This window comes from Macaca nemestrina, chromosome 18, assembly GCF_043159975.1.
Source record: "Macaca nemestrina isolate mMacNem1 chromosome 18, mMacNem.hap1, whole genome shotgun sequence".
Classification (NCBI taxonomy): domain Eukaryota; kingdom Metazoa; phylum Chordata; class Mammalia; order Primates; family Cercopithecidae; genus Macaca; species Macaca nemestrina.
Genome location: NC_092142.1, coordinates 80,917,081 through 81,038,976, shown reverse-complemented (window position 1 = coordinate 81,038,976; position 121,896 = coordinate 80,917,081). Strand labels below are relative to the sequence as shown.

Below are 121,896 nucleotides of genomic sequence, written 5' to 3'. Positions count from 1 at the left end.
TCCTTCTCAGGAGGAAAGACTTTCTGACACTTCCCAATAGATTTCAGTAAAGCTTGGCACATAGTAGTTGCCAAGGGATGCCTTGGAATGAATGGAGGATTATTTCCTCGCCTCCTGAGTCCTAATCTCCCCATTTTTCTTGAATAACAGTCCCATTTACTGGGTGAACGGACCATACATCTCTACAAGGTCACTAGCAGCACCCAATGTAACTAAGAATAAATCTGGCATCTCCTGATATGGTTTGTCTGTGTCCCCACCCAAATCTCATCTTGAATTTTAGCTCCCATAATTCCCACATGTTGTGGGAAGGACCCAGTGGGGCATAATTGAGTCATAGTGGTAGTTTCCCTCATACTGTTCTCATGGTAGTGAATAAGCTTCATGAGATCTGATGGTTTTATCAGGGGTTTCCCTTTTTGCTTGGATTTCATTCTCTCTTCTTGCCTGTCACCATGTAAGACGTCCCTTTGCTCTTCCTTCATCTTCTGCCATGATTGTGAGGCCTCCCCAGCCATGTGGAACTGTGAGTTCATTAACCCTTTTTACTTTATAAATTACTCAGTCTCGGGTATGTTTTTATTAACACCATGACTAATACAGCTTCCAAGCTCCTCACCCATTTAACATCAACCCTTACACATTAATTAAAATAACCCATCAGCATGTGAGATAAAAGGCTCTGAAATCATGCAGTTTATATATGAAATCCTGACTTAGAAAGAGAAGGTGAACTTCCATCTAGGATAGGAAAGAGAGAGCTTCCTTTGACCTTTCGCCGCTCTTCAATGAGAACTGATGCTTCTCTTGGTCTTTCCTGATGGCTAAGTTGGAGCTCTGACCGAGTCATCGGAAATAGCCTCAGCCAGCCATGGAAGAAGCTGTCTGGAACATCTAAACCAACGCCCTGTTGTCATCAAGAGTTGGATGGCAAATCAGTTTCCTTTCTCACACAAATTGTCATCAACTGGGGGTGGCTCTGTGCTGCACAATGCTGAAAGAGAGTCTGAGGCCATATCTAGCCTTAGTGGAAAAGAGTTTCCTGGTCGCTTAGCAATCTCTGCCCTGGTAATTGTTACAAAAAAATCAACCAAAATTTGGAACCAAGACAAAAAATACGTGTATAGTGTTTTTAGTATCATGTAAACAATGCCAGAACATTGTCTAAAAGCCCACGTAAGGACAACCTGACTTTTTGAGGAAATGTGACTTTGTTTGCTGTACAACTTGTATATTGTCCCAGTTCAGTAAAGGTAGATATTAAATTGGAGAAAACGAATAGAGTGCCAATTACTTTTCAATGTTTTTTAATTTTTATTTTTAAGTTCCAGGATACATGTGCAGGATGTGCAGGTTTGTTACATAGGTAAACATGTGCCATGGTGGTTTGCTGCACCTATCAACCCATCACCTAGGTGTTAAGCCCAGCATGCATTAACTCTTTTTCCTATTCCTCTCCCTCCCCCAACCCTGCCTCCCGACAGGCCCCAGTGTGTGTTGTTACCTCCCTGTGTCCATGTGTTCTCATTGTTCAGCTCCCACTCATAAGTGAAAACATGTAGTGTTTGGTTATCTGTTCCTTTTAGTTTGCTGAGGGTAATGGAGTGCCTGTTACTTTTATACCATAGAGATGCAAATAATTTCTGACCGGCATAGAGCCTAACCCCAGATGATGAGTACATTGCTCCATGGAACCTTAATCTGTTATGTAGTTTTATATGTAATTTAGCAATCTAATTCTACCACCATTTTTTAAAGGACACTCTATGTTGTATACCAGCTTCTTATCTCCCCTCATATCCTCTCTGAGATTATTTATCTCATTAGTGAGTTAAATAAAACTTTGATGTATGCTCATTGTATATTTGTATGAGATTTTAACGTTTTCTGAAAATTATTTCTTGACCCTGTGGAAAGAGGAGGGAGGTAGCATGAAAATCATGAGTTTTCCCTTCCTGGCCTGGGGTCTGGTGGAGGAGAGGGGTCTGAGGATGTGGCCAACACAGGCTTGCACTGTGTACCCCATCCCAGGCCCTCCATGCCAGGGAGCCAACCCTGTAGAATGAAATGCACATGCATGATCAGTGCCTGCTTGGACCACCCAGTTGTGTACCAATCAGAAAGATCATGTTGCCTTTCAAAATCATTTAGTGACCTGATGAAACCCTACCACCATTGTGTAAGGAAATGATGTATTGCTTCAAGCCAGCTCAAAGAAGTAAGCTTAAATAAAACTTTACATAGTCCAAAGCCTTCTCCGCGTTGCAGCATCTTTCCTAATGCTTTGCGCTCATGTTTTAGTTTTTCTCCTATCATTACTATAGCACCCTATAATTAGCTATGTGAATAACAACTTATTGTGTGCCTTCTAGAGCCAAGTAAGTTCTAAGTACTTAATACAGGTTAACTTATTTAATATTGTAACGGCTCCATTAGACAGCTACTATTAATCATCATCCTCTTGGCCGGGTGAGGTGGCTCATACCTGTAAACCCAGCACTTTGGGAGGCCAAGGTGGGCAGATCCCTTGAGGTCAGGAGTTCGAGACCACCCTGGCCAACACGGTGAAACTCCATCTCTATTAAAAATACCAAAATTAGCCAGGAGTGGTGGCAGGCACCTGTAATCCCAGCTACTCAGGAGGCTGAGGTGGGAGAATCGCTTGAACCTGGGAGGAGAAGACTGCAGTGAGCCGAGATCATGCCACTGCACTACAGCCTGGGTGACAGAGCAAGACTCCATCTCAAAAAAAAGAAAAAAATTGTCATCATCATCATTTTCCTCTCCACTTTACAAATGACAGTTCTAAGGCACTAGGAAAAAATCAAGTAAGATCCCCAAGATCTCATAGCTCGTCAGTGGCAGAACTGTGACTTGAACCCAGGAAGCTGACTTCAAAAAGAAATTAACCACTGCATAATTGCCACTTTTTAAAAATTGGAATTGAACAAGTTCAGATTAAAAATTTTGCTCAACTCCACTATATCCTAGGTGTCTGACTTTGGACAAGTTAACGTTCTAAGTCTGTTGTGTTATCTAAAAATTGTGATGAGAATAGCACCTACTTCATGGACTCGTTGTAAGGATTGGATTGGTATATCCAAGTACAAGTTGCCCCCATTATTCACAGTTTCACTTTCTGTGGTTTCAGGTACCTGAGGACTACCAGGGTCTGAAAATATTAATGGAACATTCCAGAAGTAAACAATTTATAAGTTTTAAATTTCACTCTGTTCTGAGGAGCGTAATAAAATCTCACTCCATCCTGCTCCCTTCCACCCTGCCCTGCATAGGGGGGATTCATCCCTCTGTCTAGTGCTTTCACCCTGCTGACGCTCCCCACCCATTAGTCACTTAGGAGGCATCTCAGTGATCAGATCAACACTTGCTGTATTGCAGAGCTTGTGTTCAAACAACCCTTATTTTATTAATAATGGCCCCAACATGCAAGAGTAGTGCTGCTGGCAATTCGGACATGCCACAGAGAAGCTGTAAAGTGCTTCCTTCATGTAAAAAAAAAAAAAAGTGAAAGTTCTCAACTTAATAAGGAAAGAAAAAAATGGTACACCGAGGTTGCTAAAAGCTACAGTAAGAACAAATCTTCTGTTTGTGAAATGGTGAAGAAGGCAAAAGAAACTCATGCTAGTTTTGCTGTTGCACCTCAAACTTGAAAAAGTATATATAGGTCTGTACTACCCCTGTTTCAGGCATTCACTGGGGGTCTTGGAACATATCCCCTGTGGATAAGGGGGTATGACTGTGAAATTGCTCAACAGAGTCCCTGGCATGTAGAAAGTCATCAATGATGATTGTTACCTTAAAAAAAAAAAAAAAAAAAAAAAAAAAAAAAAAAAAAAAACAGGCAGTAGGAATTTTTATCAGGAGGAATAGGAGGTGTAAGCCCATAATTTGTTCATATTAGGTTTTTGAAAAAGTAATTGTGGTTTTTGCCATTTAAAAAAAAAAAGTCATGGCTAAAACCACAATCACTTTTGCACCAACCTAATAAAAGATTCTCCTGTAACCTAGTGGGAGAGAGAAGCATTAGCCAATCAACAGTGAGAGGCCCCATTTGGAGTAGGCTGTTCCTGAAGTCCTGGGTACAGATTCAGAGTCATGTTGACCTTCTCACTATCTGGCCTCAAGCTAGAAAGGACACTCCAAAGTGACCTCTTGGCCTCGTCTTCATTCAGATACAAGGAAGAAAAGTGTGACTATTACTACCACATTCATGGAGCCCTTATTAAATGCCAGGCACTAGCTGAACCCTTTGCATTATCATCATAGTTAATCCTCACAAGCATTTTGTGAGACAATCATTACCACTGCCCCTGTGTTCAGAGTAAAAAGCAAAAAAGAAACCTTAAGATGCAGAGAAGTTGAGCAGCTTTCTTAAGGTCACCCAGCTGTTGAACAGCAAGCCCAAGATTTGAACCCAAGTCTTTGTGTCTTATTCAGTTTGCGCTTCTGTAATAAATTACCATAGACCAAGTGGTTTGAATGACAAACATTTATTTCTCACAGTTCTGGAGCTTGGAAGTCTGAGATCAAGGTGCTGGCAGACCCGGAGTGTGTTGAGCGCCCACTTCTTGGTTTGCAGACGGCCGTCTTCTTGTCGTGTCCTCACACGGTGAAGGGAGAAAAGCAAGCTCTCCCTTGTCTCCTCTTGTGACAGCACTAACCTCATCACAAGGACTGCATCCTCACAACCTAATCACCTCCCAAAGGCCCCAAATCACCTCCCAAAGGCCCCACCTCCAAATATCATCCCATTGAGGCTGAGATTTTGACACATGGATTTAGGGGGTGCACATTCAGACCATAACACCAGGTGACTCCAAAATGCCCATGACAAACTGCCTTGTTGATCTGCCACCAAGTATGTGACATTTGGAGCAATATTAACCAGGATTCAAACCACAAAAACAAAACCAAAATGCATCTGCTATGCTGGCGGCTTGGGGAAGAGTGAGCAGTTCTTTGACCTGAAAATAAGGAGAGCCACCTTGTGTTCCCACAAGTTGTTTGCACATCGCCCTATCCCACTTCATCCCAGCAGGTAGGGCAGAGTCCTAGCCAGAGAGAGGGGAGGGAAAGGAACCTAGAACGATGCACAAGGGGAAGTGCACATCCCATCGTTCTCACATGTAAGGCCTTTTAGAGAGTGAGTTCTTCTTGGAGTCATTCATCCTGAGGACACATGAAGATGTGGGCCTGAGTGTTAGCCATAAGCCTTTGAAAACACTGTGGTGATGACGATGATGATAATGATGATGCTGGTATGAATTAGAATGTTATGCTTGCAAGTAACGTAAACTGAATTCTGACCGTCTTTTACCAAAAGGAGAGTATTTTTGAATTCACACAATCAAAATATGATTCACACAATCAAGGCAAGCTTGGAGGACTCGGCTTAAAATGTTGGATTGGGGGCAGACAAATGTCTATAAAGGACCAAGAAATGTGAGACACACCTTCCATTTGTGGGAGACTGTCAGCCTCACCCTTCATGTTGACATTCCATTCCCTAAGAGCGTCATATGTTTGTTCTTACATCCAAGTCCTGGAGCTAAAATGCTGGCAGAGGCAGGATGTAGGCCTTGTGCCTTCTATGGTTGGAAGAAAATCGCTGCTTCCCATCAAGATCTCACATCTGGGCAGTGACCCCCAAGTAGGAAACTAAGTGGATGCTGCACAGCCACACCCCCTCCAAAATATCCAGCATTACAATAGCAGTGGCAGGTACTGGCCTAGCTGTCATATAATTTTCAGACCTATTTTGCAACTCATCTTCGATATTCAACATGGAAGTGTGTGCTTTTTGTTCGTCAATGAATATTTCTTGCCTGATCATTTAAGCCTTACCAAAAAACCCTACCCAGACCAAAGAACAACATGTTTCTATTTAGAACCTTCTCTATGTGGAATTAGTTCGCCTCTGACTGTCAGGAGAGAGAGCGCAGGGCAATGCCAAAGAGAGGCATGATGTGTCCAGCAATGAGTCATTACCTGTAATCAAAATAGGAGAAAGAACAGAAAATACAGCTAAACAAAAATCTCTCTATAATAAAATTCTCTGGGAAATTACCTGGTGGGAGAACATCTTCACACAGATGGAATTACCTGAGAGGAACAAATAATTTACAACAAATGCTTTGAGTTTACTTGTTGATCTTCCTGATTCCCATGGTAGGTTGGGAGTCTCACTTTAGTCATCTCTATAGTTTGCAATATGGTAAATAAGTTTTACTGTCTTACTGTGCTAGACACAATGTACATTATACTGTTATCCTAGTTAAGCGTAACTCCAGTAATCTAGGGTTGCCAGTGGTCAGCTAAAATCTTTGATTTCCACGTCGAGGCTCAGTAAGGATTTTGTTTTATCTTGTTCCAGAGGGACTGTGCTCATAGACTTTAAGGATGAGATTCCAAAATAAATTTTAACAGAAAAGTTGCCTTTCTGTGGGAGAGGGCCACTAAATGGTAATATCACCCACCCTAAGAACTTTCTCTCTTTTCATGTTTACTCTCATCACTTTCTTTCTCCCCTAGGACATTGAAACATTGCCCATTTTCTCTGTTAAGCATTCTTTTATTCCCCATTCTTCACTAAATCTATTTCGAGAGTGTATATTTGTCAGAAATTAATTTTGTTGCCAAAAAATAGAAGTTCATCTTGAAATAGTTCAAAGAAAATGTATTGGTTCACACAATTTGCAAATCAATCCAAAGGGTAGGTCTGCAGGTATGACTACATCAAGGCGCTCAAACTATGTCATTAGACCTGAGTTTTTCTTCATGGTTCTGCTCCATTTTCCTCTATCCTGTCTTCATTCTCTAACAGACTCTCTCCTCGGTGGGCTCTAGAAGCTTCTGTTGTTACCATAGAAAGTACAGTTCAGCAGCTGTTCATTTCTCCCAGTGCCCATTAATAATCTTCCCACCAAAAATCTTTGATTGGCCCTTCCCAGGTCATGTGCCCACCATGAACTAATCACTGGAGCCAAGGATAGAGGTTGGTAGGTCAACCTGGGTTACACCCTGTGGTAGTGGGGGTGGGGATCCCTTGAATGACAGTGTCACCGAGATCCCAAAAAGAAAGAAGGCAGGGCAGGCAAGAGAGTAAGCAAATTTACCCTACAAACCTATTGAGGTCTCCCTATCTTGAGCCTTCACATCTGTCCCCAATTTCTCTCTTCCTTTTGTTTCTATTTCTTGATGTGGAATTCTGAGCTGGGTATTGTACTGGGACTCAGAAACACCCATCTAGTTCTGCCATGTCCACCAATGATCTTGGAGGCCTCAGAGGGAGATATGGGCCTATAAGACCAATCAGTAGAGAAACAGTTTATTTTGAGCCCCACCACAGCGGGTGTGTTCAGGAGTCCTGAACCCCTGCATGGAGCATTGTATGTAGGTTGGACTAGAGACTTTTACTGGGCAGGAGTTACAACCACCCCATCAGAGCCTTTTGCATGGAATTTCTCTTTCTCTGAATTACACCATCCAGACATCCAGAATGGCATTCCAGAACATGGTCTTTATCACTAGTATAATGAAAATGATGAAATTTAATGTTCTATTCCAATAATATAATAGAATTTGTTTGTAGGCCTTTTATCGACTCCCTGTGTAATAAAAGAAATCATATTTTCACTGGATGCTTTTCCTGACTTATCCTGGGTCTGCTGTGAGGATGGTCCATTTTCCTGCTGGCAGCACTGGGAAAACAGAGAAAGGGAAGAGAAAAAGAGGGTGGGTGGGTTTTGCAGGTGATGCTGTATAGCCAGGTAGTAAAGGCACTTTGTATCCTACCCTTGAGCAAGACAGCAGGACTAGGAAAGGGGAAATTCTTTCAGCCAGGAGTCCTGTTGTTGAACCACTGTTTCATCATGCCTTCCCCCAGGAATACAGTGAATTGTGGATGTGTGGAGGGCTTCACTCTGCCCTTGGCTCTTACTGGTTTCTTACAGTAAATCAGGGACATCAATTACTGTGTAGACATGGTCAACGCATCAAGGTATTTTGTATGTAACACTTGTCACTTTTGTTTTCTGAGAAACTGTATGTATTGCTCTAAAGTGAAATATGTTTGAACCTTTATTAGTGCATTCAGGCAACCTTGTCTCTTCTGCTTTAAAACAGATACATTTGAAGCTAAATTCAAGATTCTCTTCCCTCCTCCTTCTGTTTTCCTTGCTCTTTTCCTCAGGATCTAGATCTGTAGGGACTGGTGTATTCTTCTGGCATTGGGGAAAGAGCATTTTTCTTATCTTCCAGTTGGGATTTCTCATCGTCACTTTGGCCCAGGCTCAAGGCTGCCCACACCCAGTGGCCTCCGCTACAGTGTTTCCCGACCCACATGCCAGCACCCTGATTCTTCCAAGCTCTGCTCCCTACTCTCCTGAGGAGCTCCAGTTGGCTTTTCCCAGATCTCCTCACTCCCACTCAAAGCCAAAGGAGTCATGATGGAGGCTAAGGTCTGAATGTTTGTGTCCCAACAACCGGCACTATTCACAATAGCAAAGACTTGGAACCAACCCAAATGTCCATCAATGATAGACTGGATTAAGAAAATGTGGCACATATACACCATGGAATACTATGCAGCCATTAAAAAGGATGAGTTCATGTCCTTTGTAGGGACGTGGATAAAGCTGGAAACCATCATTCTCAGCAAACTATCATAAGAACAGAAAACCAAACACCGCATGTTCTCACTCACAGGTGGGAATTTAACAACGAGAACACTTGGACACAGGAAGGGGAACATCACACACCAGGGCCTGTCATGGGGTCGGGGGAGGGGGAAGGGATAGCATTAGGAGATATACCTAATGTAAATGGGTTAATGGGTGCAGCACACCAACATGGCACATGTAGACGTATGTAACAAACCTGCACGTTGTGCACATGTACCCTAGAAGTTAAAGTGTAATAAATAAATAAATAAATACTAATCCCCTTAAGAGGTGGGCCCTTTGGGAGGTTCTGCCTTCATGAATGGGATTAGTGCCCTTATCAAAGAGATCCCAGAGAGATCCTTCACCTGTTTCACCATCTGAGGATACAAGAAGATGAAAGTCTATGAACCAGGAAGCAGGCCCTTACCAGACACCAAATCTGCCAGCATCTTGATCTTGGACTCCCTGAGAACGGTGAGAAGTAACTCTCTGTTGTGTAGAAGCTGTCCTGTCTGTGGTATTTTTTTACAGCAGCCCAAATGGACTCTGACAGTGGGGGTGGCATGAGAGGTTGTCAATCTTTCTCTGGCTAAATAGAACATCTTGTGGTTTATTTTGCTCCCAGGTAACCCCAAAATCATGTGGAACCCAATATGAGCTTCTCTGATCTGGGATTCTCAGACCCATGGGGGTGTCTATTCAGCACCTTCTCCTGATGGCTCACAGAGTTTTCAACCCTTGGGAAGCTGCAGAAGAGAATAGATCCCACGCTGTCATCTCAGCTCTCTTGATGTCTCTCACTGTCTTCAAAGAGTCTTCCCCACTTCTTCTGTAGCCTGAGCACATACCCCGCAGCCTGCTCACGCCACGACTTGGAGGAGTGGTTCTCAAATGGGGGTGTGCATCACCTGGAGAGCTCCTTGCAACACAGGTTGCTGGCTCCAACCCTGTTTCTGATTCAGTAGCTGTGGTCAGTAGGACAATGGTCTTTGATATGATTGGGGCCTGTGTCCCCACCCAAATTTTATGTCAAATTGTAATCTCCAATGTTGGAGGTGCGGCCTGGGGGAAGGTGATTGGATTATGGGGGTGGATGTCCCCTTTGGTGCTGTTCTAGTGATAGTGAGAGAGTTATTGTGAAATCTGGTTGTTTAAAAGTGTGTAGTACCTCCCCGCCACTCTCTCTTCCTCCTGCTCTGGCCATGTGAAGATGTGCCTGCTTCTCCTTCACCTTCTGCCATAATTGTATGTTTCCTGAGGCCTTCCTATCCATGCTTCCTGTACAGCCTGTGGAACTGTGAGCCAATGAAACCTCTTTTCTTTATAAGTTACCTGGTCTCAGGTATTTCTTTATAGCAGTGCAAAAATGGACTAATACAGTTCTTAACAATGATAATGTTGCACGAATCCTCAAAGCCTGTGAATACGTTATCTTACGTGGCAAAAAGGACTTTGCAATTGTGATTAAATTGAAGATCTTGACTTTGGGAGATTCCGCTGGACTCTCTGGGTAGGCCCAATATAATCAGGAGGGCCTTATCAGCAGAAGGCAGGAGAGTCTATCAGAAAAGATGTGACAATGGAAGAGGAGATTGGAGTGGTGCTGCCATAAGCAAAGGAATGCAGGCCTTTGGATGCTGGAAAAGGCAACAGATGGAGTCTTCCCTGGAGTCTCCAGAATGAACACAGGTCTGCTGAACACTTGATTTTAACCACTGCATATTGCTACTTTTAAAAAATTGAAGATGAACAAGTTCAGATGAAAAATTTTGCTCAACTCCACTATGTCCTAGGTGTGTGACTTTGGACAAGTTAACTTTCTAAGTCTGTTGTGTTATCTAAAAATTGTGATGAGAATAGCACCTACTTCATGGAGGGAATAGGGCTAGTAGGGTGTTAGTTGCTAAGGCTAGTAACAGGTTAATTATTATTTTTCGAATGTTATCGAAACTAGTTGATTGGAAGTCAACTGTACTGATTATACTAAAAGAATAGGATCCTCATCAGTAGATAGAAATATATAGAAACAATCAGACTACATCTACAAAGTGTCAATATCAGGCAGCGGCTTCAAAGCCGAAATGGTGGTTGGATGTAAAGTGATGTAATAATTGGCGGATAAGGCAGATAATGAGGAATGTTGATCTGATAATGACGTGGAGTCCGTGGAAGCCTGTGGCAATAAAAAATGTTGAACCGTAGACACCATCAGAAATAGTAAAAGATGTAAGACCCATTTCAGAATTCTGAGCTCCAAAACTGTAAGGTCATGCCTTTATGCTGTGTTAAGCTGCTACATACATGGTAATTTGTTATAGCAGCCATAGGAATATAATATAGAATTGGGGTGGCTCCTGAGAATCTGCATTTCTAATAGTCTCAGGTGATGCTAATGATTCAGGTCCAGGGATCACTCTTTGAGGACTGTTGGCTTTCAGGGAAGCACGCCATCCCCAGTGCTCTTCCAAACTTTGGACTATAAGCTAAACAAATCACTTGTTCTCTCAACAGTGCTAGAAGCATGCAAATAGAAGTGTTGGCTTCAACAACACTTATCCCCAGAAAGTGCCTATTAGGGAAATCAACATTTAGACGGATTTTTTTTTTCTTTCCATTCTGCTCTGAAAGAATGGTGGAGAGCCACTAGGCTGTCACTATGACTAGCCATTAAAAACATATCGTGTAAGTATTTTATAAGTATTTATCTTGCTATATGGCTATTCATTATTTTCTCTGAGAGAAAATTGCAGAGCAGTGTCATGGTATATACTCTCATGAAATCGCCAAGGAAAACAGAAAAAGAGTCTCCACATTCTAGAAAGGAAATGGAACAGAGAGGTTTGCAATGAGCAAGGTATTCTGGTTTCTTTTATGCACCCTCTGCCCACCAGCTCCTCCCCTTTTGCCACACCCAACTGACTTTGGCCATACCTCTATAATTATCTGACATTGCTCCCTTCCACTAAGCTCTTCCAGGTAATGGTATTGACTTGTCCATCCCAGTATGCTCAGATGGGGGTAACAGAGTAACAGTGATGGTTACTATGGGCCCTAAACCAGTCAGCCACATTCCCTAGATCTGCCAAGAGGTCTCCTGGGTTCTGTTTGAGATGGGAGACCTTATCCTATTGTCTCCAGAGCTCCTCGTAGAGGAAAAAAAGAGGAAGGAAGAGAACGAAGCCCTGATGGTTTACCGTGAATCCAATACCTTGGGTGTAGTAGTTACAGAATATCAATGCACAGTGAGGAAGACTTGGAGGATCCATTAGACTGTTGCCCTTGCCATTTCTGCCTCCTCCTTCCCTTCCCTCTCTCTTTCTCCTCATCTCTCTCTTTCTCTTCTTCTTCTCTTGGCAGGCAGTGGAGTTCAACCCAGGATTTGAATTCTGGCCCTGCCTTTTGCTAGCATGTGACAAGAAATCTCTCCGATTATATTAAGTAGGGGCAAAGATACCCACCTCAATTCTCTGATGTGAACTAGATGAAAGAATATCTGCAATGTATCTGGTGCATAGTAGGAGCTCTTTTTTTTTTTTTTTTTTTTTTTTTTTGAGACGGAGTCTCGCTCTGTAGCCCAGGCTGGAGGTAGGAGCTCTATTAACATTCTCCATGAGGCTGTTGCTACTCTGCAGCCTTCTCATTACAAAGTACTATTCAATCAATGAATTTCACAGAGAATGAAGAGTAGGAAACAACTTTAATGAGAAACCCAGTTTCCTTTTCATTTCAAGACTATGACATTCCCACTTCTTTGAAGTCTTCCATTGCCTAGGTGGCCTTCCTCTTATAGTTAGGCATGCTTAGAGCTCTGGGCATGGGCTCGTCTTTGCCAAAATTTCTTTCAGCAAAGTAATTATATATGCCAATAGGCAAATAGAAAGCAAGACAGAGCCACAAGTAAGCGGCTTTCCCTGGCGTGTAATAGGCAAAGGGGCTCTTCGCCGAGATAGCATGCTGGATGTCCCGCAGCACCGGAGAGAAGTCTGTGCTGGCCCCCGAGTTGATGAATAGGAGGAAATTCTTCTGCGATAAGATGTAGTCCTGGCCGTAGTCTTCCTGAACCTCAGCGGGTAGGTGGTCCAGAATGTCCTTCTCCAGCTTTTCCCACTTGTCACTCGTGCCTGCGATACCTGGGGCGAAAGGAAAGGAAGAGTCAGATCCTGGGAAAGCCAAAGAAGTCAGGGAGCAGGCGCTCATCTCTGTTGGGAAGGATGGGCCTTTGCAAATGCCATTTATTTATTTATTTATTTTTGTGAGACAGAGTCTTGCTGTATCACTTAGGCTGGAGTGCAGTGGTGTGATCTCAACCCACTGCAACCTCTGCCTCCAGAGTTGAAGCTATTCTTCCGCCTCAGCCTCCCGAGTAGCTGGGATTACAGGCATCCACCACCATGCCCAGCTAATTTTTGCATTTTTAGTAGAGATGGGGTTTCGCCATGTTGGCCAGGCTAGTCTTGAACTCCTGACCTCAAGTGATCTGCCCACCTCGGTCTCTCAAAGTGCCGGAATTTCAAGTGTGAGCCACCATGCCTGGCCTGCAAATGCCTTTTAAAATGTGTGCTTTATAATGGCATTTATTATCACTTCTAAACCTACATACAGAAAAGTGCACACATGATTGGATTTTTTCCAAACTGGTAGCCCATGTGACCAGCAAACAGATCAAGAACAAAACAGGGCTGGGCACAGTGACTCATATCTGTAATCTCAGCACTTTGGGAGGCCCAGGAAGGGGAATCACTTGAGCCTAGTAGTTCAAGATCAGCCTGGGCAACAGCGAGATCCCATCTCTAATACATATATATATATACATACACACACACACACACACACACACACACGTATACATAGACATGGACACATACACAGAAATTTAGCTGGGCACAATGGTGCTCACCTGTAGTCCCAGCTATTCGAGAGACTGAGGCAGGAGGACCCTTGAGCCTACAAGTTGGAGGATGCAGTGAGCCATTATATGACCGCACCACTGCACTCCAGCCTGGGCAACAGAGCTACACTCCAATTTTAAGAAAAGAAAAAGGGGGAAAAAAAAACCAGAACAGGACCAGCCCTGAAAGTCTCTCCTCTCAGCCCACTTCTCAGTAACCATTTTCCTGATTAACAGGATAGATTCATTTTGGCTGGTTTTGAACATTATATAAATTGAATCATATGAATAGTACTCATTGTTTAGCATCAGCTTCTTTATTCAACATTATGTTATGTGTGTTGATTCTCCTTTCAGCATAGTATTCCATTGCATCAAAATGCCACGAATTATTTAGCCGCTATACTGTGATGGACGCTGTGCTTGTTTTCAACTGGGCCTTACATGCTGCTGCCACAAACACTCATGTCTTTTGGTGACTATTACATGTATAATATATCATGTAATGTCTACAATATAATATATACTGTATATAATATAGTATATATATACTCATATAAACATATACACATATAATTTTTTTAATATAGAAGTAATGTCTACCTTCATATTTAAAATTAAATGCAGGATTTTAGGCTGGGCACGGTGGCTCATGCCTGCAATCCCAGCACTTTGGGAGGCGCAGGTAGGTGGATCACCTGAGGTCAGGAGTTCAAGACCAGCCTAGCCAACACGGTGAAACCCTGTCTCTACTAAAAAATACAAAAATTAGCTGGGTATGGTGGTGGGTACCTGGAATCCCAGCTACTTGGGAAGCTGAAGCAGGGAGAATTGCTTGAATCCAGGAGGCAGAGGTTACAGTGAGCTAAGATCACACCACTGCACTCCAGCCTGGGTGACAGAATGAGACTCCGTCTCTAAATAAATAAATAAATAAATAAATAAAATATGGGATTTTAAAAATTTAATCTATTTAATAGATATGCTTTTCATTGATGTTTTTAAAAATATATGAAATGTAATTTTAATATAATTTACACACATATTTTAATTTTAATATACAAATTACATATGATTAAGTATAAATATATATTTTAAATAAAGGCAATACCTGCTTATTATATAAAATTAAATAATTTATTTACCTTAAAATGTAGCAGCTCTGCCTCCTCATTATATAAAGTGAATAATAAGGAGATGTGCGTATTTTAAAAATTAATCTCCTCTACAGTAACTAACAGTTTTGTGTGCCCTTCTACATTCCTTCCTTGTCCATACAAACACACATACACATAGAAGAATTTGATTTATTTTTTTCAACCAAGAAATAACAATAACAAAAAGGGTCATACTCTAGTATTTATATTTTCCATGAATTTGTTTTGACTTAGTAATAAATCACAGACCTCCCTTCTCATCAATGTCTATAGATTAAACCAGAGCAAGAGAATTTCCCATTGAACAGCTTTTAGCCAACCACTTCCCTATCCAACGACCTTCCAGTTGTTGCTATAGGTTTCAGCATTGCAAGCGCTGCCGCAGTAAATAGACTTTCACAACCTATTCGTTTGTACGTTGGCTTTACTTCTATAGGCAAGAACCCTCAAAGTACAGCCTGGTCAAAGGCACATTCATTTTGAATTTTAATAGCTACTGCCAGATTACTTTCCAAAAAGGTTGCAGTCTCCTTCGCTCGCTCCTGCAAAGTGCTTGGTTGCTCAGATAGCTGTGGGGATGAGCCCTTGCTAGCTTCGGTGACTCCTGGATATCAGGACTGCGGAGAAGGAGGGGTGCTTACTTGGAAATGTGGGCCAGTAAAATCCAATTATACTCATGGAAATGCAAACGAAGTTTCAATTGCTCCTTTCTTTTCAGGAAAGCACACACCGTGCTTAAAGAAATGATTATCCTGACAATTACTCTGGAGGCTTTTAGGTCCTGAAAAATATGTTTTCGTGAGCTAGTATTCCTCCTGCTACCTCTCCCTGTCCCTGTCTTCATAGGCTGGGGATTCCTTTTGCTTTCCGCCTCCTCCTTCTTTAAACACCTCATGGACTTTCTGGCCACTCTTGTGGGTACCCTATCCAGAGTCCCCAAAGCTCTCTTTGTGAGTGACAAAGCCATCAGTCTTTTGCCATCAGTCCATCATCATCTCCCACTTTTGACACACTCGCCCTACCCATCCATCCCATGCTACTTTGGTGCTACACACAATGAAGTTACTGATATGACCTGTATCAAAATCCCATCTCTGCCTCCCATCAGCTCTATGGCTTTGGAACTTCCTTAACTTCTCTGAGTCTCCATTTTCTCACTGCAGGATGGGGATATTATGACGCCTACTTCATAGGTGAGGATTAAGGGAGATAATGCACATAAAGCACTTAAAATCTGCTAATCTAGCATGCAGTATGATTTAGCTATCTTATTTCAGGGCACAAAAAAAATCTGGAATGTCTCTTAGAATGTCTTCAGAAGCTCCTTGTCTGTGTCCCTAAAGATTCCTTTTCTTGCCCCCACCTTCAAATAAGTATAAGTATGAAGTGTCATTCTCCAAACATGAGTTCTCTGCCTTCTGCTCTTGGGCTTCTTGCCTTCAGAGAGCTCATCAAATAGCTTTAAACTGGGGGCAGCCTGATATAAAAGGAAGAACCCAGGCACTGCATCTCGGGATCTGATCTCAAATTTCCCACCATCACGATGTACGTGGGGTACCAGATCCCCACCCTAGGGCATGTTATCCACCCCAGCTCAGCACCATCACCAGGAGAATAATGTCAACGAAACCTGCTCCTCAAAGTTGTGATGATTGGAGTATACATAGAAAGGGTGGAGTTATAAATTGGAGCAATATTTTAGAAAGCAGGTTGGTATGATTCAGTAAAGCTGAAGCCAGGAAAACTATGATCTAGTCATTCTTTCAGAGGCATTTGAACCAGAGTAACTCCATCTTGAATAGGGGCTGGGTAAGATGAGAATGAGACCCGCTGGGCTGCATTCCCTGGAGGTTAGGCATTCTTAATCACAGGATTCGATAGGAGGTTGGCAGGATTGGTATCACAAGATACAAGTCATAATAACCCTGCTGATAAAACAGGATGTGGTAAAGCAGCCAACCAAAACCCACCAAAATCAAGATGGTGACAAAAGTGACCTCTGGTCATCCTCACTGCTCATTATATGCTACTTATAATGCATTACCATGATAAAAGACACTCCCACCAGCACCATGACAGTTTATAAATGCCATGGCAATGTCCAGAAGTTGCTCTGCATGGTCTAAAAGGGGGAGGAACCCACAGTTCCTGGTCATCCCTCCCACTTTCCCAGAAAACACATGAATAATTCACCCCTTGTCTAGAATATAATCAAGAAATAACTATAAGTATACTCAGTTAAGCAGTCAATGCTGCTGCTATACCTAAGAAATAGGCATTCTTTTATTCCTTTACTTTCTTGATAAACTGCTTTCACTTTACTCTATGAACTCACCCCAAATTCTTTCTCATGCAAGATCCAAAAACCCTCTCTTGGGATCTGGATCAGGAACCCTTTCTGGTAACAACTTCACTCTGGAGCATGTGTCATAGGAAAATTCAAGCACACAAAAAAACAAAGTACATGTACCAGAAAGTTCATAGCTGCATTGGTTCATACTTGTTCAAACTAGAAGGGACACAAACATGCCATCAACAGTAGAAAATCGTGGCATATTCACAGAATACTACACAGCAATGAAATGAGTGGACTACAGCTACACACAGTGGAGATAAATTGTCAAATGAGAATGTTTAGTGAAGGAAGCCAAACACAAAAGGATACATACATATTGATTCCATTCAAAGCGCAAAAGCAGTTAAAGTCAAATGCTATTGATTGGGATGGATATAACTCTACAAAGAAAAGCAAATCAATGATCATTACAAAAAGTAAGAGGCGATTACCTATTGGGTAGTTGGAGAGGGCTGTGATGGTAGAGGATCATGTAGGGGCTTCTGGGTGTTGGTAATGTTTTATTTTTTTTTATCTGGGTGTTAAGTACAAGAGTGTTTATAATAATTTGTTGAACCATGTGCGTATAATGCTTTTTTCTGTTTGTGTATTTCTCAATTTTAAAAAATAAGATCAACATCAGTAAAGAATGTATGGTAAGTGGGTATCCCAGTGCCTGGTAAGAACAGCTCTCCAGAACTATTATACATAGCAATTATATTAAATCTCCAAAATCATAACTTAACTGCAGGATTGCTCTCTCGTCTAAATGGAATTTTACATCTGTGTGTTGGAATTCTCTTTGGGCTAGGTCACCAAACCCTCAATCCTCCTGCCAGATTCAAAATCAAATTCACCATTTCCCTCTTCCACCAGCTGTCAACCGGCTTTCCTCTCTCTGTAACCCAGTCTCTCAGTTCAACCAGCACATTTGGCTTCACCTCTGACCCATATCTCTTCTCTATCACCTCTCCTCAATTCTCCTCCCCACCCAGGGAGTCCCCAAGTGGGAAACGCCTCTCAAGACTTCATCTTCTCTGCATTTTTATCGCTCCAGCCCTGCCTCTCATCCTGGTGACCCATTTCCCTTTCTCTGGGTCTCTGTCCCTGTCTCTTGAGTCTTGTAGCCCCTCTACAACCTTAGGAGGTTCTCAGCTACCAAGTGTTTCAAGCCAAAATTTCAATGTTTCTGTGTAGATTTTATCTTTTGGATTTGAGATAACATTCAAACCTTTAGGGTTTGTTCTTTAGTGCATTTAGCAATACCTTCTAGTCTGTGGTCTTTTATTAGACATACTTTTTATATCTTCACTTGAATCATCAATGAAATGTTTGATGGCCCGTAACTAAAGACTGAGCCTTGGGGTAAGCTGCCTCTGCCCAGAGTTCAGATATGCAGGGAGGGGAGTGGAGAGAATGACCATCTCTGCTTGGAGTGGAGGGGAGGTGGATCATATTCTTTAGAGGGAAGGAGAAAAATATTGTTTCTGAAATATAAAGAAGCTGGGGAAGGAAACCTTCTTGGCCAATGGAAACAAAAGACTAATAAATGTTACTCCGGGTATCTGCTCAAACTTTTAGATGAAAATAAGCGCTCAAGCTAAATAAAGAAATCTGGTATGAAATTAATGGATTATATATTGTTAAACAGGTTTAGATGGGGCAATGAAAATAATCAAAATTGGTGAGAGTCAGTTAGGGACCATTTTTGAGCTGCATTCCCAAAGACCAAATACAACTCTACCATCGAGGGAGGGAGTGTGTGTCCTAGAAAGGACCTGATCAGAGCAGGCACCAGGGGACCAGGGTTCTAACCCAGTGCGGCCTCTGCTTGCTGATGACTTATGAGCCAAAGCATTTACTTTGTGAAAGGAAGCAGGGGTGAAGCCATACATGGAGAGCCTGACACTTAGAAGAGGCCCACCCATCCCAAGTCCTGCTGGACCCTGAGAGCTGGAGAACTCTGTATGCATGACAACCCCATCCCAACCCCTTGCACTAAGAGACTTAACCAAACTCCAGCATGGTTTCTAACAGTGTAAGGCCCTGTCCCTTGGATGACAGCAGCCCCTCACTAAAATGCCTGCCTAAGAAGGCTCAGTCTTGCCAGAAAATTTTACTATTTGTTCTAGCCAACACATCCCTGAGAGGTCCCTGACTTCCCTTTCCTGAAATACTTACTAAAAAAAGAACTTTAAATTGTAAATATATAGCTCTTGCAATGCAGAAGCATTTCTCTCCAGGATCTGAGAGCCATTCCTTTGGAATTGAATCATGCAGAAGGATCAGACCTCTGTTTCTCAGTCTCTGTGGGAAGACAGAATCTGGACTTCTTTTATTGCCAAGCTGGCCCCTCTGCATGGACACTGAGGGACCCTTGTACTTTTTCACTAATCTGACTTACTGAGCCCCACTTTCCCCTCTCCCTCATTCTCCTTTTAAAATGTTTAAAACACCTTCGCACAAATCAAAATGGAGCTTAGCTCTTTCCCCTACAGTCAGCAGTTACTGAATCAAACCTGTTTTCACCACTTTAACTGATGTCTGGCTGTGCTCATCTTTGACAACACTGAGGGGTTCAATGTGTGCTCTGTCAGACCAAGAGGACCTTCAGGGTTCCTTCCAGGATGAACATCACAGGTTCTTGGGCTCAGAAACCTACTTGTTCGGAAGCCTCCAGGTTGGATGGAAACAACTTTAATTCCCCACTTGGAAAGCTCGATTCTCATAACTGATGAGAACATGGTCACAGCCGCCTTTGATGAGCCGTAAGATGCCAGCTTTGCCATTGGGGCCCCTCCTATGGGAACAATGGGAGAAAAAGAAGTAAAGTTAGATATGTTCATTTGTTCATCCAATAAATATTTAATCGGCATCTACTGTATGCCAGGAACTGGTATCAGTGACTTGGGCAGACAAAGGCAGACAAGGGCCCTAAGCTCAGGTGAGCAGTGTTCTTGCTCATTCCCACAGAGTAGCTTCATTTGCTTCTGCCCTCCTTGGCTCCCCTATTGCAGCTGGTACGATGACAAATCAAGTTGAAGTCTCAATCTTGCCCAACTCCTAAGCAAAATGTAATTTAGGGCTGGCTGCAGTGGCTCATGCCTGTAATCCCAGCAGTGTGGGAAGCCGAGGTGGGTGGATTCCCTGAGGTCAGGAGTTCGAGATCAACCCGGCCAACATGGTGGAGCTCCGTCTCTACTAAAAACACAAAAATTTGCCGGGCGTGGTGATGCGTACCTGTAATCCCAGCTACTCACGAGACTGAGACATAAGAATCACTTGGATCCCAGGGGGCAGAGGTTACAGTGAGCTGGGATCACGCTACTGCACTCCAGTCTGGTGACAGAGTGAAACTCCGTCTCAAAAAAAAAAAAAAGGAATTTAGGTAAGATGAAGAGCATCTACTGACCAGGCCCTGATCTTCTAGCCTGACCCTGAGGTTCCTGGTAAACATATCTTTTTCAGGGGAGGAGGGTCCGCTATTCAACCCACTACAACACCTATAATTGAACCGATTGGGCTCAATACTTGTTGCAATGAGGAATAATGTACATCATGGGGAATGGTGGGGCATCTCTGTAAGAGGGTGTGGGAAAGGACTTATTCTAGGGCTAGAGCAGATGCTCTGTATCCCACCTAAATCATATTTAGCTCAGAAGCTGGTGAAATTGAGCCTTAAACTGAGTTTGTCACTGGACCAGCTGTAAGGAAGTAATGGAAGGCAAGATCAAAGGAAGCCAGTAAAGGGAGTGATCTACTTGGAATAAGAGTCTCTGCAGATGTCATTGAGGCAAGGATCTCTACAAAAGACCATCCTGGATTACAATGAGCCCTAAATCTCATTAATGATGCATGTCCTTATCAGAGACAGAAAAAGAGAAGACACAAAGGATAAGGCCATGTGAAGATGGAAGCAGAGATTGGGCTTATGTCGCACAAGCCAAGGCACACCTAGGGCCACCAGTAGCTGAAACAGGCAAGGGTAGATTCTTTCCCAGACTCTCAAGAAGGAGCACAGCCCTGCTAACACTTGGTTTAGACATCTGACCTCCAGAACTACAAAAGGATAAACTTCTGATGTTTTAAGCCACTCCATTTGTGATGATTTGTGACAGCAGCCCTAGACTATGAATTGAGGTGCATTCCTGGTGGTCTTCAGCAGGAAGACACTGAGGTTATGAAGGAGCAAAGACAGTGAGAGCTCACAGTGCCTCATGAAGTCTCATAGGAAGACTAGACCCATAACAACAGGGCTCCCAGTCTTGGCAAAGATTTCCCAAGTCAAAGAAGCATCCACTGGGTGAATGGACAAGCAAACTGTGGTCCAGCCATATAATGGAACACCACTTAGCCATCAAAGGGAATGAGCTTGATACATGTAACAACATGGATGTCTCAAAACAATTATGGGCAGTCAGAGAGCCAAACAAAAAGGGTGTGTACTCTTTGATATAATCCCCTTCATGTAAAGTTCTAGGAAATGCAAATTAACCTCTAGTAAAACAGATCTAGTAAAAAAAGTGGTGACCTGAAAGCTGGGGTTGCTATGAACGTTGTGCCACCCCCATCAAAACTCATAGTTTGAAGCCCAAACTCCTAGTGTGATGGTATTTGGAGATGGGGCCTTTGGAAGGTAATTAAGTCCTGAGGGTGGAGCCCTCGTGATGAGAGGGATTAGTGCCCTTTTAAGAAGAGACACCATTGAGCTTATTTATTCTCTCTCTCAGACAGTTGGTGAGTTAGTAATTTGTTGTCTCTCAGACAATTGGCGAGCTAGTAAATTCCTCTTCCATTTTTGGTTTAAGCTAAGTTGGAGTTTGGCCCTGTCACTTAAAACAAAAGGTCCCAAGGCTTAACTGATATAATTTTAACACAATGTCTGGCATCAAGCAGGGTCTCATTAAACTGGTTAATCTTGCCGCAGATGGCCAGCGGATTTTTATGTAAGCGATTTATAGCTTCATGAAATCTTAGTGTTTGAAATCCAACTCCTTTCTATTACTAGTAAGAGAGGCCAAAGAAGGTAAAGCAACTTGTTCAAAGTCACAGTGTGGGCTGTGTGGCAACCCCAGTTTATGGGGTTAGCCAGAGTTCTCACTTCTCCATGACCTTTACAGATGATGAAGGTTGGTCAGATAGAAGGCAAACAGGTGAGCAGAGGAGCCAAAACTGACTGCATTCAAATCCTAGCTCGACCATTGATTAGCCACCTGTTATCAGGAGAGTCGCTTTATATTTGGCCTCTGCCTTTTTATTTGCAAATTAAGAATAGTGATAGTACAAGCATCATAGGATCGTTGTGAAAGTTAAATTAATAATATATTAGAATAGTGCCTGGCACAAAGTAAGCTCCATATAAGGGCTTCCTAGTATTAGTGCTACTCAGGCTTTTCAAAATAATGTCTTAATAGCCCAAAAGGCTCCATATGTTCATGGTTTCTTAGAGTAATAAGTGCACCTGCTTCAGAATCTCCAGCAGCTGTTGTTTATTATGTAGATTACTAAGAGCCACCCTGGACCCACTGAATCAGAATCTGCACTTAATATCTAGTCAAGTAATCTTTTGAATATTAAATCGTGAACTATTACCTTAGGGTTTTGTCACATATTTGTGCACATGAGCTTTCGTGATAATGCACTGCCTTATGGATAAGTGCTGTGGTTTGAATGTGTCCCTCCAAAAGCGTACATTGAAACTTAATCCCCAATGCAACACCTCCCCAGTGTTAGGAGGTGGGGTGTACCAAAAGGTGATTAGGCCTTGAGGATGGGGTGAATGGATTAATGCCATTATCTTGAGAGTGGGTTCATCACAAAAAGGGGAGTTTGGCCCCCTTGCACTCTCTTTCTCTTTCTCATTCTCTCTTGCCCTTTCACCTTCTGCTGTGGAACAACATAGCAAAAGACCCTCACGAGATGCCATCCCTTTGATCTTGGACTTCCCAGCCTCTAGAACCAAGAGCCAATCAATTTCTGTTCATTATAAATTACCCAGTCTGCGGTATCCTGTTATAGCAACACAAAACAGACTAAGACAACGAGTATGACATACGATGTTTGTTGAGAGTACATCATATACCACATTAACAATCTAAACAAAAAGCGCGCTTTGAATCAAACATTTAAGACTCATTTATCTTTTGCATTATTTTGAACGTGCAAAAACTGCCAATGTTAGACCACGTCTTACCTATGAAATGGCAGTATTATATGGTTCAACCTCATAGATCCAATCTTGCTGTTAATGCTTAAGATGACGTAAGATGAGATAAATATAGGTGTCCAAGATTGCTGATTAAGAGCCACTGTGTCTCAAGGCTTTCTGACCTTACATACCCCTTCATTGTCTGTCCAGTTAGAGACTTTAATTTTTTAATTTAGCTTTTAATTTTATCAAGATAAAAACACTTAATATGAGTTCTACCTTCGTAACAATTTTTTTAAGTGTGCAATACAGCATTGTTAACTATTGGCACAATGTTGTATAGCAGATCTATGTAACTTATTCCTCTTGCATTACTCAGACACTTTAAATAACCTAATATTGGGTAACTTAAGAGAACACCCCTTGTTATGGACTTAATGTTTGTGTTTCCAAAAAATTCCTATCTCAAAGCCCTAATCCTCAGGATAGCTGTATTTGGAAATGAGGACTCTAAAAAAATAAAGTTAAATGAGATCAGAAAGATGAGGCCTCTGATCCAACAGAATTAGTATCCTTATAAGAAGAGACACCAGACACTTCACACTCTCTCCTTGAACATACACCAAGGAAGGGCTATGTGAGGACGCAGCAAGAAGGTAGCTGTCTGTAAACCAGGAAGACAGCCCTCACCAGAAAACCAACCATGCTGGCATTTTGATCTGGGACTTCTAAACTGCATAACTGTGAGAAAATAAATTTATGTTGTTTAGGCCACACGATTCATGGTATTTTATTGTGGCAGTCTGAGCAGACTAACATACGTAGTCAACAACAGGACCTGTCTTAACCAATAAGGTACAGAACTATGGACTCTTTCCACTCTTCCTAGACCTAGACTGCACACTTTCTATCCTTACTTAGCATAGGCACGAAAATCATCCCCCCTCTTCTAAGTCATATTCCCCCACATGCCTCTGTGAACTATTCAGTCAATTTCTTCCCTGGGCTGTGTTCCCTTATCTGGCAAGGGAATAAATTCAGCATTCATTTTGTTGATTATTCTGGTGGTCATTTTCTTTCCTTTACATTGTGGTATATTGTTGACAGCGGGCTAAAAATAAGGGATTTGAAGTTACCGTTCTGAAGCTTACAAAAGAATTGTGGAGACCCTGTCTCTCCCCGCCATATGTGTACTTAGCATCATGTTTTCAAGGTTCATTCATGTTGTAGCATGTATCGGTACTTCACTCTTTGTAAAGCTGAAAACTATTCCTTTTATGGATATGCCACATTTTATTTATAAAGTGACCCATTTATGTATATTTGAGTTGTTTATACCTTTGGCTATTATGAATAATGTTGCTATGCCCATCTAAGTACAAGTTTTTGTTTGAACACCTGTTTTCTATCTCTTACATATACACCTAGGAGTAGAATTGCTAGGTCACACGGTAATTCTAAATTTAACTTATTGAGGAACTGCCAAATGTTTTCCACATCTGCTGAACCATTTTATATTTCTACCAGTAGTATAAGAGGGTTCCAATTTCTCCACATTCTCACCAACATGTGTTTTTTTCTGTGTTTTATTATTATTATAGCCATCTTAGGGTGTATGTTGTATTATGGTGGTTTTTCATTACGGCCATCTTAGGAGGTATGTTATCTTATTGAGGTTTGATTTCCAGCCATTGTGTATTTAGAAGGCCTCTGGTGATTCTGATGCAGCTAAAGCTTGAAAATGTGGTCCGGGGATTAGTACCACCAACATCACTCAGGAACTAGTCATAGATTTGCAGAATGTTAGGCCCCACCCAGACCAATCCAGTCAGATTCTGCCTTTTAGCAAGATCTCCAAGTGATGCCCACATATGTCAGTGTTGAGAAGCAATGGAGTAAGAGATAGCCCTAAATTGCCAACACTTCCGAATTACCATTTAAACAGACCAGAGTTAGGGTTTGTATTTTATGCGCCTGCTTATCTTACATGTTCTTGCTTAACAGCCTGGAAAAGTAGAAAGCACATAGTACTTGGAGTAAAACAGACCCTGGTTCAAATCCTGAGTTTATCACTTACCAGCTCTACAAACTTGGGTTACAGAGTGCTTGATCTAGAAAATTAATTAATATCTGCATTCTGTGGATGTTAGAATGGACATCTTGGACACCTATATTTATCTCATCTTATGTCATCTTAAACATTAATGGCAAGATTGGATCTTTGAGGTTGAACCATACAATACTGCCATTTCATAGGTAAGACATGGTCTAATATTGGCAGTTCTTGCAGTGTTCAATTTACATGTAGGCATGTAAATCTCTCACACAACCCAGCACGAGAAAGTTCACTCAGTCTTGCTCTACCCACCTTCCCCCTTGTCCAACAAGCACCCTGCAAAGTATCAGGGAAGAAAATCTCAGCCTTGGCTTCCTGTTTTGCCACTGAGCAACTGAGGGACTGGCTGAATGACTTGCCAAATGATTCTTTTAAGGCAGCTGGCTCGGCAAGGAAAAGTCCAGGAATGATCCCACAGTCTGGACTGAGACAGAACTCAAGGCTGAAACTGTGAACTCTACTAGATCCTTTAATTTGTAGACTTGTAAGAATCTCTAAGATTGCTTGCTTTGGTGTAAAGTAATTTTGATGTATTTTAAACAGCTTGGGCTGGGCTCAGTAGCTCATGCCTATGATCCCAACACATTGGGAGGCCAAGACAAGAGGACTGTTTGAAGCCAGGAGTTCAAAACCATCCTAGGCAACACAGTGAGACCCCATGGCAAAATAAATAAGCAGATGTGATGGCATATGCCTGTATTCCCAGCTACTCAGGAAAGTGAAGTGGGATTATTGCTTGAGCCCAAGAGTTCAAGGTTATATAAGCTACAATCATTTTCAACTCTTCTTATTCAAGCATAGCATCAGGGCCTGAAAAAGGTTTTGGACCTCAAACAGAACAATTTTCCAACTGTCCTTTGTACCATTAGAGTTGTTTCCCACTTCCTCTAATCCTAGGTTAAAAAAATAAAAATACGAAAACTAAAAACAACAACAACAAAAAAACAGCTTGATGTGGCAGACAACTGTGATTACTATCTCTCAGTAGAGAGGTCCCTTTGACTCGGGGACTTCCTATATACCAGTGACTGTGCTAAGCACTCAGAACCCGCGGTGCATTTAAATCTGCAGCCAAGATCAGAGGTTTTCAACTGGGGGTGATTTTGCACCCCAGTGATCATGGGAAATATCTGAAGATGTGTCACAACTAGGGGTGGGTGCTACTACTGTCTAATGGGTCAGGGACACATATGCTGTTAACATTCCATAATGCACAGGACAGTCCCCCTACGGAAAGAATTCTCCCCACCAAAATGCCAGTAGTGCCAAGGTTGAGAAATATTGCCCTGGACTCAGGTGCTACATGACCATCATTTGAAGATAGAGACAGACAAGTAAGGTGACCTGACCCAGGTCACCCAGCTAGTAACCGAAGAGCAAGATTTAAGCCAAAATGACACAAAACCTCTGAGGCCTGAGTCATTTTAGAAGGGCTTGTTTTCAAGCATAGCATGCAATTGCACACGAGTGTTTACGTGAACATTTCTGAAGAGGAAAACTGGCGCTTTTAGGCCTCTCAAACAAAAGTTTTTCCAACTGCCCTTTGTACCGTCAGAGTTGCCTCCCATGCCTCTGATCCTTGGTTAAATATTTATCCAACTGCCTTGCTGGGATCTGTGTTAAAGAGCTATGCTATTTGTGTGGGAGGGATAATCAACATGTTATTACAATGGGGACAAGTCTCCTGTAGTAGACATGGTCAAATCTGGAAGGAGTGACCTGTTGGGGTCACCTCCTCAGGAGCTAGTAAGTGATGGGGCAGAGGATGAAGGGTCATTCAGTGTCACAGTCAGAGGCAGTTATACCAGCAGCTGGCAGATTAAGAAGCTACAAGCACACAGACTGTCAGCTGCTGCCCCAGATCCTCGTGGTTGATGGTTTTGGGGTTGCCAATGCTACTGGGCCATTCACTGCATGCCAAGCTCAAGGCTGATGCTTAAACATGCGTTATTTCATCTCATCTCTCCATGGTCCCCAGAAGAAGCAATTACTATTTTCCTCATCTTAAAATGAGGAGGCTGCAACTCAGAGGTTCAGAACTGTTCCCAAGGTCATGCAGTTGTCATTGGTAAAGACAGGATTAAAACCCGGGCAGTCTGTCTTCATTCTGCTTGCCTGGCATCCTAGAAGATTCTTACCTGTATTCCTACATGATGTATCTTACTCTTTCCCTTTCGTGTTCCTTTCTTTAGGGATGGAATATGTAGGAGGGAAGGACATCGGAGGGAAGGACGTGGTTGACTCTAGATTGCATTTCTTAGAGAAGAACTTAAAGAAGTAATGTTTTTCCCCATCCCACTCCTGGAACTTCCCACCTGTAGGAGTGTATTGAGAAGACATGGGTTATGTTGACTTTATTTCCACACAAGAATGGGAGTTAGACTGGAACAAGCATCTAACAGTGGAGCTAGTAGAAAGCAAAAAATGGTCAATAAGGTACCACTGGGAAGAGCATCTGAGACCCTTTGGCCTTGTGTTTGATGCGGTGGTAACATATGGTTACACTGAGTCACCAGGGAAGGAGGTGGCTTAGTGAGTCAGAATATGAAACTCAAGTTCAAGTTCAAGTTCTAGCTTACAGACCAGTCACTGAATCCTTCTGACTTTGGTTTTTATAACTGCAAAATGAGGATAGCAACATTACAGAGGTTATTGGGGTCATATACCTGAGAGCATTCAACAAATGCCTGAAATGTAGTGGATCCTTCATAATAACTCTTAATATTTATTAGATATCTACTATATGCCAAGCACTGTTCTGAGTGTTTTAACATCAGCTCTAAATGTATTTAATGGTCACAACTGTCACAGGAGGTAGATTCTGGTATTATCCTCAGGAACCTCATTTTAAAAAATGAAAACACTAAAGTGTAGAGAGTTTAAGTGACTTTCCCAAGGACACAGAAAGTGATAGAAATAATAGCTAGCCCTTACATAAAATTCACAGTGTCCACACAAAAACTTGCACAAAAAATATTCAGAGAAGCATTATTCATAATAGCCCAAAATTGGAAAGAACTTAAATGTCCATCAACTGATGAATGGATTTTTAAAATGTGGTTATACTCATATGCATATTCAAAAAGCTGCAAAGAACCCTATTGAGGAGAACGTTTTGGGAGTTTCAACTTTCAGACAAACATACTTTTAAGCAATGTGTATGTTCCAACTCTGGCTGCCTCTGCCCAAATGAGAGGCACATGGAACTTCTCACTGAGGTTGGACAACCAGGTAGAAGGTCAGGAGAGGGCGTGGAAATTCTGCCTGATAGAGACAGCAAGGAGGGTAAGAAGTGGCCAGTGGGCACAGGGAACTGAGCAGTCTTTAACAGAAAACAAAGGAGCCAAACTTTAATGGGTTAATGAGGTTGTCGAGAAGTAGAGGCTGCAAGTCACCTAGCTTTTGAAGGAGCTCAGGGGAAAAGGGTAAAAGAAGCTCTCACTGTTCAGCTCCCACTTACAAGTGAGGACATGCGGTATTTGGTTTTCTGTTCCTGCGTTAGGTTGCTAAGGATAATGGATTCCAGCTCCATCCATGTCCCTGCAAAGGACATGATCTCATTCCTTTTTATGCCTGCATAATATTCCATGCTGTATATGTACCACATTTTCTTTAATCTATCATCGATGGGCATTTGGGTTGATTCCATGTCTTTGCTATTGTGAATAGGGCTGCAATGGAAAATACATGTACCTCAGAATTTAAAATTAAACTTAAAATTAAAAAATAAACACGTGCGGGGCAGTGTCCATTAATAAAAATAATAATAACTCATAGGCTTCAGGGAAGACATACTACACATGAGCATCTATGCTAAGAACTTTATGAGGATTATTTTATTTAAGCCTCAGAACGCCCCTATGTGGTCTTATTTCCTCCGCTTATTCATCCGCTCTTATTGCCTTTATGGGGACAAAAGTGTTGCTTAGAGAGGCTATAGGACCTCGGGTTTTCCAGGAGTGTCACCCAACCAGGAAGTGAAGAGGAGAGCCCTGCCCTCCTGGCTCCCAGCCCAGCTCAAGGAGAAAAGGACTGAGAGTCTGGGGAGGAATCATTCTTAGAGCGTAGCCTGGGGTAGAATGAAAGGCCCAGGGAGAGAGAAGGAGTTAGTCGGGAGGAGGAAGGAGGAAAGGCTGAAGAGGAGAACGAGTGACAACAGAAGGAGCGAGGAGAAGTTAGGGAAGTTCATGCGGGACAGCTTCAGTTTGTTTGTGAGAGTTCCAGAGAGGAGGGGAATAGAGCAGAGAAATAAACAGCAAACACGATTTGCAATAATTTTTTCTTCTATTCTGCACACCTCTTGCCTTCCAAGGAGGGCAGATCCAATGGAAGTGTTTAGTTTATTGAGCAGCTAAGAGTAGGTGGATGTGATATGAACGTATGGTTATGGGGGAAGGAAGGAGAGGGAAAGATAAGGAAAGAAACTGGGGAGATTTGGGAGCCAGGAAGGACTGGGAGGGGGAAGTAACCAGGGTGAGGTGGCTAGCAACTGAACACCTTCGGAAGGAGGAAAAAAAAAAATCTAAAGGGAATTTGCATTAAATGATGCTTTGCGGTATATGGAATCTCCAGTAAAATCTGCATTTTCTGGAGTTGGCTCTGCCTTTTTGGAACGTGATAAAGTGTTAAGCGTTCCTTCAACATGGTGTAAAGAATGAGGAGAAAGTGTTCATGGAGACCTGAATTACATAAGATTGGGAGGAATGAAGTTTAAATTTGAGGAAAAAAAAGAAAAATGTTTGGAATCAGTAATTAGGTGCATGTGATTTGTTGTAAATCAGAGCTCGTTGAAAGTCAAACCAGACACATTATTTTCCCACAGCTGCTATAACAAATTACTACAAACCTAGCAGTTTAAACATTACAGATTTATTATCTTATGATAAAATCAAGGAGTCAGTAGGGTCATGCTCCTTCTGGAGGCTCTAGGGGAGAACTAGTTCCCTTAACTTTTCCAGCTTCTAGAAGCCACCTGCATTCCTTGGTTTCTGGCCCCTTCCTCCATCTTCAAAGCCAGCTGGGTACCATCTTCCAGTTTCTCTCTGACTCTGACCCTCATGCCTCTTTCTTATAAGGACCCTTGTGATTGCATCAGATCCATCCAGAATATCCAGGATAACCTCCTCATCTCAAGATCCTTCACTCAATCACGCATGCCCAGTCCCATTTGCCATGTGAGGTAACAGGCTCACAGGTTGCAGACACTGAGACGTGTATGTCTCTGAGGACCCATTATTCTGCCTCCCAGACCAGCTGCCTACTCACAGCAGCCTGAGATAGTTTCTTCACAGTTATTTATTCTGCAGCAATGAATAACTGGAACAGAGTCATCAATTCCAGCTCAGTTTTTCCTGGCTGGTGCAAAGTTCCATGATAAATCTATGCCACCAAAATTCTTGTCATTCAGAAGGTGACAGAGGTGCCAGACTCAAGACAATCTGGTGGGTCAGGGCAACCACGTGCTTCTTCTGGAACCCTTATTAGTGACTGACTGCCTCTCTGCCTCCATGCACCTTGCTTCAAAGTGAAAATAACAGCAATGAACTCCCAAATAAGCACGTTTTCCAAAACTGCTATTACATTAATTTTGCCAAAGATATATCAACAAGTCAGCATCACATTAGATGTTAATTTCTGTGGATTTGTTGGTTATATATTGCCTTTTACACATACTTTGACTTTTCTAATCCTTGCGTTACATTCTGGTTTTTTCTTTTCCAGTTCAAAATCTTTTCTATTGTTTCACAAAACTCTCCAGTAAGTGCTAGACAGTCCCTTACTGTGTTCTCTGCTGAATTCCCCTGTTCCTTATCAATTACGGTGTTATGGACTGAATTGTTTGCCCCACCACACAGAAGAGTTTATATGTTGCAGTCTTAACCTCCAGTGTCTTGGAACATGACTGTATTAGAAGATAGAACCTTTAAAAAGATGATTATAGTTAAATGGGATCATAGGAGTGGGCCCTAATTCAGTATGACTGCCATTCTTATAAGAAGAGGAAGAGACACCAGGGATGCATCAGACAGAGAGATGACCACGTGAGGACACAGCAAAAAGGTGGTCATCTAAAAGCCGAGAAGAGAGAGCTCAGGAGAAACCAACCCTGCCGACAACTTGGTCTTGGACTTCCAGCCTCCAGAACTGTGAGAAAAAAAAATTTCTGTTTTTTTAAGACACCCTGTCTGTCGTATTTTCTTATGGTAGCCCTAGCAAACTAACACAGAGGAAAACTGATCGTTTCTGAGCTTTGTTTCCTTAATTTTTAATATTTTGTGGGTACATAGTCAGTGTATATATTTATGGGCTACATGAGATGTTTTGATGCAAGCATGCAATGCATAACAATCACATCAGGGCAAATGGGGTCTCCATCACCTTAAGCATTTATCCTTTGTGTTACACACAATCTAGTTATACTCTTTTAGTTATTTTTAAATGTACATTAAATTATTATTGACTATTGTCATTCTGTTGTGCTATCAAATACTAGATCTTACTCATTCTTTCTAACTATTTTTTGTACCCATTAACCATTCCTACTGCTCCCTCCTTAGTTCTCTCCACTACTCTTCCCAGCCTCTGGTAACCATCATTCTACTCTATCTCCATGAGTTCAATTTAGCTCCCACAAATAAGTGAGAACATGTGAAGTTTGTCTTTATGCTCATTATGTTATTTCACTTAATATAATGACTTCCAGTTCCATCCACGTTATTGCAAATGACAATATCTCATTCTTTTATATGGCTGAATAGGACTCCATTGTGTGTATATGTACCACATTTTCTTTATCCACTCATCTGTTGATAGACACTTAGGTTACTTTCAAATGTTGGCTACAGTGAACAGTGCTGCAACACACATAGGAGTGCAGATATCTTTTTGATATATTGATTTCCTTTCTTGTGGGTACATACCTAGCAGTGGAATTGCTGGATAACATGGCAGCTCTATTTTTAGAGCTGTTCTCCATAGCAGTTGTACCCCTACCAACAGTGTACAAGGGTTCTCTTTCTCCACATCCTTACCAGCATTGGCTATTGCCTCACTTTTGGATGAAAGCCATTTTTCCTGGGGTGAGATCATATCTCATTGTAGTTTTGACTTGCATTTCTCTGATGATCAATGATATTGAGCACCTTTTCATATGCTCGTTTGCTATTTGTATGTCTTGTCTTCTTTTGAGAAATGCCTGTTCAGATCTTTTGTACATTTTAAGTGAGATTATTTGATTTTTTCCTGTAGAGTTGTTTGAGCTCCTTATATTTTCTGGTTATTAAGTCCTTGTCAAATGGGTAGTTTGCAATATTTTCTCCAATTCTGTGGGTTGTCTCTTCACTTTGTTGATTGTATCCTTTGCTGTGCAGAAGCTTTTTAACTTGATGTGATCTCATTTGCCTGTGCTTGTTGGGTGTTACTCAAGAAACTTTGCCAATTCCAATGTCCTGGAGAGTTTCCCTAATGTTTTCTTACAGTACAGTAGTTTCATAGTTTGAGGTCTTAGATTTAAGTATCGAATCCATTTTGATTTAATTTTTTTATATGGTGAGAGACAGGGATCTAGTTTCATTCTTTTGCATATGGATATCCAGTTTCCTTCGTTCCTTCCTTTCTTTCTCTTTCTTTCTTTCTTTCTTTCTTTCTTTCTTTCTTTCTTTCTTTCTTTCTTTCTTTCTTTTTTCTCTTTCTTTTATTTATTTATTTTTTTTGACAGGGTCTCACTCTGTCACCCAGGCTGGAGTGCAATGGAGTGACCACAGCTCACTGCAGCCTCTACCTCCCTGAGCTCAAGTGATCCACCTACCTCAGCCTCCCAAGTAGCTGGGACTATAGGCACATGCCACCATGCCTGGCTAATTTTTTGTAGAGACAGGGTTTTGCCATGTTGCCCAGGCTGGTTTGAACTTCTGGGCTCAAGCAATCCACCTGGCCTCCCTATGTGCTGGGAATACAGGCATGAGCCACAACACCTGGTCAAGTTTTCTCAGCGCCATTTATTGAATAGACTGTCGTTTCCCCAGTGTATGTTATTGCATTTGTTGAAAATGAGTTCACCATAGATGTGTAGATTTACTTCTGGGTACTCTATACTGTTCTGTTGGTCTGTATGTCTGTTTTTATGCCAGTACCATGCTGTTTTGGTTACTGCAGCTCTGTAGTATAATTTGAAGTCAGCTAATGTGATTCCTGCAGTTTTGTTCTTTCTGCTCAGGATATCTTTGGCTCTTCTGAGTCTTTTGTGGTTCCATAAAAATTTTGGGATTGCTTTTTCTATTTCTGTGAAGATTGTCATTGGTATTTGGATAAGGATTGCATTGAATCTATAGATTTCTTTGAATAGTATGGACATTTTTAAAATATTGATTTTTCCAACTTATGGACATGGAATATCTTTCAATTTTTTGTGTCCTCTTCAATTTCTCTCATCAGTATTAGATAATTTTCATTGTAGAGATCTTTCACTTCTCTAGTTAGGTTAATTCCCGGGTATTTCATTTTATTTGTAGCTATTGTAAATGGAACTACCTTCTTGACTTTTCTTTCTGATTGTTTGCTATTGGCATACTCACGCCTGTAATCCCAGCACTTTGGGAGGCAGAGGCAGGCAGATCACAAAGTCAAGAGATTGAGACCATCCTGGCCAACATTATGAAACCCTGTCTCTACTAAAAATACAAAAAAAAAAAAAAATAGCTAGGCATGGTGGTGCACACCTGTAGTCCCAGCTACTCAGGAGGCTGAGGCAGGAGAATCACCTGAACCCAGGAGGTGGAGGCTGCAGTGAGCCGAGATCACTTCACTGTACTCCAGCTTGGCAACAGAGCGAGACTCTGCCTTAAAAAAAAAAAAAAAAAAAAAAAAAAAAAAAAAAAAAAAAGGATGCCACTGATTTTTGTAGTTGATTTTGTATGCTGCAACTTTACTGAATTTGTTTATCAGTTTTAATTGTTTTTGGTGGAGTCTTTAGTTTTTTCCAAATATAAGATCATATCATCTGCAAACAAGGATAATTCAACTTATTCCTTTCCAACTTGGATGCTTTTCATTTCTTTCTTTTGTCTGCTTGCACTAGCCAGGACTTCCAGTATTATGTAGAATAACAGTGGTGAAAGTGGGCATCCTTGTCATGTTCTGGATCTTAGAGGAAAGGATTTCAGTTTGTTCCCATTCAGTATGACACTAGCTATAGGTCTATTGTATATGGCTTTTGTTAGGTTGAGGTGTGTTCCTTCTATACACAGTTTTTTTTAAATTGAGGGTTTTTATCATGCAGGAATGTTGAATTTTATCAGATGCTTTTCTTAGCATCAACTGAAATTATCATATGGTTTTGTCCTTCATTCTGTTGAGATTATGTATCACTCTGATTGATTTGTGTAAATGTTGAACCATCTCTGCATCCCTAGGATAAATCCCACTTAGTCACAATGAATGATCTTTTTAATGTGCTGTTGAATTCAGTTTGCTAGTATTTTATTAAGGATTTTTACATCAATGTTCATGAGGTATCTTGGCCTGTAGTTTTTTTTTGTTGTTGTTGTTGTTGTTTTTCTTAACATGTATTTTCTGGTTTTGCTATCAGAACAATATAGGTCTCGTAGGATGAGTTTGGAAGTATTCCCTCCACCACTATTTTTCAGAATACTTGAGTAGAATTGATATTAGTTCTTCTTTAAAAGTTTTGTAAAATTCAGCAGTGAAGCCATGAGGTCCCAGCCTTTTCTTTGCTTGCAGACTTTTTACTACAGCTTTGAACTCATTACTTGTTATTTGTCCGTTCAGGTTTTGGATTCCTTCATGGTTCAATCTTGGTAGGCTCTCTGTAAGAATTTATCCATCTCTTCTAGGTTCTCCAATTTATTGGCATATAGTTAGTTACTCATAGTAGCCTCTAATGATCCTTCAAGTTTCTGTGGTATTGGTTGTAATGTCTCCTTTGTCATCTCTGATTTTATTGGGTCTTCTCTCTTTTGTTCTTACTCTCATTAAACGTTTGTCAATTTTGTTTATCTTTTCCAGAAACCAACTTTTCATTTTGTTGATCTTTTGTATTGTTTTCATTTCAATTTTATGTATTTGTTCTCTGATATTTATGATTTCTTTTCTTCTACTAATTTTGAGGTTGGTTTGCTCTTGCTTTTCTAGTTTTTTGAGATGCATCACTAGGTTGTTTACTTGAAGCGTTTCTACTTTTTTAATGTAGGCACTTATAGCTACCAGCTTCCCTCTTAGTACTACTTTCATCACATCCCATGGGTTTTGGGATGTTTGATTTCCATTATCATTTATTTTGAGAAATTTTTAAATTTTCTTCTTAATTTTTTCATTGACCTACTGGTCACTCAGAAACATATTGTTTAATTTCCGTGTGCTTGTATAGTTTCCAAAATTCCTCTTATTTTTTATTTCTAGTTTTGGTCCATTGTGGTCAGAGAAGATGCTTGATATTATTTCATTTTTTAAAATGTTTTAAGACTTATTTTGTGGCCTAACATATGGTCTATCCTTGAGAACGATCCATGAGCTCAGGAGAAGAATGCGTATTCTGCAGCCTTTGGATAAAATGTTCTGTAAATAACAATTAGGTCTATTTGGTCTATAGTGCAGATTAAGTTTGATGTTTCTTTGTTAATTTTCTGCCTGGGTGATCTATCCAAAGCTGAAAGTGGAGTATTGAAGTCTCCAGCTATTAATGTATTGAGGTCTATCTCTCTGTTTAGCTCTAATAATATTTCCTTTATACATCTGGGTGCTCTGGTGTTGGGTGCATGTATATTTACAATGGTTATATCCCCATGCTGAATGAACACCTTTATGACTATATAATGACCTTCTTTGTCTCTTTTTATGGTTTTGGTCTTGAAATCTATTTTTCCTGATATAAGTATGGCTACTCCTGATCTTTTTGGTTTCCATTTGCATGAAATATCTTTTTCCTCTCTGGACAGTGCTTTGTTTCTGTCTTTACACAAACTCCCGGCCCTGTTGAGTACATACGCCTCCCATCTCTTCTGATTTCTTGCTACTGTTTTAACAGCTTTATAAAGTACATTGGGTGGTTTCTGAGTCCTACAAATAAACTCATTTCTAGAGTGTCTCTGGGACATGAAGTTTCAAAGCTGGTTGTGGTGAAGGAAAACTTCATACATCTTGGTGAGTGGGTGGGAGAAAGAAGAGAGAGGCACGGGGAAAAACAAATCCAAGATGACTCAAAGCTCTGAAACTCAAAAGACTAGGACAGAAAGAAGTCAGGGTCCAGTTACAATGTTCTGCCTATGGCTAGCCAGTTACCCCAGCATCATTTATTGAATAGGGAATCCTTACCCCCATTGCTTGTTTTTGTCAGGTTTGTTGAAGGTCAGATAGTCGTAGGTGTATTGCTTTATTTCTGGGTACTCTATTCTGTTCCATTGATCTTTGTATCTGCTTTTGTACCAGGACCATGCTGTTTTGCTTACAGGTAGCCCTGTAGTATAGTTTAAAGTCAGGTAGTGTGATGCCTGCAGCTTTGTTCTTTTTAATTAGTGGTGCCTTGGCTATTCATGCTCTTTTTTGGTTCCATATGAATTTTTAAATCTTTTTTTCTCGTTCTGTGAAGAACCTCAATGGTAGTTTAATAGGAATAGCATTGAATCTATAAATTGCTTTGGGCAGAGTGGCCATTTTAACTATATTGATTCTTATCCATGAACATGAGATGTTTTTCCATTTGTTTGTGTCATCTCCAACTTCTTTGAGCAGCGTTTTGTAGTTTTCCTTGTAGAGATCTTTCACCTCCCTAGTTAGCTGTATTTCTAGGCATTCTGGAGGGCTGACAGCAAGTTTTGTTTCAGGTAGGTTAACTTGGTGATGATCTTAAGAAAATAGATGGACATAGCTGGGTGTAATGAATTTGCACAACCAGAGGGTGAGAATAAGAGTGAGATACATTATTTATTTTGGCATTCAGGGTTTCCCTTCAATAAAAATACATGACAACAGAGTAAGGAGTTCTGGCTTGGAAAGACCTTTAGAGGCCAAGTCAAAGATATGCGGAAGTGTATGCTCTGTATTATAAGTTATTTTTTGAGAGAGGGTCTCACTCTGTCACCCAGGCATGAACAGTGGCATGAACACAGCTCACTGTAGCCTCAACCTCCCAGGCTCAAGTGATTCATCTCAGCCTTCTGAGTAGCTGAGACTACAGGCACATGCCACCATGCCTGGCTTTGTTTGTTTGTTTGTTTGTTTTTGTACAGACAAGATCTCACTATGTTGCCCAGGCTGGTATCAAACTCCTGGGCTCAACTAATCCTCCTGCCTTGGCCTTCCAAAGTGCTGGAGTTATATCCTTGAGCCACCACACCTAGCCTTGTATTTTAAGCTCTTTGCTCACCCATTCATTAATCCATTTTCCATTTTTCACTTGTTCACACACTTGCCTTTCTTCATTGATTAACTGAGTTGCTGCTGCATGCCAGACACGGGGCCTACAGCACATACTCCACATTTTGGCAATAACTAAAGTGATCTCATATGCATGAAGGTGTTGCTCAAAGTTGAGAACAGAGAAAAAAAGAGAAACCTCCTTGTCAACGTGCCAAGGAGGAGGCAGTACTCTGTTATTTCAGTAAATATTTATTATATAAGTGAGGCATAGAGTCTGTGAGACTTTCCCAGAAGTACTAGACTGTTCCAGGGAAACGAGAAAGGTGAGGCTTCCACACAGGCCAAAATTGTAAAGGCTTTCAGAACAAAGATTAGGAAAATATTGCTGTGTGTTTTCTCAGGATTCATTTGCTTCGGCAAGGTAGCAGGAAATTGGAAATACTTTAGGGTTCTCACACAGCTAAAATATAATACTCATGGCTCCTAACCATCCTGGAGAAACCTTTGTCTCCTCCAACTCTCTCTTTCTCTCTCTCTCTCTCTCTCTCTCTCTCCCCCTCTCTCTCTCCCTACCTTCTTCTTTGCTTATGCCTCAAGCCAACCAACACTGTAGTCAAAGACAATAGCAGTTAGTTTTAAGAAAATTACTGAGTTAAAGCCAGGAAATAGAATGTGATGGACAACAATATTTGTCTAGGAAATACGAAGAACCCCCTCCCCCACCAAATCATTCTAGAACTGATATTACATTACCAAAAAAAAAAAAAGCGCAAAACACAAAAATCAAGCAAACAAACAAAAACAGCCTAGTCGTATCCTTTATTTTAAGAAATTTTACCGAGAATTAATTGATCCAACAGTGAAGAGTGTTACTCCTCTACTTGAAGGCAGGGTCCTAGAGTCCAGAGCCCATCCCTTTGGCTTCCCTCTCACCTCTGCAGTGACCCAGTGACCCAAAAGTCAGGTCAATGGATCTTCCCCAGACTGAATAAAAACCCGAGGAACCCCAGTTTGAAAATGTCCGTTCCAGCAAAGAGGGTGCACTATGACACACATGGGCATTGTTTACGAAAAGGCAAGACTGTTCAGTCCTTGACTCAAGTTGTGTACTATTTGTTCTTGGAAACAGAGAGACAAACCATCCAGTGTCATCACATCCTGACCCAGCTGGGTTGAGGCTGCTCAACACTGGGGATAATCTTCAGGTTAACAATAGCAGGCAGCTTGTGTTTGACGGCATGAACAGAGGGAAAGTATGGCCTACTCAGCTTACAGGGAACTGAACACAGTGTGTTAAATTGACGAAGTGTTGAAAACAGATTGCCTGAAATGCTGACATTATTTGTAATGTGAGATTTCCTGTGCAAATCTAGCAACCTTGTGTGTTGGCAGTCACATTATGAAGATATATATGAACCCTAAATCCCCAGTAATAAATGGATGAGTTAGAAGGCAGATGAGAGTTTGTACCTGAAAGAATTTGGAAGAGGAGAAAGGTTTTATTGTGTGAAAGTCAACAGGGGATAAACAATTTGACTAATCCTGACCCAGCCCTGCCTTTGCATGCCCTGCTTTTTTATTCAGCCCACAAAGAATGCCATGAGCCATGTCTTGTGATGGGCACCCCATGACCACGTGTGAAAATGCTGACTCACCTCCCATGCTGCTGACATTCACCAGCCTTCCTTTGGATTTCCTAAGAAGAGGCAAAAATGTCTTTGTGACCTCCACAGTTCCAAAGAAGTTCACGGCCATGCATTGTTTGTAGTCAGTCATAGGAAGAAGCTCCCCATCAGATGGAAAGCCAAGCACCCCAGCATTGTTGACCACAGCCCACAGTCCTGGAGACAGAAAACCATAATGAGTGAGTGTCTGGAAGAGTAAGTGAATAACACAACCTGTGACACCTGGAAGACCATGCAAGAGGTGTTACGTGTGAGCCAGGTTTCCCATGGGATTAGAGTCTGCCACTGGACAAAGGCAAGAGTCTTAGGGAAAAGGAGTGGGAGTGGGAGGGGAATTCCTGTACCAGGAAGCCAGATGTGCAGAGGTGTAAAGTAGAACATTCTGTTCCAGAAACTCTTCAGAATTTACTAAGCGAACCAGCAGGTATTGCAGATTAAGGGTTTGGCAGGAGCCATTATCCTGAAAGGACCTCTAATCCTTGTTAAGGTGTTTAGATAGGGAACCACTGATAGGGAACCAACAAACCACTGATAAAACAAATTCCCCACCACAGGCATGCCACGTGGGAAGACCCCTGTGCATGGAGGCTCTGTATGTCTAAAGGATTTTAGGAGATGGATGGCATTGTAAAATGTGAATGCTGTGAAGATTAGTCTCTGGAAAGTAATGGGGAAGGAAAGATGGGTTGCCATTGGGATAGCCAATTGGGATATCCAAGGAGGCCATTGGGATAGCCCAGGTGGAAGAAGGTGAGGGTCCAGTGCATGCAGTGCTAAGTCATAGCGCTATGCAATGGTAGGAAGGAGCTGGAAGGTAACTACCCAGGAGGTAGACTTGACAGGACTAGGGTCAGTAGGATACAGGCATTGAGGATAAGCTGAGGGTCTCAGTGACCCACAGGTTTCCGGCTTGAATGACTGGTTAGGTGGTAGTGCCAGTGTCGGAGCTGTGGGATGCAGGAGAGCAAAACGATTTGCAGAATGGCAGCAGGGAATAAAAAAACAATGAGCAGTTTTTGACATGTTGAAGTTGAAGCCTCTGGAGTATAAGGGAAGATGTCTGGTAGATAACTTTGTATACGTGGAGAAGAAGGGTTAGGTTGGTAATATATTAGTATATTTGGGAGTTATTGGTATAAACCAGTGTTTTTTGGCCCTGCCCTAACATAAGCATCACATTGGGAGCTTTAAAAACTAATGATACCTGGGATTCCATCCTAGGGACAGATTTAATTGGGTTTGGGGGATCTGTTCAGTCACACAGGGCCTGGTGCTTCAGAAGGGTCCTGTATGTGGTTTCAGTCTCTGCTGTCACCATCTTACATTCCTAATAATTTTCCAAACTCAAACTAGGGGCCCTATATTTTCATATTGCTTTGGGTCTGCCAAGTTACATAGCCCATCCTGAACCCCAGCATGGGTAATTTTCAAATGATTCTAATGTGCAGCTGGATTGAGAACTCTCGGTATAGGGAGCAAATGGTATGGCCCCAGACACATGGATTGGGAAGTCTGGGGATGCAACCCTCAGTAGCATTTGTATTTGTGGGGAGACAGAGACAAAGTTTCATCCTGGAGAAGTGGAAAGAAAGATTGGAGAACTAGGAGAGCAATGGGGGCTGGGGACCCCAAAACCATGGAGGACAGTATAAACAACATGCTTAAATACTGCAGGGAAGTTAAAACCTGGGTCTTCCAGCAATCCCATTACTGGGTATACATCCAAAGGAATATAAACCATTCTATTATAAAGATGATTCACACGTAGGTTCGTTGCAGCCCTATTCACAATAGCGAAGACATGGAATCAACCCAAACGCCCATCAATGATAGACTGGATAAAGAAGATGTGGTACATATACACCATGGAATACTATGCAGCCATTAAAAAGAATGAGATCATATCCTTTGCAGGGACATGGATGGAGCTGAAAGCCATTATCCTCAGCAAACTAAAGCAGGAACAGAAAATCAAACACCGCATGTTCTCACTTGTAAGTGGGGGCTGAACAATGAGAACACATGGACGCATGGTGGGGAACAACCCACACTGGGGCCTGTTGTAGGGAGGGGAGGTAGAGCTTCAGGAATAATAGCTAATGAATCCTGGGCTCAATACCTACAGGGTGGGTGGATCTGTGCAGCAAACCACCATGGCACATGTTTACCTATGTAACAAACCAGCACATCCTGCACGTGTAACCCAGAATTTAAAATAAAAGTTGAAAAAAAAAAAAAAAACCAACTAGGTCTTCAGGCTAATACTGATTAGCTTTGCCAGATTAGTTAGGGAGGCAGAGTGAGAACCAACATCAAATTGAAGGTGAGGAAGAGAATCAGAGAGCTACAGGGTTCCATGGAGCTTGGCCATGAAGGAAAGAGAAGAGGAGGGGTAATGGGTAAAGGAGGACAGTGACCATGAAGGTATTTTTCTTCTAAGCTGGGGACTCTAATGCATGTTGCTATTGTGGACAGGAAAGCAATGAGCTGGGGCTGGTGGAGTTGTTCATGGAAGAGTGACTGAGAAGTTGGTGAGAATGAGATAGAGGTTTCTGTAAGTTCTGTGTGGATGGGCCCATGTCTGAGTTACTCCGAAGGTCTTCATGTTGATAGAGGCCCCCACGCATGGTAGGGGTTCAGCACAGGTGTGTTCCAGTGCAAGCAGTGGCCAGAGTGGAGTAGGGGGCATGATCAACCCAAGCTGGAACAAGAACTGGGTGTTCAGGAGGAGGGTAAAGGCACTGAGGGTGCTGGCGGCAGTACCTCTGTCCTGCAGCATTGCTGCAACCTTGCTGTAAGCATCTTTTATCTGCACTGGCTTCGTGACGTCCATTTGGAGCACCGAGAGGCGTGGGGAGCAGGTTCTTCGCAATTCCTCAGCTCCTGGGCCATTTTCATTCAAAACTCCGGCGAATACCGTGAAGCCCAGCTCATCCAGATACTTGCACAAAGCGTGACCAAGCCCGCAATCACCACCTGCATAGGGTCAGGGGAGTAGGGAGTGAGTTCAAACCACAGTGACAAGAGAAAATATTTAACAAGGAAAACATATTACGTTGTTTAGGATTCTCCATGCTCTCTGAAGAGAGGGATTCCTGAGGAAGTTTCTTTATGTGCTAAGTGGGGAGGTGGGAGGAGAAGCCAAGCCACACAGATACATTTCTCCATATAAAGAAAGGGACATAATGTAGAACTGAGGGGTGGTGGGTGGGCATAGGTGGAAAGAGAAAGGTTTTGGGGGAAGGGTAGTCCAGGAGTGGCTGCTGGCCAAAGAAGTTGGGAAGGAAAACCAAGACATGTAATGGAAGTAGTTTTAGTAATCTACAATGTGTAGTGTTTGATGTAACCTCACTCACTCTGTAAAACTTTCAGTCAAACATTCATTACAAACTCATACTTTGGACTTGGTTTTGCCTTATGGAGACACAGGGCAATAACAGAGGCTGCCCACAGGGGCAAGTTCATTCTGGATTATAAAAGTTAAAAGTTCATGGCCACCTGTGTTTCTCACCCTCCTGGGCCTTTTTTCCTGTCTATGACTGACCCTGAGCTATGGAATAGACATCAAGCCTAGAAAGAAAGTTACAACAGAAACCAAATAGAAAGCCCTAATTGCATTGCTCTGTGAAAATGGAGAGTAATGTAATACACAAAGTATGACTTAAGCTTCTCAGAATTTGAGATGGGAGTGTACCCACCCAGCCAAGAGGGTATTAGGGACCCCGGAAAGAGTGTTTTATACCCACAAGTGCAAAATGTAGATGTCTGAAATTCCCAAGTTGAAGATAACGTGAACATTAAATCACCCTTTGAGCTACATACACCATGATAAACAAATAACAGTTAATGTCTTTCTCCTTTTAATGAGAAAGTATTTCACATTGCCTGTGTCATGTGATCTTCCTTGGACTCCTGCAGGGATCTCTTTTGTCAGTAGCCAGACATCCCTGCCAAGAATTGGGAAATAAGGAAAATTAGAGTACATGCAGAGAATCAACTCAAAGATCAGTATGTGAGTGGGCAGAAAAGAGATCTTGCTTCCAAGCTAACAACAGGGGCCTGAAATCTACTGTCCGCAAAGAGAGGACAGGTGTTCACATACACTGTTGATAAACATGTGCAGGACTAAAATCAGCCAATGTGAATTCGCCTATCTTTTGACCCCAAAAGTCTCAGTATTCATCCTAGAGAAATACTTGCAGGTACATAAATGATGTTCTTTATAGCACGGTGTAAGAGCAAAAGAAGGAATTAAATGTCCATGAATAGGAGAATGGTTACATAAATTATGGTACATAAAATGGAATACGACAAAGCAGTTTTAAAGATGGAATAGAACTATCCAAAATGACATGGATATTGCTCCAAGATGCTTTGTTAAGTGAAATAAAATAACTTGTGGTATAATAATAATTAATAAAATCCAATTTAATGCAAAAAAGGAGGAGAGTTGATTCTATACATACCAAGGTGTGGAAATGTAAAAGCAAACAAACAAAAAAGAATTTGGAAGGAGAGATCCCTAAGTTCCCCTTAGGAAGAGAGGCAGAATGGTGGGGGACCTTATCTTGTAATGTTTACCATTTTTGCTACAAGAAAGTACTTTTTTCTTTTTTTAAAGGCTATGCTAATTAGAATGGAGATTGGCCAGCCCTCTAAGTGTAGAAAAGGGTGAAAAAGAGAGAGAAAGTCTAGCATGGTTGGCATCTGCAAACACTGCCAGAGAGAGAATGATAGTCATGACAAAAGGTGTGTGTGCTCCTGTCCTTCTGACACCATTAAGAGATGAATGCCTCTGGTTGCCATCACTGATTGCGTTTAACGTTTGCTCCATCTCCTTCCTTATGTCTCCATGTGTGTCGGTGCTCAGTAAATAGCCCTTGAGTGTAAGTGGTTTCCTCCCTGGGGCTGGCCAGAAGAGGAGATGGTACCAACTGAGACAGATGCAAGTGTCTGGACCATGTGATAGACACCTGCCTTAATGTAAATTAATGTATTAGAATTCTGGTACGAATACATAATAATATGTGTGTATAACCATTTTGTGAGCCCAGTTCCTGAAGAAATGGACCTGTTGCTGGACAAATCCAACTTCTGGATCCACAGCGCTGAGGCCAGAAGCTGAGCACTGGCAAGTTCACCAGTCAGCAGACCAATGCTGTGTGGGTCTCCCTGGAATCCCCTAAATACCACTGGTAGTCAAGTCTATCCTATAAAATTATTCCCGAAATGTCTACAGTAGAAATTATCCTTCCTATCTTACAGATGAGGGAACTGAAAACAAGAGATGCCAAGATCACACAGATGGTAGGGATCAACCTGGACTCTTTATTGGATCCTAAATCCAAGTTCACCAGTCACTGTCATACTGGACCAGCCACCTTCTCCTTCATCTGTGTGAGCAGAGAAGGGAGGTTTGGGCAAGCTGATCCCAGGATGATCCTCTTGTGGTCTGTAAGAAAGGATATGAATTAACCTGAAAATAACTAACTTTGAACCAGGTTGAAGTGAAAAGTACCTAGAGCCTGCTTATACACACCCTGCTGGGTGAGGCCAAGAGTTTCATGGACAGCCTCTCCCATTTTGTGATGTACCATACCTTATGCTTCTGCCTTATTATTGGCACAGCTAGATATATGGGAGGCATGGATTTTAAAGCACCCAGTTCCCCTTAGAGGCTTGTGTGATATCAGGATGCCCAGCATATTCCTTCTGCACAGAGAAGAAAACTGCTCTGCAGTGCAGAGATGAAGACCATGACCTTGACTCTACAGGGCATATAAACACCCAACCAGGGTGTCTGCTGCTGTCTAGAGACCTAAGACAGGAGGAAAAGGGTCATCCACCCAATTAGAGCTGCTGACCATGAAGACATGCAAACTGTCACCTGTATCCAAACCTGAAGTCCATCATCTGCTCCCCAAATCCACATGAGAATCATGAACTTTGCACTTTCCAGTCCTTCCTTTGACCTTGCATCCCACAAACACTTTGATGTGTTCAACACTGTATGCCTCCACACATGATGCTGAGAGCTTCCCCTTCCCCACAGGGGGTCCGTCCATAAGGTTGTAATTGTCCTGTGTAACTCCACCACTTGTCTGAGGCTGACTGGACCAGAGTCAACCAGCTTTTCTCTTTCAGAAATGTGGGGTTGTGGCTGCAAGATCCAAAGCAGTGTCCAATACTGTCTGACCCAGAAGGACATTAAACTCAATAGCAAATGGGGGTCTGGGGGTCTATCTTCCTTCATGCACATGGAGATATGGGCTAAGTCCTCTTGAAGAGTAACAAGAGGCAAAGCTACAAATAAGAGCAGAGTCTGAGGTCGGATGTTGTCCACAGACATAGATGAGCATCTTCTTGGCTCATGATAACTTTTCAGTCTCTGGTAAACCTCGAGTGACCTCTTCCCCATGTGTGCCTTAAGAAATTCCACATCCTCATAATAATCCCTCTTCTTTCTCAAGTTAGTTTCAGTATCTTTCCTAAACTCCATCTTTTTCACTTACTGCAGACACTAAAACTAGTTATCTCTGCTTTGGAAGACAGTCCTCAAAAGGTTAAATGTAATGTTACCAGATGACCTAGCAATTCTGCTCCTAGGTGTGTACCCAAGAGAAATGAAAATATATGTTTCTGCAAAAACCTGTACACGAATGTTCATAGAAGCATTATTCATAATAACAGAAAAAAGGAAACTAAGCAAACATCCATCAACTAATGAATGGATAAAAAATATGGTATATCCAACAGTGGGATATTATTAAGCCATAGAAAGGAATGAAGTTTCTAGGCTTGCTACAGTACAAACATTGAAAACATTATACTGAGTGTAACAAGCCAGTGCGATAGGTAAAGGGATGAGAGCAAGGAGGAGACATTGTGATCTGACTCCTTTTCCTCTGAGCAGAGGATAATTTATCACATTTTGGAAGGCAGTGCCTTTGAGCAGCTTCATGAGCCTAGGATCTGACTCTCTTAGGAAAGTTCCTTGGAAGAGCCTACAGGTGATGACAGTGTTGAACTTTAGACAAGCCCTGTAATCCTGGAAAACTGCAAAGGTTAACAAATGTCCCCACCCTTTTGTGTTCTGGGAAGCAGCTCACTGCAAATAACTCCCTTCCCCATATGACTTAGATGAGACTCACAGATGCTCCCACTTCTTTACCTATGACAAGGCCAGACCCAGAGCCTCCAAACTCCCTTTCTTTGTTTTTGTGGTTAGTTGAACTGCCTGTTTCCACTGGTCGGTCAGAACAAAGTGTTTGTTAACCTAACTTTGGTGTAGTTTCTCTCCTTTCCCCAGGTCCTGGGCCACCCTCAGCCTGAGCCAGCAGACAAGTCCTCTTTACAGACCTTCCTGATCAGCCCTCAACGTCTGTCTGATTGTGTCACTCTGATCATCCCAGCCCCCAACACCCACTTCTTTCTAGCCTTGTTTATGCCTCTTTAGCAACACAAAACATTTACTGCCTCATCTTGAGACACTTGGAGATTATGTGGTTAGAACATTCCCTCTACTGCAATAATCCTTTTGAGTAAAATCTTTCCTAACTAAATCTGAGTTTGCTTTTATTTGGCAGTGAATTAATGAAGCCAGAGATCACAGGAGACCATCTGCTTGTGTTTACCTATGAGGCAGTGTGGCATAGGGGCATGGGTACGAATCTAGTCCTGCTATTCCTGCCTGTCTAACCCTAGAGAACCTTTCTAATTGCTCTGTGCCTCCGCTTCCTTATCTGTAAAATGGGCTTAATAATGGTACCCATGTCAGTTAATATTTGTGAAGTGCCTAATAGAGCCTATTCCAAATAATTACTACATCTGTCTTTTTAAAAAACAATACTGTGTCTTTATTTTAATTTTCAGGTGTTTCCACTCACATTATTGGTAAGCGTAGAGTTTGCCTCTACTGACTGTCAGCTGAACATCTTGGTTAAGACTCAGACTGCCTGATTCTCCTCTTCCACTTTCCTATGTGACTTTCCCGATATGGGCCTCGGGAAAGTCACACATAATCATGTGGAACCTCCACTTCCTCACGTGGAATGTAGGGTCATCATAATACCCCCTCCTAGGCTGGCATGGGAAGTCAGCAAGACAGGATTTCGCACTGGCCCAGCGTGTTGTGAATGGCTGTCATTAGTATCATGGCTCTAACCCTGGCGTCATTTCTGACTTATGATGTTAGAGATCAGGCTGTGCTAGCCCCTGGTGTCTATGAAGTCTTGAGGCAGTTCAGGGGTCAGAGGGCCTTGAAAAAATCTGTGGCTGAGGAATCGCTCCTTGAGGAGAGGGAAAAACAATTGTGTACTCCGGAAACCCGGCGACAAAGCCAGGGCTTTCGTGAGAAGGTGGAAGGGTTTCATAAGAGTTACCCAACAGTGGTGTTTGACAATACGCACACCGAGTATGGATTGCCTGTTTACCAAGTTCCAGCTAGTTCACATGCATTTACTCATTGACTCCTCTCAATCATCGTGGGAAGTAAGTAATGTTACCATCACCCATTTACAGAGGAGGAAACTGAGACATGGAAGGATTAAGTCATTCAGCTAAGACATAGCAAAGGTAGTTTGGAGCCAGGCACAGACTGGGATATAAACAATTCGGGTATAAAATATTCAAATCCTCCAAAGCACAAGGCCTAGCCCATAGTGGATGTTCAATAAAAAAGCACATGTTGGATGAATAAGCATTGAAGAGGGCACTAGAATATGAGTGCCTTACAAACCAAGAGAGGGTCCTTTGTCGCTAGAGCTGAGGACACCTGACTCATAGTAAGTGCTCAACGGGGTAGAGAAAATGCTGAGGTTGGTGTTAAACTATGTCATTTGGGATCATTCCATCTCTAGCAGCCTGGAAACCCATCAACCTGGAACAGGCAATGAGTACTAGAGACCCATTTGTACAAGATTGGAGTGAATTTGAAATAGCAGTTAATTCTAAAAATAGTAATAAAGTCTCAGTTTATGTGCAAATTGGAAATAATGTGAATCACCTTGAATTTTAGAGCGTTAGGAATTGTATATTGTAGTTGCAAAGTGTATTTATGCTACTGCCACATGGGGGCACTATATTAGCTGGTGAACGGAAACACCCCATCATTTGTTGGTTCAAGTCTTAAACTGGCAAATTGTGAATAACGCGTGTTTGGGAGTTCCTCAGGCCAGGCCCATTGAATGAAATGCATCCACCCTGTAAATACAGGACTGAGTGATGGGATGCATGTGCTCTGGAACACAAGCACTGTCCTTTGGAAGCTACAGTTAGAGAGAAGGAAGAGGGGGAAGAATTTACAAACCTGTAAATGATTTTTAGTCATTAATGAAACATCATACAAGAAATAAAACCTCACAGTCAATACTGAGATCAATAAAAGAAGACCTTCTCCATAATCTCACCAATACTGCATAACTCTCATAATGTTCATATTCTTTTTCTTCTAGTCTCCTTTCCTACATATCATTCTTTAACAGTTATAGCACACATACAATTCGACAGCTGATTTTTAAATTACTATTATATAGACCAGTTTTACATATTTCTACATAGTCTTCAAAACCATAATTTTTCATTACTGTAGATAAAATTGTCCTTATTAAAATGCAGCCAAGAAAAATGATGAGAACCTGGATTCTGGAGCTGGGAGACCTGGGTTCAAATCCCAACTCTGTCACTTAACAGCTGTGTGACTTTGGCTGTCACTTAACCTCTCTGTGCCCCAGTTTCCCCATCTTTAAAATGCAGTGACACTAGGACCTGGCTCATAGAGCTGTCAGGAGAATTAAATAATTTTATATATTAAAGGAATTGGAACAAGGTCTGGCACAAAGCCACTACTCTCCAAGTGTTTATTAAATAAATGGTAACTTTTTTTTTTTTTTTTTTTTTTGAAACAGAGTCTCACTCTGTCGCCCAGGCTTGAGTGCAGTGGCACAATCTTGGCTCACTGCAACCTCCACCTCCCGTGTTCAAGCAATTATCTTCTTCAGCCTCCCGAGTAGCTGGGATTACAGGAGCCCACCACCACGCCCAGCTAATTTTTGTATTTTTAGTAGAGACGGGGTTTCACCATCTTGGCCAGGCTGGTCTTGAACCCCTGACCTCGTGATCCACCCGCCTTGGTCTCCCAAAGTGCTGGGATTACAGGCATGAGCCACCGTACCCGGCCCATAAATGGTAACTTTTTAAAAAACCCACACTACACTACTCCTTTCACTGGCTTCTTCTAGTTTCTGGAACCAAAAGGGTTTTCAGTTCAGTTCTCCTCTCAGAAGGTCATCACCGCTATTCTAGCCACAGTGAAGAATCAGCCAAAGATCACAGCTCTGCTTTCTGAGTCCTTACCCCTAAAGCTCCTCCGAGCACCCCCTTTGCCAGTGATATCTTCAACCACCAGCAGCTTAAGGCGGAGATGCTAACGGGGTTGGTATCTTCAGAGGCACCAAGACCCTTTCTCATAGTGGAAGCCCACTTCTAATAGTAGAATGGACAAACACAAATTGAAGATCTACTAAGTATCAGTAAAAGGATGTGATCTGAACAGGCATTTCATTTGTCCCATACAATTAATTTTGTAAAAATTTGAACAAAGACTCAAAATTGAGAGATTGTACCTGAAAACCCAGAGCAATGATTTCCCTTGATTAACCAGATGAGCCAGCATTCCCACAAGAGACCCATCAGCTGAGACTGAGGACCTCCAGGGCTCCCCCTCTGATGGGGTATGCACTCCAAGGAACAAGGTTCACTCATCAAGAGCTCACACACACATTCCCATCACCAGCTTCCCTCAGTAATGTGGCCTGCCCTGAGCCTACCATCACCAGCTTCCCTCAGTAATGCAGCCTGCCCTGAGCCCATAGCCTTTTGAGCTGGAGACCCCTGACATACAGTTTCCCACTTACGAAGGTCATCTGAATCAAAGCTGTTTATCTGGTTGAAAGCCTGTGGGAAACTAGTGGGAAATGGACTTTCCCCACCCTTTCGTTTAAGACTTAGGCAATCCATCAGATTGCCACCCTCATGTTGACATTGCCTGTTCCCCATAAAATAGATTAAGGTATAATAAAATGTTAGATAAATACAACAAAACTCCAGCATACTTAGGATTGCCCTGAGGTCAAAATAAAGCTCAACTCTTAATCCAGGAAGAGCAACTGCTTGACATCCCACCTCCTTTGCCCTCAGCATTCTTAAACGATAACAGTTGTCGGGTGAGGAGGCCTTGGGAAATAGCTAGATTTTTCATGTCAATTTTTTTAATGGAAACAAATGCTTTTTTCTTGGAACACAACCTTGATGAAGAATTCTCCCATATTCTTGTCATTCCTGTGTTAAGATGAGCAACTGAAATGCCCGGGAAATTAAATACTCGCCCAAAGTTACACAACGGGAATGTGGTAGAGTCGGCCCTGAAACCCAGGTTTGCTCTTTGCAAAGCACATTCCTTTACTGTCCCGGTACCACTTTTAACTTCTGACACTTCTTCCTACCTGTCTTCACCTCCATTCTTTTGCTCACTTATTCATTCAGGGAGATCACCGTGTTAGGTCCTAACAACCCCCACCCATAAAAGACAAATACTCCCTGGCTTCACGAAGCGTACTGCTTAGGAAAGAGGTTTTCACGCCTGAGCCCCAATACAGTCTAAAAAAAAGTCAACGCCCAGGTCCCATCCCCACAGAGTCTCATTTAATTGGCCTGGATGGGATCAGTACCCACTGGCAACAGTTTCTGAGATCTCTCCAGGAGATTCCAAAGTTCGGCCAGGATTGAGAGCCACCAATGCAGGGCAGTGATTTTCAACCACGGACAATTTTGTCCCTTGGGGAATATCTGGCAATGTCTGGAAACATTTTTGGTTGTCACAACACAGAGTACTATTGAGGCCAGAGATGCTTCTCAACATCTGCCAGCCAACATCCAGCCTCAAATGTCAACAGTGCCAAGGCTGAGAAATCCTGGTCTAGAGAGAAAATGCACATTGGATAAATAATTACAATATTGGTGAATGTTATTAATAGGAAAGACTTAGGAATATAAGTCATAGTCTACTTTGACAGAGAACTCCAGGTTCCTCCTTAAGGGAACCCTCATCAGAAAAAAAATATGGGCAGGAAAGAGAAGAAACTAGGTGATCACCCTCAGGGTATGGACTCTCTTGGGCTGTCTGGTTCACTGTTCTAGACCCCACACCTACTGAGCGACTGTAGTAAATATTTACTGAAAGACAGAATGAGCAACTGAGTAAATGAAGAAGTATCACAGTCTGGGCACCACCCATCACCTTCTCACAGTTTCATGTGCTTGCCCTGTACTCACTCCCTGGACCCACTCATCACCCTCCCTGAGCTCTGCCATCTGTCCACAGTGCCTAAAAATCAGATTCTTTCTTTTAAATTACCTTCATTTTTTAATAGGAATATAACTTGTGAAAAGTTTCTCAAATTCTGTATTCACAAAGGAAACTGAACTATACAGATGACTAATTCAGCATTCAGCTAAGACCTGGTCACCATGAAAATTCGCATTACCCTTAGGGCACAGGTGAACCAACACAAAGCTGATGTGGGAATGGGTGGGGTAGGCGGGCCCTAATGACTTTTGCCCATGAAAGGGGACTACAAAAGTTTGAGAGCCTTATGTTTATATATGCTATCTTGCTTTATGCTTGCAACCTAAGGTAAGGTGCTCATTTTTTAAAAAAACAGATTTTATTTTTTAGAGCAAATTTAGATTTACAAAAAAATCAGAAAGCTAGTACTGAGAGTTCCCAAATACTTCGCGTACAGTTTCCCTGTTATTAACATCTTATGGCTGGATGTGGTAGCTCGCACCTGTAATTCCAGAACTTTGGGAGGCTGAGGCAGGAGAATCGCTTGAGCCCAAGAGTTTGAGACCAACCTGGGTAACAAACGGAGGCCCTGCCTCTACAAATAATTTAAAAATTAGCCAACTGTGCTGGCACACGCCCCTGGCCCCAGCTACTCAGGAGGCTGAGGTGGGAGAATCACCTGAGCCCAGGAGGTTGAGGCTGCAGTGAGCATGATCACACTGCTGCACTCCAGCCTGAGTGACAGAGCAAGACCCTGTCTCAAAAAAAAAAAAAAGTTAACAACAATAGCAAAAATCTTACATTAATATGATGTAGTTACACCTTCTACAATTAATGACCCAATATTGATACATTATTATTAACTAAATTCTGTGCTTTATTCAGATTGCATTACTTTTACCTAATGTCCTTTTTCTGCTGTAGGATCCTGTTCAGGACATTGTTACATTTAGTCATCCTGTTTGTTTAGACTCCTCTGGGCTATGACAGGTTCTCAGACCTGACATAGTTGACATAGTTGATGGTTTGAAGGAGTGCTCATCAGATATTTTGTAGAATGACTCTCTATCTGAATTTGTCTGATGCTTTTCTCCTGATTAGACTGGGAGTATAGGTTTGGGGGAAGATCACAGAGGTAAAATGCCATTTCACATCACATCACATCACATCACATCAAGGGTACATAGCACCCATGTGACGTAAGACCGCTGCTGATGTTGACCTGGAAGATGTTGACCTGGATGAAGTAGTGTTCATCAGTTTTCTCCACTGCACAGTTGCTTTTTCCCCTTCCCAAGCTGTACACTTTGAAACGAAGCTGTTGTGCACAGACCACACTTAAAAACTGGCGAGTTAGTCTGAGCGCGGTGGCTCACGCCTGTAATCCCAACATTTTGCAAGGCCAAGGCGGGTGGATCATGACGTCAGGAGATCGAGACCATCCTGGCCAACGTGGTGAAACCCCGTCTCTACTAAAAATACAAAAATTAGCCGGGCATGGTGGCAGGCGCCTATAGTCCCAGCTACTCAGAAAGCTGAGGCAGGAGAATCACTTGAACCAGAGAGGTGGAGCTTGCAGTGAGCTGAGATCACACCACTGCACTCCAGCCTGGTGACAGAGCGAGACACCATCTCAAAAAAAAAAGAAAGAAAGAGAGAAAAGAAAAGAAAAAGAAAAAGTGGGGAGTCATGCTCCTTCTTTAGGGTGGAATAGCTCCATAAATTAATTGGAATTCTGCAGAGAAGATTTATCTCTTCTCCCTCACTTATTAATTTGTTCAATTACTTATTTATATCAGTTTGGACTCATGAACATTGATTTTATACTTTGGGTTATAGCTTACTACTTTATTTATTGTGTTGCTCTAATTATTCCAGCTTTGGCTATTTAGAGCTTCCAGTTGGCTCCCATAAAAAAAGTGTACATTTTTTCCCATTTTACAGAGGAGGAAACCAAGCCTCAGAAAGAATATAAAAAGTTTCCAGCCTCACCCAAGTGAAAAAGCAGAGGTGCAATTTGAACCCTACATCCATAAAATTCTAAGGCACCTGTTTGGTTGGTTGGTTGTTTTTGTTTGTTTATATTTCCTGTCTAACACATTCTCTCTGAATATAGTCAACTTCCATGAATCAATGACTGGTGTATATTTCACCTATCATTGTGAATAAGCAATAGCATTTTTGAGGTTACCAATCTGCTATGTATTATACATTATAGAGAAACTTAATCAGCACCCAGGTTAAGAAATGGAACATCACCAGTTCACCAGCAATCTCCCTTATATCTCCTTTCAGTTGTCCCCACCCCTCATAGGTTACCACAATCCTGACTTATAACAGCATAGATCTGTTTTACCTGATTTTTGTTTTAAATAAATGGAATTAGGTGTCAGTCCTCTTTGTGGCTGGCTTCTTTTGTTCATTCTCCTATGTTTTCCTGTGGTTTGGTTAATAGAAGTTTTTTTGTAAATGTTCCAACCATATATTTCACAAGAATGGCTACAAGTAAAGTAACACTTGTAAAAACACGTTAAGCAACTACATAAAAAGTAAATTTACTTAAGATTAGCATGACACAAAAAAGAGAAAACGAAGCAGAGATACAACTAAATTGCCCCACTATCGCAGGGTCCTTTTTATAATTGTCTAAGGTTTTATCTAAGTAGGGCAGCCTTACTAATGTTCCTTTTTCTCATGGGAAAGATGCTTCCTGACTGACAGGATGTCATTCTTGCCAACACATGACCAAAAACTCACTCAGCTGCTTCTAAAATGTAATGGTACAAGATGCAACTTGCCAAACTTGAATAAAATCCAAGATGTCTGTGATTTACAGTTTTCTATCTTCTGTTTCATTACTAATTACCACCATTGACCTAGTTCTTTACAACAGAGATGTCCCCGGGCAAGCTTACCCTTCTCATGCCACCGTGGACACTGTTCAATCAAATCACCTCTCCCTTGGAATCTACTCACCCCAATACTCCTCACCAACCACAGAGGAAACCAATTTGCCACCCTCACTCACACCAGAGCACTGTGTTATTTTCTAGTTGGATCCACGTTTTCATTGCATGGTTTTCCAGTTGAATCCAGGCTTCTCATTTCTGCTCCATTCTTACCACATCTCTCCCCAACTCACGAACTTGCTCTGACACCCACTTGCCTGATAGGTAATGGATACAGTATACTGTCTGGATATTAATAACTCCTGCCATTTGCCCACTCCAGGGAAGTTTTGTACATTTCCCAACCTTAGGACCTACCTTCTATTCTAGTTGGGCTGATTTCTTCATCATCTCACATATGTCCTGCTTACTCCATCCTGTGTTCCCGCCTATTCATTATCTCATTCTTTCAACAGCTCTTTGTTAAGCATGTGTCATGTACTCTTCTACATCATGGGGACACGGCAACATGTAAAACCATCCAAGTCCCCATCCCACGGAGCTTAGCTTGTAGGGGGTGATGGGAGACATTCAATAAGCAAACGTATTGATGTCAGGTGGGAATGGATGTTTGCAACAGAATAGTGACTGGGTGCCAGGATGCCATGTTCAGGGACAGCAACTCTGAGTGGGTAGCAGCTGAATAGCTATCCCAGGGAAGGGTGTACCAGGTACAGTGCAGAGCAGGTGCAAAGGCTCTCAGACAGGAACATAATTCTCAGTCGAAGAGCAGAGAGGCCATTCTAACCAGAGGAAAATAAGCAAAGAAGAGAATAAAAGGAGCTAAATTATAGCAGTAGTTCAAGGCCAGTCCATGTGGCCTTCAAGTCAGTGATTTTCAGTCCCCCTCAACCCCCCACCAGGGAACATTTGACAATGTCTGGAGACGTTTTTGGTTGTAAAAACGGGGATGGGCTACTGATATCTGGTGAGGCCAGGGAGCTGCTAAATACCCCAAAATGCATAGAACAGACCCCACCACAAAGAACCATCTGGCCGCAAATGTGGAGAGAGCCGAGGTTGAGAGACTCTGCTTTCAGCCATGGGGAAGACCGTGAGTTTCATTGTAAAGTGTGATGAGAGATATCATCAGAAAGTTTTGAACCAAGGTGTGACTTGAGTTGACTTAGGTTTAAAAAAAAAAAAAGAAATATTTCTATTGGACAGCACCCTTCCTTTTCTGCTAAAGACACTAGTGGGGAAAGAGGAAAAAAATGACACCCCAAAGAGATGAAGTGGGAGTGGGGACAGAAAGTAACATTTCTGGAGGTTGGAAAATTAAGTTGGTAGAAATGGCTAAGTGGTATGTTAAGAATAGGGCAGGGCTGGGCACGGTGGCTCATGCCTGTAATCTCAGCATTTTGGGAGACTGAGGCAGGCGGATAACTTGAGGTCAGGAGTTCGAGGCCAGTCTGGGCAACATGGTGAAACCCCATTTCTGCTAAAAATGCAAAAATTAGCCAGCTGTGGTGGCACACGCCCGTAGTCCCAGCTACTTTGGAGGCTGAAGCAGGAGAATCGCTTGGGAGGCGGAGGTTGCAGTGAGCCAAGATCGCACCACTGTACTCCAGCCCGGGCGACGGAGTGAGACTCTGTCTCAAAAAATAAATAAATAAATAAATAAATAAATAAATAAATAAATAAATAAAAGAATAGGGCAGTCTGTTAATGGCTATGAGGATTTTGGGAGGGTGATAAAAGTATGGAATAAGTGGTGATGGTTGCATAACCTTGTAAATACAGTGAAAACCACTGAAATGTATACCTTAAAGAGTAAATTTTATGGTACGTCAATTATATCTCAATAAAAAGTTATATTAGGCCAGGCACAGTGGCTCATGTCTGTAATCCCAGCACTTTGAGGGGCCGAGGCTGGAGGATCATTTGAGGCCAGGAGTTTGAGTCCAGCCTGGGCAATACGGTGAAACCCCGTGTCTACTTAAAACACAAAAATTAGCTGGGCATGCTGGTGCACATCTGTAATCCCAGCTACTCAGGAGGCTGAGACATGAAAATCACTTGAACCCAGGAGTCGGAGGTTGCAGTGAGCCAAGATCACACCAATACACTCCAGCCTGGCTGACAGAGCGAGACTCTGTCTCAAAAAAAAAAAAAAAAAAAAAAAAGTTAGATTTAAAAAAGAATGGAACAGTCTAATATTTACAATGTCTGTGATGACAGAGGAGACCTGAATTTTCTGGAAGGCATATTACTTTCATCTGATCTATGTGCGTGGCTTTCCTTTCTTTTTTTTTTTTTTTTCAATAGGTGGGTTAAGGTAAGTGATTAAGGAGAAAGGGCTCATGAAATGTTTGGGCTGATAGCAGAGTAAAGAATGAGAGATGAGAGTTCATCTTCACTAGAAATCACAGCTAGAGGTGACTTGGAGAAAGACAAGCTTGGGAACTTGTAAACATGCAGGGGAAGGCATGGATAGACCTCCCTTAGGTCATCATGTAAGGACTCACGCATATGATCTCTTTTTTGTTTGTTTGTTTTGTTTTGTTTTCACACGGAGTCTAACTCTGTCACCCAGGCTGGAGTGCAGTGGCCAGATCTCAGCTCACTGCAAGCTCCGCCTCCTGGGTTCACGCTATTCTCCTGCCTCAGCCTCCCAAGCAGCTGGGACTACAGGCGCCCGCCACAATGCCTGGCTAATTTTTTGTGTTTTTAGCAGAGACTGGGTTTCACTGAAGCACATGATCTCTTGACTTCATGAGCATGGTGACCTTAACTGATATCTGAATCACTTTGATTATCAGGAACAACTGCTTATTAAATAAAAATGATAATGAACTTCTATCTATGGTCATGCATTCTATGTTAGAACTTCTTTACATAATACAAGGGGAAGATGCTCTACTAGCCCAGTACCATCCATGTTCAGTGTTGTGTGAGCTCCCCAGTAGCAATACAAGATGAAACTTGGTTTCCACGGGCAGCAGCCCACAAAGTCTTCTCTGTGCACAGTCTCAGAGTTGATAGAACATCTTTAGAGGTCAACCACAACCAAAGAGTCTAATCAGTTCACTCAGCTTCCGTCTGCCCCCCATACTGGACTGGGTGCTACAGGTACAATGGTGACCAAGATGGACAGAGTTCTTGGCCTTAAGGTCTTACAGACTAGTGGAGAACTCAGAGTCCATGGCTAGTGCTGTGAACTTTCCCCAGTCCTGCTAAACGTATCATTGGTTATGTTGGTGTTTTTAATCTTAGTTTTCAATCCCCGCTACTTAAATAAATAAATAAATATAAAAACTTGGGAGAATGAAAAATGGAGATATTTCAATTTTGTCTTTTCATCTCTGTAGACTGCAGGGGTGTATCAAGTGTAGTTTACTTGGGATGTGCGCCTCTTCCAAATCTTCTCTACCTGTAAGACTTTTGGTTTGACTTTTTCTCCTGCAGTCCAGGTGACTCTGATCACTAATTCCCTGATGTACATGGGCTCCTTCTGTTGACCTCTGCATTTGCCAAGAAGCCGAAGCCTGTGCTAGCAGAAAAAAAGACTTCTTCTTAGCAACTTTTAGCTAATAAGTGCTATAGTTGGAATGTGTTCCCCAAATTTCGTATGTAGTAAACTTAATCCTCAAATTCATATGTTGATAGCATTGAGAGGTGGAGCCTTTGGGAGGTAGTTAGGACTAGACAAGGTCATCAATGGGGCCCCCGAGAGGGGACTGGTGGCTTTATAAGAAGAGGAAGAGAGACCTAAGCTGGCATGCTCTTGCTTTCTTGCCATATGATGCCCTCTACCATGTTATGATGAGAAAAGGAGGTCCTCACCCAATGCCAGTGCCTTGCTCTTGGGTTTTTCAGCCTCCAGAACTGTGAGTGAATAAATGCCTGTTGTTTTAAGGCAACTAGTTTGTTATACTTTTTTACAGCAGCTCCAGGAGACCAACAAAGTGAACTACCCGTCTCCTACCACATGTGATCTTCAGTAGACTTCCTAACCCTGCCCAAGCTAAGAGAAAGGATGCTTTTTCCCTGGATTGTGAGTTTTGAGCATAAAAAAATAGAGAGATGGGCAAGAGCTAGATTCAAGGCCTAGCTTTGTCAGTTACTCTCCTAGTGGGACTAGGAAAAGCTAGTCCAAGGGAAATGCATGCCCAGGGTCTAGCCTTCTGTAGATAGTTTCTGAGCAGGTAGAAGACCTCAACGGATGCTCCCCCGCTATGAGCAAACTAGAACTCACTGACAATTCCATTCACAAGAACCTCTCACTAGAACCGTTTGGATACAGGACAGTTCCCTTGCTCTGACCAAGGAGGAACAGCTGCCCACACTCAGTTCCCTGGGTCTAAGAGACAGTCAGACAATATCTTTGTTAAATTCATTATTTGCAAAGGCCTGGGGCAGAACACCAAAACAGAAAAAGAGGTAAGAGGATCCAGGCGTAGCTTCTCAATTTTTGGCAAACCAGAATGCCCACCCAAATAACAGAGAGGGGCACAGCCTTCCCAGTCCCACAGCCCACCAAGGAGGGACCTGGGATTGCTCATTTTTCCAGGAACCAACCCCCTATAATAGTCTCTGCAAGCTACCTACAAGACTGTCATCAAATCTCGGATACAACTTGATCCCTGGTTATATACCACGCAGACGTTATTTCTTGAGCACCTATGATGTGGTTGGCTCTGCATAAGGCACCGAGGGCACAGTGTGATCCTATCCTTGGTGATGGTGAGCCCTTGATAGAGACCTGCACCAGGTGCCAAGGGCACATGAAGAAGCATCCAAAGTCCATGGGGCCTGGGAGAGAGCAGGGAAGATTACACAGCTAAGCAAACTCTCAAAACTAGTATCCCCATTTTACAGATTAGTAATCTGAGGCTCTGAGATGTTAATTTTCTGTCCCAGGTGACACACCAAGCAGCTGGAAGAGCTGAGAAGCTGCAACTAACTGATTCCAAAGTCCATGCTCTTTTTTTTTTTTTTTTAAGTTCCGGGATACATGTGCCGAACATACAGGTTTGTTACATAGGTATACATGTGCCATGGTAGTTTGCTGCACCTATCAACATGTCACCCTGGTGTTAAACCCTGCCTGCATTAGCTATTTGTCCTGAGGCTTTCCCTCCCCTCACTCCCACTCCAACAGGCCCCAACGTGTGTCATTCCCCTCTCTGTGTCCATATGTTCTCATAGTTAAGTTCTCACTTATGTGTGAGAACATGCGGTGTTTGGTTTTCGGTTCCTGTGTTAGTTTGCTGAGGATGATGGCTTCCGGCTTCATCCATGTCCCTGCAAAGGACATTATCTCATTCCTTTTTAGTCCATGCTCTTTTTGCGCTGCTAGATAATCTCTCTCACCCTGGGGGGAAGGCACTTGCCTGCCTAGCAGTCACAGTCTTCGTTGGCTTATGCATTCATTCATGCATGCACACATTTCTTCAGTACATGTTTCTTAAGCATCCACTGCATACTAGGAGCTGTATGAAATGCTGTTATTACAGAACTGAATGAAATAATCAAGATAGTCTAGTGGGACTATGACACAGATATTTACTTGATAAATACTCAATTTCAAGGTGAGAAAAGTACTATGAAGGTAACAAATAGGTAATGAAGATTGAGAAATACACCTGGAGACTTAAAGCCTGGAGAACAGAGAATACCTGTTCAAGAAGTTAATATTTAAGCTAGTAGTTATCAACTGGCAGGGATTTTGTCCTCATGGGGCATTTGGCATTGTCTAGAGACATTTCTTCTTATCACAACTGGGGAGCAGATTACTGTGTCATCCAGTGAGTAGAAACTAAACATCCTATAATGTACAGAAAAGCCCCAACAACAAAGAAATTTTCCAGCCCCAAACGTCAATAGTGCCAAGACTTAAAAACAATAAAAACAGAAACCATGACTACCGGCAGTTAATTGTCATGTCTTCGACTAAGACATGAAGGTGAAGAAGTAAGCCAGCCTGTAAAGCAAGGAGGAAAAAACATTCCAGGTGAAAAGAAGAGTGCATGGAAAGGCTTAAGAGCTTGGTGCTTCCAGCTAACCTGCAGGGGAGAGAGGTGTGGGATCTGGGGGCTCAAATTCCACAGGGCCCTCTAGTCTTGGGCAAAAGCTTGGGTTAGAATTCTCTATAGCAGAACGCCTTTGATGGGTGTTAAGCCAGAAAAAGACCTTCAGGCTACTCTGCAGAGAACAGGTTAAAGAGACAAAAGAGGAATCCCAGAAGTGAGCAAGTAGCCCTAAAAGAAATGACAGTAGCTTTGACTGCATCAGAAGTAGAGGAGGTGACGAGCCATGGACATATCTAGGTGCACTTTGAAAGTAATAGCCTCAGCACAGAGAACAAATTGTATATGGGTGGGCGGTGGAGGAGATGGGCAGACAAATGAGAATGGAGGGGAGCTCGTGGGATTCTGGTCTCTACAGAGTGCTGGGTAGTGCAGCTCACCAAGATGGGGAACACTGAGCAAGGGCCAGAAGAGAAGGGTCCCAAATCAAGAACTCAGTTTCAAGCATGTAAAGCCTGAGACACCCAATGGAACTGGGTATATAAGGGTTGGAGAGGGAAACTGTTTATACGAGATTTTGAGCTGTGGTCCATTCGTAAAGTAGGGCTGGCTGTCCACTAACTTCACCTGGGATGGAGGCTCTCTAAAGAAACACCAATGCCCAGGCACATGCCTTAGATCAGATGAACTTGAGCTCTGGGAGTGGGTGCCCAAACGTCATTATTTTTTAAAAGCCCCAAGGTGATTCTAACACACAGTGATGGTTGACATCCACTAGATTCGAGAAGCTGTCCCAAGGTGGAGACCTTCTCCGTACGCATGCAGCCCCACTGCAGGACTGAGAAGCCTCACCTTTGTGCCTTACCAAAGGAACTGTCTCTAGTTTGTGTCTATTGAAAAATTCCATCTCTGCTGCATCAGCGGTTGGCTGAAGTCTATCTGTCAAAACAATGAACTGCTTGTAGTCTCCGGCATTCTTGTGTTACCTGCAGTTCCAGACCTTTTGTTCGAAGACTCTCTTGTTCATGGCAATGTCAATCTCCTGGTAAGGCCCCAGGGCTGTTTCCTCTCTTTCGTTCTTTGGGGGACAGAATGTTTGCAATCTCTTTGGTGAACTTTCTTTCCAAAATGCTCACAGCATCTTCTGACACTGTGTACTCAAAGCAGGAGATATATTCAGACCTGGCCTATTCTTCAAGGTCCAGTTAAATCTCCATTTCCCTTTAATATTATGGGGCACCCATCATGTGACTTGCTTTGTACCTGGCATTTGGGGACACCATGATCCACATGAATGGCATGACCCCTGATCTAGGACAAAGTGTCTCAACCTGAGAGCTATTGACATTTGAGGTCAGGTAATTTCTTTGTGGTAGGGGCTGTGCTTTGCATTATAGAATGTTTAGTGGCATCCTGGCTTCAACACTCAATACCTGTAGCATGTTGTCGTTCCCCCCTACCCTATAGATTTTGACAACCAAAAATATCTCCAGAATTGCCAAATATTCCCCTAGGTAGCCAAATTGCTCCCAGTCAAGAACAACTGCTTGAGAGGGAAGAGTATATTAAATAAATAGTCACAGAGAATGCTGATAAAGAATATGAAAGGGTCATAAACAGGAGAGATGTAATTGAACAGAGAGATATAAGCTCAACCTGGGACTACCTGTTCTAGCCCAGGAAGTAGCCAGGATTATTTTCATCATAATGCATTCTCTTATTACTTTATTGTCCTTTGTCTTCTTTGATTTCCTACAACAGCATTCACTGTTGTGTACTATGCAGCCAGGCACAGCAGTAAGCATTTGGCATGCTCATTTCATTTTATTCTCATAGCTATTTTACTGACTACAAGCAGTTCATTGTCATGTCTTATACAACTACCGTATAACCAATATTGGCACCACAAACAATTGAAGATTTCCTATATAAGCAAATTGCCTTTCTAACCAATAGCATGGCATATTAGTCTTGCAAACTAGAACAAAAGCTCAGACATCTAGAGGCCGGGCGCGGTGGCTCAAGCCTGTAATCCCAGCACTTTGGGAGGCCGAGACGGGCGGATCACGAGGTCAGGAGATCGAGACCATCCTGGCTAACCCGGTGAAACCCCGTCTCTACTAAAAAATACAAAAAAAAAACTAGCCGGGCGAGGCGGTGGGCGCCTGTAGTCCCAGCTACTCGGGAGGCTGAGGCAGGAGAATGGCGTAAACCCGGGAGGCGGAGCTTGCAGTGAGCTGAGATCCGGCCACTGCACTCCAGCCTGGGCGACAGAGCCAGACTCCGTCTCAAAAAAAAAAAAAAAAAAAAAAAAAAAGCTCAGACATCTATAGTGTCCACTTTTCCTTATCTCTTAAACAACAGCCTCCTAGTTCATCAGTTATCACAATCCTTTTTGTACTATTAATGTCTCTTTTTCAAGTCCTTCCTTCTGGATCTCCAAATCACTCCCCAAATTTCTCTCTTCCACCAAATTTTTTCTTTTGATCTTCATGTTCCCTGGAGCTAATTCCCCATCTGCTCTTTCCCTTTTCCACCAAAATTCTCAAATTTTCAGAGTTGCCCACTAACATCATCTCCTTGCTGCCTTTGCACTGGGACTCCTTCCTGTACCCTTTCCTGAAAGAATCTCTCTAATCGGTATCCCCAAGGCAGTGAAATGCAGAGCTATCATCTCATCTCATTCACTCGCTCCTCCATATTGGATGTTGTTCGTATTTTCCTTGGAACCCTACACCACCTAGGTCTCCCTCCCACCTCCTATCCTATAGATATGAATGGACCCAACCGCCCAGTGCCCTGTCCTAATCTCTGTCTATGCACTTCTCTCAGATATCTTTTTAGCTTTCAGAGCTTCATTTGTCCTACATATGTGGAAGATTAACCTAATTTTATCTTCCATCTTGGGCTGTTTCTTGGATTTTAGCCTCATTTCTCCAATTTAATTTGGACACCACCACCTGAATACAACCTTGCCATTTCAAATTCAACATGTCTCAAACGAAAGATACTACGTTTTTCACAAAGTCAGCTCCTTTTCCTCAGTCTTGCAAGACCTACAGTTTCTCTTCATTGTAAAATCACCCTCAGACCCTCAGAATCATACTCTATGTTTCTTTGTCTATGCGTTCATTCCTTGAGCCTGTTGTGGGTGCCGTGTTTTTCACTGGGGCCATCATGCCTCCCTGCATGGAGCTCATAGTCCATCTGGAAATACAGGCAGTCAAAAGAGCAATCAGAAGACAGCCATGATAGGGAGAGTCCAATGTGTAATGGGTCTCTCCTTTTCTTCTCTGCCTAGGTCCAATGAGACAGCAAGTTCTATAGGGCTTTCTTCATAAAGTCCCTCCAGTTGGCTGCTTGCTCTTCCAACTCGTGGCCTCTACCCCAGCCTGCTACATGCTCTTGCTTCTTCTCACTTCTGCCCACTTCTCTGAACTCTCACACCTTACACTGTCTTTTAATGTCCTGGCTTTTTGCCTACCTACTCCTCTATACTACAAGTTGATTCATTGTCATGAATGCATGTTATTTGCCACTGTATTCCCAGTACCAGGCACAGAGGTGCTCAATAAATGTTGGTGAAATAATGAATGAATGGATTCTAATCCCCTTTCCACACTACTAATCAGAGTTCTTTTTTAAAACCCTCCTACGCCATTGTCTTCTTCTCTAGCTCTTCCCTAAACTTCATGCTTTAACAGCATACCAGGTAGGTTCTGAAGTAGTAATCTAGAGGTGGCCAGATAACAACCCCCAGGCACGACTGGGAATATTTGGAAAACAGTGACGAGCTTCATGAGCAGAAGGCACTCATGATTGCTCACCGGAAAAGTACCACCCCTGCTAATGGAGGGAGATCTGGAAGTTCCTGGCTGTTCAGTCTTCAGTGTTCTCTGGTGCTATGGGGTAAGGAGCTCTCTTTCTTAAGGAAGGAAAGTGAGCTTTGCCGTAAGATTCTGTGCCTGAACGTGGAAGGTGCTTCGGTCAACCAAGCAGGTCTGAAAAAGTTGGCGGCCATCGCCCCTTTCCCTCAACGGGGCACATTCGCCATCTGCCTGTCTGCACTGCGTGTATTATCTCCTTGAGCTAAAAGACCTGCATTTGAATTCCAGCACTGCCAATTACTTATTTGTCACGTGGCCTTAATTATATAAACTTGAAAACCCCAATTTTGTCATCGTTGAGCTGGGTTAATAATGAAAACCATTTCATCAATATCTGGACCATGATCACTCTAGAATATGGGTATTGGGTATATTTTGTATATTTGCTCCTCTTGTGTACACTTAAAGATTTACATACTTTTTTTTTTTTTTTTTTTTTTTTGCCATCTTGGCTCACCGCAACATCTGACTCCCATGTTCAAGCGATCCTTCTGTCTCAGCCTCCCAAGTAGCTGGGATTACAGATGCCCACCACCATACCTGGCTAATTTTTGTATTTTTGGTAGATATGGGGTTTTACCATGTTGCTCAGGCTGGTGTTGAACTCCTGGACTTAAGTGATCCGCCCGCGTTGGCCTCCCAAAGTGCTTGGATTGCAGGTGTGAGCCACCATGCCTGGCCCATAATAATTTTTAAATTTCTTATATAAGATATATCCTGGCTGGGCACGGTGGCTCACGCCTGTAATCCCAGCACTTTGGGAGGCCGAGACGGGCGGATCACGAGGTCAGGAGATCGAGACCATCCTGATTAACACGGTGAAACCCCGTCTCTACTAAAAAATACAAAAAGCTAGCCAGGCGAGGTGGCGGGTGCCTGTAGTCCCAGCTACTCGGGAGGCTGAGGCAGGAGAATGGCATAAACCCAGGAGGCAGAGCTTGCAGTGAGCTGAGATTCGGCCACTGAACTCCAGCCTGGGCAACAGAGCGAGACTCCGTCTCAAAAAATAAAAAATAAAAATAAAAAAATTTTAAAAAAACCAGATATCCTATAAGGTGTTTGTGAGAATTAAATGAAATTAGGCATAGAAAGTGCTCCTTACAATGCCTGACACATAGGAAGCCTCTGACACAAGGTGGCTCTCAATAGCACAGTCACACCGCTATCCTAGCCATGAGGGTCTTGCGGCACTGAGATCATCTTATACATTCATTGGTTTGTTTGCATTATGTCTTCCTCCACTAGAATTAAGCTTCATAAGGGCAAGGCCTTATTCTGTTTTTGTTTCACACTGTATCTCGAGTGTGCATAGTAGGCAATTGGTACTGAAAACATTAGCCGTTAAAACAAGCAGTTTCAGCCCCAGACATAGCTCACATCACTCACTCATCCTGCTTCCAGTCAGCACCCTTCGCTCCCCACCTAAGAGGTAATGCCCTGTCTCATAGAGATGAGGACTCAGGAGGAAATGCAACAGGTGAACAGTTTGCCTAGAGCAAAGGTCTTCACAATCCAGCACCTCCCAAAGACTCTCTGTAACAGAAGAACCAAAAAGACAGTTCAGGGTAAATTATTAGGAGAAAAAACTCAAGAGGCTAGAGTGGTCCCAGCAGAAGCTTTCAGCGAGGTCAGAGCTTAAAAGGGCAAGAACCAAAGGTAGACAGCACAGAGCCGAAAGTCTCCACACTAGAGAAGCATTTGTCAGTGAAAAAACTGGATTAAGCTGAGACCTGCAAAACAAGTCTGCTACGAAAAGAGGGCTTTCCAGCCAAGGAACAGTCAGAATGCAAAGAACAAAGGAGCAGGGCACCATTGTATGAGGCAGATGAGGCACATTAATGAATGGCCCAGAAGACAGAACTCTCATCGCCTATTTTCCTTTCATCTCCTTTGCCAAGGGGATTACTGGACTAGAAAAGATAGGAAATAGGTAAAAATCATTATATTTTATGAGGCAGCTACTATGTATCAGGCAGCAACATATATTCACAATCTTGCTTAATACTTAGAAGAGATATCAATCTTGATTCCACTTTATATGTGAGAAAAATTAACCTCAGAGAGGTGAAGCAGCTTGCTCATGAGTGCAGAGCTAGTGAGTAGCCTAATACCTTCATTTAGATACTATATATCTTAAGAGGGAAGCTTAAGATGGATGGGGGGCTCCCTGGGGGTAAACAGCCCAGTGCTGACCCCATTTAAGTTCACAGTCAAACCTCCCTGAACCATTTTCATACCAGCTGCAGTTTAGACACAGCATCTGCTATTTAGAGAGCTGGTTTTCTTTTGTTTTTTTCTCTTTTCTTTCTTTTCTTTTTTTTTTTTTTTTTAACAGAGTCTCACTCTGTCACCCAGGCTGGAGTGCGGTGGTATGATCTCACCTCACTGCAACCTCTGCCTCCCGTGTTCAAGCGACTCTCCTGCCTCAGCCTCCTGAGTAGAGTAGCTGGGATTACAGGTGCACACCACCACACCCTGCTAATTTTTGTATTTTTAGTAGAGATGGGGTTTCGCCCTGTTGGACAAGCTGGTCTCGAACTCCTGACCTCAGGTGATCTGCCTGCCTTGGCCTCCCAAACTGCTGAGACTACAGGTGTGAGCAACCATGCCCGGCCAGAAGAGTTGGTTTTCTGAACCTAGTGTGACAGGGGAACACTTCTTCCCCACTTCCTATGCTCTTTGAAATATGGAGGGATATCTTTCAGTGTGACATTCCTGGCCACTCTGGCTCCCCTACCCTCCTTCCCCCAAGGGAGGTAGAGCAAAGTATCTGATTGGTGAGTTTGGCGGAAAGAACTGGACATGAACATTTTACCTGGTGCAAAGGTCTTTTCTCTCTGTAGCAGGGGAACCAAATGACAATTCAGAGAAAATGATCAGGACTGAGAAGGAGAGGAGAAAACGCAAGAGGCCAGACCATCCTGTGGACACTGTCATCTCTTCCTTCCAACCTCCCAGCCTATAAAACACCTGTGCTAAGCCCAGCTGCCCAGTCCAGGCCCCATCTGTGGGTGAGGCCTGAGACTTTTCCACCTTGCCTTGGCTGAGCACCGTTATTACCACATGCCAGACCTGTGCTCCAATATGCATCTATCAGGAATAAAGCTGCTGTCTTAAGCTCCCTGTATTGTTTCTCTATTGGTTCAGAATTCGGGGGGAAATGGGGTTTAGGGACTGACCCCACCAAACAAAGCAACAGCATCTGGTGAAGAACCCTACATTTGTTCTGATTTAATTTCACCTCATTTAGCTCCAGTTGGGTTTGCATTGCTCATACCAAGATGCTATGTGATATTAACTCTGAGTCAACAGCTCGGAGGAATGTCAATAAAGAAACTGGAAATGGTTCAGAGGAGGCTAAAGAGAATGATGAACGTTCTGGAAACTAGGCCATGGGAAGAATGGTAAAAAGAATGAGAAGATTTAGTTCAAAGAAGACTTGGCTCTGATATGATGCAGTCCACATGTTTCAAGGGCAATCATGCAAAATAATACTTTAATTAGGTTATGTGACTTCCAAGAGCAGAGTTAACTTCAAGGGAAGAATATTTTGCTCATTATAGGGAAGATATTTACAACTATTAGCATTGTATAAAAATGAAATAATGTCCACCAATAGAGGATCAAACCCCTGTCACTGGGATTATTCAAAACCCCAATGGATGAAATGGGATGATCCTGAACAGGGTGTTCCAGTGTTGGGAAATGGTTGGGTCTGAAATAAAGTTTATCTATATGATTTTTATAAACCCTAAAGTGGCTGAATGAACTGTCTTGGCTCCTCACCCCTTTTGCGCCAATATCACAAGTGACCTAAAACAAGGAGGGCAGGCCAGGGGAGATCCCTTGCATGTGACCAGATCCTGGCTGGGAAGCCCCAGTCCCCACACAGCACTTGCTAATGGGAGGGAACATGGAAGGCTCAGAGCTCTACATGCTCCACTAGGGAAAAGCTTGGCCCAAGAGGAACTTCTTTTTCCCTTCATCCTTCCTTGAAGGAGTCTGTGATAGCCCAAGTAAGAAGACAGAGGCCCTGATAGCAACTAACCTGCAAAAATTATGTCAAGAGATGCAACTCCATAAGCAAGAGAAAAGTTTCTTCTCTGCCTGCTTCTCTCTGCAGGAACCAAAGCAGAAGTTGAAAGCTAACATGTGGCCACAAGAATATGTTGTTTGATCTATGGGATTGTTTAAAATATAAGAAAGAGGCCAGATGCAGTAGCTTACACCCGTAATCCCAGCACTTTGGGAGGCCGAGGCAGGTGGACTAGCTGAGGTCAGGAGTTCGATACCAGCCTGACCAACATGGTGAAAGCCTGTCTCTACTAAAAATACAAAGTTAGCTAGGCATCGTGGCGGGTGTCTGTAAACCCAGCTACCTGGGGGGCTGAGGCAGGAGAATTGCTTGAACCCAGGAGGAGGAGGTTGCAGTGAGCCGAGATCGTGCCATTGCACTCCAGCCTGGGTAACAAGACCAAAACTCCTTCTCAAAAAATAATAAATAAAATAAAATAAAATATAAGAAAGAAGTCATTGCCAACTTGTTTTAAATGGGAGATTTCACACACAAAGATCCACAATTTTCATTTTGCCCTGAAATACCACAAAAGTGGCAAAGTGGCAGTAATTGACTGGAAGTAGGAAGCAGCTGCCTTCTCTAGTCAGGAGGTATGTGCTCCAGTTTGTATGGCACTTACTACCCTCCACCAAGTTCTAGACACTGAGGCCAAGTGCAATAGTTCCGGCTCACACCTGTAATTCCAGCACTTTGGGAGGCCGAGGCGGGAAGATCACCTGACGTCAGGGGTTCAAGCCCAGCCAGGTCAACATGGTGAAACTCCATCTCTACTAAAAAATACAAAAATTAGCTGGGTATGGTGGCGGGCCCCTGTAATCCCAGCTACTCGGGAGGCTGAGGCAAGGAGAATTGCTTGAACCTGAGAGGCAGAGATTGCAGTGAACCAAGATTGCACTACTGCACTCCAGCCTGGGCAACAGAGCGAGACTCTGTGCAAAAAAAAAATTTTAAAAAAAGAAAAGAAAGGGGAAAGGTTCAGGACAGGAGATAATACATTTGTTTTAAAACATGCCAAATTTAAAGTTTCAGGCTAAATTTCTGGAAATATGAGTCAGGAGCTCATCAGAATGTCAGGTATACAAAACCACAATTTACCAATCCTCTCACAGAGGAGACAATTGATACCACAGGAGCAGGTATGACTTTGCTACTGGGTAGGGAATGCAGCCAAATAAGAAGGTGAAGTAAAGACAGAGTCAGAGGTTACCTTGGAGGAAGGGTAGGAAGAAGAACCTGGAAGAGTCGAAGGACAAAGAAATGCGGGAGAAGCATGGAAATGCAGTTCTTGCAAGGCTAGCGAGGCCAAGAAAAGAAGGAAAATATGGTCAGCGGTGCTGGAGCAGACGTCAAGCTCTGGTGATTAGAGGACACCAGTGACCCTCAGAGAGCAGTTTCAGCAGTCTGGGGGAAGCCAGTGCATGTTGTATTTGTACCACTTCCTGGGTAAGCAGGAGCACGCTTAGAACCAAATCAGCACAAAGCCTTGTCCAGGGCAAGCCAACAATTAAGTCACCATGGAACAATGGAGCTTCCAACGGCTCAGCCTTGTCACTCCGCCCTTTTTATGCAAATGACCCCAGCAAAAAGAAGAGCAAAGGTAAGTACTTCAGTAAGTGGGCAGATTGGGACAATCTTATTGTGTCCAACTAACGACCATGAAAAGGAGAGGACATTTCACCCACATGGCTGGTTCACTCACGGTGCATTCGCTCATTAACGCTGTGTTAGGCCTAATGTGCTCAGAGACTGAGAAGAGGCACATGGTCATGAAAAGAGACCTGGTTCCTGCTTCAAGCAGCTTGCAGTATAGTTGGGATGGATTTCCATGCGATCCGAATACTCCCCAATCAAAACACTCCATCTATAATGCCTGATACAATCATTGTTCAAACTTTCACAAAATCACCTGGGTTAACCACACCTTTTTATGCTTCCCTGTAGTAGGAAAAGGTAAAACTTAAACCTCATGATAAGTGGGGACATTTGTTCATGTAAAAAGCATCTGGTAGACTGGATTACAGACTCACTGACGACCATCCTTTCAACATCCACCATCACTTTATTGCTCATGCTTCGCCAGCATCTATCTACAAATCTAACCAAGTTCTATTTCATTATTTCCAACTTCCAGTGATATTTCACTTGAACTGCGCTTCACTGCTCTCAGACTCAGTTCTGAAGTCAAGCTTAGCACATGGCATTTCTCAAGTCATCACCCTCTGCAAACATCCCTAGCCCTGTCTGTGGTAACCTTATTTCATCATCTTTCATAAGTATCTTCTACACCCAATCAATTGCCAAGCTCTGTGTTAGGCAGAGTCATGGGCACATAATAGACGTTCAATATTTACTTTTTGGTTAAGTGGACACATTTTATATTCTGGGTAACCTTTGTAGGCTAATACCAACTATGGATCTAACACTTCTAATGACAGTGGTTAAGAGGATGACTTTTGGTAAGCGTTGGATCTGATCTGGGTTTAGTCCAATCTCTGCTACTTAGTAGCTCAGTGACTTTGGACATATTCCCTTGTTTACAAATGTAAATTATTAGGGTTGTGAGAATCAAATATAAAATGCATGTAAAGCTCAGAGCACAGAGATGTTATTTCTCTTAGTCTCTTAGTACAATGTCAATGTTTATCCATCTAAATAATCTAACGTGCAATCCAAAGGAGTCCAAACCCCAAGATGGTACCAATGGTATTCAACTTGAGAACCTTAGTTGGATTATTCAATAATTGCAAGAAGGGATCTTCACTGACCTGAGACCCTTTCTTATGAGCATAAAATATTTTCACTGAAAACAGATCTTACTTCTCCTCCTGGATCCATTCTCCAATATATCCAGTTTTGAAATTTTCAATCAAAAATTATCTAATGCAGGCCGGGCGCGGTGGCTCAAGCCTGTAATCCCAGCACTTTGGGAGGCCGAGAAGGGCGGATCACGAGGTCAGGAGATCGAGACCATCCTGGCTAACACGGTGAAACCCCGTCTCTACTAAAAAAAAGTTCAAAAAAACTCGCCGGGCGAGGTGGCGGGTGCCTGTAGTCCCAGCTACTCGGGAGGCTGAGGCAGGAGAATGGCGTGAACCCGGGAGGCGGAGCTTGCAGTGAGCCGAGATTGCGCCACCGCACTCCAGCCTGGGCGACAGAGCGAGACTCCGTCTCAAAATAAATAAATAAATAAAATTAAAAAAAAATTATCTAATGAAGCAAGCTTTATTGAGTGCTAGCTATATTCATTGTAGCTACTTAACCAGTTAGGCTGGAATACCTTCCCACTTTCCCTGGGGAAAACTACTTTTAGATTCTTAACAAGGTCCCTCTTTCTTTGTCAAGCTTTCACCAGCCCCACACACAAGACCTGTGTCTGCCTGGGATCCACTTTGGGAATGAACTTGGAGGTTTCTTATATGCCCTATCACACAGCCACAGTTGGGTGTGGCCATGTCTTTCCCAGTGGTCCATGAAGCCCTGAGGTGTCTGCCCTGTACCCAGTAGATGGTGAATCAATACTCAATATTTGAGATGTTTGAGAAAGACTGGAGGGGGCAGGATTAAAAGCCAGAGGATAGAAAATTAAAGTTACCTGTGCATCTCCTGCCAAGCTTAGTGGGTAGGCTGAGAAGGACAGTGCATAACCTCAGAGGAGGGGGAAGGAACTCCAGTGAATGTGTGTCCAAGATGAAAGAAAAGTAGGAATTTTGATACCATCACTTGAGAGTAATTGCATGGTCTTAAAATTTCCTTCCCCCTTTGCTTCTGGAAAATGCATGGCACATACTGGGCTCTCAGTGAATATTTATTGAATGAATACGTGAATGCTTCTGTTTGTCAACCTTTTCTTTTGTTCTTTTTGTTCCTTCGTGTTCTTCCTAACTACTCAAGCTTTCCCCCTCACCACCCCAATACAGTCATTCTTCCTCTCCTTCTCTCTCTCTCTCTCTCTCTCATTTGCTAACTCCATTTATAGTAGTATAAGTTATGTAGGGGTGTGTGTGTGTGTGTGTGTGTGTGTGTGTGTGTGTGTATTATTTTCCATTTACAGAAGAGAAAACAGAAGTCCCAAAGTCCAAAACTGAGCACCAAAGTTTACACAGCTGTCCACACAGCTAGTAATAAAGATGCAGCAAATAAAGTCCTATTCCCCCAGAACCCTCCCACTTTTATGCGCATCAATCCAGGGTGCACTTTGACTCCCAGCAACCAGCACCTGTGACTCTTTCCCCAAAGGGCCAGAACCCACCTTGCCAGCCAGTGTCCACATGGTGCCAGAAGTGCACGGAATTAAATCTCCCCTCCTCCCCACATCCAAGGGGGAAGAGGGGTGACTGCCCTTAACTAATGATTGACAGCTGTGAAGGCATAAAGACGACAGCTCTCCAGTCCCCAGTTGGCACAGCTCTGATGTGTGATCCACACTACCGCACGTCCGCCCAGGGTGATTAAGCCCAAGTGATCTTCAGAGGACTTCTCAATGTCACACCCTTGCCTGGCTTCTTCCTTTTCCCTGCCCATCTTCTCTGGAAACCCTCCCAATAAATCTTTCGCACAAATCCTCACAGAAAGCACTGCTTCTGGGGACCTAGCCTAAGGCAAGGTAGATGCAAGATTCAAACCCAAGCCTGTCTGTCTTCAGAGTTTTCTCCCACTATGTTGTGGTTGAGATGTTGTTACAATCATGCCAGTCTATTCTTTGCTCATTTTACAGTTATACATTGAAAATGCATCATACAACCCCGTCTCTACTGAAAATACAAAAATTAGCCAGTGTGATAGCACATGCCTGTAATCCCAGCTACTTGGGAGGCTGAGGCAGAAGAATCACTTGAACCCGGGAGGCAGAGGTTGCAGTGAGCTGAGACCATGCCACTGCACTCCAGCCTAGGCAACAGAGTGAGACCCGTCTCAAAAAATAAAATAAAATAAAATAAAATAAAATAAAATAAAATAAAATGCATCACACATACATTTTAAAAATTTGAATGGCCACTGTGGCTTCAGGCAGCTTGAAGACAAATATGTATCCAAACACCCTATGCTTGCTTACTTTTTCTTACTGTATTTATATTGTCTCTAAGGCAACAAACTTTTGAACATATTAGCAAAATGAAATCAAGGGCTTAAAGGGGAGAAAAAAAGGTTACTTTTTTGACTTGTCTTTGTAATTGCCTCTCGCCTGGATCCATAATTAAATGCAAACTAAAAGGAGCTTTAGCTGTTTAGTGCTCTCTTTTAAGTATTTTTATTATATGAGTAATGTAATCACATTAGAGAAATTTGAAATCCAGGGGAGAAAAAAAAACATGCAAATACTCTAATCCAACCATTAACCAACTATTTCCTTTATAAACTATTTCCTTTCATTTACACACTCTTTCCAGTACACTAATCCAACCATATACAAACTATTTTCTTCCAGCTGTTATCACAGCTTTTCTCCCAGCCCAGGGATCTATGCATTTGACGTGGTCTCAGACTTGTTCCAAAGCTGGGGTTTCCTGTGAGTTTTCCTTTGGCCCAGGCAGTTTTCCATTTAACACAGTTCTTGGGGCTGTCATATTAAATGGTCGCACATTGTCATACCCAAAGGATGTACCATATATTATCACCCTTTGGTTGCTTTTGATATTGAATATTAATCTTATTAAACAATAAGATTGTGTTGAATGTGCCATTTTGGTTTTGCTTCTACTCTTTTGTTTTCATATTTCAGATTATGTCTTTAAAATAAATGTCCAAGACTTGGATTATCAGATAAAGGAACAATATGTATGGCTTTTGATGTACACTGCCACATTTTTTGCCGGTCCTGCCCCACCAAAACGCATACTAATCTATGTTATCATAAGCCAATGTGAAACAAAGGTCATTCCAAACTCAGCATGGCTTCTCATTCTTTAAAGAGTTCTGGTCTAACAAAATGAATTCATTTTAAATTTCTCGATTTCATACAAAGGTTTTGAAACCTTGTCCAGAATTATATGAGCATATAGCATTCCTCATTAAATGACAGAGAATTTGAAAATAACAAAGAACGTGAAAGTCACATTTCAGTCATCCTTAAATATATGTAGTACTCATCTTAATCCTAAACTTTCATAATTGCTGTAAGCATTTCATGTAGGGATTAGTCCTTAAGCTTGAGTTGCCTAATTAATTCAATCATCCTTACTCAACACTAAACACGGCACCTTCAGCGGCTGATGTGGGCTCACTGAGTTGGGTGCCTGTTTTGTGAGCGTTAATTCATGCCTGCATCTTGAAATGCAGAAGATAAAGAATGTTGACAAAATAAACAAGCAAGAAGGAATTCCCATTTTTCTCAGCTACCCTGTGGTTTGCCTGAGTTCATCCTAAGCTTTCCTAATAGAACAGGACACGGAATAGGAAGATTGAGACTCTCTTACAAATGTCACCGATAAGCCATTTGAGAATTCTAGTGAAAATGTGGAAAACCCAGCCAGACTCCCAGATACCTGATTCCAGGTGAGGTCAGACGTTCTTGCAGATAAATATCCCATTGACTGAATTTTCTCCCCTTAAACTTTCAAAAATTAATTTAAATAAGCTTGTTTTCTGTGACACATCAAACCCCCAACAAGCACCACTTGAATTTTGTTTCAAGAAAGCGTTTTTCTTTAACACAATAACAAAATCTGTTTCTCTGTAAATTGCCAAGCCCCAGATTTTCTCTCAACCACATCCCCATCCCATTCTTGCCTTCACCCTGAGGCCCATGGTCAGAGGGGTGATGATCTCCCACAAACGATTCCACAGCTGATTTTTTTTTAATTTGGCAGGGCTTTCTGGGTTAGGATAACGTTGGATAATCCTAATTACAGCCATATCCAAGCTTAAACTCCATAACCAAACAAACCAGTTTTACAACTCAAAGAAATTTAATTTGGCCTCACACTTGCGGTGGGGAAACTCACACACACACACTCACACACACACAAAGAAGGGAAAAACTGGCAGCTCAGCTAACAGGCAACCGAATTTGGACACACTGCCAGCTTGGTCCAATTAAGAAACATTAGAGGTCTAATGAAGAACAGTTCAGACAGGACGCAAGGTTCTTGACAGCAGCCAAGCAAACTGCAAAGTCTCCAGCCCAGGTGAGTGAATCCCTTCAACCTTTCAAAACAGCAAGGGGCCAGTAGAACTTGGCTTGTAAGCTTTCCTGCATACCTAGGGAAGAAGGGTCCAGGTGGAGAACCTGGCCAAACAATGATCTCAGAACAAAAGTCCATTTAAGCCTAAAAAACAATCTATGGGACATTCCTGGGTACAACAGAACACATGAAATATTGCCATTTTGCCTATTAATATTTATTCCTGGGAAATTAACAAACTCATTGTCTGGGTGCATTTCATCCTCTCCTTCCCTCCTGCTACCAGCCCCTTCAAATGCACCTCCTGGAAAAAACTGAACCAAAGCAATGTCATGAAAAATACTTGGGCGAGGGCTTTCATTTACTCCATGCCAAGTATTTTATTTTTAAGCCAGATTTGACAAAGTCCTGCTAAGGCAAAGCAAGTTTCAGATCGTGCCCTCCGTGAAAATTGCAGCGCCGTTCTGCTTACCTGTCACCAGGACTGCCTTCTGATCCACAGGTAACAACTCTTGGCCAGATAAGTAAGTATACATGAGGAAACATGACAGAGAGAAGAGGATCAAGCCCCAAAACGGGGACAGGATGAGTAGGCAGACTGCACAGAGGCCTGCCAGGCAGACCATCCAGTTCCACAGCTGCCCCGAGCTCTTCTTGTATTTGCAAAATACTGTCCCGCACAGTACTGTGGGGACAGCCAGACAGATCCATGTCGTGTCTGAGAAGAAAGTGCTCATTCTCAGTGACTCGCTGCACCTTCAAGTGCTCAGGGCCAGTGAGTCTAGTGGGCAAAGGCTGACTGGAGGCAGCCTGAGTTATGTGAACAGAGAGTCAAGAAGGGAGGGGAGAAAGCAGCCCCAGCCCCTTTCGACTGAGCAGAGATTAAGCATAATCATATTCCCAGTGGGTAATTTAAACCAGTGTGCACTTCAACATAAATACCAAGGCACTTCCTATTTGACCACTCTCCCCCTCCCTGCCCCCTGCATACACAACACATGCACATACTCACCCACAAACACACACCTATTTTTTTAATGACAGTCCACCTCTGGAGAGATGACTAATTGGATAATAATTGACAGAATTCGAACTGCACAGAGAATAACAGGAAAATCCTCTAGCTCCCGGGAAAATACTGTCTTCTTCAAGAGCCTGCAGTGTGTCTGGGTGCTGAGTCCTTTTTCTGACTCAGGAGTGAGTGAGAGAGAGAGAGAGAGAGAGAGAGAGAGAGAGTGTGTGTGTGTGTGTGTGTGTGTGTGTGTGTGTGTGTGCATGCATATAAATTCAGGCAATCAATGAAGTTTGGAAAATAGATTCTGGAAGGGAAGGCACCTCTGATCTGGTCCATAGCTTCAGGACTCCTACAAATCCCAACTGAGGCAGGCTGAAGGGTTGGATGGAGAGGGATATGAAAGTAGAGGAAGATATTCCTTGGCAGAGGAAAGTGCTTTGGTCTTTCCTGAGGGGAAACATGCCAGGGAGAGATAATAATGACAATTAAATAATAGCGGCTAACATCTACTGGTACTTTTTTGTGACAGAGGCTGTGCATAGCTGCTTATTTGTTCATTCGCTTTATTGCAAGCCTATTCTATGCCAGCCTCCATTCACTGGCACTCGGCTCATTCTCCTTGAATACAATATCCTTATGAAGCTGGTTCTAGTATTATAGTAATTTTACAGGTGAGGAAACCAGGGCACAGAGAGGATAAGAGACTTAGTCAAGATCTCACAGCAGTGCAGTCTTGCAGCCTGATCTCAGAGCTTTTTGCTCCTAAGCATTCTATTCCACTGCCTGCTTTAGGCAAAAAATAATAATAAAAAAAATAAAAATTAATACATTATGTGCTAGATCTTTCCTATTTTCACCCCATTTCAACCTTGTAAAACACTTAGAGGTGGATATTATTATTATGGCCAATTTACAGAAAGAAAAACTGAGGCTGGGAAAAAAATAAATCCCTTACTCACAATTGGCTTGAAAGCCAGCACTGTGCCGCTACAGCACCACCTAACAGTGCTGAGCCAGAGAGGGGCCACTGCACCTGGGCTCACGGTGTGCCCCACGTGGGCCACATGCCCGGCTGTAGGGAGGCGAGGTTCTGATCAAGGCTGGGCTTTGGCGAAGCTAGAGAGAACCTTTCTCTATTTGAGGTCGGTTTCCCTGTATTCAAATCTAATCTGAGCTCCACCACTGATTAATTACATAGTCTTGGGTGGGTCACTTTACCTCTCTAGACCTTCATCCCTTCAGCTATAAAATCATATCATATCCTGCCTGGAACAGTAGAAGGAACCTCATAAATGCTAGTGATTCGTGTTTTTTAAACAGGAGGAGAATGAAGAATAAGAGGAAGTCGTGTAAAACAAAGCGTCCAATGAAACATAGACTTGTCCCAAAACACGTGCTGGAGTTAAATGAGGGGCAGGAGGAGGAGGGGAGAGGATGCCTTTTGTGGATGATGCTGGGGAGGCAGGACTTGGGAAGGAAGGGACCCAGCAGTACACCCCCTGTAAAGGGAGGCAAGCAGAGCCCACCTGGGCTCAGAGCCAACTCAGGCTCAGAGCCAACTCAAGACCCAAGGGAGAAGGGGTGGGAAGCAGTGTCTTGTGAACCATTACTGTGCTGTGGGACTGTGGGGTTGGACAACAAGGCAATTATGAGGGTCTACGTGCAGTGATGGCAACTCTTGTCTGCCCTCCCAGCCACATGGACATTTGAGTCAAGGAGATGTTACCAGCTGCAGGCTGGGAAGCTTAGGGGCAGGGATCTGGAGTTGTCTTTGGCTAGCCCTGAACTCTCCCTCACTCCACAGACCCCAATTCCTTCCTGGGTGTCCTCGGAGCCACGGGGCACCTCTCACAATCCTTGTGGCCTCACCAGCCCAGAGCATCCTGGCAGTTAGCTCCGGTCGAAAAACAGTTTCCAGGTGAGGCGACAGGACTAGTTATGGCTCTTTGCTGAGAGTCTTGGCATTTGGTCAGTGGCTCCCCACATTTGGGCTGGGTTTCCTGCCAAGTGCATGTCCACGTGAGAGGAGGTGACTTTCCTCCTGGAGGCAGCCCCTGTGACTTCCCAGACCTGCTCTGTCCTGGGGCTTCCAAGGAGAGGGCAAAATCTGTGAGCAAAAGCCACCCTCAAGCCACACAGAAGTCCCAGGAAGGATACTCCATGAGCCCTGATGGTGAAGGGGATGAACAGTATTAAGAACATGAGCTTTCAGGTCTCACAGACTTTTAAATTGAGTTCGAATCCTGACTTAGCTGTGAGTCACTGGGCAAGTTACCTGCCCTTCCTAAGCCTCAGTTTCCTCTTCTGTAAAATGAGGGTAGGAGGAGTCCTGCTTCCAAGGGCTGTTTTGAAAAGTGAATGACATCATTCTTGCATTGTCCCTGGCACTGACATGTACTCATGGATGGTAGGCACTTTTCTCATTTTTGGGGATACCAACTGCCTCTTAGTCTTTTTCCTCTGGGCAGAGAGAAAGAGGTTCTTGCCAGCTACCTCCTCATTCATTTATTTCTTCTTTCAGTTCAGCACCCAGGTGTTTCCCTTGTCATCCTTCAGATATCTGTTTAAACGTCACCTCCTGTCACCCAATCTGAGTATCTCCTATCAGCACGCCTTATTCATTGCCTTTGTTGCACTTAGCTCAAGACACAATTATATATTTACTTTGATTATTTTAACACCATTTTCTGTCTCCCATACTAGACCATAAACTTCATGAGGGCAGGAACCTTATCTGTTTATTGTTTTACCTTTACTGTTCACCAAATGCCCAGTCCAGTGTCTGACACATCATGTATACATAATTAATGTTTGTTGGATGAATATAGGAAGGAGCACATTTCTATTGAGAGCCTTCTACATGGCCAGTTCTGCACTAGCCATGAAGGAATTCAGCAGTGAATAATATAGACCCGGTTCCTGGCCTTGCAGAGTTGAGGACCCAGTGCTTCCAGGAGGCCTGCTGCAGGAGCAGGGACTAGTGGAGGGGGGGTGTGCATGGTGGTGGAAAGGAAGGCTATTTACCAGTTGGGGAATATATGGAATTGTAGAATCCCCAGGTGAGAACTAGCCCAACCCTTTCTGAGCCCTGAACGTCCTCATCCTGACGTCAGGGTCGGTCCATCTGAGAGCTACCACTGAATGAAGATTTCCCCCAATCTATTGAGCTAAATCGTGTTTCTTGTTTGTCCCCACCATTTTGTCCTGAAGCTATTCTCGAGGCCATCATGGCTTGGCCAGTGTCCCTTTTCTGGCAAGCTTGCTCTCAGCCTTCCAGAGAGAAGGAGCCAATTGGACCAACTCATTCTTGCTAATGATGCCGGTGGGTCAATGTGCCATTTCCTCCTGCCAGCAGAGGGGCCTTTTGGAAAATGCCTTCTGAAAACAAAACATCTTACCCAAAAGAAAAGATTGCCTTCCCACCAAAAAGAAAAAAAAAAAATGCTGGGCAAAGCAATGCTGGGAAAAAAATGCTGAGAATCCTCCAATGTATACTTTCTTAGAATTGGTGGATCATGAGTTTAGAAGAGAACTTGAGGAAGGAACTGCCCATCTGAATGGGGATTCTCTCTGTAACATCCCCACCAAGTGGTCATCTTGTCTATTGCCAAAACATCTCTGAGAACAGGCGCTTCACTGCCTCTGAAAGCTGATTTTCCCATTCAAGACGACGGCTCGGGACAGTAGAACCTTCTCCTCTAGGCCAAATTCATCTTGACATTTGTCTTCCCTCTCCACATGGAGTCGGAGGATGTCTTGTTCTATTTCTTTCAAATATTTGAAAGATATTTCAGAGCTCAAACATTTTTAAAATCACGTTGTTACAATAACTGAAGAACATGTTGCTATGACGAGGGTAACATAATGACGGCATGATTTGCCAAGCAAAGAATGACTGTGTGTTGACGTCATAGTGACCCAAAGTTCAGGATATGGACAGGGTGGTACAAGCCATAACAGATCGTCTCAGGGACATCACAGAGATCTTGTTGGTAATACAGGGTTTTTGTTTGGTTGTTTGTTTCTTGCTTTTTGAGCATTAGGGTAATAACTGATGTTTTAAGTGTTTGTGATTGTACAAATATCATGTATTACATATTTGTCTATTTCATACAGTGGGGAGGGGTGAGGAGACTAGGAGAAGATGGCCAGTAGTTGGGGCTGGACCATGCCTTTTTTCTGTCTTTGAAATAATATGTGGTAAAGATGTCTAAACTCCTCAATTATAAATTCCAAGTAAGTCAGATCCCATTTTTTATAGGGTTTCAGGGATCTGCAGCCACTTCTCAGAATAGCATCCAATTTCTTACATCTCCCCTGAAAGATTAGGCCCGGGACTGGGCACAACAATTTCAGTACAGTGCAAAGAACATAGACTAGAATAAGATTATCACCTCCCCTATCCTTAAAGCTATATTTTTGCTTATGTGTCCAAAGACTTATTTGCTCTTTTAACAAAAGTGCCCTATTCTTGACTATCACGGTGTTTGTTATCAAGCAAAATTCCAGTTTTTATAGTTTCTGTGTCACTTTTAACTTTTTTGGTAAAATATCGTACTCATGTGGAGAAATTATCCAAAATATAAATAAACATCCATTCATCCATAGTGATATAAGTTATCAGTTAAGTGAATGAGAAGAGACAAATCTCACATGCTGAAGAATTATAGATAATGGACATAAATACTCCTTGCCTCAAGGACTTGGAGTGTAAGTCTCCATTAAGTGTGAGCTACACAGGGTAACTTTCTTCCAGAGTGCAGTATGAAAACAGAGAAACAGAGCAACTTTACCATGAAGAAACCCGACAAACACTACCTCAGCCAGGTAGTGAAGGTCAGCACCAACAATGGCAAGTCATGTTGATAGTATGATGTGATTTAAAAAAAAAAAAAAAGGCAACTTTATCATTGCAGAACATTCTACAAAATACCCAACAAGTATTGGGTCAAGGTCATCAAAAAACAAGGACATTCTGAGAAACAGTCTCAGCCAAAAGGAGCCCAAGAAGACGTGACGACTAAATGTAATGTGGAAACCTGAGACAGAAAAGAAACATCAGGTAAAAACCAAGGAAATCTGAATACAGTATAGACTTTAGTTAATAATAATATATCAGCATTGGTTCATGAATTGTGACAAATGTGAGGTCAGATGGAAATTAGCATCAGAACTTGGTATGTAACCAGGGCTTTTGCAGAGTGGTGTGCGTGTGTGTGTGTGTGTGTGTGTGTATCTGTCTAGGGGCATGTATATGTGTGTATACCTGCATGTGTGTGCTTGTGTACAGGTGTATAGGTGTGTAGGTGTACCTGAATGTGTCTGTGTGTGTGTAAGTGTATGTATGTGTATACATATGTAGGTATGTGGATATTCGTGTGTGTGTACATGCGCACACGTATGTTTATGTACTCATGTGTGTAGAGGTGTGTGTCTGTGTCTGTGGGTGTATGTGCGGCATATGGGGAGGATGTAGGGAGTGTGTGGGGGTGTCTCCATTCATATGTGTTTATATGTGTGTGTGCACATGCATGTGTAGATATGTATAAGGGTATTGTACCTGTGCACACATGCATAGGTGTGTGGATGTGCATGTACACAGGCATATCTATATATTCGTGTGTGTCTTTGAGTGAATATTTGTGTATGTATGTGCATGTGTGTATGTATATGTAGATGTGTCTATCTCTGTATCTGCATCAGTATATGTATATATGTGCATATGTATACATATGCAGATGTGTATATCTCTGCGTATAGGTGTATGTGTGTATGTGTATATACATGTAGATGTGTACATGTATCTCTCTGTATCTGTGTGTAGGTATATGTGTGTATGTGCATGTGTGTGTGTATATATATAGAGAGAGAGAGATGGGTACATCTCTGTATCTGTGTGTAGGTATATGTGTGTATGTGCATGTGTATATACATAGATGTGAATGTATATATATATATATCGGTATCTATGTGTAGGTATACATGTGTGCATGCATGTGTGTATATACATAAACGTGTATCTCTCTGTATCTGTCTGTAGGTATGTGTGTGCATGTGTGTATATATTTAGCTGTGTACATGTATCTCTTTGTATCTGTGGGTAGGTATATGTGTGTATGTGCATGTGTGTATATACGTCGATGTGTATGTGTATCTCTATCTGTGTGTAGGTAGGTATGTATGTGCTTGTGTGTATATATGTAGAGGTATACATGTATCTCTGTATCTGTGTAGGTACATGTGTGTGTTTGCATATGTGTATATATGTAGACGTATATGTGTATCTCTCTGTATCTGTGTGTAGGTGTCTGTGTGTGTACGTGTGTATGTGTTTGGATGTGTTTCTGCACATGCACTGCCAGTGAGTCAACCAGTCAGTCCACTTCCAACAAGGAGGCCTGCTCACAGCTGCTGGACCGGAGGAAGGCTGTTGAAGGTGGGTGTGGGTTCCTTCCTTGCTCCATTACAGCTCTCAAGCCCAGCTGCTAAGCATCTCCTTGGGCTCTGCAGTCTGTAAACTGGGGATAACATTAATAGTCTCTCCCTCATTGTGTTCTTAGGAAAGTTATGTGAGATAAATGCTGGTTAAATGTCAAGTACAATGTCTGGTCCAGATTTCTCATTCAATAACACTTGACTTCAGGAACCTCCTCCTGACCGATGGGTCAGAAATTACCCTGACTTGCGTGTTCTTTACTTATCCTGTGACTTTCTATTTGTGGAGACCACTCCCAAGCCAACTTTGCCCTTGTCTGCCACTTATGACTATAAATCCAAGAATGAAGCAATAAGGGTAGGGAGAGGCAATCCACTGAAATTAAACAATAATAGATTACCTGATGATTAGCTTTAGTCCACTCCCTGATTCATCAATTATTTGCTAAATGTTTATTCCAGACCAATAATTAGAGATACAGACCCCTCCTTGCCCTTGGGGCTTGGGTGTGCGTGAGGAGTAAGGCACGCTCCTGCATGCCTTGCGTTCCATACACAGTGAATCAGCGAATTCTGTTAGGAAAAGACAGATTGAAAGATCCCTGAGCTCTGTTTCGATTTTTTCTCTTGGATAATTACAAGGATTCTCTGTCTATACAACTGTAATTCTCCTAAATACATTAAGAGATCAACATGTATAAAAATGTTTCTCCCCATGTGTCCCAGTATTTCTCTCTCTCTCTCTCTCTGTTTTTTTCTCTCTCGCTCACTCTTTCTCTCTCTCTCTCCCCCCTCTTCTTATTCTCCCTCTTAAATTTCTTGAATTTTACATCCACCATCTCCCGTTCCTTTCCTCACTCTTGGAAAGGAACAGAGTGTGAGAATTCTACCCTGAACAGGGGGAAGTGATAGAATGGATGCCCCTCTATCACTAGGCTGAATGTTTTTTCAGCCCCTTCCAACAGCAGAGAGGAGGCCTTGCATCCCTTTCCACGTTGGTCAGCCAAGCCAGAGCAACCCTCTGTCAGGGCAGTGATTCCAGCGTGACTTCCTGAAGTGCTTCTTAGATGGTGTCTGGAGAGAGTGCCCACTTTCCCTGGTCCATGGCGAGATGCTGACCACCAGCAAGGACAACATATTGAATTTCCATAAGATCTGATTCACCTCATTGAAGGGACTGTCTTCAGAGATGATAGCTTTCCTCCTCTTTCAAGCATTAAAATAGCTTTTTGTATATGAGACCACTGTGGTAGATGATCACACTTAGTGGTTGTTGCTGTTTGATATCCTTACTTGGCAAAAGTAAAAGTTGGCAAGCCTACATGACTTCCACAATTTTGGTGAGAAATCTTAACCAGCATTCAAAGTTCAAAGATATGGGAGCCCCACTGATGTACAACATGGTGGCTTTGAGTTAGACTGACCTGGGTTAGAATTCCAACTCTGCTACTTAATTGACAATGAGACCTGCTCTCTCTGCTCTGAGCCTGCTCACCTGCTCACCAGTACTGCAGATAATAATACCTAACTTCTATTGGTTATAAGGACAGTCTATGTAGATGGTCTGGCATGTCACAGTTTTCCATGGCAGCCATTATCACAAGAGTCTTCTTGGTCCCAACAAAAATTCCTGCAGTCTAATTCTTTCCGGCTTCTGTCCTTTCTTCTTGGGTCCTACAACCTGATGAATAGAAGCTGAAAGCAACTAATATACAACTTTGGCATGAATAGTCATGGCCAAGTTTCACAAAAGGAAACACACTTGTATCTGTATCTCCAGTCTCCAGAAGGGACATTAAACCTAGGTTGAGACTATTAGAAAGAAGATACTTAAATATTTGGGAGCAGAGCTGAATAACAAAAGTAAATTACATCATAAGCCAGATGTTCCAGGAACTTCATTTCTTTCTTTTTTTTTTTTTTTTTTTTTTTTGCCTGAAGGAAAAGTTTTAATTCATAAAGGAAACGATGAGCAGAAATTGCTATCACAAAACAGTAATTCATGGTTCATGGTTATTTAAAATGAGCCCATTTGAAAATAATCAAAGATGTTCACAATGATTTATAAAGAGAGTTGTTCATTTCAGTGTTATTTATCATATGCAAAATGTAGAAACATCCTAAATGGCTTACCATAAAGTATTTGTTATATAAATTACGGTACTTTAGTTTGATGGACTGCTATGCAGCCATTAAAAATTGTGTTGTTGAGAAATATTTAATGATTTGAGAAAAAGATTGCAATATTTTCTAAGCAAGGAGAGCAGATTACAAAGTGGAATGTATAGTATGATCATATTTTATGCCATTATAACACTGATATCAGCTGAACGCTTCTAAACTTTAGGATCCAGATAAGATTGGCTCAAATGCCCAATTCTATGGTCTTGGGAAGCCTTGCCAAGAGTTCTTCAGTTTCTCAGGGAACTACTTTCTTACAGGTCCTTCTGCCTCTTGTCAGCCACTGCTTCGCTATGTCATTCTGACTTCAGGGTGAAACTCAACCTCTCTTATCTGCTTGCAAAACAAAATTTATAGCAGTAAAGCTATTTTTGGTGGCATTGATGTTGGGGTAAAAAAGATGGATGGGATAGAGGTATTCATACTCTGTGGTGGTATGAGTAGTAGTCCCTCAAAAGATATGTCCATGTTCTAACTCCAGGAACCTGTGAATATGATCCTTGGAGAAAGAGGGTCTTTATAGATGTAACAAAGTAAAGGATGTGGAGATGAGATCGTCTTGGATTAGCATAGGCTCTAAATCCAGTGACACATATCTTTATAAGAGAAGAGAAGACGACAGAGGTAGACACAGGACAAAGGCCACGTGAAGACAGGGCAGAGATTACAGCCACAGTGCCACAGCCAGGTGATGCCTGGAGCCACCAGAAGCTGAAAGAGACAGTGAGTAGCCTCCCTTGGAGCCTCTAGAGGAACTATGGCCCTACCAACACATAGGTTTTAGAAGTCTGTCCTCCAGAACTGTGAGCAAATAGATTTAGATTTCTTTTATTTAAGCCAGGGTTCCCCAACCTCTGGGCCATAGACTGGTACCAGTCCGTGGCCTGTTACGAACCAATCTGCGCAGCAGGAGGTGAGCAGTGGGCAAGCTAGTGAAGCTACATCTGTATACACAGCCTCTCTCCATTGTTCACATTACCTCTTGAGCTCTGCGTCCTGTCAGATCAGTAGTGGCATTAGATTCTTATAGAAGCACAAACCCTACTGTGAGCTGCACATGTGAGGGATCTAGGTTGTGTGCTCCTTATGAGAATCTAACACCTGGTGATCTGTCACTGTCTCCCATCACCCCCAGATGGGACTGTCTAGTTGTAGGAAAACAAGCTCAGGGCTCCCACTGACTCTACATTACGGTGAGTTGTATAATTATTTCATTATATGTGACAATGTAATAGTAATACAAATGAAGTGCACAATAAATGTAATGTACTTGAATCATCCTAAAACCATCCCCCGCTACCCCCACAAAGACCTGTGGAAAAGTGTCTTCCATGAAACCAGTTGCTGGTACCAATAAAAGTTGTGGGCTGCTGATTCAAGCCACCAAGGTCATGGTCATCCTTTAAGGCAGACCTAGGAAACTACCACAATCACCAAAGGAAATACAACAGTGATGATAACTCTACTTACTAAAGGATGCTTTGTCTCCTCTCACCACCACCAGGGAGTTTCACTCACCTCCTAGACACTTTCTTGAGCTTCTCTTAATTTTCTCACTCTCTCTTTAACCTCCTCCTCTTCCTCCCACCCATATTGTTCCACAGACTCAACTTCTCCCTGTTTCCTACAGGGTTGTCATCTTACTTGTGATCTCACAGCCCACTCTAACTCCTACTTCCAAAGTTACATGTGCTAAATTTACTTTATTCATAGCCTTCCCTGTCTCAGTGAGGGCAACTTCGTCCTTTCAGCAGCACAGCATGCAAGCACTGGACTCCCCTTGACTCTGTTCTTGGAATCAATCCACATCCAATGCACCAAGAAACCTTGCTGGCTCTACCTTCACAATGTATCCACTACCTGACCACTTCTGACTCCCTCCACTGCTGCTAACCTAGTCCTAGGCGTCATCACCCGCTGCCAGCATTGCAGCTGCTTCCAGTAGATCCCTCTGGTTCCACGCTTGTCTCCCAACAGTCCGTTTTCAACCCAGCACCAGAAAAAAATTCCTTTCATAACTTTAGTCCGATCTTATCACTCATCTACTGAAAACCTGGCAAAGTCTCCCTTCTCACCTAGAGAAAAGCCAAAATCCTTAAATGGCTACAAGGATGATCTGGCCCTTGTAGCTCTTAGACCACAGCTGACTTCTACCCCCTCATTCACTCCATTCTAGTCCCAAGGACCTACTTACTTCTTATCAAACACATGGGACACCCTCCTTGATCTAGCAGTTTCCTCTGCCTAGAATGTTCTTGTCCAGTTGCCTAATTCCCTCGACTCCTGTGATTCCTTTCTCATATGTCTCTGGCTCAATGCAACTGGCCACCTCAACATGCTCTGAATTTTCCCGTGGAAATGATCTAAATAATAAAACCATGGCAATGACAACAAACAACAAACTTCCTGCTCTATCTGTCTGCTGACAATGGACTGAATGTTTGTGTCACCTCAACCCCCAAGTTCATATGCTGAAATCCTAACCCCCAATGTGATGGTATTTGGAGGTAGAGCCTTTGGGAGGTAATTAGACTATGGCAGTAGAGCCCTCAGGAATGGGATTAGTGCCCTTACAACCTGGAGAGTTCTCTTGCCCTCTTTTGGCCGTGGGAGGATAAAGGAAGCCAGCAACCCGCAGAGCCAGCAGTTCTGCAGCCTCACCAGAACCCAATCATGCTGGCACCCTGATCTCAGACTTGCCTCCTCCAGAACTGTGAAAAAAAATTATGTTGTTGATAAGCCTCCTGTTGCTGATAAGCCACCTCTGGTACTTTGGAATAGCAGCCCAAACTGAACAAAACACTGTCTATCTGTCAAAAACAAAATAAAACAAAATGATTGTCGTGAGTACACTGTTAACGTGTTTATTTGAACTGAAATATGAAGTCAATTATTTTTTCTAACAGCTGATCATTAAATATAATGTGGCCATAAAACTCAAAAATAATTTAAATACTTTGATTTAGCTGTTTGACTTGACAGCGTGAAATGGCTTTGCCAATTACATGATGAGCATATTCCAGAAGTTGAATGAGTTAAATCTTCAGTTATAAAGTTGTCCTAAAATATATTTAACAAACAAAAGATAAAAGCATTTTATCAAAAATATTTCATTCACAATATTGTATTATATTGAGATTAACATTAACGCTGTTGTGATTTACCCAACTCTGAGTATACTTAGGTAATGTAATGCCTCGGAGAAAAAAAAACAACTAGTATAATTAGTACTCATTTGATAAGGGTTTAAACCCATTTTGGTTTAATTTCTGGACACTAAAGATTGAATAATAAATTATTTTGCCAGTAATCTTGTTTTCAATTCTCAGCTTCCAGCAAAAGTGAAGAAGAACCTAACCTAGTTGTCAGTTGATCTTAAAATGTAATTTGGGGTATATAATTCAAAAGGAGGTTTAAAAATTGAGTGTCCCATCTATTCCTAACTTGCTGAGAATTTTATCATAACAGGATGTTGAATTTTGTCAAAAGTTTGTTCTTCATCTATGGATATGATCATATGATTAAGCTTATTTAATATGCTAATATTGAGAATTATATTGATGGATTTTTAAATTGAGTAAACTTGCTCTTCAAATCTAGTTCCATCCCCATCTACTCACTTCTGTGAATGAAAATTCTCAGTGATACACATATAAAAATTTTTTAAATAGCAATATAATTCATGCTGAAACCTGTATTTTTCTATTAATAAGTAGCATTCATATTAAGATACCTGAAAAATTGGAAAAAAGCCACATCCATCGAATTAATACTTTATTTTTTATATTTAATAATTTAAAAATTTTATAGTAATATTTTGTTATCTATGACTAATAATTAAAATGTTAACTCAATCCAGAAGGTGGCTGATACAGAAGTCTATGGTAACTATGTTACCATATATATGTAATATATATATATGTTTAGCTTTTATCTTCATATGCATATTCATATATATTTATTCCATATACGTTTATATTTATATATATGAATGTACATTCATTACAGAGAAATGGGAGGAGAAATCAATAAGAAACATTTAAGTATAAAATATATTATAGTGAATAAAATTCTGTGAAGGAAGTAAAATAGAACTGCAGATACAAGAAGAAAAAAATACGTAAAATTTCCAACTGCTAACAAGAGAACATGTTTATGTGTTTTGAAAATGTTGTAACCATGTTGGAAGTATTGAACTGCCAAGATATTTTGATTGCTCTGGATATATTTAAAAGAATGATATCATAGTTTAACTCAAAATGTCAATATAATAAATGTTAGGTATCTACTATTTACAACCATTTAGACATAAGACAAAAATTTTAGGTATCCACTTTAAAATGTGCTAGGAATAGAATAATTTTTTTAAAAAAATCCTTTAGGGGCAATAAGCAAAAATGTCTGAAGACCTCTGATTTCAAATACCTTATGGCAAGACATCCCCTTTATTAGTGAGAAATTCAATACAATTCTTTTTTAAGTAAGCAGCTAGAGTTTTCCTGGCCAACAGTGGGCTGGCCCAGCATTCAAGTTCCCTTCCAGGGAGATTACAGGGAATATCAAACTTACCCCATGTGCCAACTAAATGTGGTAATGGCCATGTCAGCTGGGTTCTCCCAATTTCCTTCTGGATTAGGTCCCTATTTACCTGCCGCATCTCCTCTGTTGCTCCAAGTCACACTCCTCTGTGCCCCAACTTCATAGAAACACTCATGGGTCCCCGACACCCCAGCTCCATCGTGCTTCATGGCCCACTGCTCCCTCTACCTTTCCTGTCTTCTACTACTGCCCCTTGTCCTCCAAGACTCAACTCAGGTACCACCTCCAAAAGCAAGCCTTCTATGATCCCTCCACAGTCTCCAGGTTGGGATAGGGGTCCTGTTTTAGTTCCCATAGTCCCCTGGGTTCTCTCCATCATGGCACACTAAACTTATGGGACTGCAATTCCAAAAATGTAATGGGAAAGCAGCTCACCCGGGGTGTCTGTTAGGAATGCTCATTCCTGGCCTCACTGCAGGAAAGTCTATTTGAACATTTGGGGAGTGGAGTCCAGGAAGCTGCACATTTAACACACATCCCAGGTGATCTGTTGCAAATGGTGTAACGAACACATTTTGAGAAATTCTGTTATCGTGCAATTGCTCACTTACTTGACTGACCCACACTAGCCTCTGAACTTTCTCAAGGCAGAGAATGTTTTATTCACCATCATCTCTGCCTATAGTAGCTAGAACACTGCCTGGCATGTAAACGGCACTCCATAAATATTTGTTGAATGCAGGAACAGGTGCATTAATTCATTAGCCAATACTCCCATTTTCACTATCTCCTATATCAAGTCTTGCGTTAACCTGTGTCAGCTAAGTCATCACATTCCTTGGTTGGAGTTGATCTTTATACCCATTCGGTGAGGTTACTTGGGTTTTCTCATATTAATCAGAAGTTACATTTATCTCTGATAATATAAAATATTAATAATTCTAACTTCATCAGCAATTATTTTTAGTTGGCACACACTTTCAAGGTTCAGAGTCTTGGTGTGCCATAAAGAGTTTAGAGTTCTTGCCCTAAATAGCCTGCTGCAGCTTATAAACTCCACTTATCTGCCATAGTTTATGTGGCCACCTCCCTCAGTCCAAGAATAAGAGCAATGCAACCCCTTTTACCTTATTGTGGCACGGGGAGGCACAGTCTATAATCTCAGTTATACAATAAACTGACCGACATTTGTATGGAATCAAAAGAATATTTAACGAGTCTATGTCGGGTGCCATGCACTAAGCCTTAGCATCCACAGAAGCCATTCTGGAACAACTTCCCTCCCCTCCTCAGCTCATTCCTCCCCTGTATCTCCCCTGGCTGCGGCATCCTGGTTGTCGTCAACCATTCCACAGTGATAGGCAGGAAACCTTTCTGCTGGTATTTTTTTTCTCTCTCTCTCTCCTTCCACATCCCCAAGGCCCTGTGGTCCACGCTGTGCTTGGTCCCCATGTCCTCCCCTGCATTGCCCCATTTCTTGTCCTGCTCTCTTACCCAAGGCTTGCTCTTAGCATCATCTCATCCCACAGGCCTTTGGGGAGTAGTGCAGGGAAGAGGTGGTTCTGGACCCTGGGAAAAGATAGAGGGAGTGAGAAGGCAGCACTGAGGTCTGTCCTCAGCATGATTCCCTGAGAGATTCTCAAACCGTGTAGACTGTCCAGATTAACATGCTGACCCTCTGGGGTGTCACTCTAGTCAGGAGGCCATCAGGAAAATGGAAGGGGCAGAAGGAATGGAAAGAGGGAGCGGGTCCAAGAGATTTTGCAAAGGGAAATTAAACTCACCTGGGAATGAAGGGAAAGAGAGGGCATGTCAAAATGGTACCACAATTGCCAAGTGTTCCCAGAGATAAGGAATTCACTTTTGGACATTAGGACAAGATAAATTAAAAACATTCCAGTGTCAAGTTCACATTTATTGCAGAGTCGTCAGCCCAAGATTCAGAGTTGAAACCAAGAGAATTGAAGTGAAATGATGTAGCTGTTAAAAGAAAGGCTGAAGGCTGAATCTTGGGTTTTACCCAGTTGTGAGCTAGGAAGAAAACACAAAGGGGTCAATAAAAAGTAAACAGAGAAGGAGGGAGAGGAGAATGAAGTAGGAGTGAGAGGAGGAGACGGCCAGCCGAGAGTAAGTGAGAGAGTGTTAGTTAAAGGAGAAAGAATCCCAGCACTTGGGGAGGCCAAGGCGGGCAGATCACTTGAGGTCAGGAGTTTGAGACCACCCTGGCCAACATGGTGAAACCCTGTCTCTACTAAAAATGCAAACAATTAGCCAGAGGTAGTGGTGTGCACCTGTAGTCCCAGCTACTCTGGAAGCTGAGGAAGGAGAATTGCTTGAACCTGGGAGGTGGAGGCTGCAGTGAGCTGAGATCGTGCCTCTGCACTCCAGCCTGGGTGATAGAGTGAGACTCCATCTCAAGAACAAAATAAAATAACTAAAGGGGAAAGAGTCTACAGGAAAAGGGGAGAAGAAATACTGTCAGCGACAGAAAAATTCAAACACATGACAGACAGCAAAGGTGTTTTGCAAAAAGGAAATTCTAAAGAAATGGTAAATTTTAATTCATCTTACATAACTGAATCCCTAATGAAACACTGGTGCTAGAATTGCATTTAGTATCAGATAATGAACCCATAGCATCCACAGTACTGCTTTTAGTTTTGTAGGTGCATCTGAATAACATATAAGTTGCTTTCCAAGAAACACCACCTGAATGTTCCTTACAAACAAGGACAAGAAATAAAGGGAACCTCATCTCCATACCACGCACCACCTATTAATATTATGTTGCACTACCATGGTCTCTGGGGGAGCAAAAACATTTGGGTGTGCTGTGGGTTAGGTAAACACCCACTAAATATTGATGCACACAAAATTAGAAGGACTAAAATAATTCTGGCATAAAATTACCCTAGCAGTCAGGGGAGAGACAAAATGAAGTAATTTGATCGTGAAAATTAATACAAGTCGACTCTCAGTTTTCAATGCAGCTAACTGAAAACCACTTATTATTCAAACCTCATTTTCCCTCCTGGTTTGTACTCTTTTTTGCATTGCCCTGAGAGAAATGAAGGCAAGAGGAGGGTCCCAGGGGCAAAGCTGTCATATTGAGATAATGAAACAAGAGTCTAATGTTTATTTTTCTAATGCAGTGGCTCCTCATCTTTTAGTCACATTGATGTTGCCCCCTATGACACACATCCATGGCCATGTCCAAGGGGATAGGCCATCCTCTCCCATTCAAACAGCATTGAAATTCGAATGAGACTGACGTTATTGTAGGTGTAATCTTTTTTGTGATAGCTTTATTAATATCTAATTCACATATCATACAATTTACCAATTTAAAGTGTACAAATCAGGCCAGGTGCAGTGGTTCACGCCTGTAATCCCAGCACTTTGGGAGGCCAAGTCAGGCGGGTCACCTAAGGTTAGGAGGTCGCAACAAGCCTGACCAACATGGTGAAACCTTGTCTCTACTAAAAATACAAAAATTAGCCAGGCATGGTGGGGGGTGCCTGTAATCCCAGCTACTTGGGAGGCTGAAGCAGGAGAATCGCTTGAGCCTGGAAGCGAAGGTTGCAGTGAGCTGAGATGGTGCCACTGCACTCCAGCCTGGGTGACAAGAGCGAGACTATATCTCAAAAAAAAAAAAAAAAAAAGAAAGAGTGTACAAATCGGTGGTTTTTTGGCCTTGTGCAACCATCATTGTTTCACCTTAAAAAGTAACCCATTAGCAGTCACTCGCCATTTCACCCCAAAACCCCTAGTTTTCAGCAGCCACCAGCTTTCTATCTCTGTGGGTTAGCCTATTCTGGACATTGCCTACAAGTAAAATCACACAATATGTGGCCTTTTATGAGTTGTTTCTGCAACTGGCTAAGGAAAACATGAGCGAAATGTTTTCATGGTTCATCCATGTTGTAGCATGCATCAGGATTTCTTGCCTTTTCTGGCTGAATCATATTCTATTGCATGAACATGTCACATTTTATTTATCCATTCAACAGTTAATGGATATTTGGGTTGTTTCCATTTTGGGGCTATTATCAATAATGTTGCTTTGAACATTCCTGTACAAGTTTTGCACATGTAATCTTGAATGTGAGCTATAACAAGAGCACCTAACATTGTCCAATAAGTGTCTGTAGGGAATATAGGCACCGTCTCATTTCATCAGCTCAGCACTACAACATGCAGAGCCAGGATTCAAATCTCCATCACTCTGACTCTAAAGTCTTTGCTTCTAGTCTCCTTGTTTTATTTCCTCTAAATCTAAAGATCAGAAAAGGGAAGTTATTCATTATTTCAAGTGAATTATTATCCTATAAGTAAGACATTAGTTATGACATTAGTTATTCCCGTGGTGCCCCACTTCCTTTCCCCTACACTTATCTGTGCGTGCCTGCTGGACTTCCAAATGTTAGAACCTGCATGGTTTTACGTTGCTTTGTTATGGAGAAACTGGAAGTGATGGGGAAGAAATCCACCCCATGCATACTTTCAACCAATAAGCAATGAATGTTAGTGAATAAATAGTGAACAACCTCAGCCAGCAGGTAGAATAACACTGAGAAAGGTGTTTACTGCATTTCAGAGTTTCTCCAGAAGGATTCAGTTTATGAAAGGATTTTTTTTTTTTTTTTTTTTGGAAGGAGGGTCTCGCTGTGTCACGCAGGCTGGGGTGCAGTGCAGTGGTGTAATCTCAGCTCACTGCAACCTCCACCTCCTGGGTTCAAGCAATTATCTGCGTCAGACTCCCGAGTAGCTGGGATTACAGGTGCCTGCTGCCACGCCCAGCTAATTTTCGTATTTTTAGTAGAGATGGGATTTCACCATCTTGGCCAGGCTGGTCTTGAACTCCTGACCTCCTGATCCACCCGCCTCGGCCTCCCAAAGTGCTAGGATTACAGGCATGAGCCACTGCGCCGGGCCAGTTTATGGAAGGATTAAGCCCCCAGCAGTATTAAGCTTGGTTGTCCTCAGTGATACCTGATTTCCTTCCCTTCCCTGTCTCACATCTCCACCCCCCTACTGGTAGTTTCTGGGATGACCTCCAAAATAAACTACTTGCCCTTGAATCCTTATCTAAAGGTCTGTTTCTGGGAGAACTGAAACTAAGACATGGTGGTTATTTCTCGCAGTTGAATCACACCAGAATTCCTTGCAGAGACTATTCTGAGACACATCACTCCCTCCTAGGAGGAGGTCCCACATCCAAGAAGGAAGTATTAATGGGTTTGCGCATCATTTTCTGAAGGGGGTTTAAAAGAAGCAGGTTGGGAGCAGATGTCTCTTGGAGGATCCGGTCATTATGGAATAAGTATCTTTTATATTCAGTTTGCTGAAGACCAATAGGCTATAGGCAATACGGTGGATGATAAACATAACCACTGCAGTTGTAGTACCTAGGACTGTCTTAACTCTCACTGCATTGTCCCAGCACTTAACATGATGCTTGATACAAAGCAGGTGCCCAATACATGCTGACTATCATTTAATAAAGTTATTCTTTACAGACCAGTGAGAAGAATACATCTGAGTCTTCCATCTTTGAATACATCATTCTTTCCTGGCACATGTTGTTCTACTGTCTTGTATGAGGATAAAAGCTAGACTGCTATAAAAAATAAAAACCCTCAAAACACAGTGGCTTAATACAGAAACCAACACCCGTAATAAAATTGTGAAGAACTAAACACAGACACATACACATACAAGTGAGTACAAGTAAAACGAAATCTGAGTAAGATCTATCAACTGTATCAATGTTGATATCTTGGTTGTGATATTATACTACAGTTTCACAAAATGTTATCATTGGGGGAAACTGAGCAAAGAGTATGCAGGAGCTCTCTTACAATGGCATGTGAATCTACAATGATCTCAACAAAACTTTTTATTAAAAATGTATAGTGTCATAAATAACAGTATAGGTAATCTAGAATGGTGAGCCTAGTGAGACAGTTGTACTCCACAAGGTCATTCAAAGTCCCAGGTTCCTTGTATCTTGTTGTTCCAATATCTCATAGGGGTACTATCTTCACCTACAGGGCTGGAGCTGAGGCAAAGCTCAGTGTCAGTCCATAGGAGGGGAGAAAAGAGAGAAATGAATTTCCTTTTAGGCATGTGATGCAGAAATGGCACCTATCACTTCCACTCACATTATATTGGCAAAAACTTAGCCACATGGGCACGTCTAGCTGCAAGGGAAGCTGGTAAGTGGAGCTTTTATTCTGGATGGTCATGTGCAAGTACAACACTATTATTATGGAAGAAGGGAAAGACATTTTGAGTAAGAACTGGCAATCTTCCACAAAGCACAAACTGATTTTGTTAATTGGCATAGTGAGATATTATTTGGTGTGTGCCAAAAATCCCTTCTTTGGGGAAAACCACATCTGACATGTTCTATACTAACCTTTCTCTATCCAGAGCCTAGAGATAAGGAGAGAGGACTCTATGATGTCTGAGGTTCGACAGCTAGATCCACCTTTTGAGCTTCCAGTTACAGGAGCCAAGCATCCCTACTTTTGATTTATCTACATTGGGATGGATTTCTATGATTTGCAACCCAAAGAGACCTGATGAACATAGTTGGTATCCTGACTCCTCAATTTCCGAAAACACTGAGACATGAAAGTGGCAAATATAAGCTTTACTGTCTCAAAGGGTCCTTTGTGTCCTTCTAGGAGAGGCCCAAATGCTTGAGCACTGAACACAGAGCCCTTGGCCAGGACACTCACAATAACATGTAGGTTTAGTCAGCACTATTTAAACACTTAGTTTAATCAGTACTGAGTGAAGCAAGGGTAATAATAATGAGTTATTTCAGAAGTTTTTAACAGGAAAAAAGAAAAACCATTGACCCAAATAGTATGCTTGATAATTCTTAATAAGTGCTATAAATGCTTCTAAAAGAATATTAAGTTGCTTAATTGCTGAATAAATGAAAATATAAACATTATGCTACTTGGAGAGTTCTTTAATATGTAATGGGGAAAACCATTTTATGAAATGTACTGCATGTGATAAATGCTTGTTTTCTTTTCTAAAATCAATTATTGAAACCATTAACCACTGTTTAAATATAGCTTAATTTTTTTCTGTTTATTCCCCTTTATATATTTTTTATTGGTGAAAGAAAATAGGTTTATCTAGGAGAGAGAGCTGCATAGTGAAAGAGATGGAATGTGAAGGATATGGAAGTCAGAAGCCTTGGCTTTTAATCACAGCTCCGTCATTTACTAGTTCTGTGACCTTGGGTAAGTAACTTAAAGTCACCTGATTTCCAGGTGCAGTGTGGAACTATTACAAGGGCTCTCTTACCCACCTCAGAGAATTGTAGTGGTACTACCACTAAGTCATAGCACTTTTAGGGCAGTGCTTATCAGCCTTTACTATACATAAGAATTACTTAGGGATTTTGCTAAATGCAGATTTGTATTTATTAAGCTTAGAATGGGATCCAAAACCCAACATTTCTAATAAGCTCTCATGTGATGTTGATGTTACTGGTCCATACTTTTGGATAGCAAGGTTCTCATGTGACTGCCTTAGAGATGATTTCTGATCCAAGCTGGGCCAAAAGAAGGTCTCGTTTGCTAGCCTGAGATTTGAACAGGGACAACCAGAAATGCGACATATAGTCACTTGCTCATTCATTCACAAATAAAAAAAACTTCTGTCTCTATGCCAAACACTATAGTAGGCAGTGGAGAGACACCAATCAATCAAGTAGGTCTCTGCATTCACGGAGCTTTCATTATAGTAATATGCAAGATAATTACAGATAAGCTAAGGGCTGTGAAGAGATTGAAGAATTTCAAAGGGATGCAGGAGCCTTGAAGTGAAAAGTGTTGGGGAAAGCCAAGCTCTTACTTTCCCTTCTGTAGTGACCTTGGCAGGTAAGAGTTGAACATGATGGCTTAGCAAATGGGGGAAGCCTGGATCCCTGAGTGGTTATGTGGAGCACAGCACTCTTCCCGTCCCTGCAGACTGCATTGGACGGTGATCAGAGTGAGAAATAAAATACTTCACACCTGTGAGGAATTGCGACGGCAAACTGATCTTTCTGAGATGCATCCACTGCCTGGATATATTACTGGGGGAAGACAATACTAAACAAACACTCATATACAAACTCACGTTGAAGTTAATTTCTTTCTCCAGTCGTTTCTATCTTAGATCTCTTGGTCAGACCTTTATAAAATCGACTCACTAAATTATGATGGAAGCTAAGGAAGCAATTACAGAGTTTGTAATTTTCCTTTAAAACACGCCTGCTTATATTTTAGAAGAGTCCTTGGTGGCACAAGAATATTAACATTTAAATTCACCATTTCTCATGTTTATCCACACACTCTAAATCTGGGTATCCTTCAGAGGATCCTGTAATCCCCCAAAGGAAATCTGTCTTCTTTACTGCATCCTCAGTGGGTCTTTTCTTCCTTGGCTGCTGGTCTCAAGAGCATATAGCTGGTCTCTCAGCCCCCTGAATATTCTTCCTCTTCTCCTCTAATTTTTATGTATCCTAAGCAGCCACTGCAAAGCTGTTCCTTAAGACTGCTTAGTACAAGAAGTCTCTTATGACTTATGCCTGGGTAACAGGTGAGGACAAGACAGGCAGGAAGAGTCAGAACATCCTATGAGAGAGGCCAGTGCCAGGGACTGGCACTTCTTGCTTTCTTCACGGGGCCTTCATTAATTTTTCTATCCTAGGACCTGAGTTTGTCCTTATAACTGTGTGTGCTTAGTGAAAACTGAGTGGTAAATCATTCAATTGATATGAACCTCTTTGAGTCTGCATTTGGGACAAGTTCTATCGGTAAAAGCAGCATATGAAGTCAAAACCTCCATCCTCCAAGACACCAAAATGAAATCCTCCCCAGCCAGGGATCCATTCCAGGACGCATTTCCATACACGTGTACAGTCTGCAACTATCCACAGAACCACATTCATGATAAGGAGACAAAAGATGGGCCTCAAAAGGAGACTTTTGAGTGAGGATACCAACTTTCTGCGTTCCTTGGTTCATTCAGCAACAAAGATTAGTCTTGGCATTACTGCCTGCTTGGCGACCAGAACAAAGAGAAATAAGGAAAATTAGGGACACAGGAAAACACATGGGCACACATAGATGTGGAAACTCAGAGATAAAAGAGACTTAAAGAGATACATGGAGAGTGAATATTCTGTCGCCTTTTAGAGCCTTATCCATCATCCATCCACCCAAGCAATGCTGACCTGAGCGCCTATTTATCAGGCACTGTGCTAGGCCTTGGTAATAAAGAAAGATGGAGGTAAAAGTCTAAAAGCAGACATTGGAGGTGGGAAGAGCAGTTGACGTGGCCCTAACAGGTTCCCACCACGGCGGAACGCACAGACAGGGCAGGTGGGGGAAGATGTGGCCCTAAAAGGGTTCCCGCTACGGCGGAACGCACAGCCAGGGAACGTGGGGGAATTCAAGGAGCGAACTTCCTGGCGCCCCAACGTTGGTAAAGGTGAACGAGACACCTGCGCATCATAGAGACGCCGAGACCTCCAGGCTTCCTAGAGAGGCCCGGAAGTGGCTCCAGGAGGCCGGTCCGACGACTCCGGCTCCCGAGCGGGGACGGTGGGCAGCTAGGGAGGGCTGGGCCTCCCCGCCTGCCATAGTCTGCCTGCCGCGCCCTTGTTCCTGCAGCTGTGAGTGGGCCTGGGCTGGGGTTGGGGGCCGCCGCCCTTCTGCGGGGACCTTGGGCCGCCTTGGCCTGGAACGCAACAGGTGGCGTTCCCGGGGGTGGGGGACGGTGATGAATGACTGAGCAGGGTGGCGGGAAGGAGCATCCCCTTTCAGGTGTCTTCCTGATCCCAGGGGGCCGGGCGCAGCTTGGCTTTCTAGAATGTCGCCAAGGTCTCAAACACTGGCTCTCTTCATTTTTTGTTTTTAAGGACAGCAGGCCCCAATCTCCGAACTTTCCACAGGTGTTTGGCTATACTTGATTCCTATTGATTTTCTGCACACTTTGGGGGAACGATTTCCTCCTCATTATGACGTGGTTCTGGTTTCCCACTTAAAATGGCAGTGACAGGTTCCCATTTAAACTGCATGTGTTTGTTGGGAAAAGGTAAGTAGGTTTAAACAAAACCTTATAGGCTAGTCATAGTACCAGATGAACCAGACATGACAGAAATTGTGGAGGTGGAGTGAACCCTGAAAATCTGAGACAGGTCTCAGTTAATTTAGAAAGTTTATTTTGCCAACATTGAAGACATGTACCCATGACACAGCCTCAGGCGGTCTTGACCACATATACTCAAGGTGGTCAGAGCACATTTTCGTTTCATACATTTTAGGGAGACATGAGACAACAACAGATGTAAGATGAACATTTTTTCAGTCTGGAAAGGCGGGACAACTGGAAGCAGGGAGGGGGCTTCTAGGTCGTAGGTAGGTAAGAGACAAATAGTGACATTCTTTTGAGTTTGATTGGCCTCTCCAAAGGAAGCAATCAGATATGCCTTTATTTCGGTGAGCAGAAATATATGAATAGAATGGGAGGCAGGTTTGCCCTAAGCAGTTCACAGCTTGACTTTTCCCTTTACCTTAGTGATCTTGGAGCCCCAAGATTTATTTTCCTTTCACAGTGGTAGGATAATGACCTAAGTGAATCTGCATTGTCCCAGCTTTAGTGTGCGGCATTACACGTGGTAGTTAAGAGTTATACAGACCCGGCTTCAAGCCCTAAATCCTGCCCAGCCACTTATGACCTGCATAATTTGTGGGCAAGGTTCCTAACCTCTGATCTGTTTTCCTCATTTCTGAAAGCTGATAAGACTAGTAACTACCTCAGAAGATTGTCCTGAGGCTTAAATGCTAAACCTTTAAACTACCTGTATTAATCCATTCTCATGTTGCTAATAAAGACATACCTAAGACTAGGTAATTTATAAAGGAAAGAGGTTTAATGGACTCACAGTTCCCCATGGCTGGGGAAGCCTCATAATCATGGCAGAAGGCAAAGGAGGAGTAAAGTCACGTCTTATGTCTTGCATGGTGGCAGGCAAGAGAGCTTGTGCAGGGGAACTCCCCTTTATAAAACCATCAGCTCTTGTGAAACTTATTCACTGTTGTGAGAACAGCATGGGAAAAACCCACCCCCGTGATTCAATTACTTCCCACTGGGTCCCTCCCAGGACATGTGGGAATTATGGGATCTAAAATTCAAGGTGAGATTTGGGTGGAGACATAGCCAAACCATATCCTTCTGCCCCTGGCCCCTCCCAAATCTCTTGTCCTCACGTTTCAAAACCAATCATGCCTTCCCAACAGTCCCCCAAAGTCTTAACTCATTTCGGCATTAACTTAAAAGTCCACACTCCAAAGTCTCATCTGAGACAAGGCAGGCACCTTCCACCTATGAGCCCGTAAAACCAAAAGCAAGTTAATTACTTCCTAGATACAATGGGGGTACAGGTATTGGGTAAATACACTCATTCCAAAAGGGAGAAATTGGCCAAAACGAAGGGGCTACAGGCCCCATGCAAGTCTAAAATTCAGCAGGGCAGTCAAATCTTGAAGCTCTAAAATGATCCCCTTTGACTCCATGTCCCATATCCAGGTCACACTGATGCAAGAGGTGGGTTCCCCTAGTCTTGGGCAGCTCCACCCCTGTGGTTTTGCGGGGTACAGCCCCACTTTTGGCTACTTTCAGGGCTGGCATTGAGTGTCTGCTGCTTTTCTAGGTGCACGGTGCAAGCTGTTGGTGGATCTACCATTCTGGGGTCTGGAGGATGGTAGCTGTCTTCTCACAGCTCCACTAGGCAGTGTCCCAGTGGGGACTCTGTGGGGTGGTTCCAACCCCACATTTCCCTTCCACGCTGCCCTAGTAGTGGTTCTCCATGAGGGCCCCACCCCTGTAGCCAACTTCTGCGTGAACATTCAGGAGTTTCCATACATCCTCTGAAATCTAGGCAGAGGTTTCCAAACCTCAATTCTTGACTTCTGTACATCCACAGGCTTAACACCACATGGAAGTTGCCAAGGATTGGGGCTTGCACCCTCTGATGCCACAACCTGAGCTGTACCTTGGCCCATTTTAGCCACAGCTGGAGCTGCTGGGATACAGAACACCAAGTTCCTAGGCTGCACAGAGCAGGGGGGCCCTGGACCCAGCCCAGGAAACCATTTTTGCCTCCTAGGCTTCTGGGCCTGTGATGGGAGGGGCTGCCATGAAGGTCTCTGACATGACCTGGAGACATTTTCCCCATTGTCTTGATGATTAGCATTTGGCTCCTTGTTACTTATGCAAATTTCTGCAGCCAGCGTGAATTTCTCCCCAGAAAATGGGTTTTTCTTTTCCATTGCATCATTAGGCAGCAAATTTTCCAAACTTATACTCTGCTTCCTCTTGAATGCTTTGCAGCTTAGAAATTTCTTACCCCAGATACCCTAAATCATCCCTCTGAAGTTCTAAGTTACACAGTTCTCTATGGCAAGGACAAAATGCCATCAGTCTCTTTGCTGAAACATAACAAGAGTCACTTTTGCTCCAGTTCCCAAAAAGTTCCTCATCTCCATCTGAGACCACCTCAGCCTCGACTTTATTGTCTATATCGCTGTCAGCATTTTGGTCACAGCCATTCAAGTCTCTAGGAAGTTCCCAACTTCCCCACATCTTCCTGTCTTCTTCTGGGCCCTCAAAACTGTTGCAACCTTTGCCTGTAAACCAGTTCCAAAGTCACTTCCACATTTTTGGATACCCTTACAGTAGCACCCCATACCCGGTACCAATTTACTGTGTTAGTCCATTCTCATGCTGCTAATAAAGACATTCCCAAGACTGGGTAATTTATAATGGAAAGAGGTTTAATGGACTCACAGTTCCACATGGCTGGGGAGGCCTCATAATCATGGCAGAAGGTAAAGGAAGAGCAAAGTCACGTCTTACATGGCGGCTGGCCAGAGAGCTTGTGTAGGGGAATTTTCCTTTATAAAACCATCAGATATTGTGGGACTTACTCACTATCACAAGAATAGCATGGGAAAGACCCACCCCCATGATTCAATTACCTACTACTGGGTCCCTCCCAGGACATGTGGGACTTACGGGAGATACAATTCAAGAGGAGACTTGGGTAGAGACACAGCCAAACTGTATCACTCCCTAACCCATCATAAATAATAAGTGTAGCCATGGTTGTTGCTGTTTTTATTTTGGGGAGGAGGAAACATGATCAGAGAGGTTCAGTGAATTGCCCAGGGTCACACAGGGAATTGGTGGAACAGCCAAGTCTGATTCTCAGATTTCCAAACTGAGAGTCTCTGGGAACTGCAGGGGCCGCGATGAGGTTGCAGAATGTGTTAACAGTGAAAGCCCTCACAGGACTCAGGTCAGTACCCAGCACTTCAGGCAGGGGCTCTGCACAGCCTCAAGTGCTGCTGCGTTAAGGTGAACTGTAGAGTCAGATGCACCTGGGTTATTGGTATGGCTCCCTGCGCTACCATTTGCTAGCTGTAGCACTTGGAGTTAGGCACTTTGTGTCTCTGAGCTTCAGTTTTCTCATCTGTAAAATGGAATTAACAAATTAGTACTCATCTCAGAGGTATGTGAAATAATTCCTGGACAGAGTATTGTAGAATGCCTGGCACAGAGTAAGTGCTTAATAAGTGGCAGTTGCCCAGCACTTTGGGAGGCCGAGACGGGCGGATCGCGAGGTCAGGAGATCGAGACCATCCTGGCTAACACGGTGAAACCCCGTCTCTACTGAAAAATACGAAAAACTAGCCGGGCAAGGTGGCGGGTGCCTGTAGTCCCAGCTACTCGGGAGGCTGAGGCAGGAGAATGGCGTGAACCCGGGAGGCGGAGCTTGCAGTGAGCTGAGATCCAGTCACTGCACTCCAGCCTGGGCGGCAGAGCGAGACTCCATCTCAAAAAAAAAAAAAAAAGTGGCAGTTGATATTACTTCAATTACTTGATATTACTTCAATGTATAGATGTGGCAAACTGCTAACTTAGTGAAGAGGAAAATACAAGTGTAGTACTCCTTGCAGATAGGACAGAAAGAGGCATTTGAAGAGCTTGCAAAATGTTCACCCCATTTAGATTTACTGGGTCTACAATCTGCTAGATATTCCTTGTCCCTACAGATATTGCCGGTCTGTGCTCACATGGCATTTATACGATAGCTTGGGAAACAGATGGGAAATACCAATTATAAAATTTTTTCATTTCTTTTGTCATCAGCATTGTGGAGAATTGCAAGGCTCTTGTGCCATAGATATCTAGGTAGAAGTTTAGCTAGCCGAACAAGATTTGAAACACCTCAGATGATGACCCTGAATTACAGACAGCTGTCCTGCTACCTACTTATGTTCAAAACCCTGCATAAATACCCATATCTATTACCAGTATACTGGTTTTTACTTAACCCTATACCCTTAATTTTCTTCCCAGGTGTTTTGGCCTTTTGGAATTTTTTTTTTTTTTTTTTTTGGATGGCATCTCGCTGTGTCATCCAGACTGGTGTGTAGTGGTGCAATCTCCGCTCACTGCAACCTCCATCCCCCATGTTCAAGCGATTCTCCTGTCTCAGCTTTCCAAGTAGCTGAGATTACAGGTGTGCATCACCACGCCCGGCTACTTTTTTCTGTTTTTAGTAGAGACAGGGGTTTCACCATGTTGGCCCAGCTGGTCTCTAACTCCTGACCTCCAGTGATCCACCTGCCTCAGCCTTCCAAAGTGCTGGAATTATAAGCATGAGCCACTGCACCCAGCCCCTTTTGAATTTTATATGTCACATCTCTTTTATCTATATCAGAATTCTTCTCCTTATCACCCCTAACTGCATATTTATTTTTATTGTTTTGACTTCCTTATGTTAAACACAAGTAGATAATTTTCAGATCATGCATGGAATTTGAACAGCACCATTTCATAAGCCCTCTGGCATCAATATATTTGCCAGATCTTGATATAATAACAATACAGTTACCTTTTACCTCTGGTCAGCACTTGTACAGTGATTTAAAGCACCTAATCATGGGGTTATACTACTTGGAGATATTTTTTATATCTCTTAAAGTAAATATCGTAAGTTTTTATTTTTATGGGAACCGTCTTAAATTCTCTCTGTTCCATAGTTTCTATTGGTGAAATGCTAATGACACCCATATTTCTATGTTGCATAATAATACCAGAGGGCTAGTAACACAATCATCTTGAACTCATAGGGATGAAGGAACTGCGTGGGTAGTTGAAGGTTCTCATTTCTGATCTTTAGCATTTAATTAGGTCTTTTAAAATGTAAAGTACTCCCAGTCATCTTTTACTAGTTTTTTCTCATAACTTCCCTTGAGATGTCAACATTATTCCCCTCGCTTTACCTTAGTATTCTCAAGAGGTCAGGTGGATTTTAAATTTTATTTTTTTCCTGTTTGTAATTAAGCTTTTTTTTTTTTTTTTTTTTTTTTTTTTTTTCCACCTTGATCATGTGCTTAACTTTAACCTGTATCCACCAAAATGACTGCTCAGGTCAGATGTAGCCCTCCCCACCAGGGGAGAGCAATTACTGAACAAAGCCACAGTTTGGAAGAACCTTCAAGCACTTGCCATTATAAAGGCAGGTCTGAGTGCCCAGCCCTAGAAGGAATCAGACAGAAACTAATTAATAAAACAGGAGCCACAGAGTAGATGAAAATCAGGCAGCTGGCTGAAGAACAACTGTATATTCTCTTCTCCCTTCTGGCTTAGCATTCATGAGAATTTTGGGTGGGGGCAGGTCTGCAAAATGCATTTGCTAAGATTTTTCCGTGCTTATCAATGTTGAGGATCAGGAAGGGAGGAGGCGGCTCCCAGCAGTGCAGCAGATGGCTACCATCCTGTGAAGGCTTTACTGGCCTGGTGGATAAGCTTTTTCCTTGCTGTTTATTTTGTTAAGTTATTTATTTTTCCTTACCTTTCTCTTCTGACCCCCCGATCAGATCAGTTATACAAGTTTTTGCCTCAGATCATTCTGAAACTAGTTGGAAGGTAATGGAGTAGCATCACTAGGCCTGGCAAGTTTCTGAAGCATTAATAATCCGAAGTTATATGTTCCTTACTTGATTAATGTGCACATGAACCATGATTGACCTGTGGTCTTGTGACTGGACTGGAATGTGTAATTTTAAAACCAAAGACTAATTAAAGATAGGTATTTCCGTTGGAATTTTTTAATTGGACTTTTGAAGTCCTTGTCCATTTTCAGAATTCCTTATGGTGGAATTCTTACAGAGATATTAAGAAGATCTTAAATCGTTATCTGGCATCCTGTTTGTCAAAACTTTCAGCCAGACAAGAACATTTCCAAAGCCTACTGTTTCAGTTAATGACGTCGCCTTCCTCAGAACATCATCTGGGTGCAACATGCTGCCACCTCCTGCAGTTGTTCGCTAGCCCTCACCCTGATTTCACCTGAGCACACTGGCCTTTTGTCCTCACTGGTAACCCTCTAGCCTAGAGCCACATCTCCCTTCCCTGGACCCTGGCCCATTTCCTCCTCCAGGGGAAGCCTCCTCTTTCACAAGTACTGAGGTGGCCCCAACAGTTCCTTTCTGTAAACCTAAAAAGGCTTCTGTTGTCTGCAGAATGGAATTCAACTAGCCAGGCATCATGGTGCACGCCTGTAGTCCCAGCTACTCAGGATGCTGAGGTAGGAGGATCTCTCGAGGTCGGGAAATCAAGGTTGCAGTGAGCCGTGGTCACACCTCTACACTCTAGCCTGGGCAACAGAGTGAGACCTTGTCTCGAAAAAAAAAAAAATGGGATTCAAACTTTATGGAAGGGGACAGAAGCCTTTCTCCAGGTTCACCCCAGGCTGTCTTTTCACCCCCAAGCACCAGCTCTGTGCTTCTCTTTGCACACCAGCCATGGCGGACTCCCCATGTTAGCTGCCCAGCACAGCCTTCTCTGCCTCTGATCCATTGATTCGTGGTTCACCCTCACCAGTGATAACCCTCCTCTCAGCCTACCTAGATCCTCCCATGGACCCTGTAGCACTAAAGCTCACTCTCCCATGAACTCTTCCTGATCTGCCCTGTCAGAATCAGTCTCCCTACCCCTCACCTTGGTGTTCCCACTGCACTTTGTTTATACCAACATTAAAAGAGTAACTTTATTTTCATCTTTTTTTTGCCTTTTCCTTTTGATATCTGTGGAAGCCTCTTTCTCATTTGTAAGCTCTGGAAAGCAGGACCTCTGTCTCATTTGGGTTTGTATCTTTCATTCCATAACCATCACTTTTTAGGAGATATGTTATTGTTAAAATGGCAGCATTAATGTCATGCAGAACAGTGACTCTTAAACACTGCAGAGCCCTGGGTAAAGTAATTTGTGCCCATCACAATTTTACTAAATTGGATATATTTTAGGGTGTTCAGAATAATCCATAGATTCAACAAAATATTTATTGAGCATCTACTATGTTCTGGATTCTAGTAGGGACACCCCAGAAGACAGAGGGCCTCAGTTCTCATAGAACTTTACATTCTCTGGGAAGGAGATCAATAATAAAAAGTAAATAGTTTTAGATAGACAGTAAAATGTTCCATGAAGAAAACAAAGCAACGTTTAGGGTACAAGCAGCTCTGTTAGATAGGGTGATCAGAGAAGCCTCTCTGAGGACTTGTGAGCAGACCTAAATATTGAGAAAGATGCTGCTAGAAAAGGACCTAGTGCACGACGTGTCACACTGAAGTGAGAACAGGAGGCACTAATGAGGTCAGCGTCTTCAAGGAAAGGAAAGAAAGTCTGTGCAGTTGGAGCATAGAATGCCAGTGGCAGAAGAGTGGGAGACTGTGACCAGGTCATGGAGGTGAACATGGGAAGTCTGTACTGAAATATCAGTAACTGATGTCTACCATGTTGTGAAACTGTTTGTCATGAAGGGTTGTGAGTACACTAAAGAATAGAATTGACTGCATTTGGTTTTATGACCACTTTCAATCCAAATGGGAGTGTTCTGCACTCAGAAAACAATAGAATCATAAGGTCACTGTTAGATACATTGAGGGAGTGCTGGCACGTTCATTCTTCATGAATTTTCTTGAAAGCACAACCGTGGCAGTTGCATAATGGAACCTTGGGAACTCATCAGTCATCCTCTGCCCCATTTTGCTCAGTTTCCCTAGTATTTCTCACTCTTCTCCATACCGTCAAGCCACTGAGACAGACACTTGCTGAACCTCGTCTTCACTTGTCACACTGACCGATTCTGCATGAGTGCTCTGATTCGTTTCATTGGCAGTCTCATGCACTCACACAGGTGTCCAGAAGAACTTACAAAACTCTTTGTAACCCTGTGCTTTTTGAGAGATCTAATCATGGTATGTGGAAATGTGATACACTAGTTGAATCTCTAAACTCTGGAGTGTGAAGAAAAGTCTACTCAAGAAATGACATCTGTGGAGTGCCCATACGGCACCAGGTGTTTTATTGGACTTTTTTTGCACATTATCCCATGCAGTCTTCATGCAGGCTCATTATCAGCTCCACTGTTAGATGAAGCAGCAGGCTCAGAGTCTTTAACACATGTGGTAAACACACAGTCCAAAATCCCACAACTGGTAAGTGGACACCAAAGTCCATTCTCTTTCCATTTAAGACTGTGTTTTAGTGGTTAAGAGTACGGGCTCCTGGGGCCACACTGCCATCGGGTGTGAATCCAGGTAAGTTTGGGCAAGTTTATTTCCTGTCTCTGTGCTTTGTTTTTCTCAGCTGAAAAACAGGATCTAATAGTACTTTCCTGGTAAGATTATTAAAAGGATTAATTGGCTAACATACACGTAAAGCAGTTAGCATGCTGCCTGGCCCTAATAGTAAGCACTAGGTATGGGTTTGTCTTTATTATTTCCACTGTACCGTGCTGCCTTTTTAAAAACCTTAGCATTCCTGTAACATAGCACAACACACAGCCAGACAGAAGAGAAAAGTGAAGTCTAGAGAAGTGTCTTGACCAAGATCACGTAACCACTTAAGGGCTGAGGCAAGACGCCTTCACTGTGTATTCCTGTCCCCCATATTTTTTTCTTTCTTTATGCATGTACACTGACTCCACACTCATAGCCTCTCTGCCATACAAGCTCTTCATCCTGCCTAGCCCCAGCCTCTGCTGCTCCCGCTCCCCTCCCATCTCCACACTCTTCCATGTTGAAGTCTACTTACATGGTGCAGTGACTGCAGTTGTGGGTGCCTGGCTGGGAAAGAGAAATGGTAGGGCTCTTGATTGCTTGCAGTCTTCATGCCTAACCACAGCTCTGAGCGTCTGTGTTGACTTGAGCGCACGTGTTGGGGTGTGTGTGTGTGTGCACGCGCCCAGTGCCTTTGAGGACCTGTGTGCTTCCTGTTCCATTTCTCTCCCTATTTTTTCTTTTTTTTTTTTTTTTTTTTGAGATGGAGTCTCACTCTGTCGCACAGGCTAGAGTGCAGTGGTGTGTTCTTGGCTCACTGCCAGCTCCGCCTCCCAGGTTCACGCCATTCTCCTGCCTCAGCCTCCCGAGTAGCTGGGACTACAGGTGCCCACCACCACGCCCGGCTTATTTTTTGTATTTTTAGTAGACACGGGGTTTCACCGTCTTAGCCAGGATGGTCTCTATCTCCTGACCTCGTGATCTGCCCGTCACAGCCTCCCAAAGTGCTGGGATTACAGGCGTGAGCCACCGTACCCGGCCTCTCTCCCTCTTACATGGAAGGAGCTGGGTATCTTAGTTTTTGCTTATTTTGTTTTGTTTTTGGGAGAAGGGTCATTGGAGCCTTGAAAGAAATATGGGGAGGGGAGGGCCACAGAAGAAGAGGGAAAGAGAAGTGGGACCCCTCAAAGGCACTGAGCTCTTGTACTTTAAGTACCTACAAGATTTGCAGTGGGGGAGGTAGGGCATCGTTTGCTACATAAAGGAGTTTTTCCCCATATATATATTTTTTAAGTATAGGGCTAATAAAGCAGTATTAAGCCATGCTGCAGTGTGCAATTTTACAGAAAAGATTTTGGGAGATTCCTTTAGAGTGCTCTCTAATTTTCTGATGCATGGGGGGTGGGGGGGAAATGCCTCTTCCTACCAAATTTGAATCAATTCTTTTCAAAAAGGCTCTAATCATTTTCAAGAATTAACAATAATGCCTTACATTTGAAACGTTTTTTGTGTTTCTCAAAGCACTGCCAATTACATTATCTTATTTAACCTCCCCATTAACCTTTTCAGGTGGGCAGAGCAGATATTACTGTCCCCATATTACATCAGGAGAAATTTGAAGCCCAGGAACTGAAGGGAAAGTAGCTAAATGACACAGCTATGACTAGACCCAGGCCTTAACTTTTCATTCTACTACAGCATATTGACTTTTTGGTTTTGTTAGCTCAAAATTAGGGGGAATGATACTTGCATTTGGATCAGTAACAGTGATGCATACTTCTTACAGGTCCAGTTATCTTTTGACTGCCACATATGGACCCCAAAAGATCTCAAAAGGAAACTGTCCTCATTACAGGAGGAGGTGGCTATTTTGGTTTTCGGTAAGTGTGTCTATAAAATATACATGTGGAATTATTTTACTAGTAGTTGCCAGAAGCTTTCAACTCTGACAACAGAGTAGACTTTTACTTGTTTGTATAATGTCAAACTAGAAATGAACTGTGTTGCCCACTGCTCAGATACTGCAGTTGAGAACTACAGGTATATTTCACTTTAAGAAAAATTCTTTATAAAGCTGTGAAATTGGGAGGGATGACTATTCACATCACCAAAAACAATTTTAAATCATAGCTGTTTTTTCACAGTTATGTTATTATTCTCAAATATTCCAAAGAATAGATAGTGGGCCCTAGAACCAAAGGGAAAAAATGCCACCATTCTTTGAAGATAAAGCCTCTCTCTTTGTAATTTAAGTAGATGAGAGGATTCTCACTTTTGAAAATTTGAAGAAGTGAACCTTGCACCAAGGAACACGCATAGTGAGGGGCTCAGGATGAGCCAAGAAGACTTGAATCAGCCCCACCTTGATTGGTAAATTACTTTATACACTTCCCCTACGCACAGCTTAAGAGCGACTTGATGCAACATTTACCGTTTCTCATTTCAGCCTGGGCTGTGCTCTGAACCAAAAGGGAGTCCACGTGATTCTGTTTGACATCAGCAGCCCTGCTGAAACCATTCCAGAAGGAATCAAGTTTATACAAGGAGACATCTGCCACCTGTCTGACATAGAGAAAGCCTTCCAGGATGCAGACATCACTTGTGTGTTCCATATTGCCTCTTATGGTATGTCAGGGCGGGAGCAACTCAATCGAAACCTGATCGAAGAAGTCAACATCGGGGGCACAGACAACATCCTCCAGGCTTGCCAAAGAAGAAGGGTGCCCAGGTTAGTTTACACCAGCACTTTCAATGTCATCTTTGGAGGTCAAGTTATCAGAAATGGGGATGAATCTCTGCCCTACCTGCCTCTTCACCTCCACCCTGATCACTACTCTCGGACAAAGTCTATTGCAGAGAAGAAGGTGCTGGAGGCGAATGGTACACCCCTGGACAGAGGCGACGGCATCTTAAGAACCTGCGCTCTGAGGCCAGCTGGCATCTATGGGCCTGGAGAACAAAGACACCTTCCCAGAATAGTCAGCTACATCGAGAAGGGTCTGTTCAAGTTTGTCTACGGGGACCCCAGGAGCCTGGTTGAGTTTGTCCACGTGGATAACTTGGTGCAGGCTCACATTCTGGCCTCAGAAGCCCTGAGAGCTGACAAGGGCCATATTGCCTCTGGGCAGCCCTACTTCATCTCAGATGGCAGACCCGTGAACAACTTTGAGTTCTTCCGGCCTCTGGTTGAGGGCCTGGGCTACACGTTCCCATCTACCCGCCTGCCATTGACCTTGGTCTACTGCTTTGCTTTTCTAACAGAGATGGTTCACTTCATTTTGGGTCGACTCTACAACTTCCAGCCCTTCCTCACTCGCACTGAAGTTTACAAAACTGGTGTCACACATTATTTTAGCTTAGAGAAAGCCAAGAAAGAGCTAGGTTATAAGGCTCAGCCATTTGACCTCCAGGAAGCAGTGGAATGGTTTAAAGCCCATGGTCATGGCAGAAGTTCTGGAAGTCGTGACTCAGAGTGTTTTATTTGGGATGGGCTATTGGTCTTCCTCCTGATTATAGCAGTTCTCATCTGGCTGCCTTCTTCTGTGATTCTGTCACTGTGAAGGAGAGGCCAGAAATAAGGTGATCACAGTTGGCTGAGATGGTTCTCAAGAAACATGGGTTTTAAAATGTGTACAGTGGTATCTGTTGCCAAACATTGGCTCTTCAAATTGCTGCTTACGAATAGGTTCTTGGATTGAATCTTTATTTCTTACTTCCTTGCACTAAGCCAGATGGGAATGAAAAGAAAGAAGCAGAGATTAGTTTGAAATTTCATTTCTTATGTCCTTCTGTTTTAGATGGGTACAATAGAAGTCAGTTTGGAGCCATAGAAGTAGGCTTAGTTGGGTTGGAGATGTCTGTCTTGAATTTCTTAGAAGGCAAGATACACTTATTTCCGTTTTATGCACTCTGCATCTACCTAAAACCTCTGATTGATGTGGGAATGACAAAACACTATCAGGCTTGAAAGCATGTGAAAAACGCCAAATTGGCCCAGATCCCCAACAGAGCAATCCTCGAGGAGATGGTAGCTATTGCTGGAGAGGCATTAGCTATTCACAGTGTCCATTTTAGGTGTTAACTTTCACCCTTTGTGATATCGGGGCACTATGCCTATGTGAACACATGGTAATGTTTGATGTTTAGGCCTTTATCCTACCTCATAGGATTCTTTTGAGGATTAAATTAAAGCATACAAAGTGCTCCTTAACACACATAGCCATTCTTTTTATCAGAATTTTCATGGTACGTTCCTTATGAGGGCTTTCTTCCTCAGTGTTCTCTTTAGAGGGCTGTTGCTACTGGACTTTCTGGAATGTCTGGGTGTGCCCTCAGAGCCTGCAACAAGTGTATTTGGATATACTCTAAAGTTTTGGCCTCCAAGAAGGCGAAAAGGAAGCAACTAAAAATCTGATGATTAAGGGAGTCAATCAAGCTAATGCCATTTTTAGTTTAAAAAATGAAGCATAGCTCTAAACTCATAGAGTGGTTTTCTTACTGGGAAGAAGTTTGGCTCTCTGAAGACAGCTTCCAGTGAGGAATGTTGAACAGTGGCAGCACTGTCTGGCCACCCACGAACTGTTACCAATGATCCAGTTACACTGTTGCATAGGAATCCAAGTGGAAAGAAGACAGAGTCCATGTCTGTCCATGGCTCCAGCTACAGAAAGGATAACATGAGAACATTACAAGGGGGACACATTACTGTGGAAAGTTCTGCTAGAGTTACTCTGAGAGTATCTACAAATAGATGAGAAATCCCTGTTGAATGCTGCCTGGATGTTGTCAGAAAAGCTCTGAACTTGATGTCAGAACACCGACACCATGAATATCATGTGTGGCCTTAACCAAGGAACAGAAGCCCTTTAGAACTTAGCTTCCTCACTTGGGACCTGGGACTGACTGCATTTGCCCTTTCTATAAACCCACCCACCTCATAGGGTTCATTGGGAGCATAAAGCAAGATGTGGTGAAAGTACTTTTAATATAAATTGCAACATCAATATGAGGTGATGGTAGTGGTTGTTTTTAGGAAAATGTGTTTGGAGTCTTTTCTATCATAAAGAAGCTTTTGCATTAGCCTGAGGTTAACGCATATGAGCACCTGCCGTGTATTGTTCCAGAACTGCTTGAATATCCTCATCAAGTGACAAGTGGTTTCCCCAGAGCAGGTCATCCAAGACAGCAGGGTGGAAGCTGCATTGTCCTTTATGACTTGGCCTCAAATGTCACAGTGTCATTCCACAGTATATTGGTTATGCAAGTCAATCCTATCCGGTAGGGGAAGGAAATACACAAAGGTATTTCCGTATTATACCAGAAGATGGAGATGGTCAAAGGCAATCTTGGAGGCTGGGCTCTTGGCCTCATATGAGTCATCCTTCCTTTTCCATGAAAGGTTGCCCACATTTCCAGCTACATAGCTTTCTCTGCCTGCTTCCTGCCAGAAGGATTTTAGGGGCCAAACAGCTGTGTTAACATTTTGCACTATATTCCTTTCCATTCAAGCTGGCAGTGGTGCTAGGAACATTATTTTGAATGTGTCACCTGAGTTTTATTGCAGTTCACTCACAAAAGCCACACCCACAAATCTCTGAGGTAAGTCCTCCACCGTGAGCTTCTGCTCAGACTGCCAAGGGACAATATGCTGTGCTTCTTAAAAGCCTTATTGTCTGAACAGCTCTCTGGGGTGCCACATCAGGCCTTCCTGAGATCTTAAAAAGATATTATACTCAAGCCACAGCCGTGCATTGTCATTTCCACAATCTCATGTATTTACACAGGTTAGCCATATTCAGTGTGGGAGGAGACTACACAAGGACATGAATACCAGGAGGTGGTGTCATTGGAGGCCAACGTGGAATCTGGCTGCCACTTTCCTGCTTCCATATCTCCCCAATTCTGTTACTGTCTCCCACTGCAGCTTGAAATGGTAGATTTTCTCAGTGCTCATTCCTCAGCCCTGTTCTAATACCATACTTTCTCCCTAGGTGAGCTCACCTAAGCCCATGGCCTCCATTTCCATCTCTAACCCAAATATGTACTACTAGAGGCACAGTTTCAGACCATTCTTGGGCTCCAGACTCATATCTAGTACTTCTGCAACTCCACGTGGATGTCCCACATGCACCTGTCAGCCAGTGTAGCCAAAGTAGAATTCATAATCCTCTCCCACCCCAAATTCTTATAGGGCTCCCTTCCTTAGTAAATATCTCCACTACCCACGGAATTTCCCATCCCAGAGATCTGGGATCATCCCTGACCCCTGCCTCTCCTAAACTTGACATACCTAACCCATGTTTAAACCACTTGATTTTTACTTGTAATCATGCCCTAAAACGGCCCAAGGTATAGGTGTACCTTCCCTCCCATAGATTCAATAGTAGCCCATTTGCTCTTCCACCCATATCCACACCCACCTTCAGTCCATTCTCCACATGTCTAGCCGAGAAAGCCTATAAAGGTGCAAATCTTTTGTCACTTCTCTGCTGAAAACTCTGGTTAGGTTGAGAATCTTTAACATGACCAAGAGGCCTTGTCTGAACTGGCCCCTTGCCTATCTCTCTACCTTCATCTCATATTATTCTGCATTCTCTGCCCCAATTACACTGACCTTTTGTAGGTTCCTGGGCTCCAAGCTTCTCAGGATCCCTGCTCCTCCTTTTGGCCTGAATGATGTTTATTTCGTGTCTCTTGTTAAGTCTTCTAGAGGCCTTCCCTGATCCCAGCAATTTAGGATTGGTCCTCCTGCTACAAATGATGCTACAAGCTCTGATAGCTTCCTGCCTTTCTTTTACAGCATTGCTCATAACTGTAAACATTTGTACAATTATTTGATTAATGCCTGTTAGCTCTATGAGGGTGAGAACTTTGTCTTGCTTACTGCTCTACTAATGCCTGGCACAGTGCAGGAGTTCAATGAGTATTTGTCCAATGAATGCTGTTTTCCCATCTGCTATGGATGAACACTCTTTTCTAGCACACAGATAACTCACTGTTTCTAATCTTTTGGAGAGTGGGGAAAATAGCCAACCTACACTAGAATTGTGGTAACTAAGTCAAGATTAGATGAGGTCTAGTAAGTAAGGGAAGTCATTGCCTATATGATCTGGTGGAGTATTAATGCTATAAGATGGTCAGGGAATGGGGGAGGAATGTGGGCCAAGTGATTTGTACTCCCTCCACATCTCAGCTGAAAACTCACCACTTTAAAAGACTTAGTCTGTTTCCTGAAAGGGAGCTCCCCTTCCCTTCTATGGTCAGGAGACGCAGCAGTTAAGAAATTTCATTAGTTCTAGGGTTCCCAGCTGCCCTCACCTTGCCTCAACCTTAGATTGAATCACTCTGCCCTGCCTAACACAATAAAAGTATGCTCATACTTGCGTACCTGGGGATGCTCGCAGAGGCCTGGGCAGAAGCCACCCGGCACTGCTACCTCACCCGTGGCTTCTGAGGAGTGTGTGGGATGTTATCCATATGGTTGATGGAGGGTCACAATGGAGGAAGGATGTGTGAGCAACAAGGAGCCCTGTATTGGAACCTAAAGGTAATGCCCAAACTGCTCCCACCTGCAAAAAGAAAAAAGGGGTCTGGAAAGCCTGTTGGAAATACTTGTTGGATGTCCTCAGTGCTGTTTCCGGTGACAGGGGCAGAAAGTGCCACATTATGAGCAGTAACAGTTAGTGGAGGGTCAAACAGCTCATTCTGGCACCAAGTTACCTATGCTGTGGTGTTTCTCAAGCCTAGGGAATAGGCCTAGGGATTCTTTTCAAGAAAATGTTTTATTTTCCTCAACCACCTAGCATGGTGTATAAAAGAGGCAAGTGTTGCTTTGTCGTAGATTGTTGGGGCTGCTTCTACCTTGTATTGCTCTGCAAATCTCCGGTTCACGCAGCCTTACAAAGACAGGGTAGAAGTTGCCTGCAGAATGCCATGCCCCAGCTCTGACCCAATTAGACATCATTATAGGGACACTGGTGCCCCTGCTGGCTGGCCTTGGAAGCCAGCACCAGCAATGTTATTAAAATTTTCCCCAGCATCTCTTGCTTTAGAGATGGCACGCCAGGTTGTGTGCTGTTCACCAGCATCTCTCACTTTAGAGAATGATACCCCATGCTCCTTTTTGATGACAAAAAGTCCCTCCCAGCCCTTTCATGGGGCTGACCTCCGTATGCAGGCCTGACCACTCACAAGAGTTTCAGCCTTCCGGCCGCAGTCATTGGGCCACGATGGGCCAGTCAGCGTCGTCTTTTCAGCCTTTCTCCCAGAGCAGGTTAAGAGAAACCCTTTCCGCTAGAATTGCTTCAGAGGACAGGTGCTTGGTGCTGCTCCTCTTCAGGGTCCTCCTACCTGAAGGAGAGGACCGAGCGCTGATAATATTTGGGCTGCTGGGTCCAGCTGTGTGTTAAAAAGAGCAAAGAAATGGAGAGGGACGAGGTCCTGGTGACTCCCCAGGTTTTGTAACGCTGCCTGCTGGACGCTCATCTTTCCAGGTCATCCTCTCACGTGAGTCTCAGTTCACTTTCTTTTCTGCTTAAGGCCCTTTAAGTTCGATTTTTCTCCAGGAATCACAGCATGTCCTGGTGTGCCATGTCCACAGGCCACTCCTGGGTACAGGTGATCCTACCCTGTGGTTTCCCAAGGCAGCCTCTCCACTCACCTCTGTGCCCTCTTTCTTTCAAAGAAGGGGGGTCGTCTTCTGGTCCCTGGGTAATTTAACATTTGCCGGAGTTTTTCTTACAAAATGAGATTGATTTCCTTTTCTAGAATCATGTTTATTTGAATTATGTTTACTCAAATCACGTATATTTGGACCCAACATACCTTTAAGTAATGTAGTTCAAACTCTTGTTTTATATGAAAATTGTTTGATGAAGTGATTTGCTCCCCAGAACATAAACGCCCCATAAGAGGAGGAACCATGTCTGTTTTTTCTACTTCTATACCCTTCGTTTGCCCAGTAAATGCTTGTTGACTGCATTCAAATGCTTGTTGAATGCACTTATCAGCCAGGTGGTCTCTTATCTGAGAATTCAGCTGATTCCCCAGTTGTTGCTTCCTTTACACCTGAGACTCCCAGCCTGAGCCAAGAAGAACATTCAAGGCCTAAATTAAAAATGCAGACTCCAGAAGGGTGACATCATGTAAAATGGCCCTTTCACTGTAACAACCGGAAAAGCAGGGGGACAGGAGAATGATCGGAACCAATGATTTCAGGAACTCCTTACGTCTATTTTACCTCGATACACGTACACAGACTCCAAACTCTTCGCTGGTGCTTCTGATTGAGAAAGTCTGTGTTGGCTGGTAATCTGCACTCTAGATGTTTCTTATCTTTCAACAAGGTGGTGAACACTGCTGCCAGATACTAAACACTGGCTCCCTTGCAAGATGCTGAGAGGCTCCTGACCTCTGCTTGGCTCTTCGCTTGGCAGTGCTTTGCTATGGCAGGTGCTCAGCACATCATTGCTGAATGAATGAAGGGGGAGATGGGACTCGCCAAAGGGCCTTGGATTCAAGTGACCCCCCGCCTACTCCTTTATGCAGGGCCCAGTTCGTTGTTGACACTGACAAGCACTGCCACATCCCAGCGCTGACTTTTCCAGCCAAACTAGAGTCTCTTTTTCTTGAGCCAAAGGGATTCTTTGGCAACGCATCTTGTTGTGCCTGGTTACCTGATCTTTTAGTACAAAACAGCCTTTTGCTATTGAAAATCAAACCAGAAATAGAGTCAACCAGTCCATGGTATCTCTAAGCTGTGCAAATTCATACCATGTCACCCTTCTGTACGTTAGAGCCTGGGCACACCAGGAACTCATTGAACTCAAGTTGAGTTCATAATTGCTTGAGTTCAATGAACTCAAGTAATTATGACCGAGGCCAAATCTAGTTCACTACAAAGAAATTGCATGTAGCAAAGTGATCCAGGCAAGTGTCTTTCAACCAACAGGGGATTTATCGGCAGTAATTCACAATGTTTATTTTTAACAGCTGGTTAAAGCATGCAAGTAATTAAAAACTTCTTCATTACTAATATGTGGGATTTTAATCCTGGCAAATATTCTACATATCTTTTTCTCTAGCTCCCAGTGGAGCCGTGTTTCAGATCTAAGAGTAAAATATTGTCTTACCCATATATATATTTTTAAGATTTTGTTATGAGAATGAGTCGTCTTTTGCTCCTAACAGTCAGTAGGAGTTAGTGTCCTCAATAGCTAATAATGAGTCTGAAATGTTGCCCAGGTTTTAAGGGGAATTATTTGCACATTGCTGGGCAATTACAGCACCCCAACTCCACTGATTTATAGTCCTGTGCCTTTCATAGGGGATTTAGCTTCTGGGAATGTTCAACATGAAGCTAATGATCAATATTAACCTGTCACCCTAGTTAACTAAATTACTCAAAGATGAACATTCTTAATAGTTACTTGCTACTGTTTGTTGAGAGTTTACTCTGTGTAAGACGTTTTGTTTTGTTTTGTTTTGTTTTGTTTTGTTTGAGACAGAGTTTTGATCTTGTTGCCCAGTCTGGAGTGCAGTGGCGTGATCTCAGCTCACTGCAACCTCCGCCTCCTGGGTTCCAGCAATTCTCCTGCCTCAACCTCCTGAGTCACTAGGATTACAGGCGCCCACCACCACGACCAGCTAAGTTTTGTTTAACACGACGGGGTTTTGCCATGTTGGCCAGGCCGGTCTCAAACTCCTGACTTCAGGTGATCCACCCGAGACTTTCTATATTTCTTAGGCTTATTTAGCTTTCTCAATGTCTTTAGGAAACAGATCCATTTATTATCTCTAGTTTACCTGGGAGGAAACTGAGGCTTAGGGAGATGCAGTACCTTGCCCAAGGGTACCCAGAGTCACCAGCTAGGAAGTGGCACAGCTTAAATTTGAGCCAGGTTTTCTTGAATCCAAGACCCAATTTTTTTTTTCTTTTTGAGAGAGTCTCCTCTGTCACCCAGGCTAGAGTACACTGGCACAGTCATGGCTCACTGTTGCCTTGAACTCCTGGGTTCAAATGATTGTCCTACCTCAGCCTCCCAAGTAACTGGGACTACAGGTGCATGCCACCACATCCAGCTTTTATTTTTTGTAGAGACGGTGTTTCACTATGTTACCTAGGCTGGTCTTGAATTCCTTGCCTCAAGCAATCCTCTTGCCTTGGCCTCCCAAAGTGCTGGGATTACAGGTGTGAGCCACCATGCCTGGCCCAAACTCTTACCTTGTTTGAGGTGGTTTTATCATGTTAGCATAACATCATTCAAGGCTAAGTGTTACTCGAACTGCATTTGCAATTAATGTGAACTATTTTATTTGTTACAAAAAAAATGAGCAACTGTAAATAGTGACTTCTGCTACACAAACTAAGTTACAGAAACAAGCAAGCCATTATTTTACCACAGTGAGTATGTATTATGTAGAGCTGGGGTGTGTGTGTGGTGGGGGGTGATGTTAATCTACTGGAATTCCACGTATTTTGTGAGGAGCATGGATGTTAGAGCCATGCTTGATAGCCCGGAGGACATCCTCTAGAAAGACTTAACTTGTTTTTATACCTAATCAAATACTGATATTGGTCACATTGCACATGTCCTAGTCTCTCCTCTAAATCAGTATCTTGAGAGCAGAGCCCGAGTATTACTCACTGCTGATGGCTCTTAGCATCCCCTGCAGTCTTACACTATTCTGGGCATGGAGCACAGACCTAATAAAAATCTTTCGAAGTAATGAAAATGCAAAGTCCAGCTTGTAGAGGTGCCCTTAGATGTTTAAATTCTCCCAAAGAAGGGTGAACTTTTTTCAAAGCACTTCACAGTGGAAGTTACTCTGAGCACAGCAAATACCTTTAGTTTGGGCCCGTGTGGAAAAGAAACGTTTGGTAGTGTGTGATTATAGCCCTTCAGTGCTCAAGGGACTCATGCATTTGCTTGCGCTTCCTTAGGCCTGTCCTGGAGCCATCTCTTATTTGCAATGTGACTTTGAGCAAATGCCTCTTATCTATAAAGTGGAGATAAGCCATTCCCCGCTTATCTCTTGGGGGAACTTGTATGGATTTAATGGCACAGAGGCCTTTTGTAACCTACACAAGAACTATACACATGGATCCTTAATAGTGTTTTTGCTGGGAAAGATGGAAGGGTTTGGAGGGGAAGCTGGTGTCTACAGGAAGAGATGCAAGACATGCTAGTGGAGTTTGAGACATTCAGATGGAATGTTCAGTAAGTAATTAGCAACATAAGACTGTAGTTTGAAAAGAACAACTGGATTTGCAGATGGAGATGGTTCAGTGAAAATGTTTCATTGATTTCCTGCCATATAACAGGTGCTAGTTTATTTACTATGGCTTTTTTGTTTGTTTGTTTGTTTGTTTTTGAGACATGGTCTCACTCTGTTGCCCAAGCTGAAGTGCAGCACTGTGGACACAACTCACTGCAGCCTTCACCTCCTGGGCTCAGGTGATCCTCCTGAGTAGCTAGAACCACAGGTACACCACCACGCCTAGCTAATTTTTCTATATTTTTTGTAGAGACAGGGTCTCGCCATTTTGCCCAGGCTGGTCTCAAACTCCTAGGCTCAAGCGATCCTCTTTCCTCAGTCTCCCAACGTGGTGGGATTACAGAAATGAGCCATGGTGCCTAGCCTGCCATGCTTTTTTGGTTTGTTGTTTCTTGGGTTTTTTGTTTGTTTGTTTGTTTGTTTGTTTTTTTGGTGGTGGTAGTGGTGGTGTTTTGTTTTTTTTGAGACGGAGTTTTGCTTTTGTGGCCCAGGCTGGAGTGCAATGGTGTGATCTTGGCTCACTGCACCCTCTGCCTCCCAGGTTCAAGCGATTCTCCTGCCTCAGCCTCCCGAGTAGCTGGGATTACAGGTGCCCACCACCAAGCCCAGCTAATTTTTGTATTTTTAGTACAGATGGGGTTTCACCGTGTTGGCCAGGATGGGCTCGAACTCCTGACCTCAGGTGATCTGCCCACCTTGGCCTCCCAAAGTGCTGGGATTACATGCGTGATACCATGCTTTTAAATTCCTCAATTCAATTGTGTTTTGAGCTCTAAACTGAAAATGAGTTCTTCATTTTTTGAGATTGCAGAGTCGATTACACCGTGTTAGAGAACAAGTAGGAATCCATGCCCCTCTGCTCTAAATGTTGATGTCTATAAACACCCACAGAGGTATGTATTAGTTTTAGATCATGTGGGGCTAGAAAGCCAACCCAAAATGGTCAAGCTCTTATTTCCACACATTTAGAGTACTTCTTTTTAACTTAGATTAAAAAGTAACTATACAAATAATGCATGGATATATTTTTCTTGTATAATGTTAAAATATTACAGATGAGGCCAAA

At 42.8% G+C, this 121,896-nt stretch overlaps 2 protein-coding genes across 17 annotated transcripts; one reads left to right on the top strand and one right to left on the bottom strand.

The window, feature by feature from the left end:
- Positions 1-12,362: 12,362 nt before the first annotated feature.
- Positions 12,363-76,708, bottom strand: LOC105491202 (hydroxysteroid 17-beta dehydrogenase 2). The gene is made up of 5 exons (XM_011757377.3): positions 76,207-76,708; positions 42,149-42,361; positions 39,356-39,541; positions 19,727-19,864; positions 12,363-12,814 (listed from the first exon to the last, which is right to left on the bottom strand). Exons 1-5 carry the CDS (start codon positions 76,469-76,471, stop codon positions 12,453-12,455), a joined length of 1,164 nt encoding a protein of 387 aa, XP_011755679.1. The 5' UTR covers positions 76,472-76,708; the 3' UTR covers positions 12,363-12,452.
- Positions 76,709-80,654: 3,946 nt separating this feature from the next.
- Positions 80,655-112,185, top strand: LOC105491203 (short chain dehydrogenase/reductase family 42E, member 1). Of its 16 annotated transcripts, none has more exons than XM_071085015.1 (8): positions 80,667-80,741; positions 81,506-81,811; positions 83,054-83,185; positions 95,424-95,624; positions 97,049-97,169; positions 110,341-110,434; positions 110,811-110,924; positions 111,001-112,185. In XM_071085015.1, the coding sequence occupies exons 7-8, from the start codon at positions 110,887-110,889 to the stop codon at positions 112,112-112,114; spliced, it is 1,152 nt and encodes a 383-aa protein (XP_070941116.1). In that variant the 5' UTR covers positions 80,667-80,741; positions 81,506-81,811; positions 83,054-83,185; positions 95,424-95,624; positions 97,049-97,169; positions 110,341-110,434; positions 110,811-110,886; the 3' UTR covers positions 112,115-112,185. The 16 variants fall into 16 exon arrangements, with proteins under 16 accessions (XP_070941110.1, XP_070941116.1, XP_070941115.1 ...); XM_071085014.1 differs by having other exon boundaries at positions 110,808-110,924; XM_071085011.1 differs by lacking the exon at positions 110,811-110,924 and having other exon boundaries at positions 80,680-80,741; positions 81,506-81,585; positions 81,666-81,811.
- Positions 112,186-121,896: the final 9,711 nt, after the last annotated feature.

Excerpts from the sequence above, each read along its gene's own strand:
- LOC105491202 (XM_011757377.3), bottom strand. The coding sequence starts at position 76,471 with ATGAGCACTTTCTTCTCAGACACGACATGGATCTGTCTGGCTGTCCCC. Across the intron at positions 39,542-42,148 it reads AGCAATGCTGCAGGACAGAG|GACTGTGGGCTGTGGTCAAC; the intron begins GTACTGCCGCCA and ends TTCTGTCTCCAG. Across the intron at positions 12,815-19,726 it reads ACCTGGAGGCTTCCGAACAA|GTATCGCAGGCACGAGTGAC; the intron begins GTAGGTTTCTGA and ends CTTTCGCCCCAG.
- LOC105491203 (XM_071085009.1), top strand. The coding sequence starts at position 110,367 with ATGGACCCCAAAAGATCTCAAAAGGAAACTGTCCTCATTACAGGAGGA. Across the intron at positions 110,435-111,000 it reads GGTGGCTATTTTGGTTTTCG|CCTGGGCTGTGCTCTGAACC; the intron begins GTAAGTGTGTCT and ends TTCTCATTTCAG.